At 36.6% G+C, this 144,179-nt stretch overlaps 5 protein-coding genes and 1 non-coding gene across 8 annotated transcripts in view; 3 read left to right on the top strand and 3 right to left on the bottom strand.

Moving 5' to 3' along the window:
- LOC140144841 (ATP-citrate synthase-like) overlaps positions 1-50,694 on the bottom strand; it is a 58,001-nt gene extending 7,307 nt beyond the window's left edge. Inside the window, exons 1-22 of the mRNA XM_072166643.1 lie at positions 50,675-50,694; positions 46,567-46,797; positions 33,132-33,254; positions 30,100-30,261; positions 25,679-25,770; positions 24,169-24,248; positions 23,028-23,155; positions 18,989-19,107; positions 18,059-18,257; positions 17,299-17,416; positions 15,319-15,464; positions 9,926-10,072; positions 9,672-9,778; positions 7,714-7,882; positions 6,688-6,792; positions 5,435-5,631; positions 4,430-4,511; positions 3,388-3,626; positions 2,804-2,897; positions 1,638-1,792; positions 864-1,014; positions 252-395 (exon numbers count right to left, since the gene is read on the bottom strand). Coding sequence (XP_072022744.1) covers positions 252-395; positions 864-1,014; positions 1,638-1,792; positions 2,804-2,897; positions 3,388-3,626; positions 4,430-4,511; positions 5,435-5,631; positions 6,688-6,792; positions 7,714-7,882; positions 9,672-9,778; positions 9,926-10,072; positions 15,319-15,464; positions 17,299-17,416; positions 18,059-18,257; positions 18,989-19,107; positions 23,028-23,155; positions 24,169-24,248; positions 25,679-25,770; positions 30,100-30,261; positions 33,132-33,254; positions 46,567-46,719 — 2,910 coding nt within the window. The 5' untranslated portion in view covers positions 46,720-46,797; positions 50,675-50,694. The remainder of the gene's footprint in view (positions 1-251; positions 396-863; positions 1,015-1,637; positions 1,793-2,803; positions 2,898-3,387; positions 3,627-4,429; positions 4,512-5,434; positions 5,632-6,687; positions 6,793-7,713; positions 7,883-9,671; positions 9,779-9,925; positions 10,073-15,318; positions 15,465-17,298; positions 17,417-18,058; positions 18,258-18,988; positions 19,108-23,027; positions 23,156-24,168; positions 24,249-25,678; positions 25,771-30,099; positions 30,262-33,131; positions 33,255-46,566; positions 46,798-50,674) is intronic.
- A 7,306-nt stretch (positions 50,695-58,000) lies between these two features.
- Positions 58,001-69,639, top strand: LOC140144848 (small ubiquitin-related modifier 1-like). Of its 2 annotated transcripts, none has more exons than XM_072166653.1 (5): positions 58,001-58,131; positions 58,344-58,439; positions 61,316-61,393; positions 64,202-64,273; positions 64,894-69,639. In XM_072166653.1, the coding sequence occupies exons 1-5, from the start codon at positions 58,120-58,122 to the stop codon at positions 64,957-64,959; spliced, it is 324 nt and encodes a 107-aa protein (XP_072022754.1). In that variant the 5' UTR covers positions 58,001-58,119; the 3' UTR covers positions 64,960-69,639. The 2 variants fall into 2 exon arrangements, with proteins under 2 accessions (XP_072022754.1, XP_072022753.1); XM_072166652.1 differs by lacking the exon at positions 61,316-61,393 and adding an exon at positions 61,157-61,234.
- A 5,230-nt stretch (positions 69,640-74,869) lies between these two features.
- On the bottom strand, positions 74,870-88,955 carry LOC140144843 (male-specific lethal 1 homolog). 2 transcript variants are annotated; one of them, XM_072166646.1, is made up of 7 exons: positions 88,408-88,955; positions 82,518-82,636; positions 81,202-81,602; positions 78,921-78,973; positions 77,716-77,908; positions 76,569-76,641; positions 74,870-75,696 (listed from the first exon to the last, which is right to left on the bottom strand). In XM_072166646.1, the coding sequence occupies exons 1-7, from the start codon at positions 88,837-88,839 to the stop codon at positions 75,609-75,611; spliced, it is 1,359 nt and encodes a 452-aa protein (XP_072022747.1). In that variant the 5' UTR covers positions 88,840-88,955; the 3' UTR covers positions 74,870-75,608. The 2 variants fall into 2 exon arrangements, with proteins under 2 accessions (XP_072022747.1, XP_072022748.1); XM_072166647.1 differs by having other exon boundaries at positions 81,214-81,602.
- Positions 88,956-89,460: 505 nt separating this feature from the next.
- On the top strand, positions 89,461-89,534 carry Trnan-guu (transfer RNA asparagine (anticodon GUU)). The gene has a single exon. It is a non-coding gene; the product is annotated as a tRNA-Asn (tRNA).
- Positions 89,535-93,102: 3,568 nt separating this feature from the next.
- Positions 93,103-115,610, top strand: LOC140144846 (BTB/POZ domain-containing protein 2-like). Its single transcript, XM_072166650.1, has 5 exons — positions 93,103-93,243; positions 100,071-101,226; positions 101,943-102,030; positions 102,592-102,738; positions 109,597-115,610. The coding sequence occupies exons 2-5, from the start codon at positions 100,172-100,174 to the stop codon at positions 109,753-109,755; spliced, it is 1,449 nt and encodes a 482-aa protein (XP_072022751.1). The 5' UTR covers positions 93,103-93,243; positions 100,071-100,171; the 3' UTR covers positions 109,756-115,610.
- A 14,107-nt stretch (positions 115,611-129,717) lies between these two features.
- LOC140144847 (uncharacterized) lies at positions 129,718-143,625 on the bottom strand. Its single transcript, XM_072166651.1, has 6 exons — positions 143,621-143,625; positions 141,929-141,999; positions 133,473-133,579; positions 132,752-132,816; positions 131,559-131,650; positions 129,718-130,379 (listed from the first exon to the last, which is right to left on the bottom strand). Exons 2-6 carry the CDS (start codon positions 141,951-141,953, stop codon positions 130,216-130,218), a joined length of 453 nt encoding a protein of 150 aa, XP_072022752.1. The 5' UTR covers positions 141,954-141,999; positions 143,621-143,625; the 3' UTR covers positions 129,718-130,215.
- Positions 143,626-144,179: the final 554 nt, after the last annotated feature.

The raw sequence follows: 144,179 nt of genomic DNA, 5'->3' as shown, positions 1-144,179 counted from the left end.
AATTCCCACTCCCTGTGTGGAAGATTAAGGTCATGTCTTTTATAGGGGGTGTGTGGATTTCGATTGGAATAGCCTAATAAAGGGATAGGCAAATGAAGGGCAGACAGGTGGCTACCTAAGACACTGCCATGTGCCAACTGCCTCGATCTTCAAAAACAATATTAGCGGGGAAAAAAGTTACAAATAAGTTAGAGTCGTCCAATATTCTTCCGTCAGAATCAAACTTTCAAATAATTTCTTGGTGTACTTACCGATTTGACCCTATGTCCAATGCCCATGATGAGTCTGTGTTCCGCCCTCATCTTGTTAACAAAGTCCATAGGAATAAGATTGGTGTCATAGGCTTCACTGAACTGCTTAGCTGCTGCATCAAGAGCGCCACCAAATCGGTCACCCTGGAAACCAAAGGTACATTGTATCTTAAGATAATGGTTGCCTTGAGGAAAAAATTCTCTTTGATTAATAATATAGAATTTGAAATCCCCAGGGTGTGTGGAAGACAACAAAACAATCCAGTTCCAACTGTATGATCGATGAAGGAAAATCATGTTTTTTAATAATGTTACTTGTAATTCTTAGTTATTATTTAATTGAAATAAGAATCACAAAATGTTCTGGTATGTATGAACAGGGTTCATTCATATATTTTCATGACTAAACAGTTGTTTATATTCTTGCCTCGGGCATAAACAACCATTTAGTTATGAAAATATATGAATGAACCCCTAATTCATACATACTCGATATGTTACAGTGTGTGTGATTGGTCGAGAGATGATAAAAAACTACAATGATGATCTGACAGTTCTTAATAATATCGTAAGTTTGATAACAATAACATTATTTGTTGCGTGAAAACTTACAATGGTGAGCAACCCAGAGCAGAGTGATGAAATCAAGTCTTTACCAGCCCTAGCAGTTACTATGGTGTTATGTGCTCCAGATACAGCAGGGCCATGATCAGCTGTCACCATCAGACACATCTCGATAAACTTGCTTGCATAATTGGGTAACCTGGTCAACAATAGATAAGAAATTCAATCAATTTTAGGAAAATTCTTGAGAAAAATTCACATTTTTCATTTGTGAATTTGATTAATTCATGTTCTGTGAAATTGATTAACATATTTTAAGACATACAAAATAAAATTGGTGAGACAAATTACCAAAGTCTGAGAGAAAATGACCAGTAGGTAAAATAGACATTTAGATGTTAAAGACAGAGGTTGAGACAGGAAAAGTGATAATGCCCAAGGATCAAACCCAGGACCTTGGGATTTCAAGACAAATTCTTTACCCACTTAGCAACAAGAGCTTTTTGCTTGGGTACACTATACATTCAACAGGTCTCGAAAACCGAAGTTTTTGGACTTGATTCCCAGGTGGAAAAATGTTATTCCTTAAAACAAAAAAATGTATAAACCTTCTCAACAAGATTTGCTGCACCTACCTCCTTTGGAACCAGAGTAAAGCCAGTGCACCACCAATGCCTATTGGACGCAGCTTTTTACTGTTACACTATAGATTCAACAGGTCTCGAAAACAGAAGTTTTTGGACTTGATTCCCAGGTGGAAAAATGTTATTCCTTAAAACAAAAAAATGTATAAACCTTGTGAACAAGATTTGCTGCACCTACCTCCTTTGGAACCAGAGTAATGCCAGTACACCACCAATGCCTATTTCTTCTTTGAAGATCTCTGTGATTGGCATCCCAGCATATATCAATTCTTGACCTCTCTCATCACAGATACTGGTCATGAAAGATGCTGGCTTCCTGATTAGACCCAACTCCTGCAAATACAATGCACAAATAAAAATAAATCCACCTTTCTTCATTCAGATCAAATTATTTCCAATTGCTTGGCTGTGTATTAAATAGATTAGTGGTTGTCAATCCAACCTGATGGGCTATTCCAATTGAAATCCATACACCCCCTATGGAAGACATGACCTTAATCTCCCACACAGGGAATGTAGATTTCAAATGAAGTCCCCATTCAGGTAACCCCTTCTGAAATCTACACTCCCTGTATGGAAGATTAAGGTAATGTCTTCCATATAGGGGGTGTAAGGATTTCAACTGAAATAGCCCAACGTTTTTCTCAACATAAATCTCTTAATCCTCTCCCTAATCCTAACCTTATAACCAAACCCTAATCTCACTGGGTCACACTAGTTATTCTTAAGTCTAAAACATTTTTTGCAGGAAAAAAAAGAAGGTAAAACAGCAACTGACACCTGCTACTGGATTACAGAAATGTGTGAACAGTTGGCAAGAAAAGCATAGCTCATGTAGGCCTGGGCGAACACAAATGTGCAGAGTAGAATGTCCCAAAATGAGGCACATGGTTGAACAACTCTAATGCAAGCACTTAAAAGTTGTGTACTTGATACTAAATAAAGTAATTTCTGAACTAAGTGGATGCTTGTGTCCAAGGTCAGACTTAAGTATCCAGTATCGCACTTAATTGCATTGCAGTTGTTCAAATCCTGTCCCTCATTTGGGGATATTCTACTCATTGCTTGCATTGGCTCAGGCCCATATGTTTTTTTACAGTGGACTGATGTTTACTATTTATTTAATTTCACTGCAAATTTGTCTATTTTTCTGCATGTCACATGAATCCCACTCCATGGATGTTGTTTTCTGCGCCAAAACATTTCATCGATTGGCATTATTTGACATAAAAGTAAATATTCCACCTCTTGCCATTGATCAGTTCAGTTCATTGAGACAGTGGGTCATATATGCCTTTACTTCACTGCATTTGCAACTTTAGGTAAAAGGCTTTTCTTACTTACCCGTGCCCAGTTATAATCCATTGGTACGGTGGGTGGTGGGACCTCTGGTTTGATCTCTATGACGCCTTGTTCTACTAGCTGCTCATATACTTCACTGCAAAAACAACAAAGAAAATTGGGTTAAACTGGCAACTTGTGGGGGGAGGAATACTATGAAAACAATTTAAATTAAGGTTAGGGGTGGTAAAAAAGCAGTATATTATTAGTCTTGAATAAATTTTACCCGAGGGTCAAAATTAGGAGAGGTAAACATTTTCTGGTAAAGAAGTTACAACACATTACATAACATAACTGATCACATAGTGCACAAGCACTGAATACATTTGGGCAGTCACCGGCACCTCTGGTGGCAGCCTGCATGAGTATAAAAGAAGTCCCAAAATATCACATTTGCGAGCGTAGGGAGCCAAAAAAATCAGGTTTTTTACACTTTTTGGTCAAAAAAAGGTCCAAATTTTGGGAAGAAAGTCCACTTTTCATAAAATTGCCCCCCTTGGAAAAAAGGTCCACTTTTTCAAAATCAGCGCCCCTCCAAAAAAAATCCTGCATACGGGCCTGGATTTCAGAGTTCTATTATCACTTACTTAATCTTCTCTCCTAAGTCATCAAAGCTATTGGGTACATAAGCACCAGCTACTTTCAATGCTTGGTTCTTGGCTCTAGATGTCTCCCTCTCAGCGTTCGCACATGACCCGGCATGACCAAACTGCACTTCTGTAGCAAACATAGAAGCACATGTGCCAATACACCAGGCTACGACAGGCTTGGTTAGACGACCACTCTCGATTGCTGACGCTACTTGGTATTCTTCTGCACCACCAACCTGTTGGTGATATAATTGTTGGAAATTGTTAGCTGATCAAGATTATTTGGGTTACAAAAATGTATGTAACTTGTATCAAGAGAATAAAAGATTGGAAGTTTTGTTTTTAGTAACTACTATAGTGTCATAGAGGATAGCAGACTTGAAACAAGTCATGACTCGAGACTCAAATTTTTCAAAAATGAAATGTCTTGACTCAGATTTCAAATTTTCCCCATAGAGATAGTCATTTGACTTGACTCAACTCGACATATTGTTAGAAATGACAACTTGACCATGAAATGATTCAACTCGTTTACAACTATGGAGGATAAGCAGGTCTAATATTTTGAATATTGTTCATATGCGACACGATCTGGTCCACGGGGGCCAAAGGAGGCATTTTTGAAAATTGAATTACTGTAATTGTTACATTATACATACAATAGGCTATCATTTACTGAAAACACCAAAGGTCTAGCATACTTAGTTCTAAAGTTATGAAGTTTGATGTCTATTTTCATATATATTTTATTGTTTTTACTCCATATTTTTACCTTTATCAGTTTCAAATTTGCCGCCTTTGGCCCCAATGGACCAGATCGTGTCACATATTATCTTAATCTCTTTTGCTATAAAAAAATAAAGTAATAAAAAGGGGTCTATGCCAGAATCGTAAAATGGAATTCATTTTGAAACATGTTTATTTGCTAATTCCACTGGTTGATTACAATTTCTTGGAATAACTTCCAATTGTGGATTCAACTAATAGCTGTAACATTGGTGAAATGGTATAAGACAATGGTTTGACAACATATACCTACCTCTCCAAGCATGACCAGCATTTTGACCTCAGGGTCATCATGGTAACGTTCTATATGGTCCATAAAAGATGTACCAGGATACCTGAAAGTGAAATTGTTAAAAAATAGTGTATAACATGTTGAAAGGTGGCAAATCAAAGCACACACTGTGATGATGGATTTAATGGGCTATTCCATCTAAATTCCATACACCCCCTATGGAAGACATGACCTTAATCTTTTAATAATTTATAATATTGGTAATCATAGCAGATAATCATACTGTCCATTCATACCTTGTTTTAGTGTCTTGATAACCAGCTCATATTACACACATTATTTTAAAAACTATATTCTGCCTCGTCTCAGGTTGAAAATAATACCATGTTGGATTTCGCAATGGCAGGTTTGAATCGTGCACTAACCCTAATCCCAAGCGGGCATATACACAGGAGTAGAAGGGTGATCTGTCCATGCGCTGGTGACAAAACCACATAAACACAATGATTCGAATCTCCCACACCAAAATCCAACATGGCATTATTCTCAACTTGAGACGAGATACACTATAGACAAGTGTGTTGACTGAGGTTTGCGACAGCAGCTGCAATATGCATATGTGACATAATCAATTTGAATGAGTCGCATGTCTGCAATTTTCAATAAGATGTTTTTTATATCATTTTCTGGCAGTTTAGGAATGCTACATTTTGATGCACACCCAATCAAAATCGAACATCTCGTTACCGAATTATGAGCAATTTATCAATGGCTCAAAACAATATAAAACAAAATAAAAAGAATTTGAACACTGTTTTACCAATATCTCCAAAACGATATTAGTGACGGCTGACTAATTCCCCTTGATCATGGCACATATTGACTTTATTGATGTCCAATGTACAATAACCATCCCACTTAGCAAAGTAAAGCAAGGTTCCAAGTGTGATTTAGTGCAATTTCATAAATGCATCATGAGAAGACATGATTATCCGTTGTTACTGCCTAATTGATAGCAATGCCTACCTATCACCACCTATTGCAACACCCTCAAACACACCATCAGCATTCCTAGAGATGATATTATTGAGTTCATTGGACATGCCACCAGATCTAGATACATATGCCACAGATCCTGGACGGTAGAGTTTAGAGGAGAGGATATTATCCAGCATGCCACCTGTATTGCCAATCTTGAAGCAACCTGGTTTGATGCCACCAACCTATGGAAAGAAATTATGAAGGACATCAAAACAATGTTTGATTGAAGTTTAAACTAGATTCTTTGTTCTTTCCTATCTTCTTTGGCCATCTGTGACATGCATTATAGTATAAATCTTTGGTGTATGACTGCTCACAGGTCTCAGAAAAAATGTGACCTGCTCCAACAAAATGAGCATTACATCACAAATTGGTAGTTTCGAGACCTCCTGCCTGCTGAGTTGATGTTCTTTGTACAAGCCATTAGTATGTCCTTTGTGAATGTCCTACTGTGCATGTTGACATACTACTGGCATACAGAATGCTCCTTTCACGAAGACACTTCTGGCATGTACAGGTGCGCATCAAACAACAAACACCAATTCGGCAGCCAGGGATATTGCAACTACCACCGTGACTACTGCACCGTCCCATTTCGTGGGAGCAGGTCAAAAATACATCAAAATTAGCAAAATGTTTCACAATTTCTAATGTATATATATTTTTTTCATTCCAATATCAATGTTTTTCAGGAAAGAGCTTCCTGGATTCCCCCCTTTCTCTACTTTGTTTGGCTTATAATTGGCGTAGAATTCACAGGTTAACAACCTACTCTTTTTAAAACTGACTGTCAGGCACATCCGTTTAAAGTCCCCTCTGAACAGGAATAAGCACATGTTGCATTTACGAAATTAAGAATGTACTATTGGGAGAGTGAAAATCTAAATTGGGAAGGAGTTGGATCTACTGATGTTACTAATTAAATTCAGACTCTTTTTTTTTTTTGTTGTGGATGTTTTTTTGTGATGTAGTAGAATCCTGAAATTTGTACTGAGAGAAATCAATGAAAATACTACTTCCAATTTGAACTGTGCTATTCCAATTGAAATCCATATACCCTCTATGAAAGACATGTACCTTAATCTTTCCACACAGGGAGTGTGAATTTCAAATGGGGTTACCCGAATGGGTGACTCTTATTTGAAAATCTACACCCCCCTGTGTGGGAGACTAAGGTCTTGTCTTCCAGAGGGTGTATGGATTTCAAATGGAATTGCCCATTGAATCACTATACTTACTGTTGCTGGGCCTATGATTGTTACTCCTTTCTCTTTAGCTGCTTTGATGAGAACACGAGTCTTGTTTTCTGGAATACCTTCTGCTATGATTGCGATGGTGCGGATCTGTAGCAAACAAAATCAGTATGTTGCAGAGATGGATCATTTTTTATGAACACCAGAGTACAAAGGTTGATAACTGCATGTATGGGCAAGAATATTGAACTCACGAGGTGAAGCTTATTGACCCACTGCACAGTATTTGAATTCCTCCGAATAATCTGGACTTAACTTTAAAATAAACTACTAATTTTAACACATAATTACATTAGTGTACAGCACGAATGTATGCATGGCTCGATAAAAGAGTGCAAAGTTGGAAGCTTAGTATTTGTGCATATAACTAAACGCATGTAGCTGCTACAAAGGCACTTCTCTTAAATTTTCGCTCAAGACTTTCCTGGTTCACTGAGTATTATACATGTGAAATCTGATCCACATCTGCCTGCATTGTGTGGACTAGCACAATACTGGTAATAAGGTTGCACGACTGAGTTGACGATACTCGTTTATGACTTGGTGATAGTTGACAACTAAATGTCTACTCAAAAAGCATATTAGGGGATATAAAATGCAGCAAAATTTACACTACCAGATGTTTTACATCTATGCAAATGTTGCTTACATTGGTCTACTTCAAGTCAAAAGATTTATTTGTGGTCTTATACAGATTTTTCACTCAACCACCCAGTACTTAGTCCCATCACATTGGAAAACAGAGGTTTGGACTGTAAATTATTTTGCATACCATAAAAACTCAATAGTTAGCATATGTGCTTACTGTCGAGCACTTTTGAAAACATGAAATTGTACCAAAGTATGAAGCTTTACCAACTGAGCTAATGGGGCTGAGACACAAATTTGCAAGTTAAAAAACTCCTTTATACTTTTGTGGATGGGGCACTTCATGTTTGCATGTTTTAAAAGCGCTTGATAGTAAGCACATATGCTAACGATCAAGTTTTTACGGTATGTTGATTTCTTTACCTGTTTGTATTCTAATATTTCCATACTGCTATCGTAAGCCGACCTCAACGAAGCGAAATTAATAACTACATCGGTATCCGGGTGGGTCTTCATTGCTTTCTCCATACTCTTGTATACAGGAATCAATATCTCTTTGTGGCCCCAGTAAAACTTCTGCTTGTGATCACCACTAGAAGTAGATAAACAGAAGGCACAACATTATTTCAATGTCGTTTATGTAAATGTGCTTAGGGAACAAACCAACAGAATGGCAAAGTCCTATGAACTGAACTAGCTTCATTAGGGAGGTAGGAGATTAAAATGTCATTTACATTTTTTTCATATGTAGTTAAAAAACATCAATTATATTTTTACTCACTTCCTGTTCTGTTACATTTATAAGACTTTTGATCAGCCCTCGAATTAACCCACGGCACCGACGGCATATTGCCGTGGGTGCCCACCCCCATTGCCGCAATGCCCTCAAAGTATGTCCTTTACCGACAGCAGTCACTTGCCGTGCCCCTAAATGAAGTTGCCGTGGTGCCCTAGCCGGCCAGCTCTGCCCCTTCATTATAAAATCATTAACAAGTACTGGCTAAATCCCAGCAAAATTGTGGAAAATTAAATCGAAAATCTTGAACACGATCGCTATTTTGAGCATCGTAACCCAACTATCAATCACAGTATACACAATAGTTTGTTGTGAATTAATATTCATTACCCCTACGTAAGCTTACATATTCAGCCAATCACATCGGCTTATACATTATCTGGTTACTAGAAATCTGACTTCATTTTCTCGATTGGTCAGAGAAATACCTTCAACGTACTATCGACCAATCAGAAATGCTGTTAGTAACTATAGCTTCCTCGACCTCGTGTCGATGTCATGAACAAAATCTGAGCGCTGGGCAAATCAATTGTTCTCTCGATTATCAAACATTGACTTCCCGATGGCGATACCCTTCCGGTATCGTCTTATCTTGTACATGTGAGCCCATCTCTAGATATGTTTTGCACAAAATAGTTTTTATCCCGGCGAATTTGATCAATATTATTACCAAAGTTACAGCTGTTTCATCGCTACATTTCGAGTCAGTTTTGCAGCTCAGAACTAGGGATCGCAAAATTTAAGTAAATTAAACTGTATTATAAAGCAGGTTTTTTAAGCAATCAGGGTTTTTTTTTGGTGTCGAATTCAGTGACGGTAATTTGCATCTATTCACTTTTGAAAAATTGCCTTGGTGCCCTTCTCAAATTTTCAACAGTTGCCTTGATGCCCTTTTGAAATATTACAAATTGCCGTGCTGCCTTGCCTTTTCAGTGAAAATCCACGGCAATTATCAACTTGCCCTAAAGAAGTTGCCGTGCCCCTTCAGATCCTTAATTCGAGGGCTGCTTTTGATTTTCCCTTAAACCCAGATTGGAGCATATACTCCAGCTTTGCATTGGATAGTAAGCCTAGGCCATATAAATGTTATAATTATTTATTTGGAGGCAAGTTTGATAACTGATTAATAGCAGCAAAACAAAATTGGCAAAGAACAACAGATCCTGAACAAACAACAGCCAGGAGCAAGAAGAGAATTGCATTTGTATATTCAAAAATGTCCATTCTAATATCATGATATGATGCTGAAATGGAAACAGTAATAGCAGAAACATTGCTGACAGCTCAATAAATTTTTATAAACACAAAAATTATAGTTTTACTCCCATTTCTGTTCGAAAAGGAACCAAAGCAATGGACACGATTGAGAAATCCCATCATAGAAAAATATGGACAAGAGGAAGTTGAAGGATTAGTGCAAAAAGTCTCCATCTGAAATAGCTGCCAGGTTTCATATTTTGCACATATGTACAATATAGCATGCAGAAACTGTCAAATGTCTATAGGGCAGCTATTGCAGATAGGGCCTTCTGGCACTAAACCCCTCACTGGGAAAATGGAAGAGGAAAGAATCGCTAACACTTACGTGAATGGATAAATCATGCCAACGACTGAGGGCTCCTCTCTGCTGCATGAGTGGTCAAAATCTAACATGCCCTGGACAGCCCTCGGCTGCATACCATATAAGAAAGACTGCAAAAAGGAAGAGAAAGAGTATATCAAAATCCAACATTTCAAAATTTCAAATTGGATCATAAATTTTACAAACTCAACTTTCAATAATATTGATCGCATCACATATTCGTCCCTCTCTTGTACAAATTCCGATCATTTTCTCACCTTTGTTTTGTTGGTGAAGAGTCGTTTTTCAACATGGCCACCTGCTGCTCCACCAGCTGCAACACTTGCTGTAGCACCTGGCTTGGCCCCTCCTGCTGTTGCTGTTGATGTTGATGGTGTACGATTTTTGTGAGCAGCTGCAGGTTCCTGAGATAGATGCAAACAAGATTATCAACTGATTTGACCAAAACTGATGTCATTGAGAATGGTGAACTGTTATTTAATTTTAAGAGACAATAAAAACACTAAAATGTAATAAAATTCAAATTTGGAAATTTTTGGAACATGTGTAAATGTTCTAATAAACTATGTAAGGCCTAAAAAAATTGTTTGATTAGCGTAACCCGACCGACTCTAAAAGTAGGCCCGACCTGACTTTTTTATGTAACACAATTTGCAGCTTTGAAAGTAAGAAAAAATCCCTATCTACCTACCCTAATTTTTTTTATGTTACGCCAATCAAATAATTTGTTTAGGCCTAAGTGGGAAACGTAAAAGAAATCTAATAAAGACAAAATTAATATGAGGATAGGATACAAGTATGTATATACTTTTATTCTTGCCCAATGGAGGCAGTCAAATTCTAAAATCTTGGTTAACATACAAACATGATAGCAAGTAACACTTACAGACCAACTATTTACAAGTACTTTTGAAAATGTGACCTATTTCTCTAGGGAAAGATTAAATCTTACTCATGTTTACCAATCTAGAGTACCTAGTAATTTCAAATTGTGACCAATTGGGCTATTTCATTTAAAATCCACACCACCCCTGTGGAAGATTTTGGAAATATCTGTCACAGGGGGAGTATGAATTTCAAATGGAATGAGCACATTAGGCAGCTCCATTTGAATTCCACACACCCTCTCAGAAAGATTCAACCTGAATCTTCCCCTGAGGGAGAGTGAGTTTCATATGGAGCTGCTAAAGTGTTAATTCCATTTGAATTTCATACTCCCTCTGTGCAAGATGTTTCCAAAATCTTCCACAGGGGGAGTGTGTATTTTTAATGGAATAGCACATTTCTGCCTTTTGATAATTTGGTGGGGAAGTTTTTACAGAAATTTTCTGATTGCCCATTTAATTCAGATTCAGATATTTCTTCAATTTCATCTCACAACCTAAATATATATTAGGCTATTCCTTTTTAAATCCACACACCCCTTGTACAGCTTTCAGTGTCATCTCAATTCCAGTTGCACCTGGCTGTCAATCCAGCTGGAAATGTTTGCTAGTTTTGTGTGAAATTACAGCTGAAAATTGTTGAAATTTATGAAATCGAGTTGAATTTCATCTGGAAAGCAGAAATCTTCCACACCTTTTCCACTTTTTATGGATGAAAATGGTTGGATCTGGAGTAATAAACTATTGAATTTGCTTGGATTTCCAAAATATTCCACAAATGGGTGTGGTTTTCAAATGGAACAGCCCATTATAACAAATGAAATTCAGAATATAAAATGTGTACATAAGGAATATGTAAATGCTGAAAACATTAAGTGTGTGGCAAACAGCACCCCTTACTGATTGCCCTGCATTTTTGCCATTTATTTGTTCTACTGTGCAACAATGGATGCATGTGAAATGATGAGATTATCATAATTAGAAACATATTTCATATACAAAACAGCAATCTGCATAGACAAAGACTAAAGAGAGAAAGAGAGAGAAAGAGAGTGATTATAATTACATGTTTGTATTTTGCGGCAGTTACTTGGAACATGGAAAATAAATATATCGCAAAAATGTCCGCTTTCATAGCAACTGATTTTGCATGATCACATGATAATCAGGACACACTATGTAATAGTACTTCATATTCCACAAGATAATAAGTTATTGTACAAAATGAAAGTTAAGTATGGAAGCGCTCAAAATACAAAGAATATGCAATGCATAAACACACTGGCAAACTTGGACAGCGATACACCATTAACCATTTAGAACTTAACTGTCCAATTGCAGAGACACATGTTTGAGGTTTATTCACCTTCCAAAGGACTCTTCATCTTTTCATTATCCAAGTGTGGACAGACCCCGTTTTGATCTAGTAGCGCAGGATCTGCAGTTCTTGTGCTTCGTCTACTACATACAGATATCTAATGTTTGTGCCCTAGTTTGCCAATGCTTTCAAATACCCACACAAACACACACACACATACATCATATGCGACCAGAATTAGATTTTACTAACATGTACACGAAGACCACATCAACTCAACTTGTTAAGCAACCCATACACGTTCAATCTTATTGGGCAATATCAAAGACCCTATACAAAATCTACCATTGTGCACAAGCCGCTTAAGGGCAGGGTTGCCAAAAAATTTCAGCCCGAATCGCGGATCAAATAATTGAAAAGTCGCCCAATTTTTTCTCTTTACCATTGGTTTCTATGGGGCAGGAAACTATCGAAAGTCGCGGGCAGCCAATGTTGAAAAGTCGCCTAAATCTTTTCTTAACCATTGGTTTCTATGGGACAGGAAATTGTCAAAAGTCGCTGGAAAAATCTTCAAAAGTCGCCCAATTGGGCTACCAAATCGCGGGTTTGGCAACCCTGCTTAAGGGACTGATCAATATTTATGTCAGGTGGAGCAGGAAAATTTAGGGTGGACATAATTCCCCAGGAATAAATGCAGAACTCCCAATTTTTTAGGTAAAAAAAAAGGAACACAATGAGCCCACATGAGAGGGGGGGAGGCATGAAAGTTTTTATCCAAAAAATCTTAATTCCCCCTTCTCCATCATAAATATTGATGTGTAACTATGGGCTATTACATTTAAAATCTACACTACCCCTGTGGAAGATTCAGCTGCAGTCTTTCACAGAGGGAGTATGAGTTTTGAAAACAATAGACAATAACTTCCATTTGAAATATGCACTCCAGTTGTGGAAGATTTTGGGAAATATATAATACCGGGAAGGGGGGTATGGGTTTCAAAATGAATAACCCTGACCAATAACATTTGAAAAACACATTCCTTCTGTTTAAGATATTTCCAAAATCTTCCCCAGGGGTAGTGTGGATTTCAACTGGAATAGCACAATGGAATACAGTGAACAAGTTTACATCTACACTGAAGGGTTCATGCAAGAAGGCCTATCAGCAATAGCTGCCAGGTGTCTTATCTTTATATGTGTACAATATAGAATGCAGAAATTGTCTATAGGGCAGCTATTGCAGATAGGAACTGCTTGTTCTAACCCCTTGATATATGTGACCATCCAGCACAACTGAGCCTGAAGTCGCCAATCATCATTTTTGAGATATTCAACCAAAATATTCTGCTTGAAATTAGCTTTAAAATGATGTATATCATGTCTATTATAGTACTTGACATTTAAGTAGTGAAAAATCAATAAAACAGTCAATAAATCATTTGTTTCCTATTGTTTATTGTTAAGTTCAATGGAGCATATCTCAATAGTGGCACTGGCGACATGCGGGCTCAGTTGTGCTGGATGGTCACATATGGAAAGACAATATCCTCTAAAACAGGTTAGTACAGAAAATGGTGACATAAGTGACCCATGTTATTATGATCTCATGTATTAATCACTGCAATATACAATGAGAAAAGCAGCCATCTTTTTAGTGGATATAGAAAGTAATGTCAGCCCCATAACCAATCTGTTTAAGGATATTGCTGACATGACAAATAAGAGTCAAACCGCACTAAGATTACCATGGTTACTTACTTTGGCATGACTAACTTTAGGGACTGCATGTGCAAAAAACAATGTGCAAAAAAGCAAAAAAATATAAGCAAAAAATGATACAAGCATGTTATTAAATGGTTAGGTAGCATTGTGAATGGGTGGGTATGTAATAGTAATACATGGTTATATTCTTGGGTTTTGTGATCACTATTTGTATACACAGAGAATAACATATGTCAGTACAGATTAGGCCTGTAGCCAGGATTTATTTTTGGGGAATGCAGAACTTCCAAAAGGTGTGGCCTTTTCATGGGTTTCATTCAGAATGGAGAGGAGAACTTTAACACCTCGAAAGTGGACCTTTTTGGTCTATTTTGAACATTTTCACTTTCAAAATTTGAACATTTTGGGGGCCTAATGAAGAACATTTATATCTCTGGCTGCTGGTCTAGTTTAGGTACATGAAACAAGGGGTCATTGAAGTAAACACAGGTGGGTTTGGGGATATTTTAGCATATTTATACCCCTGGCTGCTGGCCTAGTATAGGTACATGTAACAAGGGGTCATTTAAGTACACACATGTAGGTTTGGGATATTTTAGCATTATACCCTTGGCTGTTGGCCTAGTATAGGTATGTGTAACAAGGGGTCATTTAAGTACACACATGTAGGTTTGGGGATATTTTAGCATATTTATACCCTTGGCTGCTGGCCTAGTATAGGTACATGTAACAAGGGGTCATTTAAGTACACACATGTAGGTTTGGGGATATTTTAGCATATTTATACCCTTGGCTGCTGGCCTAGTATAGGTACATGTAACAAGGGGTCATTTAAGTACACACATGTAGGTTTGGGGATATTTTAGCATATTTATACCCATGACTGCTGGCTTAGTACAGTTACATGATAGAACAAGGGGTCATTAAACTAAACACAGGTGGATTAAAGAGTCAACAAAGCTGCTGGACACCATACTACATAAACATACAAGGTACACATTAAATAAATAATAATACTAGATAACGAGTTATGCATGGACTATATCCACACAAAATAATATTAGTTACTATTTTAGCAACATTCTTCTATAACTTAGTTAGTGCTAACTTGCAATTTGAAACTTTTCAATTTATAGATCAGTGTTATTAATAACACATATTAATTAAATGAAAACATAAATTGTGCATTACACTATTGAGCCAAATTAATGAAATTTTAGCACATATGTTCATATTTCCTGATTTCTGACTGTTTGGTTTTCTCTATAATTTTCAGCTAAAAGTATTGAACAAACAAATGCTACAAAGTAACCATGTTTACGATGGCTCAGACTCAGGGATTACAAGTTATCTGACTTGGTTTGAACCTGGGACCACTGGTTAACTAGCCATTTATAAAATATTTCTCCTGCTTAATGCTTGTAAGGGATGAAATCAAAACTCACCTGGTGGTCGACCGCTGGTTCAGGGCGGTCCTGTCCAGTTGGAGCTGGACTCTATTGTTCTAAACAATGGAATGCGGTTCCACCACCAGTAACCTCCAGTCAACTGGCGGTCGAGTTTTGATTTCATCATGAACTACTAAATAGACAAGCATGCTATGGAATCCTGGGCCTATAGTATAGTACAATACTTTAATTCCAATAGCTTCTAGGATAGCTCAGTTAAGAGCATTGGTTAAATTCCAAGAGGTCCCAAGTTCAAACCCTGGTCTTACTTTACTTACAGCACTGCCAGCAAGCAAGAAGCTAGCGGTAGTTTGATCGGTAGGAGTCTTGGCTGGAATGGGACGTTTTCCTAGCGCCATACCACAGATGGCGGTCATGTGGGTTTCTGTTCCAAATACATACATAGCTACACCTAAACTACTTCCTGTAAACAGAAAATGCATGATATATATGGAACTTTACAACTATGTTATGCAGATTTGCTTTTACAAATTAAGCGCACTGCTAACCACCCAGTGCGTATTACTTTGCACAAGGTCCTATACACTCGCTTGACGTTGTGTGCATATATATGCAAGGGTTAACGCTTAAAAAGGACCTTGGAAAAGATTATATAAGCTTTTTAACCCCATGAGAACTACCTGCCGATTGCCCAAAAAGAAGTTTTCATTTTCAATTGGACCAATCAGCAACGTTGTTAGAATAATTTCACCACACAAAAAAATTGGGGTGATTTATTTGCAAAGCTCTATTCTGATTGGTGATTAAAGTAAAGATATCATGTAATTGACCAATCAGAGGCAATGTTAGATCGGCAGGTAGTGCTCAGGGGGTTAAAATCTAGTGGTAAACTAACATTTTCATGGCCAGACAAATGTACCATATTGTATTGCATGTCAAACACCTGCCCACTATGCCAATTGAATCAAGTTAATTTACGATCTAAAGATTATGACTGCCAAGTTGCTTTGGGGTTAAGGTTCGAGTTGGGGCTTGTGCTTAATACACAAATATGTTAAACTTAATTGCAACCAAACTTCTTCATGTGTTAAACCGGCCTTCTCTATAAATGTAAGCTTATCAATTTTGCCCTACTACCAGCAGTTCTAGTTTATAATAAACTTCAACCCAAGAGTTAATGTGTGTTTACCAGCCTGTTCTGGATCTGGATTATATACTGCCCAACGCCCCTAAAGAGGGGTTACGCGAGCAGGGTGTTTTGAACACGCATATTATAAGCACCATTTACTTTTCCTCAGTTGTGAACAGATGATACCTACTTGCTGAAGAAGCAAAATCTTGACATATGTAACAGTCCTTCTTTCATTTGTAATCCCAGAGCTACAATTTCATCACATAATGCGAGAATCAATTCTTGATTCTTATCACATAATGCGAGAATCGATCTTGATTCATATCACACAATGGGAGAATCAATCTTGATTCTTATCACATAATGCAAGAGTCAATCTTGATTCATATCACACAATGGGAGAATCGATCTTGATTCCTATCACACAATGCGAAAAACAATCTTGATTCATATCACACAATGGGAGAATCAATCTTGATTCTTATCACACAATGCGAAAATCAATCTTGATTCTTATCATACAATGCGAGAATCAATCTTGATTCTTATCACACAGTGCGAGAATCAATCTTGATTCTTATCATACAGTGCGAGAATCAATCTTGATTCTTATCATACAATGCGAGAATCAATCTTGATTCTTATCACACAGTGCGAGAATCAATCTTTATTCTTATCACATAATGCGAGGATCAATCTTGATTCTTATCACACGATGCAAAAATTAATCTTGATTCTTATCACATAATGCAAAACTTAATCTTGATTCTTATCACATAATGCAAGGATCAATCTTGATTCATATCACACAATGTGAAAATCAATCTTGATTCTTATCACACAATGCAAGAATCAATCTTGAATCTTATTACACAAAGCGAGAATCAATCTCAATTCTTGTATAGGAATCATTTAATTTACAAGAATCAATTTTTCGTTTTACAAGAATTTTGTCTGAGAATTGATTTGTGGATTCTTCCCAAAATTATATCCCCGGATTCCAAACCAATTACATTTACCACCTTAGACATGTCAAAGGCCTTTGACACAATAGATAACAGTATTTTATTAGATAAATTTGAACTTCTTAAAATGGTTTTAATGGTATACCGCAGGTGCAAAAACACGTCTACACATTACAGAATCTGTGTCTAGAATGGCTCACCTAATTCTCTCATGACTCTGAGTCCTTCCTGGTAGTTTGGTCCTCCTCTTCTAACATATATAGAGACTCCATACTGGATCAACTTGGTCTGAAATTGTTTCAGTGCTCTAACAATGCCCTAAAAGAAAATTGATGTATTTTATAAAATTGTCAAGATTCAAAGTGATAAAACTGGTCAAGTTTAATCTAATTAGTGATGATATAATATTTACATTTACCTTTTTGGTTTTTTAATAACTTCTCAAGCTTTTTAGAAGATTGAAATTGACAGTGTTTGCAAAGATTATATTATCACACTATTCATAGTTCAGAACTAAGCTTTAAGCTTACAGAAAGTTTGGAAGCATGTAACTATTCCATAAACTGTCTCGGATTGAGTGTGACATATTGAAAACATTCCTAAAAGGGAAAAACACCAATAAACTAATGTGCAAATATACAGTCTCACTGCATTTTCCTCCTGCTGCCCTGGTAGCTATGTATATATATGCTTAAAATTTTGTGCAAAGGGGGACAAACGTTTGATTGTCGGACCGATACAATGACAGTTGGTTATTTGCTATTAGTATTACAATAGGCTATCCTAGTTGAAATCCATATACACATAGAAGACATGACCTTAATCTCCTACACGGGGTGTAGATTTCAAATGGAGTCACCCATTCAGGTAACACATTTGAAATTCACACTCCCTGTGTGGAAGATTAAAGGTCATGTCTTCCACAGGGGTATATGGACTTCAACTGAAATAGCCCAATACCTTGAAAGTTGCAGCTACATTGGTAAAGTTTGCAATGCCTCCTCCAATAATCAACACTTTTCCATCAGAGTGTTTCTCCCTTGTCATGAGTCCTAGAATTGTTTTGGCATATTCGAATGTCTGGCCCTCACTGGGGGCGCCAGAATATTCACCATAGTTAGCAAGCTCTGAAGCACCGCCCAGATCACATATGGTGTCACTGAAAGGAAATTATAGTAAGTACGTAACATTATATAGTTTCTATTCATTTTGTTGTTATATATGGGGTCAGATCCAGGGGAGTGCAAAGGGGATGCTATACTGTTGAGAGTAACGCAATGTTGGATTTTGTAGTGGCAGATTCAAATTGCGAGCGCTAACCTGGGTGTATACACATGTAGAAGGGCGATTTGCCCATACGCTGGCAATGCATTGATTCGAGTCTGCCACTACAAAATCCAACATGACGTTACTCTCAACTTGACACGAGACACAGAATAGCCCCCTTCAGTATCAATTTTTTGTATCTTTGTGGCAAGATTTTTTTTAAATTTTATAAAATGGCATGCCCACAGTTGGGAGCAGCACCTATGCTATATAGACCTTGAGTCACTGGCACTAGATTTTGAAGTTCAGCGTGTGCTGTGTTGACTGTGGTTTTTTGTGTGTACATAGGCGGCATGTTGATCGCGCAAGTAAAAGTATGTACATGCCGAACACGCTGAAGATCAAAGCTAGTACCGGTGACTTGAGATAGATAGACTATAAGTGTGCTTTGTGCATTGCATAACTGCTATGTGCTTATGCAAATTTATGCGAGCGCAAGTTGCGACTTTATTGATGTATACAGTAACAAAAAAACAACCCAAATTTTGCCATTTATAGGTTGAATAAAGTATAGCAGGAAAATCAAATCTACCAGCTCAAAATCTACCAATAGAATGCACTTACCTGTAGATAACAGAAGCGCCACCTCCAGCAACCATGGTCCATATGCGTCCTTTGGGGTTGAGGATTGTCAGTTTGAGAGATGCACCACTTTTGGCATCTAAATCTGCTATGTAGGCTTCCTGTAGTCAGTATACAAGAGATGATTTCAATCAGTTATGAACACTGCAATATATTTTTTTGCACTTTCTTACATGTAGATTAATGCTAGTAACTCAAGAACACATCTTTTGGCCCACTTCAGTTCAAATTCATACATCCCTGTGGAAGACATGACCTTAATCTCCCATAAAAGGAGTGTATGGATTGACCCACTCAGGTAACGCCATTTGAAATTCTCACTCCCTGTATGGAAGATTAAGGTTGTGTCTTCCATAGGGGTGTATGGATTTTAACTGGAATAGCCCTTAGCATCCTGTGTTTTACAGTTGTTGTCTCATAACAGGCACGAGAATGAGCATCAATGAAAAACCAGAAAGTGTTTGGAAAAAAAATTGAAAAGTGTATGACATTGGGCTAAAAATGCCAAAAGCAGGCCGACATTAAAAGAAAGTTTGGACATTTGGACCTCCACCCGAATTCAGATTAAAACCTAATATTTCTAATGTATGTGTTAGTTTCAAATGGAAATTGCATACGGTTTTGATTAGAATTACGCAGACAGGTTTCTGTAAGGTTATACACATTTGCAAATGGCATTATGAAGATATTCAAAATAGTAAAATTTTAAACAATAAATGTAATTGCTAGCCTTCTACAAAATCCGGTGCCAATAGCCTTTTTTCCATTCTTTGGTCCACAAAAACTTTGTTGAGCATTTAGGGCATCAAATATGTTGTTTTTCTGGTAGAACTCAACGAGATCTACACGGACATATATAGTTTTCCATACTTTAAATGCTTTCTTCACCCTGATTAATCGTTAAAAATGCGTTTCCACTGCTCAAGTGTCACATCTAACCCTGAATATTTTCTTTGAATAATTTGCGATTTCTTTACATATTTGTTGTTTTTTAATTAGATAACGCACCATCATATTGTTTATCAACATTATTTTTTAGTGATTAAAACGTCTTTGTGTAATTCTAAAATAAATTGCACTTTTCACCAAAACGCTGTGAGCTACGTTACCCCTTTTTAACACACGTTATTGGAAAGAAGTAAAACAGAGGTATCAATGTAATTTAAAAGGAAACACTCATATGTTTTTAAAAATCACAGTAAAAATCGTGATGCTGTAGCATTTTTGGCATAGAAATGTTGTAAACATTGAAATTTCGACCGACCACGTTAAGATTGGTGAGCTACGTTACCAGGATTCTATAGTATGCACTTGTATTACATGTACTTCCTAATAATATGTGAAAGCTACCAGTGGTCGAACCCCATTTATATTAGAATTAACCGACATAACGTTCTAACGTTCGCAAATCACATTAAAAACATTAAAAACCAGTGAACTACGTTACTGTGAGCTACGTTACACACTCATTTACGCATCTTCAAAACTTCTATGAAATGATGAAATCTGTTTTACATTTCACTCAAGTGATCTTTAGTTTGCTTTTTATGACCTTGGATTGAGTAAAACCAGCCCATTTTGTAGTCGGTAACATAGCTCACATTACATTGAGTTTTAGTGTTAAAAAAAAACATCATGACCTCCTGAAAGAAAAATATGCAAGTGGTGTTGGCAATTTTTTACATCTGAAAGTAGTGATACATTTACTCTTAAAAAACACAAAAAGCAGGTCTTTTTGAACAACTTTTATTTTTTCAATTTTTATAGTGGATTGGCACCGGATTTTGTAGAATGAGCGATAAAAGTATTTCCTTCTCCATAAGCACAGTGCATAAAAGCAAAAAACAGGCATTGCATATTAGCATTTCTTAATAAACAAGTTTGATTGTTTTAGTTCAGAAAAACTCACAGGAAACCATAGGGCATGGCATTCAATTAGTTGCTATTTTCCTGCTAGACCACAATTCACATATTAGGTTTCATTTCTTAACCAAATACTATTACAAACAGAGTGTAATTTCATATTACTGTGAGCAACTAGAGTTAACTGTAACGCATGAAATGTTCATGTGCATTTTACAAATTAAATGAGTGACATGGATTTGTGACACAATTTTCATTCTTGCAAACATTTCTTTTACCCAATACCATTTTAAGAAAATTGATAAATTTTGAAAAATTACATGTTGCAAAAATAAGTTCTTTTCAAATCACAAATATTATATGCTGTCAAAATATTAAGCTTTACAGCACATTGAAGAAAACAAGCCTATCTCAATGTTAATAAAAATATTTTCCTTTAATCGATTTGATTCTGTGATACGATTTCAAGCATATAAGTTGATCGACTGGATATGAATTTGTGTAAGTCAAAAATGAAATCCATGCTAAATTTCAGCCCAAAACCATGATGGGAAATTATGAGAAAAGGCATTTTTTCATATCAGATTAAATTGATTCAACCAAAAATATTGAAGATGCCTGGTGCAGATTTCAACATAATTATCATCATAATTTTGTTCAGGAAAACTGCCTGCAAGAGTAGAAAATGTTTGACATACAGGGGTGACTATTATGCAGAATCACTAAAGAACATTAAATGGGCTATTCCAGTTGAAATCCATTCACCCCTATGGTAGACATGACCTTAATCTGACACACAGGGGGTGTGTATTACAAATGGGGTTACCTGAATGGGTGGTTCCATTTGAAATCTACATGCCCTGTATGAGAGATTACGATTATGTCTTCCATAGGGGATGTATGGATTTCAACAGGAATAGCCCAATACCTCACACATGCATTTCATATCCCATATCTATATTGCAATGATAAAAAGCTTTTAACCATGACAAGAATGTCAGTTATCTTATGCAAATATTACAGCATTTTTGTTACAAAAATGATTATATATTCTATCTTTATTCTGATAAAAATCAATTAATCATATCTGGAAAGTGCTTCTATACATGCAGCTTTATACTTAAGTATTTTCAAAAAAATCTTGCTCTTGCTGGTTTACAAGATATTATTAATATACTTTTTTTAAAGTTCAATATATTTTTTAAACACACTAAATCAGTATTTCGCCTATTGAATGACCTTTTCTTAGCTACTTTGATAAATATTGACTTAGATTGGACTGATATGGTGCACTGTAAAAGTAATGTTCGTGTGTGTAATTTTTCTTGCTTTGCCAAATTTGAACTACATTGCTTGTTTTTAATTCTGTGATTTTGAGTTTTCTTACAAAGACATATTCACATGTTTTTATTTTCACGGTAGCCATGTTGCACCCAAAATTTAATGTACCGCAAAAATTTCCACTTTTACAGTGTTACAAAAATTGCATAAAATGATCACAATTTGCAGACAGATGTTATCTGTAGCTGATGTAAATGTTTAAATGTCAAAATCTTTTTTTACTTTCTTCAATTCAACCCACTCAGGACAGATGTTTTCACAAAAGCAGAGAGCAGGCAACAAAATGAGTACATACATAATGAATGTGTTGAACAGATGAGATTCTGCATCGTTACTGGGAAAGCTTAGTTTCTAATGCAATATACAGCAACTTGCTCAGGAAGCTTAGTACATGTCAAAATGCTCTGGCTTCAAACAGAGACGTACATGTACATGGGTATACTACGTCTTGTCTCAGGTTGAGAGTGCTGTTAGTGTGTTAAGGGTGGCAGAAGCTTTTGGACCTCATAACTGCTAAATTATTGGTCTAAAGTATATAGAAGTATACATATTTGATGAATTCATCTGTGAGGTCAAATTTGGGCCAAAATGCTAATTTTTTGAAGGAAAAACCTCAAAACGCTTTTTTTGGCCCAAATTTTTTCGGACCACGTAACAAAAAAATTCTTGAGTCAAAAATTTTTTCAACCTCAAGTTGCAGGGTATGAGTTTTTGTCCCTAACACATAGGTCATTCTATTGAATGTGTACACAATATTGGGGTTTAAAGAACTGTGTAGTAACAGGTGAGCATGTCCAAGAGCCTAGTATCTTCTTACCTCAGCAAAGGCTTCTCTTCCAAATGGTGGCGGGAAATCAATGTCTCCCCATTCCTTCTTGCATATGAACTCAGCAGTAGCGTCAATCTTTGCAGCAAGATCTAAGATGTACACTTTGTCTGTAACAACTGCAATGGGAAGAAGAGTCAATAAGTTATGTTTTGTTGACTTACTATACTCTCTGTAAATGAAATGAAATACTGTACCACTCAACAGACCAAATAGAAATCTACTCATACGAAGTGTAGATGTACAGACCACTTGACATGTCATGTCATTGCCCGGCAGTATGCACACGAATTATGGCAATTTCTATTGTTCTTTGCCCTGCAGTGTACATACGCATCATAGTTTGCTCAGGGCACATGCATTTTAAATCGCCCACCACATTTCATATAGTACAAGAAAGCCATTGAACAGTGCCGCGGATGGTTCAAGCATATCGATAGACCAGGCCCCTGCCTTTTTTGATAAACAATGATGTCAAGTGGTCTATACACTTTGAGGTACATCATTTAAGCTTCTTTGAGAATTGCCCCTTTTCTCTCATTTTGATTATCCTGAGATGACAAACAAAGACATGACAGACATACATGATCAACTTTTTACTTTCTAGGCATGAAAGTTTAAATTTCTTCAGCTGAATGTGCAATCTTATCAACCCTGTTAATTCTCGGCATAATTTCATTTAATATACTTTTGTTTCTACATATCTTGTATTCAATATCATTTTTAAAAATTTAATTTTGATGTTTTAGAAAAAGTGTTTGTAACAAATATTGTTCATCAATTCAAGGCCAACTGAAGTCAAAACTGATCCTCAGGGCAAATGAGTTACGCACTCCTACTCAAGAAAATGTTAATGCTTTCTAACATCTTTATCCATACATCTATTACATGTACAATATACTTATTTTTAACTATAGTCTAATCAGTATAAGATGAAACATGCCCCATCCATTAACCTCTGTTATCTCGTACACTCTCCAAAACCCATGTTCCTTCTATCTCTAATAACTAAAGTATGTTCTGCCATAAGTTGGCAACATGACCTTTGCCCCATTTGCATAAGATCCATATATTTTGGTTTAGGTCATGTTCCACCTTATACTGGACAGACTTTAGTGCATGCAAACCTTACCGAGTGGATTGATTTCCAAGTAGGTAAAGTAGAGATCCTTGAATTGCTTGTACAATGCCTCTACAAAGCCTGCTATTAAACTGTAAAGAGAAAACACAAAATATACAAAAATTGCTTTCAATGTTACACCTAGAATTATGTATTGGGGTGGGGGTATATTGACAAAAAATGTCTACTGCAGTGCATACACCTTCCAAAATGCCTCTACAAAACCTGCAATTTAACTGTAAAGTGAGAACAAAACATACAAAATATTTGCTTCCAAATTACACATGCAGAAGTATCCCTATAAAGTCCATTTTGACAAGAACATTTATACGGTGGGCAAACCTTCCTACTGCCTCGATAAAACCTTCAATTACACTGTGGAAAAACAATACATTTGTAGCATGTGTTTACATGTTGCTATTGATTATAGTCTACTCTTTGATACAACTCTTTTCTTTCGCAAGTAAATCACAGCATTAGCTTTGTTAACTACTCACAGATACTTCCTTTTACTTTGGTAATGCTATGCTGTTTAACTCTATCCATGTGGGTGTCGAATGCAGACAACAAGTTTCAATTTTTTTCAATTAAAAAAAAATGTCAGAATTGTAAATTGTCATGACCATATTTTGGAATCAGCATAAAAAATGCATTACAATGAGTACAAACGAGCATTGGTTTGGTGGTTCTTGAGATAGCTCTTGATATTTTGACAAATATCTCAAAACATGGACTTGAAGTCTTTGGCTAGCTTGCAGAGCATATGGTGGCATCTGTTTAAGATCGGTAATCTATTCACAGATCACTTTTTTTTTTAACTGGGAGGGCAATACCAACTAACAGTAAAATAAGACTGGATATTTCAGACAAATATTGAAATTAACTATACACTTCTTATGCAGAGGTTGACAGATCTATGATCCACATGGTGGAGGCCTTGGTCTTAGCTAGGATTTGACAAGTCATTTCACTAAAATTCCTGTCCAAAATGTGACCCTGAAAACAAAAACCAGACCTCTGCGCCTTCTAAGGGTTCAGTCGGTTCTATAGCCTTGATTTATGAGTCTGGTCTTGTTTTGAGTTCACAGAACTTATTCAAGCATTATTTTTAGAATTTAGCATCTACCAGTCGCATTAATCTTGTCTGTCCCGGATGCAAACTGCCTGTCCAAAATGAAGGGTGGACAGGTGGCTGGCATAACAAACAAACGCTTATTGTGGGAAGGAATTTCGGCACAAATTTACTTCCGGTAGAGAAACCCTAAATCCGCGTATTAAAGAGTTACTTAACATGGAACCAGAAATAATACAAAAAAGCTTCATATTAGAGAGCTACTGAGAAAATGCTCGACAGATGGGCAATAGAATCTAATATTATCATATATTCTTCGGTGCACTTACGATCCAATTTGGCTAAATTAATATCAAGTCTAGCTCGAATCCAATCAACTTATCTTGACATGGCCGGTCAGAAATAATACTCCTAATCATAAAAAAACTACCCAGACTATGTGGTACTTACTCTTGTTTTGCTGCTGGTGCTTTGGCTAGTAGTTTTGATTTGATTGTCTGAGCTGTGGGGTATTCTGTCAGGCTTACTTCATACTTTACAGCCTGGTAAATAGAATGGTGTGATTTGTTATTGAACATCAAGGAAATTCAGGAAAATGTCAAGATACATACATAACTTATTAGCATTATTTATACTGAATTATATTATAATAAAACTATTAAGGTGCTGCGCAATAATTATTTGTACAGGGAGGGGGTGAATTCTTGAAATCTGCTGCTAAAATGTGCTTGTCCTTCCTTTTGATGTGCAAAAAATCTTTGCCTCCCGTTGTACCCTGCCATACATTTTGCGGTTTTGCCCCACCCCTTTAACACATATGCCATATTTTGGGGGACCCAAATTTAGAACCTTAAATTTTCTTATCATGTGATGCAAGCATAGCGAGCAGGGGTCACATTTGAGGCGGCTGCGCGTTGGACTCCTTAAATCACAAGTTGAAAGTGACCAAAGGGTCCTATAAGAACTGTATGGACTCCTTAATTTTATGATGCACGGAGGCGTAAATCAGTATAAGAATAGAATTTCGGAGATGGACTCCGTAAATTCTCATTGGACCCCTTAAATGTTGGTTTTGCAGGTACCAAAGGGTGCAGAAAAATTTAATTGGGCCCTTGATTTTTTGTGCTTGTGCTACCCCTGATAGCGAGTAGGAAATTTTGTATATTTGCATATTTTCCTACTGTGTTATATGCCTTTTTAGGGCATGATATCAAAAAGATGCCAAAAGATCTGTGCCAAAAATGGCTTGCTCCCCCGTTGGCCTGCCACAAATGCTTTCCCCCTATAATCCCCATATTAATACTAATTACTGCACTACTAAGGTAATTAGGTGAGTTATGAAATATTTTGTAAGCATGATTGAGCTCAAACATTCTTTCTACATCACATTGTTATTAATATGGTCTACACATTTTTAGGAGTCTGCTTGTTTTATGTAATTAGAAATGAGCAGTCTATTGTGTTATCTCACATTCTAGCTGGCATTTGTAAAAAGACAACTAATGTTGGTAAATGTCAATTACTGGTATTCTATTTAGTCACTTCCAAAGTTTCTATATATAATTATATAATGTGGTGTGATCAAGCAAAATCAGTCTGAAGTCGGACGTATTCAATTTTCAGTTTCTTATAGGATTATAAACAGAATTTGCCAAGCTACATTTTGCAGAAAACCTCATTGAATTTGGACAACAAGTTTAATAGATGTGAGCAATTAAAGAGTTCCAAAACAATGAGAAACAAAAGGAACTAGACATTGTGCTCACAGAGCACGGCCCTTAGCCAGTGAAGTTGAAATCTTGAAATCAACCTAGAGTTGTTCATGTGACATTTGTACCACCAGCCTATGGTTCATGGTGATGAAACACAACATTGTACTATGTAATTTGTGGGAGCAGCATTTTGAAGGTATTTGATTACATACCAGAAATGCCCCCAAAATGACCTTTTGACACCATAGACCAGTGTCTGCATATGGTCTGTGATTACACAGACTATATATTTTTTATTTTTTTTGGTGTTGCAGTATTAAATAACAATTTGCACTGTTATGTTTCATGATAAGCTGGTCACACACTTATGCCTGTTAAATATCAAATTTATTTTATATTGGAGAGGATCATATTTTAAAACATAGCCTATTGACCTATATTTGAAGTAAGGTAGAAAGTGTAAACATGGTTATGATGGCTCATTATAATTATGATTGATAGAAGAAAGAAATAAGAAGAATATGACAGAAAGAAGCCCTTAGCCAAATGCTATTTGGCCAAGATAAATACACAAATTTGTCCTTGTGAAGAATGCTTACCTAATCTTACTACAAATAAGTATTTATGCACAGCTCATTGAGCCACAATGGGCCTAGAATAGATAGTAGTTTATTTTGGTAGATTTAGCATATAAAAATCCCTATTATTTAAATGAGGTTAGTACAGAGAGTAGACATCCTTGAGAGGGAACTCTATTCATGTGGTTTCTTTTATTAAACCTAATTTAAATACTCCTATGACTTCTATATGACATAAAACCTTTTTGTTTTGCATCAGTGATTTGCTCATTGGGATGATTGCAAAAATCATCACATAGGTATTTTAGTACCTTTGTCATTAGCTCGAGATACTCTAGCTAAAATACAGGTTTACATTTACTATCTTACATTATCTTGCTGTATTTCAGCTAGAGCTCCAAACGACAAGCTTCCGGTTTTTTGGAGAACAATACTGTTACGTAAGATGAAGAAGAAACCGCCTCGAGTCCGCCCTACTCATTATTTCATTGTACTTATTGCAATTTGCCTCCACACATTACGTAATCAACACAAAGCTTTTGTGAGGATTAGTGAGTGGATAAGAAATTGATAGTGGAGGATACGAAGGACACGCCGATTGTTAGTTGTCAATCATGAATTGCCATAGCGTATTAATATTTTACTGCATGGCATTCCATAAACACCAAGACAAATTATGCCGTATTTTTCCAAAGATCATCTCATATGAAGTAAGCTGAATGCGATCTGTACTTTTGTAACATTCCGATCGCTTTTGATCACCTATTATCGGTAATTTGCTTGAAAACACGTGAGTTCATGTTGTGTAAACATAATTAGCATAGACACAAATGAAATTACGATGCAATACAATGCAATTTGAATGCGCAGCAGATCTATAGAAATAACTTTGCCCGGTTTTATGCAGAATTAGACCCTGTCTGTTTGTCATAGTCATAGATGTGTAACATATAGCATGTTAGTGGTTCAGCCAAAAGCTGTGTATTTTAAGATAAAATAAAGCATTTACATGAATCTGTAAAGTAAATTAGCTACATGTATTTGGGGCTTCAACTCCGACAATACTGCTGTTTTCTTCGTTTTTTGCTTTTTTTATTTCAAATATACCAAATGACAATTTAATGACTAATCCTTCACTTTTAAGCAATTTCTAAACAAATTGTAAATTTTTACACTTGCTTTGGGATCACTGAATGGGACTTTAAGTGTGCATAATTTCCTAATGCTTCATGTGAAATGTGTGGCATCACCCAATGGTCATAGTGACCAACTGTGGTCAACATGGCTGAAAGCATGGTATTGGTAGTCAGTTTTGGTAAAAATTACATTGATCATTTCATAGCGAGCATGTATAAGAATTCAAATATCACAGATATAATTTTGAAAATAAAATGCTGAAAGCATGGTATTGGTAGTCCGTTTTGGTAAAAATTACATTGATCATTTCATAGCGAGCATGTATAAGTAACCAAATTTGGTCAAAATTGACAAAGGCATATGGCTACGATGGCCGATTTATGGTATTTGGTTACATACCGCAAATAACCCCTAAATGACCTTTGACCCCAATTCTGTGTACAACTTTTAGACACTGGCTGTAGGCGATGCATGTGTGCAAGTGACGTCACGCTGCTATTTAATATGAGGAAGGGGAAGTATTTTTAGTGAAAAACACGTTTGTGGCCATAATGACCTTGACATTACCTTTGCGCCAGCCATTTTCACGTGACATTTGTGGCACATCCCACCAGTCCTAGTAACCAAATTTGGTCAAAAGTGACAAAGGCATATGGCTACGATGGCCGATTTAAGGTATTTGGTTACATACCGCAAATAACCCCTAAATGACCTTTGACCCCAATTCTGTGTACAACTTTTAGACACTGGCTATAGATGATGCATGTGTGCAAGTGACGACACGCTTTTATGTAATATGGGGAAGGAGTAGCATTTTAAGTGGAAAACATGTTTTTGGCCATAATGACCTTGACATGACATTTGCGCCAGACATTTTCACGTGACATTTGTGGCACCCCCCAATAGTCCTAATAACCAAATTTCGTCAAAATTGACAAACGCATATGGCTATTGAAATGCCATTTGGCTAAGGTCATACTTCCTTTGTTTAGCTATATCTCAAAATCAATATTTCCGACTGAATTTACTAATGATCACATCATGTATAATGTGTGTGTGTGTGGGGGGGGTGGGGGTGTATCTGTATCTAGGGTGCGTGTGTTGCCATGTATACATGTTTAGATAATCACTCTCAAACATATTGCATTCAAACATGTAAGCAAGCTTAACACATTTTTAAGCATGGATGTTTACATTTTCTTAATATGCGCAATGGACTAGAATCATTCTAAATTTAATATTTAACGTCTCACACTGACTGATGTGAGACATTAAATTTTAAATTCTAATTCATTTTTGCAAACAAGTATACACCAACAAATAGTGGAAATGTCCTCGGTATGGTATTAAGAACTAAATAGACAAATTTAGAATTTGAATAGTACTGACTATAAGTCCCCCAATGACTGTTATTACATGTAGGGGTGTGCGTTCATAGACTTACCTTTGCATCAACATCACCAACGTCCACACCTCCTTCATGATAGAATAGAATGACATCATTGTCTCTCTCGCAATAAATACACACATAGACCTCCTCTTCTTGTTTATGGGCTACAAATGGCTCGATGAGGAAATGCTTCAGTTTGCCTTTGGCTGAACCAACCTGTCAAACAATCAATCAATCAATCAATCTGTCAATCAATCATGCAAACAATCATCAAATATTATTCGTTTTAAAAATAAAATGTGTATCAACTGATTTATTTGTATCAAGATTGATTACTCTCTCACTGACTCAATCAATCGCTAATCAATCACCCTCATACTAAATAATTCCCTCACTCACCTATCCACCCAGCCACCCACCCATCCTTTTACTCACTCATAAATGCACATATGTGACTCCTCGCCACAACTGAGCCGGATGTCGCCAATCATCATTTTTGAGATATTCAACCAAAATATTCTGCTTGAAATTAGCTTTAAAATGATGTATATCATGTCTATAGTACTTGACATTTAAGTAGTGAAAAATCAATAAAGCGGTCAATAAATCCTTTCTTTCCTATTGTTTATTGTTAAGTTCGATGGAGCATATCTCAATAGTGGCACTGGCGACATCCGGGCTCAGTTGTGGCGAGGAGTCACATATATCCATTATCCACTTTGTTTGATTTGTTCGGGTTTTGACAACCCTGGATAACCCAAGAAAGCCTCTATTGAAGCTTATTTCCATTGGGGTCCATTTGAACACCGGGACAGGTTGGGAACAGTCAGGGGTTAACACCCTACTCTTTTCGAAACTGGCTGCGAGATACATGTACAGGTATGGCTCTCTGTACACGGGACCGACGGCTTAACGTCCCCTCCGAAGGACGGAGTACTTTCATGATTCATTTACCCAATTCTAAATGAACCATGGGGAGAGCGGAAGTCTGAATTTAATCTACAGAAGTTGCCAATTAATTTCATACTTTTTTTCCAAGTCAATATCCCAGCAAATCGCCACCGCTGAATCGAACCGGGACCTCATGCACTAAAGGCAAGTACCTAACCATTGCGCCACGCTCTCCCCACTCGCTCAAACTCTCACTTTCTCACTCACTCATTCAAATCAGGAGCAAAATGTTCACACATTTCTTTCAAGTCCATGATTAAGTTTTTACAGAAAAAATTATCAGGTTTAAAAGCAACCATCTGTTAACCACCACAGACTTTAAAGGAAGTGATTCTGGCTTACTACACAAACACAACTAGTACATGCTTAAATAAAAGTATTGAATCAGTAGTTGCAACTCCCATGCACATGTGGGTCTTCACTAGTTTTATGATACAAGTTCATCTCTGATCACCGATATCTTGTTTAACACGGGGTTTAACAAAGGACTCCATTTTACCTCAAATTAAAATTTACTTATTTTTTATTTCAGTTTTACATCACTCTTTGTCTGACATCATTGTAATAAACATCTACATTGGTTGCAATTAACATATTTGCATTAATTAGCATATTATATTAGCATATTCCATTGTGCATCATATCATGTACATACCTGACTGATTATCCTTTATAAAGCCAATGCATTCAAGCACACATTCATTGATTTACCACAACAAGTAGGCTGTAATTACTAATTAGATTGACTCTGTATAGATAATTACCGATCCTCGTTAAGGAGCTTTATTGATATTTACTTCATAGTTCATTCCCTGTCAAGTTTATTTACAGTACATGTACAGACCAGTTTTTAAGTGATATGCAGTAATTTTGATTTGCCCTGTCTGGTGTTGTATGATTGGCAGCGGGGGTGTGGGGTGATGATATTTACACAAAAACAAGCCTGTTAGTATTTGTGTTTTGGCCAAACCTGTCATATTGAATATTCAGTGTAATACTTATTCATACAAATTTGATATGGCACATTACCAAATTAGGTCTTTTATAAAGCAAAGGAACCTTAATCAAAATTCAAATTATCATAGATTTGCATCACACTTTTGATTCAAGATTCAATGTTTTTCAGAAGTCTGTCAAACTCATAACAATATTAATGTACATGTACACCCTTTCTGGTACTACTAATTGAATACCTGAGTGGGCCCAACTTCATTTTTTTACAAAAACGAGTTAGACTTAGACCCAGCATTTTATTGCCAGCAGGCTGTTCTTCCTTGTGTGTGAAAGATGAGCCAAAATCCACTCTCTAAATAGTCTTCCACATACACTTAATCATGGTTTTCATGGAGTTGGGCCCTTCTTCCACAAATATTGGGTTAAGGAGGAATTTTGTTCATCCATGAAATCTGCTTTTTACTACAATAAACTTTCTTGCTAACATACTACATGCTTCTACTTGTGCAATTACCGTACTGACGCGAGTATAGCCCCACCCCGTTTTTGGGTGAACATTTTTCAAAATTGGGGGGTGGGCCTATACTCGAATTTCAAAACAAAAAAAAATGCTAGGATCATTCATGGTTGACCTAAAAAAAAAATTGAATTGAATTTGAATGCATTTTGAAATCATTAATAGAGTATGACATGAATACAAATTATCAATTTTCATATTAAAAATACAAAACATCTTGAAAATGTTTTTTTTTTTTAATTTTTTTTAGGTCAACCATAAATGATCCTAGCATTTAGTTCTAGGTCCTGGGACACTCCAAAGCCGAAAAAATAAATAACTTTTTCTTAATATCTCAAAAACAGTTTTGATGGAGTTGGGCCCTTCTTCCACTCAGGTATTCAATTATTCCACATAACAGCTTGAAGAGGACATGCTTATTTTGCATATTTAAGTGTTTCCTTTTTAGAGCGTTTTATTTAAAAGGTGCCCCATGAATGTGTGCCAAAAAATCGCTTGCCCCCCCCGTCTCGGCTGGACAAAAAATGATTGCCCCCTTTTCCGCCGCCAAAAATTTCTTGCCCCCCCCTCAATTTTACTCTCCCTCAGGGCTCATAATTATTGCACAGCCCTTAGAGGCTGATAATTCAGCTGATAGTGCCCCATGGGGTTAACGGTTACCTACCTCAATATCTTGCCCAAGTTTAGTAGTAAGCCATTCCTTGACACCATTTAAATCCACATTCACCTTGATTAAACCCAATTTGCCTCTTCGTTTGATCAGTTGATCTGGCTTCACTACCAAGCGCTGTTACAATGGAAAAGAAACATAAAATAATATTAAACATGGCTGATGAAAACAAAAACATTAAATTTAAATAAAACACTAGGCCATTCTTGCACTTATTAATGTCAAATCCTATTAACTTTTGTCTAAAGTTAAACTGTGGAAATTGTCTCAAAATTGATTTGTTCAGATGATATGTTTCAATTATTTTTGAGGGGTGGGAATAGCCTCCTTTCCTCTAGTATCCCTCGTTTTGCATAAGTCCAATCCTATCAGGACCCAAGTGTGTTTCCACACAGAACTGCATGTAGTAAACAGACAAGGTCCCTGGAAATCAAACATGCAGTCTGGTGAATGTCATCAAGCCACAATAAACAGGGACTCTTCCTACATTTCTCTGTTGGTTTACTGTTACAGGAATAACAAGTGAAGAGAGCCAGTAAATAATAATGACACGATGTGATCGAATGAGACCAAAGTCGGCAATATGAAATTGCAAAAAAGTCCAAAATAAGGAGAAAAAATGCAGTAAAAACATACAAAAATGAGCATATAAAAAGTTCATAACATTTCAAATAGTATGCTATGAGTGTGGGGAATTTAATACAGGTAGAGTGTAGGTACTGAGCATGTTAGAAATAGTAATTTAACTCAATTTTCAAATGTATGACTATGGTCTGAATAGATCAGATCATGTCACATACACATAGCGCTAAGCTACAATTTGAGTGTGTACAGAGAAAATGATCACTGTCTGCATAATATTGTAAATCTCAACAAATCCCATTTAGATTGGTTTTTGTCTGTGGTGCAGGGTATATCTTAAAACTTGTGTGTTACAAGTAGATATCGCATAATATTTACGAAGGAAAGAAGAAAACAAATTTGATATCCATCTTCAGATAGAGATGTAATAAAATCGCACCCAATTTAAATCCTGGTCATATTATAATGTGGGATTACTAGTATACCAAGCCCGGGGCAGTATGGTCAATTCAGTTTTTACCAAATATAGTTTGTTCGGCTTATAATTGGCAAAGACTCGTACCATCGTGTATTGAAAGATCATTGTAATGACATGCGTGCAGACGGGCACAGCACCTACACTAGTTATGCTTTGCTAATCGAGTAACTGGTGCGCTCATATGAATTTATGCGAGGGTAAAATTTTTGCCAATGACAAAGCTGAACAAAGTAATACTAGTATTAGAAATCAATGTAATACTTTCAAAACATTGATCAATACATTGTACACTATATAATTATCACATTCATTGAAATTGAGATAATTTGGTTCATAATGAATTGTACATCCATCCATACATGTACAAGAAGGTGTAGTACCTATTGATGCTTACACTATCATGACTGCTGAGTTGGCCGGCACAGCTGTCATGTATTGATTATATGTATCAATTAGATTTAACATCCACATTATTGGCAAATGGCAATACAAAAACAAAGCAAAATTTGACAAAAAATAAATAAACCCAAAGATTCATAACAAAATACAAGTCCACTGAAAAATGCAGAGAGGATGAAAATTTCTGGGAGATTGTCTTCAATGTCTCCACATAAAGACATTTGAATCAATTAAAATTCATTTTCAAAACATACACATTCATATTATATTGGCATCAATATTGGCATCATTCAATTTCCAATAACAGTTTACAGGCTAGCTCAGCCTTAACATATAAGAATACATTGAACATGAAAGGGGTCTTTAGGTGAGAGCCCATGTACATTTGTTGTAAGATTGGCCAATGAACAAGATAGAAGGGTCTTTGTGCAAAATATAAAATAATAGGGACTTGACCACCTTACACGTACATGTACATCAAAAAATAGGGGAGTGCTGGACACTCAGTTTCCAATAGGGGTGCCATTTTCTTTGGAAGGGGGAGGTAATGAATATGTCAGTGAGCAGAGATCCTGTATCTTGGGTTGAAAATTTGTAAGACCCCACTCCGCAAACACAGACTTAAGCAAATTATGTGTGGAAATGTGTAAAATTTGTTCCCCTTTTGAATGCATATGTGTAGTACAGGAAAATGTTATTGTAACTGCTATTTTGGTCAATATTTTAAATGACATAATAGTTACAAGCCTTTGATAATATTATGACCCCCCTATTTTAGCTGAAAAAATTATGACCCCCCTATTTTTGTTTAAAAAACTATGACCCCCCGTATATTCATAGACTGCCTTCCAAAGAAAATGACAGCCCCCTTTCATGAACACAAACTTTGCATTCGAGAGATAAAACTACAGTCTTGATAACTCAAAACATGGCTGCTAATGATCCAAATCTCTGGCACTTCCAAAATTTATTTGGTCTTATTTTGTTTTAAAACCTTAACACGCCCGAGTACTACAAAATACTACTTGATATATGCGCTGTTCGCGCGTGCATCCCACGTGGTGTGATGACGCAATCGCCCTAAGTGATAGGCACGGTTTCACTGGCCAGCGAAGCCCAAGACCTGTGGCAAAGTGTTGCCGAGCCCGTGGTTGGCATGCGAGGGGTCTCGGGTTTGAATCTCACCCGGAGCAAACAACTTCTTTCTTTGTTTTCTCTTTTTATTCCTTCCTTCTTTCCCTTCCCGTCACCAAAAAGCCCCTGGCGGGTTAGGATTAGATGACTGTTTGATGGATTATCAAAGTACATGAAATAAAAAATTATATTGAACGACAATTTATATCGGTATTCGGTACACATCAGAATATTATTTAGTAATCCCTCAACATCACTCTATAAAATAAAACTATTCATAAAGTCAAAATATTTTCAGCAAATGGGGCAGGTGCAATAATTTCTGTTGATTGATCGCAACCTGTTTTCTAAATGATTGCATCAGAAGGGACAAACCTCTCGCCTTGCTGTCGTACAACTTTGATAATCAAATACACATATCCTGTGTGCTCTTCTCTTCCTAAATTTCCTCCCTATGGGGATGTTTGGTAATATTTGTCTGTGCGTGCTTGTGTGTTTGAGTGCTTTTATTACTTGCTTGCTTTTCTTGTAACTGATTTTCATATTGTGTTTGCAATTTGGAATTGGAAAACCCTTCGCAAGAAGAGGTAGTGGCAAAAATTGTGCTGTGATTTATCGCTAGTACTATCTCTGCAGAGTTCTCTTACTTAATAACCGATGACAGGCAATATTTTTCAAACAGGCACATGTTTTGGATATAATATTCATACTGATTACATTGTAATTCACTGCATGTATACCCTTTATATAAAGGTAAAAGGTATTAGGAATAAGGGATCGTTCACAAACACTTGTTAGGAGGACCTGATGCAAAAAGGGGGGCCCTGAAATTTTTTGACCCTCCTCTAAGGGGGGCCCTGAAAAAAATGACCACAAATTTTCCTGGGAAAATTAAGTTTATATGTTTTTCTGTGGGGTTGACCCATAATTTTCATGTCAAAATGGGAGGCCCTGAAATTTTTGAGATCTGTAAAGGGGGGCCCCGAAAAATTTTCGCGATGAAAATTTGTTTGCATCAGGCCCCCCAACAAGTGTTTGAACGGTCCCTAACTACTTTGCGGTGTTCTAAAGTAATTTAAAACCATTGCAATTATAGAGCAGACAAAAAAGATGAATATTATAATTAATGGAATTAATTTTGTGGGTTCAAATCACTTTGAAATGAAATTGATTTGATTTAGTTTAAAACATATTTTGCCTCAAAATCCATTCTAAAAATGATTATATACAAATGACAGGGGAACTCTTTTTGGCTACAGATCAGACTTTCCATCTAGTCAACCTTCAAAAGAAATCATCACAATTTTAAAATAGGTACAGATGAAGTTGGAACGGATTTACATGAAATATATTTCTCCCTCGTTCAGGATTTGCAGGGTATTGCTCATATTAAATTTAATTTATGATCAATTTTACTGTCCTGTAAATTTGTCACTTATCTATTCATATAAATCACCCAGTTTTACATGTATGTACCGTATTCATTCTAATAACTTAAGCGCCCAGGGCACTTAACAAAGTCATTTTGGGTGGGCGCTTATTTTTTACCTGGTTTACCTAATTTTTTGTTAGGGGCGTTTATTAGAGACAAATTTATGTATGTCATAAATGGGTCCTGAGACGTTCTAGTTCTGATGTAGAAAATGTATTGGAAGTTTACACTGGACTTCTAGTCCTCCAGCTATTTCACTGTATCAACGTCTATCCATCACTTCAACATTGATGGTACCCTTTAGCAAATTGAAAATACCCTGGGTGGGCACTTATTGGGGGGTGGGCGCTTATTGGGGCATGGGCGCTTATTGGAATGAATACGGTATATCATTATTCCGTATTTGAAATTATGCTGAGATTAGATGGAATATATACAAGATCTGATCATAATTCATTTTACAGTAAATTTTATGGCCCCATAAATATAACACTTAAAATCTGTTCTACCTGCATGTGTCGTTCCTATACATGTATGATATATCAGAATCACTAAATAAACACCTGGCATGCACAGCTACGTACATAACCAAGCTCCCCTCATAGCCTGTCATGCAAAATTGCAAATGGCACTTTACACTCTTACAGGTCGTGAGGCGGATCAATTTTATCGCTGAGTACCCTTGGTAAAGACAATCACACGGACTGAGCAACGTAACTGAACCACCTTAGAAAATCAATCCTAATTGGTAACTCTGGCTTGCTAGCATCCATAATATGACTGAGTAGGTTACAGACAGCTGTATTAATGGGCTATTCCAGTTGAAAACCATACACCCTCTGTGGAAGACATAACCTAAATCTCCCATGCACAGGGATTGTGAATTTCAAATGGGACTACCTGAATCAGGGGTATAGCAGCTTTTTCGGTCAGGGTGGAAAAAATAAGCAATAAACAAAAAAATTCCTTTTGACCCGGTATTACTGGTGGGTTATATACCAGGGTTTTCATTTTTTGTCAGGGGCACTCTGTCCCCTGTTGGTTACACTGACCTGAATAGAAGATTCCATTTACAATCTACACCCCTTGTATGGGAGATTACGGTTATGTCTTCCAGAGGGGGTGTAGGGCTTTCAACTGTAACAGCTCGATGGATGCTCTGCTTAATTTGGTAATTGGTATTCACTTAGGAATGCGAGCACAAAAACAAAAAAAATGGGAGGCAAATTTATCACCTTTAGTAAAACATTCATACTCAAGAAGATTAAATACAAAGTTCCAAAAATTATACCTCTTTCCACAATTTTTTGTATCTTTCCATGGGGGGCCGGCCAAGATTGACTGAATTTTGACGTCGTCTTTGGTTTTACACGTAAACACAAAAATGTCTCAAATAATTCCAAAAGTGTATGCATGTTATCAAGCACTATTTTATCAGTCTAAATCCGTTGAGGTTCGACAATGAACCTCATTGTAAGTACTGTTTTTTTAAATTTTTTGTATGAATAACGCACAATATGTTACGATATATACTGAAAATTCCCCCACGCATACCAATGCGACTAGGTGGTGTAATGGTTAAGAGTCTCGCCTCCCACGCAGAGGGTCCCGAGATCGATTCCCATCCCGGCAATGATTTAAAAATTTCTTCTTCTTTTTTTCTTTGAATCTAAAATTATTTATTTTCATGTGAAAATGTATACATTGCACTGGGAAATATATTTTGTGCATTTTTTTTTTTTTTTGTAATGGGGCCAATAGAGCTAAAAACGCATCTTGGCTCGGGAAAAAATAATTGCGTCCAACGTGCAGGCAGTGTTGCCGTCATATTGTCTGTTTTGTTTACGCTTTTGGCTGTTGCCACAATGAATAATATCGTCCACCGTCGTCTGTATCTTTCCTTATTTGGGAAAGTAACATTTCCTAGGAGATGCCAACATGTCCAGACTTTTATAGATTTCTCTGCTTAAGTCTAGTTTTATCTAGCTCCCTGTCTTACACAGACAATGTAGTATTTTCTTAATATTCATGCAAGTTCTCGCTAAAGATTGCAAATGCTAAAGACCAAATAAAAAGTGTCCTCAAAGTCTAACTCAAGCATGTGGTATAACTGTGTAAAAACTAACATTTGCGAAAATAAAAAAGATAATCTTTTGCGAACATGCCTGAAAGATCTGAGAGCTAGTTTCTGGACTATCAGTATATATGTGGCAATGTGTAGGCCTATGTATCTGCTTATCAATAATGTGATGCAAATAGTACTTCAATTTGATAGGAAAAACTGAACCAAAATAATTGGAAACATTTATTTGTATGCATGCCTTATTTGTATACATATGTATGCCTTATCTAATCTTCTGTACAAATTATTTTTGCCAGACCTTTCTAATTAAAACTTTATTTCTATTTTTCACAAGGGCATATATATATATAAATTTCTATTTTGGATACAATCTTGCTATATTTATAGTCTAATGCTTACTCCACATGGCCTGACCACATGGTCAGACATATCATATCTCGTCACACTACACAATTCAGTCTTTGAGTAAATAAACCAGATAACCAAACACCAGATTTAAACTCTTTTGTTCTATTTAGGTAAAGCAAATGTTACTATCAAACTAGGCACAAACTAGAATTATTACAAATAGTCACTGATCATATTGTGCAATTCTGGTATACTTGACCCGACAGCAACTATTGGGTCTTCAATTAAACCAATGACATTAATAGATTTGCGAAAATATGACACCATGCATCTCCCTCATGATCAGATATAAATGATGAGCTGAGGATGATTCTGATGCATGTCCTGTCCTGCTTAATTGTTCAAGTAAATAATTTATATCAATAAGCTACATGAAAAACATTGTAACAAATGGGTTATTCAAGTTTGAAACTATATCTCCAACATTGGGGTGTAGATTTTAAATGGAGTCACCCATTCAGGTAGATTATTCAAATCTTCCATATTATGTTAATTTGAACTAAAATAACCCAATAGCGAACAAACAAACAAACAAGTAAATAAACAATCAACAAACAAAAATGGAGACAAAACAGCATTTCCTTTAACCAATCAGGACCAAGCTTATCTCCTCAGATCAACTGTTTATAAACAAACAAACAAACCACAAACCACAATAGAATATATCTTTCAATTAGACATCATCTAGTGTTTTATTTCAAATGACCTGCAAAAGAATTCGAAGATTTATGGCTTGCGCACCATCAGAAAAAATAATTTTAGGTATACCTTGCCATCGCCAGCCCATTATACTTGTTATAAAATAGTATTTAAATTTTGATTTTTAAAACATACCAGATTAATCCAAGATTATTATTTTTTCTTCGGATTACACATACATGAAAATGTTGAATGAAGTAAAATTAGTAAATCATAATAATTCTAGATGATAATTATGAAGTGACGTTATCAAGCATTCCCTTCAAATTACTAATTTCACACTCTATGAATTATGCTTAATCAGGTTGAGAAAAAGTAATTCAAAGATACGTCACGTTTCTAGAACCGTAAGTCTAATTATGAAGGGTTTTCAGCAAAACAAAGCTCTGCAAATGGCTTATCATCTACATGTAACTGTATTTTGATTTTGATTGACATCAGACAAATTTAGCTTGATCACATTCTAAGATAATTATAATCATTAATACCGGCATAGGTCCTATTTCTCAGTTCTCACCTATACACACACTTAATTTCATCATAGTACTTCAACAATATTCAATTTCTTCTGATGCAAACAACTTGCTTTCCAAAATCCCGTTGCAAACCCCACGGTACAAAAGAAATGTCAGTGTTAACCTTTCAACTACCTATGTATTTCACACTAACACTATGGACCACAATGGCCTCATCCCAATGCCATAGTTCAATAACCTCAATTAAACAATCATAGAGCAAAATTTGACCTAAAGTTGCGGAGTATGAGTTTGTGTACCCAAATTTCCAAAGGTCATTCAATGAATGTGCAACTATATTGGGGTTAAAGAAATGTGCCCTGATAGATGAGCATGTTGTGGATCCTAGTGTAAATTATTCTTTTGATATTGATTTCATTGTGTTGTTTATGGAGGTTAGTCAAATTTGTTTAACACAAGTTTGATACTGTTTGTAAAAACAGTGTGGCAATTCTTGAATAAGTTTACACCCCAGCTTCAAACCTTTCCGTGCAAAATTTCACACTGCAAAATGTTTTCAATTAACAAAAGTAATTCCAAATTTATACAAGTAGGCGAAACACACGAAACTGCATCTCGTCAACTGCTTGAATGATGTATTTAAATGTCATATCAGTGGCTTGTATTAGCTTGGAACATATCCTGATAGGGAGAGAGAGTCAGCGAGAGAAAAAGGGAGAGCGAGAGAGAGAGACGTTGACAGCAGTGAAATACAGGACAGAAAGCGCTCCTAGCTAACAGGGAAACATAATATGATAATTTCACTTCTGTTTGGCTTTTTTCCGTGCTGTCAAGAGGAACGTGTATACATGCATGTAGACAGGAGTCTTGAAAGCACACCGATGCAATGGTGGATGTTTTGTTTTACAAATTTTGGAAAACAAGATGGAAGTGATGTTAATTTAGTATTATTCAACAGCGGCAAAGTGCAGTTTGTGGAAGTTAACCTTTTGTGTACTGCATAATAGTTGTCTCATAAGGTTATTAAGGTGGTACTACACCCCTTGATAAATTTGTAACTATTTTTGCATTTTTCTCAAAAAATAATAACACACTGGTAACAAAAGTTATGTATATTTGGGCAAGGAATCCAGTTACAACACTGGAATTTCAGTGACTCTAGACTAGCGGTATGTTATTTACGATAAGAAAAGAGGTACCGCTAGAATATACCTCATTTCTTAACATATATAATAATGAACCACTTGTCTTGAATAATTGGATTCCTTGCCTCTATAATATACGTACATGTAACTTTGTTACAGTGTGATTTTTTGTGAAAAATGCAAAATTAGTCAGAAAATTTATCAGGGGTGTAGTAACACCTTAAAAAAGAGAGATTGAATCTGTTTGCTGATGATTTGTGTGTCTATTACATGCAGCAGCTCTCGTCGCAATACCTGCGACACATTCTTTGTAATTGAGTTCTCACTTAGCCAAATGGAGTAGTTGCGATCAATTTCTCCGTTACCATGTGCATGCACCCAGGTCATCATTTAAAACCACTCATGTTTCATAAGCAGTGCCATGATAAATGATACCCAAGAATTGTTCAAAAATGTGTGACCTCATTCCTGCATAATGTGGAACATAGTTTAAAATCCTTTTTAAGATACCTACATGTACCATGTACCATATATTCCATAAAATCTGTCAAATTTCTAAATTTAAGATTTGTATTTTTTTTTGGTGAAATATATCAAAGCACAAGAAGCGGTAAATTTGCCGGGGGGGGGGGGCACTCAACATAAATTTTGGTAGGGGTGTGCAGCAAGATGCGAGGAACTAAGATGTGATTTTCGGGCAAAATAGAGGCTTAATGAACCGAAATTAGGGCCAAATTATAAGTTGTGGAACTAAAAAATTCCAAATTTGTTTTCAAATTTGATAAAGAGCTACAATTGTCAGAGTTTGAGGATCAAAGAACTGGAGCAGATCCAAATATGGGGCTTATGTTTTCAGTTAGAACTACATCAATTGTATGGTTTAAAAATTTAAACAGAAAAAGAATAATTATACAATTTAACCACCTTCTAAAATTTAAACCCCACAAGGCCAACACAATTACGTATAATTCCTTCCGACACGACCAAGTCACCTAAGCGGAGCAAGAAGTCTAATTTTGTTACGATAATTTTCCTGGCTGGTAAATCCCGTCGTGACTGTAGCACACATTGCCACAGGGTCCTGTGTGCGCATATCATCTGTAATACAGGAAAGCCTATAACAAGATTGGAGTGTCAGCGCTTGACTCTCGCAGCAGTTCAATTTTATTTAATCACATAGCACCCACGATGTACAGATATGAATTTTCGATTCAGTATCATTTCTTCCATTTTCCTTTTACAAAATGAATTTTGTTATTGTCTTGTTTAAAGTTTTATAAAGAATTTGACATGTTTTCTACTTGCTGTGATTCAATCCTCATGTTTATGTTGATATCTGATTATTGTGTTTATTGGTTTGGTGTGTGCATCAATATCTCTTATATTTCAGCAAGTAAGAGGTTAAATGTTGCATCGGAAAAGGTTATTTTGCAAGGTGGCAAATATTTAGAGGGCAAAATATTGTCTACGATACAGATCTTCTTTATAACATTGGATATATATATTGTATTTGTTGCAATACATCACTTACTATAATATAAAATATATTTTGTAAAATCATAGTTTATTTAATATCCAACTCATATTGAGTGTACCTGTTTAAAATACAATCTTACAAAGTTTATTGTGTTTACATATTATATACTGTCTTATTTATTATTCATTTACTATCATATTGTTAGTATGTGCCTTGTTACTGTGATCATGATGTAAGATGGAAAAGCATATAAACTACTTTGAATTGAATTGAATATCATTTCAAACAATCATTTGCAATTGTAAAACAAATGTACAACTAGCCCTGTTCATAAATCGCAACGTCCCTCAAATAATGTGAGCAGGACTGCCGAGAGCCAGTACGGCCCAGCAGTATAATGAACCCACGGACAGGCCCCTTTGATCAGCAATATGATGTGCAGGACTCACATAAGTGGAGCAAAAGTTCCAATTTGAGCACACATTAAAAATCTCATTATTCATTTATTCATAAAATAGAGAAACCTTTAACATCACTTACATTTTGATATTGTATGGGTAGATTTTTGCTCAAGAAAATATGTTGTTTTTTCATATGTATTGCTAGCCAGCTATTCTGGAATTGCAAAACTTATGCAATTGTACATGTTTTTAGAACATTGAGTATGACCCTTTCACTGTAGCCTGCAACAACAAAAATTCAGCTCATTTGGAAGTTGTGACTTAATTTGGAAGTTGGTTTATAGTGACTGAAATTGTGTGCAGATATTTTCTAAAGTCTGGCAGTTTTTGAAAGCATGTAATTAATTCATTTTTGACAAAGGATTCAGCAGGCCTTTATTGCGATCGCGCAAGTGCTCCTACCGCGCACCTCACAGCGCTCCTTATTCATGTTATTATTTGGAATTTGTTTGAAGAGATTTTACTGACGCTCATTTCAGACGAAATGTCAAAAATAAATACTCCAAGAACTGTATCACATCAGTCACTCTGAATACCGATCTGTTGAAACAGCGTGCTATTAAAGGCTCTGCGGACGAAATAGCACGACAATCGACTTGAGACCTACACTAACAAATCATATCGGGTCATCTCATTATCGTTCCGAAAATTTTCTTTTCAATTTGCGTGCATGTTTTCAATATCGGTCAATGTAATAATGGCTGGGCACAGATATTGCCGTGGAAATTCTGAATTGCACAGTAAACATTGTTAAAACAAGTGAGATTTAAACTTAAAAAGGACTGATTGTTGGTGATCTTAAAAACCACCGGTATGTAACATTATCGCCTGTTGGATTCCATTGATAGCCACTGAGTTTCACTCCGCAAACCAAACATCTTAGCACTTTCAAATTGAGCTCCTCAAAAATCGCAAGAGACTGATTTTGAGGAGCTCGATCGAGCTCCTCAACAAAATTGGAGTGTGATTGATGGAGCTCCACCAAATTCTAAACGTGAAGGCCTGATTCAGTCAATTCTGCCATAGGCCAACACACAGGCCAACAAGCCATAGTGCAGTGTCTTAGGGATCATTATGAAAGAGACTTCTATCTTGAGTTGAGTTGTAACAAATGTGAATTACAACCTACAGGGAATATTAACAAAAGGGCTTTTGAAAAGGAATCTGCAGGAATTGATTCAGTGAATTTCAGAAACCTTGGAGTATAGGAATCTGCCAACTGATGAGTTGAATAATTCAACTTTTAAAACAAAAGTGTTGCTTCAATGGAGTAAAAATAATATTTCAGATTTTTTTACCAAATTTTATCATTTTGTGGAAAAGGGTTGCAAACTGATTTCATTTCATTTCCCATGCATGCATAAAAACATCAATATCATATTTAAATATTTAAAGCACATAAAAATATGTTAGTTTACTGAAGTTCATTATAATCGGGCAAAAATCCCTGAATTTTGACAAATATTGGGGGCGTCCTCCTCAGCAAATATTACAATATGGTTTACGATTATAGTACATCATACGGTTTCATATGTCATTTTGCTTACCCTACTATAGGGCCTTTTGAATTGGCAATCCCTACTCCCCATTCCAGAAAAATACAGAACTAATTTTTTTGAATAAAAAATATTATCCTGTTTTGCCAAATGAAACATAGCTGAATCCTAATCCTTTAGTTAGTCCTAACTAGCAATAAAAGTCAAATTTTAATATTTAGTCAATTTTTGAAAATAAGGGCCCAAAACGTGCGTTTTTAGGGGTGTTTTTCGTATGCTGTGACAATCAAGCCCAAAGACTTGTTCTAAGACTACTTTCAGTTTATGCATTCTAATTTTTGGAAAAGACACGTTTTATTCTTATAACCAACCATTTATTAAAGTACGGTAACACAAAAAAGTGAAAATTAAAGCAAAATTTTGGCATATAATCAAGATTTTGAATGCTTAGACTTGTTCCAAGTCTGTGATTTTTGTAACTCCATTGTCAGAAAACATGCCAAAAATGCATGTTTTTGGCTCTTTTTTCAAGAAATTAGTTAAATAGTGATCTTTTTCTTTTATCTCCAGTTAGGACTAAATGAATGATTAGGATTGAGCTATGTTTAATTTGGCTGAACTTGATAATAATTTTTTAATCCCAAAAAATTAGTTCTGTATTTTTCTGAAATGGGAGTAAAATTATTTTAACAATTACCTATTTTAACTTGTAATAATAATTAGGGTACCAACCGGTAAAAAATATAACCACAAAAAGAAAAAAAAACCATACAATAAGTGACACTCCCTGATTAATCTACTCAGACCAAAGTCAGAAATTTTGAAAATTAAATTATTACCATTTATAAATTGTTCAGTATCTAAACTTAAGTGTGCAATAATTATGGTGGGAGGGCAAAATTGAGGGGGGTAAGAAATTTGTAGCGAGCCGAAAGGGGGGGGGGGGGGGCAAGCAATTTTGGCAAACCGATAGGGGGCAAGCAATTTTTGGCACACATTCATGGGGCGCCTTTTAAATAAAAACGCTCTAAAAAGGCTTAGGAAAACAGTACGGAAACACTTTTATGCAAATTTTTTTATTATTGCCTATCTCTATTATGTCACTATTGCCGACTTCGGTCTGATTGGATCAGATTGTATCATAGTGCAATGACCTTACCTCAGTAAGTAACCATGGGTTCTGTGCTGTTAACTCATCCCAGTTGACGCCCTCAGTGACCACAGCGACACGATTCTCAGCTGTACCGCCATATTTCAGATGTTTCTGTAGCAAGTTCTTGCCTGTCACCTCATTGATAGCTTTGGCAGACATCTTGATGGTTTGGTCTGTCTAAGAGTCTAGCTAGGTTTAGCACTGGATGGATGCCAAATGCTACCAATACTGCAAAAGCTAAAATAGGTACAGAAAAGTACAAAATTCATCATTCTTGCAGAGCATAAATTTGTACACATCAATCAAAGAATTGCGGCCAAAGTTAGCCGATTTTTAGCCAAACTTACCCGTTTATGACCAGTACGCATGTGTATAAACAAGCTGTGTCACGCAGCGTTGGAACCCAATTTAACACGATCCACGATTTGCTAGTGTTGCGTACACGCGCATGTCACTGCGTCCATCTCACGCGGGCACAAAAGATAACGCGTATCACGCGTTGACTCCCGGCCGTTGACCTCATGAGCCGAGCTGCTTCCTGCAAGTAGGCCTACTCATTTTCTTCCAATTTATGAAGGAAAACGGTATGGAAATGTTATTTAAACTTGTAAACCCTTATTATTTTCATCTGTATTGAATTGCTAAGAATGTTGGGTATGTATGAACGGGGTTCATTCATAGGATTTTGGGCATGATCGCTGCTCACGCCTCGGGCATAAACAGCGATCATGCCCTCAATCTTATGAATGAACCCCTAATTAATAAATTTGAGCCAAAATTTTCTGAGCCTTGGGTATAGAATATCAAATGGGTCCCATATTTGGCACAAAGTATGGATCCCACTTCCTGACTCTTGGAGGCATATCTATAATAAATTACTGAGTTTGGCGACTTGGTAAGGCTAAAAACTTCTACGTTTTACATTATTTCGGAAAACGGATTTTTGCGTTGCGTAGAGTAAAGTTGTCCGCACCCCAATAAAACGTCCAATTTTGTTTTTGTTTACGTTAAGGGTGTCAAATTATGTTAATTAGTTTCAAAGGCACTAGCAGAGTACCTCCATGCTAAAACTTTTCATGCCAACACAATATACTAATGTTGACATAGCCTGAATTAGGCCTTCTATCCTGTCAATTTCGGTGAGAGGATTATGCCTGTAGTCTCAACTATTACATGACACAGTAGAAACTCAATTAACATCTATTGTTTATTCAACTAATTTATCAACATTAGCATGTATTCTGTGTTTTTATCATGGAAGAAAGAGATATCTCTTTCTTCCATGGTTTTTATGGAGAACCTATAGTCAACAGTAGAGTGTTTGTTTATTGAATTAGTTTGTAAGTGAAACTTTTGAAGGACAAATTAATCAGGGTTGCCAAAAAAAATCATAACTTTATATGAAATAGAGTGTAAGGAAGTGTGAATAAAATTGTTTCAGCTGCACAGTGGTGTAGCCAGGACTTTTTCAGAGAGAGGGAGAGAGAGAGGGGGGTGGGGGCAAGGCAAATTTCATAAAAAGTACAACAAATGCATAGAAATCTTAAATATCAGATCAGCCAGCAGGCCACAGGGGCCAAGAGGGATGTGAATAAAATTGTGTTCATCTGCTCAGTGATGTAGCCAGGACTTTTGCAGGAGGCGGGGGCAGCAAGATACATTTCAAGGTGGGGGACAAACTTGGATGAAAATGATAAAAAATGAGCTAAAAGGTACAACAAATTTGGCCAAAATGGGCTAAAAAGTACTGTAGAAACAAATGCATAAAAATCTTAAATAGCAGAGCGGCCAGCATCCCACAGGGGCAAGACTTCTCACGGTGGATATGATATGGTGGCAAGAAGACTTGCTTCGATCATGATCTAATTGCAATTTCAAGCCATTGATTTATATGGAAAAGATACTAAATATTATACTTCTAAGTTCTAAATGATAATCTCCTCTCATACCATTAATCACATTAAATAAAACATTTACATGTACACAAAATATAACAAAATTTACCAACGGCGAAAGACCCTGATCGCGAAAGACGGGTAACCGCTAGTATATCAAGATACCCAGTGGGTAGAGGTGGGGATTTCCAGGGTCAGAATTTCGGCGAGAATCCGAGAATCAATTCTCGCAAAGTTTCTCGTAAGCAGATTTGTGTGAATCAAAGTTGATTCTCGCAAACGTGTGTAGTTTACACAAAAGTTGATTTGCAAGAATCAAATGATTCCTGCAAATTTATTCTGTCAAATGAAACTCTGACCCTGATTTCAATGTTGAATCAACATTGTTTCAAAGATGAAATTTTGTCATGCATTTCCAAGAGTATTTTCAGGGGTAGAAATAAGGGACCATTTCCTGATAGCCATCCGGGCTATCCAGCCATTTTTTCTGATAGCCCTGAAGGAAATTCAATAGCCCTGAAAAAAGACATTGTTTTTGCACAATTCAAACCAACCGTTTGTTCAAATATTCAGTTATTAGTGAGTAACCCTTACCCCCCATAATCAGGGGTAGCACAGTAAAGGTTTTAAAACCAGTGGTTCTCAGAACCCCTGAACCCCCAGAAAGTGTTAAAAATATGCGCTCAAATCCTAAAATGAAGGGTTCTTAATCTCGAATCTGTCAAGTATTGAATGTACCGTTTTAATTAATTGGTATCAGATTTTGTGATTTTGGTTACAATGATGTGTTACCGGTATAGATTCATGGTATAAATAGTTAAAGCCCGGCAAAAATGTGATCTCGCTTTTCACGCCCACGATTCTCGCCTGTAACCAACTATCTCGATTTTTAAGAAAGTTTCCAAGAAGTGCTAAAACTATAAAAATGTTGCTTTATGCCATAAAAGTTAGCGAATTCCACAAAATGCAGTAAACTTGACAAAGTGCAGAATTCAACACCATTGGCACCACATGGAACCCATGCATTTCTCAATAAAAAATGACATTTCATTGCAAATGAGTTCAAGTTTAGGCCAAATATTATGATATTTATTGAATTACTGGAGTATGATGACTATAAAACATAATTCAAGGGCAATTTTTGTCATTTTTTTTCTTCTCTGACGGCCGATCATTGTGTCGTATTTCACCGATGGCATATCTCTACACACCACCCACAAAGCATTTCTTTCCGATCCTAGAATTAGAAAATTTTCCAACTCATGTACATGTACGTGTCATCATTCAGCACTGCAATAACTTAGCAGCAGTGGTTCTAGACAATATCGCAATCTGTGTAATTATGCCGGTGGAGTGTATTTTATTTCTATTTTTAAATTATGTTACAATGCTACGGTGACTTCACTTCAACAAATGTCGTTACATTGCATTTTATGTTACATAATTTCTGGACAGGCCGTAAATATTGGAGATCGAAGCTTTTATTTTTCTTTCACATGTTTTCATTTTTCTGCGCGCATGAAAACCCCTGTAGCCCGACGGGCTACATGGAGATAAAACCCAATAGCCCGACAGAAAACCTAATAGCCATGGCTATCGGGCTATCGCTTATTTCGACCCCTGTATTTTAGGCCATTTCACAACTCCATTTTGTTCATTTTAAAACTGATCAATATTTACATAAAATATCAGTTAGGCAACAAAAAAACACCCTGTTTTACAGGCAGATCGATTTTTAAAGTAGGGTCGGTGGAGGCTAAAATGACCCCTAAATATCATGAAAAATTAGTAAAAATTTGGTAATTTTGAAAATGTTCCGATTTTTTTTTTCAAAACATTTCAGTCAAAATCAATAATGGCTGATTTTACATGATTTAAGACAAAAGTAAAAAAAAAATGACAAAAATCAGTGAATTCTAGCCGGCCCTGCCCCCCCCCCTCTTTTTTTGACAGATTTTCTGGATCCGCCCCCAGTTTTTGTACCACCGACCGTCCTTGGGGAACTCGAGGATTGACATAAAATTGCAGCATGCAGCATGCCACAAAAACGGAACTATTATAAAGGAATCCCGGATATGAACACGCTTTTCTATGAATAAGACCTACAAGTAGTAGTACAATATTAGCTCTGACATAATGCATCTACATATTAAATAATATAAGCTTATATCGTACGATATCACGATCCACACACATGCACACAAACACGTCTTACTCACCTGCCAGTCAGCCGATGAATGAACGAAAAAAATTGTTTACAATGTGTTTCTAGTATGTGCTTATCATAAAAATTACCCAAAGCTTATTTTTTAAAGGAAAAAGATACTATTTTTCAAATATTTATAGGTTTCATATTGGAATTTCTTTCAGATTTTGTATATAAATTGCATGAAAAGTTTATACGAATCGATAATTTACTAAGAATACCTGAACATTCGATGTTTTATTATTTCAATTATAAAAACGCTTAATTGATTGGATGTTCCCAGATGTTCCAGTGGCAGGGCTCGACATCAGACAGGTCATAGTCCTTGATAATAGGAAATCAGGATTTTGAAAATTGAGTATAAACTTCAATGAAATTAGTACTTGCTCAAGTTACGTAAACTTGATGTTAGAGACCCATTCAGTGATCCCAGCGCAAATGTAAAAAAAATTGAATTGTTTATAAATTGCTTAAAAGTGAAGAATAGGTCATCAGCAGTATTGACGAAGTTGAAGCCCCATTCAAATACATGCAGCTAATTTATACATGTATATAAATTACAGATTCATGTAAAATGTCATATTTTGTCTTACCTACATGGCTTTCGACTGAACCACTAGCAGGCTATGTTTAAGGGAACAATCCAAAAGTTCGATGAAGCCCTATAAACGAAAGTCCTTTCGTTAGAAGGCTAACCCCTCCCCCCTCCCTTCTAACGTAAGTTTTCAAATATCGAAAATTCCAACCCGGATTCATAGGATACAAGACCATCGCTATGGTGGATGGGGAAGTGGAGGAGTGCAACAATGCAATGATATTGATCACGTTTATGGAAGAAACCAATATTCTATTTTATTTTTAAATATTTTTCTTCATACCTCTCTGGGCACGAAAAAAATTATGACTTGCTGGATTTTCAAATAAAAAAGAATCAAGGTGCGGTACAGCTGATTAAAAATGAACTTACAAAATACAAATTGCAGGTTGCGAGTACTGCACTCTAGTATATTGATTTGAAATTATTTCGAAGCAACCACTGTAAAATGTCAATATCGTACTTCAGAAAATACTAAAATTTATATATTTAATCCTTAAAAAAGATCAACTTTGACCGATGTTATAGGCCTATAACTACTTTTTTACAAACGTAATCGAACTTTTTGACCCCTTCCCTCCTATGCCTCCCTATAACGAAAGGACTTTCGTTTATTATAGGGATTCGTCGAACTTTTGGGTTGTTCCCTTAAGGATGAAACTTTTCAGCCATGAAGGTTTATGTTTCCCGGTAATGTTTACTTCAAATGCTGACGTGGGAGTCAATAATTGGGATAATCAGCTTAATCTATAGGCCTAAATCTCCTCTCTTTTCATCTTCTCTGATTGAATGTAGGAATTGCTTGAATCTGTGGGATTATCTCACTTAACAATGACAGATATAAAATCATCAACCTGGTCGCTTTCTTAATTATGTTAAACGTCGTCTTTCATGTAGCATTCTGACACAGATTTAGCATTATTATTCACTATTTATATATTGCAATTGTCATTATAATTTTGTTATCGCTGAGCCGACATTTAATGCCGCATAATAATAGAAGTTGGTAATAAAGAATATCTGATGGACTCACTCAAAACGCTACTGACCTGCAGCTGCACTTTTTTATTGTTATGCATAGTCGTGGTGGAAGCAGTCGTTCGATACTCCATTTTTCAGTAATGTCAGATAAAACCACATCTTTTAAACATAATTCTGGTGTTAAAATTAGAATTGTGTCTATTACGTATAGTATTAGTGAAATATTTTCGCTTTCAAACTAATATAATTTCGCCGATTATTTATTAAGGCACATCGTACCATGGAAATAACAGATAGTATACTGTATTTCCATGATCGTACACAGGGGTCGCGCATCCAGGCCCTCCATTCAACAACAAAACAATCCACTTTGCGCGTGTTACGGGTAAAAAACACAGGTTTTTATGCTTTTTTGATCAAATTTTCACTAGTGGCAAATGGTGGTCATAGACCACAAATCTAGCTGGGGCATGTTGGTGTTTTGGAGGTATCTGACCCCTGCAAAATGTTCCAAAAATGTTCCCCTGGTCATGAAGTTTGTTGTCACCACACCGAGTTTGAGTACCATACTCCTTATAGATGCCCAGAAAATTAAATTATATGATTTGACCCAGATAACCTTTGACCTGACCCCTGAATAAAGCGTTCCAAAATGTTCCCCTGGTCAGTAAGTTTATTGTCACAGAGTTTGAGCCCTGTAGGCCTACCCCTTCAGATGTTCAGAAAATGCATTTCTAAAATTTGACCTCTGCATGACCTTTGACCTGACCCCTGTAAAATGTTCCCCTGGCCATGAGATATGTTGTCACTGAGTTTGAGCCCACACCCCTTACGTATATCGAGATAAGGCAATTGTAAGATTTTACCCCCCTTAATGACCTTTGACCCTAAGTAGGTTAGTTTGAAACAGTCATGGTTGCACATGCAGGTAGGCCTACTTCTTTTGAAAGTCCTAAACAAGGTATAGCAGTCGTTGATAGGATATGCAGCTTATAGAACACGGATACCTCATGTGGTATACCACTGTTACCCGGGGGTCACACCTTCTTGGCATTTCGAGATAGAGACCCAAAATAGGAATATTTACCAGAGTCTTATGAGGAGTAGCACCCCCGGTGGGGAAATTATTTTTTATTATATTCTGTACTTTTTATCTTTTTCATTTGACCCCACTGGGGGTCATATCTTCTTGGAATTTCAAGATATGAAAAGGACCCACAATATGAATATTGACCCAGGTCTAACGAAGAGTGTCACCCCCGGTAGGAAAATTACTAATCGGGGTGTCATAGCGTCTTGGATATTAATCACGTTTAAGAAACAATAATTCTATTTTATTTACAGCAACCACTGTAAAATGTCAATATCGTACTTCAGAAAATACTAAAATTGTACAATTATATATTTTAATATACATTATAATTGTAAAATTTTAAAAATCCTTAAAAAAATATCAACTTTGACTGGTTTTAACTACTTTTTTACAAACGTAATCGGACTTTTTGACCCCCTGGCCCCCTCCCTCCCTAACGAAAGGACTTTCATTTATAGGGCTTCATCGAACTTTTGGGTTGTCCCATAGCACATCTATAACAATGACAAAGGTGCCAAAATCTGAATTTTGATGAATTTTACGATCGTCCGGAAATCACTGAATGGGCCTTTAATGATTCCCTGCTTTGGTGCAAATTTGCCATTAACATGTTAACTCTGAAAAAATGCACATTCGGTTGCTGTTTTTAAATAACACATGAAAAAAACATCATTGGAAAATATCTGCCAAGTGATTCTAATTTCCATCGTGTTTCATTTGAACTATAATAGCCTCTATCGTATTTTGCTCTCATGTAGCTTATTTTGTGGCACTCTTTAGAAAAAAAGGTGCAACTTAGAACTTTTTTGTCCCGTTATATACAGCACCCTAAGGCTAAGCAATGAAAAGGTATCTAAAGAACCATAGAAAAGTTCTACTAAGGCCAAGGGACTAATTCAGGGGCTCATCATGCAAAGTTAAGAAAAGTATTTTAGTGTTAACCCTTACGGTAGGCCTTCTAAAATCATTTTCTTGGCTAAAGAACCTCATTTCTGTTCTACTTAGGACCCCTTTGAGAGTTCTTTCTGTAAAAAAAAAAACCTTTTTTTTTTTTGTTCTACAAAGAACCCATGGAAAACCAATATTTTTTCCATGATATAAGTAACGTATAGGCCTATGAAGAAATTAAAGGCATGCATGGGTTTTCATGCACTATACATTTGCCAAGACTATAGAATTATAATTTTTTTAAATTTGAGTTCTGTCAGATATGTCCTCTTTTAATTTTGGTCCAAACCGATGAAGTAAGACAAAGAAAATCGCTAGTTAAAGGAGTATTTCGTGATCCTAGCATTCTCTTTTTATGACATTTTTCAGTAGATATCCACGAAAAAACTTATTCCCAAAATTTCAGTTGATTCCGATTTTGCGTTTGCGAGTTATGCATGATTATGTGGATTACGCTGCTCCATAGACAATGTGTTGTAATTAAAATTTGACGATATCTTTGCTAAACTATGAATCTGCAAGAAATATTTTGTACATAAACATTATGTAGCCAGAGGGTTCCAGTGATGTAAAAATCTCAACTTTATTTGAGAAAAGTAGGGGGGGGGGATGATGCTGTGGATCACGAAATGCCCTTTTAATACGTGGAGGCGGAAGCATTAAAATTTAAATTAATTTTTTTTGGGGGTGGGGTGGGGGCGAGCGAACATAATATTTTGTTCTGGGGTTACTGGAAATTTTTCAATTTCAGATTGAGAAAATTTCAATTTCAAACTATCAAGTTAACCCCAAATAAATGTGTGTTTTGCTTTGTGATGGGCTATTAGTGCACGCGGAGCGCGCAAAAAAATGTGGGCCAAAAAACATTGTTTTTTGTGCTAAATGTACAAGGCAATCATAATTGCTTTATTTTTTCTTGATTTTTTTGGGAGTGTCCCTTTACAAAAATTTAGGGGAGGGGGCATGACACCCACCTTCCCCCCATTTCGGCCGGCTATGTTTAATAGTACCAACAAAGAAAAATATTGCCCAGAGCCTATTTATGCCCAAAATTGTACTGGTATATTTTTCACTTTCAAGTTTCATTCGCTTTTTGAATGAAGTGAAAGTTGATGCACATGAGTTCATTTCGCGCGAAGCAATTTAATACGTTTTCGGGTTCAATTTCGGGTTATAAGTGTATATAAAACGTTTTGCATGTTGCCGCAAAAAAGTTGCTGCAAAACATTCTTCTGAACAAGCTCGTTGTCATGTCAGGATTTATTTGAGGGTTCAAAATATGTGGACTCATTATACAAACTAATTTGGTCCTTGTTGCATTCCCGTTTACATTCTATCCTTCTCCCTTTTTTTTTTTCAATTCAATTCAAGATAATTTATTTCACAACTTCAATAATACATGAGATATATAGATATTTTATAATAATAATTATTTGGAAATGTTGTTGTTGTTTTCATAATAAACGTTTTCATTACCTGGCATTAATATTTTAAACTAAAAATTTTGACTAAAATCAGAATTTGTTTTGTATTTTCTTTGGCTGCATTTTGTTGTCGAGGGCAGGGCCGTTCCGACCATTAGGCCAGGTAAGGCGGTCGCCTAGAGCGGCAAACGTAGAAGGGCGCAAAAAGAAAAAAACGGGAATGGAGAAAGAAATGGAAGAAAAATGACAGCGCCTCCCTTAGGGGGCGCCGAATTGACCAATTCAGGGTCGATTCTGCGCCCATCCAAGTGATAAATTCCACAATTTTCGCGCGCATTTCCACAAAATCATTTCCGATATCAATTTAAGACCGATATTCAATATCATTATAACCAAAATTTATTAGTGGTACGCCCTATTTGTGCACATTTTTGCTCGCTCCGCGCGCAATTGTTTCAAGAATTGGAGGGGTGTCAATATGTATCCTTAGCCCAGGGCGCCACAAACCCTAGGTCCGCCACTGGAAAAAAACTGACGGGGAGGGGGGGGGTACCCACTCCCCCCTTAACACTTTTTGGTATTCTCTGGTGGGGCGGCAGGGAGAGGCTTTGCCTAGGGCGGCAAAATCCCTAGGAACGGCCCTGGTCGAGGGGAGGGGGCACTTTGTGTCCCACCTTCCCCCTACTGGCTATACGCTATTGACTTTACTTTAGTGACCTCTGACAGTGGCGTACCGTGGCCGCTCCTGCGCCGGGGGGCCGCTCCTTCCTCAACAACTGAAGGTTGACCCAATTTTTTTTCCGGTCCTTTGAAAAGTGAAAAGCAACAAAAAAAAAAAAAAAAAAAAAAGGATTATAAGCGCTAGCGCCCTAAAAGCAAAAATCAACATTTTTTCCGCCCTTTTTTCTTTACTAATTCTTTTTGCCGCCCTTCTTCTGCCGCCGCACCTTCGCTTTTGCCGCCCCCTGCTTTTACCCCGGGGGCTGGCGCCTCCAAAGCCCCCCCCCCAAATACGCGCATGCCTGAAGAAAAGGACTTTATTATACCTATATAGGCCTACTATAAACGCTTCTTGAGTGCACTTCACTCTAATTTCACACTATTCATTTTTCTGAATAGAATTCTTACTCATTTATTTTTGATCCCGAAGATATATTAATGCTTATTTTGAACCGACAATCTTATCAAAATGAATAGTTTCCTTTCATTTTAACAAGTAACTATAAATTGAAAAGATCTCCAACTCATTTATATTTGACAAGATTACCCATTTCAATTTTTTTTTTAAAGGGTGCTGTTATATCCCCTGCTCGGAGAAGACAAACTATTCAAATTTCATCTTTTGGTCATTTTTGATAAGAAACCTATTCAGTTTTGACAAGATCATTTTTTTTAAATGACATGCGATATGATTCGACAAGGCAATCTTATTAAATTTTACGAGTTTCTTGTCATTTTGATAAAATTTTACCCCCCCCCCCCCATCTGGGCCTGCTAAAAATTGCTTACAGCCCGTTGGCCTGCCCAAAAATCTTTGACCCCTTTGCACATCTTTTTGGTTCCCAAGTTACAAACGTATAGATATGCGAGCGTAGCAGGAAGAAATTTTGCATATGAACGTTTCTGTAGTGTTTTCCTGTAAAGCATTTAATAGTGTTATAAAAGGTGCCCAGTAAATGTGTGCCAAAAATTACTTGCCCACCCTGGCCTGCCCAAAATTGCTTCCCCTAATCCCCTTCATCTTCAAGTGCCCCGATGATTTTGAGAGAAAGCGAGGAGTCATCGGAGCCCAGCAAGCTCAACTCATTAAACAACCCAAAAAACTGGCAGCTAGCTTATAAATAATTTATGTACTATAGACCGGGACTATAGACCTATTACGTCTATGATGCTTTAAACATGTTTAGGTTCAGAGCAGTTCTTCTGGGATGGGGTGAACCAAACTTGCCTGGTTATCAAATTAATCAGTCAGACAAGGTTATCTCTGAATTTGACAGGTGATAATTGATGCAATCACATTAAAACATCAATTAGGCCTAGCACCTGCTTCTCTGCTTGACCAGTGTCCACCGTTCAATTATAACGGTGACTAGACTGTACTGCTATTTATTACCGTATTTGGTAGACAGACCTTAGGCCCTATACATAATCTGCCTCATATAAAACTCACAATGTTGTACAATATAAATTATAAATTTTCTCATTGTCAAGTTTAAAAGTTCAACCCTTTTTTTTGGCTGTTTTGCATTTTGGTTAGGGCGCCCTCTGTTACGTACCGTTTAAAAAAATGATAAACGCCCTCTGTTGACGAAAAAATATATCGACCCGGAAGTAAAAAACGAAAATACCCGGATGTTATCCAGCGTGCGTATTTTTTCATTAGCGCATTTGCACAGCTCAGAAAATCTGCGTCAATCATGTCAGAACAGGTAAGAAAATTAAAGAAAAAAACCCGTTATTCCGTTCTTGATTGTGAATAAATTACATATTACAATGCTGTGACTTTTCCTCCATTTAATTATGACTGTATTGTACTCATCAATAACCGTAATGACATAAATAAAGGAAGGATACGATAGTCGCGGGAACAAAACTTTGAATAAATTTCATAATTGCTTTGTGTCTGTGGCTTCCTTCACAGGCTTCAAATTCCGACTCAAAGGCCGACAGCAATGCTGCTGAAAACCAGGGAGGAGGACAAGGGAGTGAATATATTAAATTGAAAGTTAAAGATCAGGTAAGTTACATTTCTCTGAGAATTTGCTGTATGATCATTGTTGTGATTTAAAGAAGGGGAGTGAAAACTGAGTTTTGATTGGATGTCAATCAGAAGGTCATACGAATTCCGGTCAGACACTTGCCATGCATGCATGCTTGCCCTCATGATCACACAGGTTTATAATCAATTAAGCTGTACATAATTCCACTGATCTTATTCTTTTTGTGTATTTTTGATCATGTTGATTATTAATAGTTAAAAAGTCAAAGATAAAAATATTGTTTTAAAATTAAAATGAATTGAAGCATCCATAATCATAATTGTTTTGTTGGGCTATAAAAAAAATCAATCATCATGATTTATTTCATTTGGTTGAAGTTTGACTGCTTACTGTTTGACTGCAAGAACATCATGATAAAGTTACATTTTGGCAGACATTGACATTCATCATTCATGATTAAGTTATTGATGAGTATTTAAAAGATAATTTACAATACAAGTTATTGATTATAATAATGAAATAATTAAAAAGTTAAAAAACAATAAGTACCGTGGCGTAATTAAAACAATTGAAATATAAATATGAACTGTATCATAGTGTATGACAAAATACTGTATTTTCTGTCAGGGCGTGCAATTTTTTGAAAGCGAGCATAAATTTATTAAAGCAAATTTTCAGTGAAAAAAGCTTAAAAATCAGTGCAAAAATGGCTTTAGAACTTGAATGAATATGTCTCGCTTTCTATTGTCCGGGGGATGATTTGTGCATTTCAAGCAAGGTGTGATTTACTGAAGTTAAAAAGGCCTATATTTGACCAAGTTTCCAATTCTATAAGAGGGCACATCCCCCCTCAGACACCCCCTGTGTCACGCCATGCGATGAAGCTTTGCAGCCATCCAAAATGGTGGACTTGGTGGTGGCAAAAAGTGTGCCCTCCGTTTCCCAAATCCTTGATCATCTGCCACTGTTCCATCACTTCCATGCAATTTAGATTGTGATGGCCAGCACCCAGCAATGATGCAATCATGCAAATTTACTCGCGCGATATGGCATGGAAAAATTGCACTTGGTCACTTGTTCATTGAAAAAAAATAATAAGGGGGGTCTTTTTTTTTTATTAAAGGGGACCATCTGTTACACTACACTAATGGTATAATGATGTTCATGAACTAACATAAAAATGCAACATATACTATCGATACATTTACAATTCATCAATCGGATTCGGAGTAAGATTATTGTTATTATAAAAAAAAATTGAAAACAAGGGTGAAAATAGGTGGGAGATGGGAGTCATTTGGGCCCAGAAACTCTGAAATGGCCCCTGGTTCCATCTCAATTTAAGTTGTCCAGAGGACATTTAATCACAAAACCAGCCCCCTGGATATTGAACCAAAAATATCAAATTCAAAGCAAATAGCGAGTTACTTACAGGGTTCCCACGTTCCTTGAAAGTCCTTGAGGGTCCTTGAATTTGAAAACACCTTTTCAAGGCCCTGTAAGTCTTGGAAATTTGCACAAGATCCTTGAAAGTCCTTGAAAATTGGAATTTTACCTAAAGTATAATTTTGACCAGATTTGGGGAGTGGAGAGGAGTTGTCACTTTCGTTAATATGTGACTTACAATTTTCAGCCAGTTAACACCAACCAAAAATACTGTACCGGTACCATAAATGAATTCCCACAACAGCAGCTTTCCATGTGTATGCAGGCATAGACAAAGGAACAACGATTCAAAGCAAGAAATGTCATAACATCATGGTCGATCGAAACGTCAACTTAAATGTTGATGGAAAGATTAGCTGAGAAGTTACCCCACATCCATGCTGGGACTAGTGGCAGCACCACAGTGGGAATGTAGAAAATTTCCCCACTCAGAAGAACTCTTTTCCCCAGTTTCCCCCAGTTTACCACAAAATTATGAAAATTTTCACCTTTTGCAACAATTTTGCGTAACATTTATTGATTTCTCCCCTAAAATCAGGCATGAGAATTATCAGTTTTAAAACTTAATCAGTTTAAGTCACAAATTTATTTACAGGGTTCACACGGCCCTTGAAAGTCCTTGAATTTGAAAACACCTTTTCAAGGCCTTGAAAGTCCTTGAAATTTGCACAAGGTCCTTCAAAGTCCTTGAAAATTGGAATTTTATCTTTAACTTAAGTATAATTTTGACCAAATCTGGAGAGTGGAGAGGAGCTGTCACTTCCGTTAATAATAATATGTGCCGCATGGAGAGCCGCATCATGATTTTTGTGTTGTGGTAAGTCCTTGAAAACCATGCTTTTGGTCCTTGAAAAGACCTTGAATTTTAAAAGGCTTCAAGGTGTGGGAACCCTTTAATTTGAGCCTGTTTTTTGGTACCGGGTACTTTTTGCCCAATTTCACACACACTTTCAGTTTTATTTAGGAAAAGTTAAGTCTTGTGCCTGTAAAATTTGCTTCCCCCTCCAATGCCCCCTAAAAATAATTCCTGGTGCTGTCACTGTCAGGGACGAATGTTTGTAGCACAGGTGATGAGCCGTTTGATAACCAAGGCTACTTACTGATGGATCAGAATTAAGCCTTACACACAATGTTTGAAACATTTGCAGTGTTATTTCAGGTGAACATAGAATGTACCAGATGAGCTGATTGGTTGATGACCAGGGAGTGATTGACCTTTGACCTCCCAATCAATGTTCCGAAGTTATAATGTGAATTGACAGTTGATTCTTGTATCTTAAAAACACAGGATAACAGTGAAGTGCATTTCAGAGTGAAGATGACCACACAAATGAAGAAACTGAAGGAATCGTATTGTAATAAATTGGTAAGACGAACAGCAATTTCTGACCCACTTTCTCAGGTTTAACCAACGCCTTTCTTGGTGTGTTTTTCTTTTCATTGGCAGGAGGGGAGCGAAGTGCACTTCCGAGTGAAGATGACCACCCAAATGAAGAAACTTAAGGAATCATATTGTAATAAATTGGTATGGCTCCAATTATTGTGCCGTGTGCACTACTAACTCATCCATTACTCATCAACTCAACGTCCATCGTAAAGACCAAAGTTTAAAATTTAAGCCTAGATCTTTTCACCCCTTGGGTTCCATTATCTGTCCGTTGGTATTGTTAGGTCTTACTTATCCACTTTTCAAATAAAATAAAATCGCTAATATCTGCTACACCGAAGAAGAGTAGATTGACGCCTTTGATGAGGTAGGTATTCATGACAATTTCCATTATTGGATCATCGCCATACATCTAAATCGGAGGTAAGTGTTATGGTGGTGGCTTTAAACAGGTAAGTTTTTGGCACAATATTCTTCTATAAAGTGGATGGTAAGTTGTAACCTTTTACATATTTTACAAGCACCAATACTGCCGTTTATTTTTGCAGACTTGAGAGTCAAAATATTTCCCTCCCAAATCTGTTAACTCTTATGCTTAATGCTATACTGCATTTTACTTCAGGCAGACTCGAATGAGAATATTTCCCACCCAAGTGAAATCAGTGTGGAGTCCAGGGTGTGAGAGTTCCTCTTTTCAGCTGATTTCCTTTTTTTTGGTCAAAATTTACACATATTCTTCTATTTTTAGCCCATATTTTCCCTTCCACCCAGGCAGAGTTGATTATTTTGTTGGCTGCTTCCTAACCGGATTTTATGCTATCCACACGCTTTGTTGTTTTCCAGTTTCTGCAGACAGTAAATTGAACCAGTGAAACAGTCAATTTCAGTCTGTATTGTTGACTTGCTGTTTTACTATTTTGTAGCTAGATAAAATATTCAACAGCAGGGTCAGAATTCAGCGAGTCACAAAATTCCTGTAAACAAATTTACATGAATCAAAGTTGATTCTCGCAAACTTTTGTCGTGTACACAGAAGTTGATTTGCAAGAATTTATTTTGCAAGAATCAAGATTGATTCTCGCACTGTAAAACAAAATTCTGACCCTGAAACAGTAATTACAGGTGAGTTCCAAAGCCTTGGCTAAGCGTGCATATAAGAATGGTTCTAATCTGTTCTTGATTTGCCCTTGTCACAGACTCACAGTGACATTTTATTCGTACATTTGTTGGTTTTGTTTTGATTTGACTTGCTGAAAAGATACTTGAGTCCATCTGTGAGCATAATCACAGACAGACTGGAAATGGGGTGCAAGGGTATGTTATCGATGTGGATTTCTGGCCCTTGGACTGCATGGTATCACTCAGATATCTCTCGCACATCTTTAAATTATTATGTTAACATGATATGCATAGGCTGGTAATCTTGGAGAAAAATTCGGGACACACTTGGCCTGTGCAATAGGTTGAAAGTTAGACCCTTGGAAGACATGTCCAGTGCTCTCCCAGCTGAACTACCCGGGCTGTCCTTGTACAAGTCTGAAGTCTGGTACTTATGTGGTGGGGGTAAAACTAAACAACACACACATACAATGTACATGTACACCCCCACACAATGTCAAGTACAATGATGCTTGACCATTAGCCTAGGACATATCAAAAAAGGTAGGTAAGGGGCTTCAGCATCTTACACTTGGAACATTCATACATTAATTCTTAACATCAAAATATACAAGGGAAGAAAGATCCATGCATTGCTCACCAGACCAGAATATTTTTAACTTCATTAAATTACCATGCATAGGGCATATCAGACTAGCAGTCACAGCGTGCACTAGTAATCAAACGATAGTAGTATTTTTGCAATCGCTACTAGTGTTCAGTCGTGACTAGTAGTGGCTAGCGACATAGTTGCCTTTAAGACAACTAGTTGCGATTTCACTCCAGGGCAAGCTGGTGAGCAATCGCTTGTACGATAAGCTGCAGAAGTTGCGTCACAAAAACCGCTATGCTCATTGTGATTGCCTAGTATGATATGGGCATCATCTTGATGAGAAATGTGTAGTGCCACATCAATAGGGTGAACTTGGTACTGTAACATGAGCATACTTCCTGTATAGTCGGTCACAAAGGATGCAGTCACAATGAAGCGTTCTTTTTTTTTTTGGAGGGACAACAAATTATGTTAAGCAGGAGGCGGCTTATGTTAACTAACAGCTACACTATGATATGGTGCTACACAAAATGTATGCCAATTTTCACAATCATGTTCATTGTTCATTCATAAGAAAATATATTGTACATACATTGCGATTCTACCAGAATAACAGTCATGAACCCTTGTTTAAAATATTTGAGAAGTCTCTTGGCTTTAACACTTGGATGTCCATACGGTATTCCTAGGTATCCGGTTACAATGTTTTACTAACACTGTTACTATTATCATTAAAATCTTGTTCAGTAAATAAGTTTACTTTGAGTGCAATATATCATAGAGCTATAAATTGAAAGTGAAATATTGTTCATTAGGCATCTTGCTATCAACAGAAAATAAATATCATACTCCACATAGTTTGAATATATAAATGTTTATATGCTTATAATTGGTTTTTTGATCAACATAAAAAGTACGGTAATTAAGATACAGTTATACTTACTAAAGTTGTGTTAGATGCGGTCTTGATCTTTGGTAATGGATGGGGTGGATGTTAAAAAGATTAAATTCAGTCTCAAATTTCTTGTTGCTGAAGCACTGTACAATAAAATTGGATCCGACCAATTTTCTTATCAGTCAATTATCGTTTCATAAATGCAAATTTTCTGATTATCAGGAATTTCTTGTAAAATAGGCCCATGTCCACAATAGATTCTGTTTGTAAGTTAAACATTGCATTGAAAAATGTCACTGTTCTAGCATTGTCTAATACTTTGTCTCGTTTGACTTAATAGGGTGTGCCAACAACTTCACGGAGGTTTCTCTTCGATGGTGAAAGGATAAGGGACGATCAAACACCGAAACAGGTGAGTTCATTCAACTATTCTCACATTTCTAGTCACATGAAACAAACTAGATACTAGAAATTTAAATTGAATGAACATGACTGTCAGCAGTGTGGTGATCTCCGCGTTCAATCCGTATATTACACGACGAATGCCCGCGTGTGCATTATGACGGAAGTCAATCCAACTATGCCAACTCATTGTATCCATGGTCGTGCGTTTGTGCTGTACATTGAAATATGAGATGTACGATGTATGTTGGAAGCTGTGTTCATTCAATTGAAATCCCCAAGACTCCGACACCGGACGATCTTCCCTTTCCGATTTAGATTAAGATACTTCTTGCATCACAGGATCGATGCAAGAAGTATCTTAATCAACATTAGGAGTCTACAAAACATTTCTGTTTTGGACATCGATCCTGAGATGCGGAAATGCAAGAAGGATCTTAATCAACATCGGAAAGGTAAGATCGCTCCGGTTAAGAGTCTACAAAACATTTCTGTTTTGGAGCACAGTAAAGGATCTCGACCTTCATATTTGATCAAAAGTTTTGAACTTCAGTCATAAATTTTACCAACACGGATGAACTTTCATAAGCTTGTAATTAATATTGCTACATTTGTTTTTTTGTCCTTCAGCTTGACATGGAAGATAACGACACAATTGAAGTATACCAAGAACAGACAGGAGGTCTCTGCTATTGACATTTGACCTCTTACCCCAGTTTAAACCTCTCATCTTTAAAAACACACCTAGTCCTATCACCATGGCCAACATTTTAGCAAAGAAGCTCAGACTTTTGATACTGTTAGCAGGTACCGTATAGTTTAAAGAAACGCCAACTGGAATGCCTCTCCATCGTGGTCGGTGTTTTTGCAAATCTCGTCGGTGGTACTCTGGACTGATTGACATTTAGAACATACGTGTACGCACACCTCGATCAACATATATCTGCTCTTGTGGATACGATAGTGTACATAATGTTATGAAAAGAGAGGCGTGAATAGAAAACAAGAATATGTTAAAGCAATGAGCGAAATTTCGTACTAAACGCTAGCTTTACGTATAATAACAGCAATAAGAGATCGGCCTGTGGTGGGTTTCATCATGGGAATTTGCTGTACAGAAATCGCCTATTGCTTTGAAATGTTTTCGTTGAGTGTTAAATATTTGGTGCATTGCTAGGGTGCGTACATTGTGAGACTACTCGTTGGGACAAACTCTATTATATATATAAGATCTGGGCCAGCAGCCCACCAAGTGTTACGTGTTACACCTTAATTCATATTTATAATGTGATTATAAACTGTCTGCAGCTTTGATGTATAATTAAACCCTCCAAAGAAAAAGAAACATATTTTTTTCATCCATTCCAAAGTTTGATGATGATGTTCTTTTTAAGGAAATCCTACCATTAATCTCGTTATCACATTGATATCAATTCATGGCGAATAAGTGACATTTGTTTGGATGAAAAACTGGTATCATTGTTATAATGGGTGCGTCATCATCATCAACAATTGTCGCAATCTCTACATCAAGGTCATAGCTCGTTAACCCCATTTAATTGTTGTGGATGTGGGTAAGCAAGAAATGCCGATGAGTGGATATTGAGACAAATATTGCGTAAACTGCTGATTCTGAAATTGTAGATGGTGTTAACTTTGTAACATGGGAAAACCCCTTCCGCAACATTTTATCCTAAGATTTTTTGTACAGAACCATCCCTATTGTAAAATTGTATCTATTTAATCCAACAGTATCATGTGGGTTTACTGGATCAGTAGCTCCTGTTTATAGCTCTTTTAACATATCCCAACAACAGTTAGGAGTAGTAACCGACCAGTAACCAGGCTTTTAGTCGCTCAGATATTTTGATGGCGTTTTTGGCATCATTTGATCTGTGTGTAATTCCCTGTGACTGGTATGTCGGCGTCTGACAGTTGAACTCAACTTGGTTGCCATTGCTTGTCTGATCCAGCACACAGTTGTTGAACAATGATTTTTAAAATCACTACCAGCAACTGACCACCTGGCAAGTTGTCTTTCAATCGCTACAACTCGTAGTACAGTACAACCTTCAGACGTGCTTTCCAGATACGGAAGTAGAGTCTATATATCTACCTCGAGTCACCGGTATTAACTTTGAAGTTCAGCGTGTTCTGCGTTAGCTCAGCGTTATTTGGTGCATATACATACTTTTACGCGAGCGATCAATATGCCGCATATGTACACGCAAAAAACCACACTAAGCCAACGCAGCACATGCTGAACTTCAAAGCGAGTGCTGGTGACTCGAGGTAGATATACAGACTTTAATTAGTTTAAAGCAACCACTTCATATAGATTGAATCATAGACAAATTAGAGTGTAGAAGAGCAGGGGCTAACGATCCAGTCATTTAGGTTAACGATGATCAGTGAAAATGGGGATATTTGTGGGTTTTTGTATTTGCATTTCTGTTCCATTTAACTGAGTGTCTGTTTAGTGTGATGGATGTTATCTGTAGCATAAGAAGTTTGTAGAAAAAAAAGAAGTAAGAAAAAATTCATGTTGTAAATATTGCCATTGTAATGTCCATTCTCGTAGAGTTTACTATCTTTTTGATTTCTTCTGTCCTGACCGGTTTCATATATTTTTTTGTTGCTAATCTCTAGCGTGTCAAAGGTCACCACATGTGTCAAAGGTCACCAAGTGTGTCGGTGAAGGTTAAAACCTCAAGAAACTCTTCACTCGTGCCCCAGCTCTGGTCAGAAACATCCTAAGATTTCTTATGCAAACGCTAACTTTTACTCTACACATTTAGCCTGTTTAAATCAATTAAAAAACACTCTATTGTGTTTGGTTTTCAGTTATTTTATCTAACATACACTTCCAGTTTTCTAATGCAGCTGCCTGCACAGGTACTCTGCTGCCAAGATACTTTGCTGACACTACTGTTTACAGTACCAAGGAGCACCAGTACAGTACCACTGCTTGTAGGTCCTGTGCTGTAGCTGTATTGGTACTGTATAGGTACTTTTTGTGTACCAGTCTGGTAACATACCTTGGCGATGGCGTACCTGTGCAGGCAGCCGCAATAGGAATTTTGTAGTATATGTTCAGAAGTATTGGCGTAAGAAATTGCAACCTCTCATGCCAAAGGAAGAATGTTTTCTGTACCAACTGTGAAGTACAGAATTGGGTGTGGCCTTGACACAAATCAAAAGCCCCATTCAATGATAAGCAGTGTCAAAATCGCTTTCACTTGATTTTTTTTGGTTGACAAAGCAGCCTACAGAAGTGTGTGTGTGTGTACGTTCTGGTTTGATATGAAGAATACGATTAGATTAGCGAACCAGATCCTGCCAAGTGTGTTAAACAGGTGAAAATTGGAGCAAACCAGTTTTGTTTTATGGATGCAAAGATTAATCTCTGCTACAGGTGCTTACTTGCTTTGACAATTCAATAAAACTAAATCTTGTGAATGTGTAAGAGACCAATAATTACATGCATGTACTTGTGCAGTTGTAATAAACTTATCATTGCCGTAGGTGTGTATGTATACAAGTAAGTTTGATATTTTGCCATGACTGCCCAAATTACTCCCATTTTGTGTAAGTTCCGGAGAACATCTCGAAGCACCCAGTTTTAAACATGTAGATTGTAGAATCGGAATTCATAGCAACCTCCGCTTGTAAATTCTAGTGTCATTGTACAGCATTTTTGTAATGAATTTTTTGAAAAAATTAACTTAAATTTTAAATTGTTCTTGTTACAATGGACAGAAGTTGCATTAGATGGAGTGGTCTATTCACTCCATGTTTTGTAACTTTCAAGTGTTCATAGTTTTGATTGAATGATGTTAGAGTTATGTACATCAATAACTGCACTATGTGATAGCCAATTTGGGTGTGATGATGTTGGGGGAAACGTGATGATGTCGGGGGGAATGCATGAACGTCATATAAAGTGGCAATGAAATTGACTTCACTTGCATTTTCCCAACAATGTGAAATTTAAGCTAGACTATAAAAAATGCAAACTTGTTTGCGTCATTGTCTTTATAATAAACCCCATGATCCACAAATTGCGCCAACATGTGCTAGATATTTTTTTGGCAGAATGTTGATGCACATGTAGTATGAAAAACTATAACATTGATAAATCCAATATATCGACTTTGGGTTTTGAGTTAAGTTTTTTTATATTTATCAGGGGCCATGCATCGTGAAATTGGGAAAATCATGAACAAATTTGTCAATTTATTTGTTACAGGCAATTTATCATTTTAGGGATAGCTTCAAATCCAGTTGCTACCACCGTCAGCACCCTGAAAGAACTGACAATTGGGCCTGGTTTGTGTTGTTTAGAACAAAAGATCAGTGTTTGTTTAACCGTCGGTTTTGCTAGGGTGCTGCCGGTCAACCAGTAGTTGGGATTTGACGTTATCTCTTACTGTACATACCTTAATTCAAGACGCATTTGTGGATTTAGTCCGTTGCTAATTTGTTTAAAGTTTTATCGTAAAATAATACTTGCTGATGGAATCGATTGAAGTTCATTTAACAAGTCAATTTAAAGATTTTCTCCTCAGTTCTTGTTGTAAAGTCATTGTACGGGAGCCGGGAGTGATGTTATCAAATGAGCAAATCAGTCTTGTATTCTGTATCTCACTCCTATGTAGAATTGGATTTTGTATACTGAAAGTGGGCCACATTTTTGAAAGCAAGGATTTTGGATTGATGGATATGCCCTATTTGACTGCTTGGTGCACAGAAAGGTTTGTTGCCAAGGTTAAACAAAGGTAGTGAACCTATCTGTGCTCCCAGCAGCCTTAGCAGTTGAGTTTTTGTGCTATAAGCAGTAAGTTATATTCTTCATCCAACCTGTTATCAAAGCTTGTTATGAAATAACAGCTATCATTTGAAATTGAGTGGTTATGTTTTTGTAGTCTGCATTCCATCTATTTCAAAAATCTTGATTCATTTCCACGTGATGTGTGGTCCCACTTAGCACCAGACACTTTTTATCCTAGGGTACTAAATGTTACATTATCAATCAAGTGATTTTTGAACAGGACATGTTTTGAATGTAATGTAAAAGTGATTTTTTTTGGTTTTGTTTTATTTTTAAAAAGCAAGATCATGTTGCAGATGGAACTGAGTGTTAAGATACTAAGTAGACTCTTCAAAAGAATATTTTCTCTATTTTCTTCCATCTGCCTATTATAGTGGGACCAGTGTTTAAAGATGTCAAGAGTTTGTGAGAGACTAGATGTGGATTGTAAAATGGCATTGGAAGTATCCATCCACATCAAATTTTTTTTATTCGGGAGGTCAGGTTGAGTCGTACATGTATGGTTTCATTTTTTTCTTGTGAAATATATGTTTGAGAATCAAAAATTTGTGTTGAGTGCTTTATTTTAGTTGTGGCTTTTTTCCCAGGGGCTTTGGTAATTGGTATTCTGCTAAAAAAGTTTATTTCAGTTGGTCCGGACATTGAATTGGTGTGTTTTACATAATTACATTACATCGCATATCATTTCAATGTCCAATTTTGTCAAGTTATGAGGTTACTTTCACACTTGCCATTTGTCCGCTTCAATGGCACATTTATATTTGTTCCAAAAAAGCACAAATCTGAATTTTACAGTGTTCTGGTTCATCAAGTTGCTGGAGAAAACAAAGGTGTGCAGCAACCCACCCCCAAAAGATAATAAATCATAATAAAAAGGACCAAAAATGACACAGGTCCACTTTTTTGGTTCACAAAGTCCAAGAAAGGGCAATTTTTAGTGAGTTTTGGTCCACTTTTTTCAAAAAATCTGAGCAAGTGCACTTTTCATTGAAAAAGATCCACTTTCTGGAAGTCCCACATCACCCAAAATATATCCTGTGTATGACCCCCTCCAAGTGCATGACATGAAATCAGGCTAAAGTTCTGACATTGTTTTTGCAACAGTCTTCCCTAGTATCCTCAATTCTGTCGTCATGCCACAAGTCTCAGTGGACTTGGGGGGGGGGTGCAATAATTTTGGTGGGTATGGAAAAGTACCATTACGCCCACCAAATATTAAAAATCTTCCCGAGCCTCAATGCCCTGCCAACACCGGTGTCCATCGATGTTGATGAAGAGGATATCTGAATTTTTGGGGCATAGATGAATCAGAAGCCCAGTTATCTTTCAGAGTCTGATAGAGGTTGTAAGCAGAGGTTTGGCACTTTTCCAGGTGTATAGTAGTCCAAGAATCCTAAAATGTCACTCTTCTGATTACAGCAGAATTTATTTCATCTGTGTATGAGGCTCCAAAAACACCACACACAAATTCCCATAGGGAAAGAGACATAATTTGCATGAAACCAAAATTCCTAAAAACAAAACTTGTCAAAAACATTTCAAAAACAGAATAGTTTGCAATACCATATTTCAGGTGTTTTGTTATCTAGTTTCTGGTATAGGTTACAGGACAGCAAAGGTCAATGCACTTTGACCTATTTTGCACATGTGATCTTTAACACCAAAGATATGACAAACTGAGAATTTTCAAATCTAAATTTGATAGCTAACAATAACCAATTCCAAAGTTCATAGAAGTGTAAAACTGGCAAAAACATCAGGAATAGGCCCACTTCACAATGCAAAAGTAGTCCGACGAGTAGGACCTGTTTTTAGTTACCAACTATACTCTAACTCTGATCGCTCAAGAAAGATTAACCACAAAAAACCACTAACCGCTCCACTCGAAAAGAGTTGTTTTTAGGAGGCACGGTCACTGGACTTTTGCGATTCGTCTTTCTTGCGCCATGTGAGATAGTGATCATAGTGTGAAATGTGTAGTCTGGCAACTTAGAAAAAAAAGGTCCTACTCGTCGGACTATGCAAAAGGTACACTGGAAATAATGAAAATCGGGCACAGAAGTATGTAAGGTTGGATGGCTCAAAAACCTACAAAAACTGCCCCATGAAATAGCAAAATTCACCTTTTTGGGGGGTTAAAAAGTCTGAAATTGAAACATTTTTTCATTTTCCATGCTCCGTAAAAAGGAACCAAATAAAATACTAGTGCAACTTTTTAATTTGCATCTTCCTTGGGTTTTTGAATCGTATCTATTTCTTGAATGATTTCAATGAATGGGGTCTAAAATTTGAGCCAAATATGCAGCTCTTGATTCCAATTATGACATATGATATCTGACTTTGTTTATGATATACGGGGAGAACATAACTGGCACCTTACTTCTTTTGCGCACTGTTTATTTGTTCCTTCAATTTTTGAAGGAAACATCTGTCTTAAAATAAAAATAAGCGAATTTTCATTCAATAAAGAGACAAGGTCACACTTTTCTTACTGTTTTTCATTCAAAATGTTTTATTCTACCATGTAATACAACTGGCTACAAGTAAGCCAAACACAGATAACAACATTGTCATGATTGAATACTTTAGTCATTGTATGTGGCACATAATAATCATTTACCTGATTAAGGATCTGTTCAAATCATTTACCTGATTAAGGGACTGTTCACAAACACTTGTTGGGGGGGGGCCTGATGCAAAAACATTTCAGGCCCCCTCCTATACTGATATCAAAAATTTCAGGGGCCCCCCTTTTTGACATGAAAATTATGGGTCAAAAGCATATAAACTCAATTTTCCCAGGAAAATTTGTGGTAATTTTTTTCAGGGCCCCACTTTGGAGGGTCAAAATTTTTCAGGGCCCTTTTTCCACCAGGACCCCCCTAACAAGTGTTTGTGAACAGTCCCTAACATGATGGCCCTCACAACATGGTAGTACCCACCTACTGAACGCGAGGTGAAATAGGTAAAGCATTGGGCTATTTTAGTTAGAATCCATACACCCCCTATTGAATACATGACCCCTATCTCCCACAGAGGGGGTGTAGATTTCAAATGAAGTTGCCCAATCAGGTAACCCCATTTGAAAATTCACACCCCGTGTGGAAGATTAAGGTCATGTCTTCCTTAGGGTATGGATTTCAACTGGAATGGCCCATTCTAGTAAGCATGGTAAGTGTCTATGCTCGCTGCTCAGAAACCGTATCTGGCAACTTTTTAGAGCCTTTTTTGAAATATGGCGGGCAAAAGGAGAGGCGTGCTTTGAGCGAGTAATCTTTGTATCCTTCTCAGCTGACAAAAGATTACTCACTTCATTCAAAGTACACCCTCTCCTTTTGTGCCCGCCATATTTCAAAAAGGCTTATTGGCATCATTTCTTAACCTCTTAGATGTTGTCCCATTGTCTCAGCTGTCTATGACCCAATATCCATCCCACGATGCACTGGTTCTGGAGATTACTTGCTCAGAGATGAGAGAACACAAAATTCTTGCCCTTAATTGGCTTTTGTGTTCTTTCTGTGAATACCCTTAAAAATGTGAAATACCCTTAATAGTGCATGATGGGTATTACCATCAGTCTACATATGACTTGAATTAAACTTGAAGCTGCTAAACTGAACTGATACTGAAAGTACTGTACTGATTATACATCGATATAACAAAACATTAGTGCAATAACGCCCTACCTGCAATAGCTGCCCTATGGACACCTTTCAATGTCCGTGTATTCTCTATTGTACGCATTTCAAATAATGACACCTGGCAGCTATTGCAGATAGGGCTTCTTTACACTAACCCGTCGATAAGCAACTGCAGTCTCACATTTGGCATGATTTCCATCTACAAACAGACATGTATCTTCCTCTGTTAATTTGTCCATAAATTATGTAAATGAAGTACAAAAGAGCGGCAGCACTAGCTCCGTTTTGCGGTCGAAGCGCAGACGCATTACGATCAGTGGCAACTGAGCCAGTTCTACAAGAGCGGTCAATAAAAAAATATCAACTGCTTATTAAAATTCTCAGTAAAGGCCAGGCTATATTGACTGCTCGGAGCCAGAAGAGGGAAGTGCAATAGCTGCTATGTGTAGATGAATACAATACACTGTGTGTAATTTGTCAAATGTTCACAGGTAATAGCTGCCCTGTAATAATTACACTTCCCCACTTCTGGCACTGAGCAGTTGATATTCCGACATTAAATGATTACTAGTAGCTATGTTCAGGGCTTTTTTTTCTTCTCCTCAACATTTTGTTTTCTGCGGAAAATGTCAATGGAAAATTAGCAGCTGCATCTGTTTTAATGTTATAGACCGCCCTTTAGAGATGGTATTTTTTACCATCACAAAAAATAAGCTAGCATTTGGTTTTGTACAACTTATGAATGAAATTCTTACCCTGCAAAGTGTGGAATAAACTATGGGCACTATTTCCTTTCTTAGAGCACCCTTGATTGGTTGATACATCATATAATCATCTGAATAACCAATCAAAATATAGCTTTTAGATCCCTTAGAAATGTTAAGCTAATCCCATTATGCCCTACCGACAATCCTTACCACATCTCTGATTGGCTCAATACATGTTATTGCACTCTGTGTAACCAATCAAGATAGGTCTTAGAGGTCAAGTCTGGTAGTGCCCATGGCTTATAACACAGTAACATAATACTCATTCTACTACTGGAAAGTTTGGTCACAACTGAAACATTTTTTAAAACTTGATTATACATTTTTGGATATCATCGCCATTTTCACCCTATTTCTTTCCTTGTAATTCAGTTATTCACTTGTAAATCAGTCACATTATTTGGTCTTTTAGCTAATTTTGTTTCATAATCATGAAATGTCCCTACCACACATGTATGGCAAAGGTAGAAAATAACAAATTACAAATAGGCATCTACAGCCAGAAATTCAATTGCATGAACAAAATATGACAGGTATGCTATTCTAGTGGAGGCGGAAGCATTAAAATTGTGTGTGAAAAAAAATCAATTTCAGACCATCTTTGCCCCAAATAAAATGTGTTTTGTTATTTTGTGGGCCTGTATGTGTGAAGTGCACACAATTTTGCCCTATTTGGGCCCCAAAACATATTTGTATTAAGTAGGCAAATGTAAAGGGCAATTATTGCTTTATTTTTTCTTATGTTATGATTTTTAGGGGGATGTCCATTTAGGGGATGTGTCCTCCTTGCTTCCGCCGCCTATGAATTCTATGCATCCTCTCTGTCCCGTAAACTTGCTGTGGGCGTGTTGTCATGGTTAAGTGGTGAGAGCGCAACCGTTCTACACGCCTGTCACTATGGACCACAATGGCCTCAATCCAATGGCATAGTCCAATAACCTCAATTAAACAATCATAATGCAAAATTTGACCTCAAGTTGCAGAGTATGAGTTTTTGTACCCAAATTTTCAGAGGTCATTCAATTCATGTGCAAATGTATTGGGGTTAAAGAACTGTGCACTAATAGATGAGAATGTTGTGGATCCTAGTGTGTGTTCATTCAATTGCCTTCCTGAGTATAATTAAGGGAATTAGAGCCACATAAAACAAAATTGCATATCTACATCTAGCCTGCAGAATTTGAATTACCTTGTACACAATTTTGCCACAAATTTTGCTTTTTTTAATAATTTTTTCATAATAATTTTTTATAAAACTTTATTTACAAGAATACTGTACATAACATAATATGGACACCTTTTCCATGGAAGATTAGGACAACTTTTTTTTTCATGGTGATTAAATTCTCAAATAGCCGTTTCTCTCATTTTCAACAGTCATAATTACACAATGTAAGAAAAACAACAACAGATATTAACATGATTAATATTCAAGTGCAAAGATTACAAAATATTTGTGATGATAAACATAACAAGGTGCTTACAAAAACAACAATAATGAGAGATTATCAAATTAAGTTGCCATCGTATTAGAAAGCACGCTGCGATTTTAAAATCCTGCACACTTTAACAAAGGTGGACCAATGATGCGAACCTTGAGGCACACCATCAAACTCTACCACATGATTTCAATACAAAGATATATGCCCAACCAGCAGGCACAGGTTGGATTTTAGTTTTATCATACTTACATTTTTGTAACGGATAAATTTTCGTTTAATTGACTGGATAAAAGCATACTGTTAAAAGTGGAAATATTCGCTTGTATAAATTTTCACGCTTCACAGATTCGAAACTACTTTGCTTGTTTTACATTCACGATTCATGCATTTTTATTTTCGCGACAGCTGTTCTGAGCGCGAAAATTAATTCTCAGCGAAAATTTCCACTTTTAAAAACACTGCTCTCAAGGTTGACAATAAATTTGAAAAAAAAACCCTGTTACAATTTTGATTGTATAAAATTTTAATGCCCATGTGGCTTATGTAACTCTACACGTTCATTTTGCCACTAGCAAAAGCTTTTGGTAAAACACTGAAAATTGAAAACACTATAACAAACTACAACTATAAATCTAGGTGGAATGTGGGTTTCGGGTAGTTGGTACTACTTTTTACAAGCTCGACTCCTCGTCTTCCTCATCGTGTCTGCCGTCTCTCTGTTCTTAGCGTCGAACCAAGGAACATCAAAAACCCTGCAGATCATGTGAACAAAAAGTATGTCAGATGAAAATCATTAGAACTTTGTAATGACAAAATCAAACTAAGAACTCATTCAACTGGAAATTAAGACACTAGCCCATTGCAAATACCTGTAGGACAAGGTGTAACCACAGCAGCTAAAGGGAGTATCCCATCATGCATTGCAGTCTTTCTGCTTGCTCCATAGGAAATGAATACAAAATATAAACAAGAGCCGCTTAGATGGATAGTTTCACAATACTTTAGAGATCATATTTTTTCAAACAAAAGTCTATAAGCGAGTAATTGAAAGTTGAAGTGAGGGATTTTGTGTACACTTTCTATGGCACAAACGGTTTTATTATGGTACTGCAGAGCATGATGGGATACACCTATCAGCTGCTGTGAGGTGTAACATGGCTACTACTTGCCAAGAGTATAGATATAATTTGTTTCCCCTCAAGATTAGGAGTGAAGTAGCTGCGAATCTCCGTGGTCACAGCCTCAAATGAAATGATGTGAGCTAACCTTATCCCGTAGAGCGTATGCATACATACATCAGGGTGGCTTGCTTGCGGCATAAATGCATAAAAGCACCGACAATCCCAACGAAATTCGAGAGCTTTGGCAAAATTGCATACACAAATGCAACATAGCATGCAATACCCTTTAGCAGATTCAACCCATCGTGGGACGTTTTTCAAACAAATTCAGGGTACCAGGCGATCGATCATGCATATCACGCTTTGCATGACTGGCAGATGATTGACCGGCAGCCTGGATTTGTTTGAAAACGATCCACAATGGGTTGAATCTGCTATAGATCAACTGTAATTTTTGTATGAATGTTGGGATCAAAATTTACATAATTTAGTACTGTACTTACTCTGTCTCACTGACAGGAACATGGGCACCAAATGCTACTAATGGTATCGTCTCCTCTACTTGGATTTTACGAGCTGTAATATGAAATATACGTTACAAGAAATTAGTATCATGTTCTCTATTACTTGCCTTGTATCAAAGCCAATATTTATATATCCAGAGCCATACTGAGCTAAATTTACACTTGAGTTGAAAGCTGAACATTTTTATGGCAATTTACAGAATTAAGTTTGATTTGGTGTAAACTAGTCTAAGACAATAAAGTCCACTTTTTGATAAATGCAATTTAGGCCGTGTTTTCAACAGCGAGACATCTGTGGTAAGAATGGAATGAAATGGTAATTAGTTTGAGTCACATATATGAAACAGCAAATGAACCTGTTCCCTGTGCACTTAATTAAGGTCCTAAGATTGATTCATGGATAATTAACAACCAGGTTGATAAAAGCAGACGAGTACATCCCTGGCAAAAATTTCAGTGAAAATCCCGGAATCAATTCTCGTAAACAATTCTTGGAATCAAACTTGATTCTTGTAAACCTCTTATACAGCCCTCGAATTAACCCACAGCACCCATGGCATTTTGCCGTGGGTGCCCACCCCACTGCCGTAATGCCCTCAAAATATGTCCTTTACCCAAGGCAGTCACTTGCCGTGCCCTCTAATGAAGTTGCCGTCGGTGCCCCAGCCCTGCCCCTTCATTATAAAATCATCTATCTATGTTTGTGTGGGGTTTCTTCACTTTTGAGAAATTGCCTTGGTGCCCTTCTCAAATTTTCAACAGTTGCCATAATGCCCTCTTGAAATATTACAAACTACTGTGCTGCCTTGCCTTTTCAGTGAAAATCCAAGGCAATTAACAACTTGCCCTAGAAAAGTTGCCGTGCCCCTTCAGATCCTTAATGAGGGCTGCTCTTATATTCACACATAAAAGATTGGATGAGAATCAAATGATTCTCCAAAACTTTTACAAGAATCAAGTTTGATTCTGATTCTACAAGAATCAAACTACTGTGCAACAAAATTCCCATTAAGTAGTCAGACTGCACAGGTGCATTGTTGTTGTCGTTTTTGCAAGGGGGTCTTGTTTCTTTTGCATGATGTCAGTCTGACCAAGGGAATTCACAATGCACAAAAACCAAACGTACCTTCTGTTGAATCTGGACAGAATGTCATTAATGTGTTTTCCCATGCTCCCAACTCTTTCCGCCTGACATTGCGTTCTAGCCTCTCATGCTCGCGTAATTCTCGTATTCTTTGGAAGTCCCATCTCTTTCGTTTTCTTTCGTCTACCTCTAGCTTGCTGTGCCTCTTATCGAACGCTTCGTCTGTCATCTCCTCCTGTTGTCAATTGATTGGAAATAATATGCAAGTTAAAAGCCATTTAATGTATGATGTGCATCAAATTTTAATGTTGTTATTCTTTAACCAAAATGCTGAAATAATAATTACTAGTGTCAGGAAGGGTTTCTGTCCATTTCAAGCTGAAATAAACAAGGTAAAATGAAAGAAACCCCACTATACTGTGTCTTGTCTCAAGTTGAGAGTAACACGGTGTTGGATTTTGTAGTGACAGACTCGAATCAGTGCGTTTACGCGGTTGCATGGCAGCATACAGACAAATCGCCCTTCTACGCATGTGTATAGACCACTTGACATCAATGTTTATCAACAAAGTCGAGGGATTGGTCTTTCGATATGCTCGAACGAACCACTTCACTGTTCAATGGCTTTCTTGTACTATACAGGCATGAGACTGCACTTTCCTAAAAAAAACTGAAAATGCGCGTGAAATTGGGCAAAAAGTACCAAAAACAGGCTGAAATTAAATAAAGTTGCGGAAATTTTGACTATAAAAAAAACTGAATTCAGTTTTTAAACTGAAAATTCTCATGCCTGACTATATGAAATTTGGTGGGAGATTTAAAATACACATGCCCTGAGCAAACTACGATGCGCACGCACACTGCAGGGCAAAGAACAATGGAAAGTGTCATAATGCGTGCGCATACTGCCGGGCAATGACGTCACATGTCAAGTGATCTATACACCCGAGGGTTAGCGCACACGATTTGAAACTGCCACTACAAATGCAACAAATTTGAACATAAAATTTGTCATAAACTGTCAAGTCTGAATTGTGTAGAAATGTTGGTGTTCTGCTTTAGCTAGTCACAGATTGTCAACAAATATTTTTTTTGTAAAGATAACAATCAGCACAAAAATAAAATGATCCAACATATTAGATTTTTTTCTTGGGAGTGAAAAATTTGAAAACCCTGAAAAGAGCGAAATAACATATTATTTGTAAAATATTTATTTTTAACGCTATTGAGTGCATGTATTGGCTTACCCCTGTATTATCAGCAGAGCTTGCACTCATCGATCGCTGCCTCCATGAGGGAACTATAGATTGAATAAAAACGTTTAAACTTAAACAAACAAGCATAGGCAATTATAGTACCATAATATACATCCACATGTTATATGGTTGTATAATATACAGCTGATTTCAGCAGAAGAGAATAAGCAGAATTTACATTTGAGTATTACATGCAAGCAATGAAGAAGCAGGGTCAGAATTTCGACGTGAATCAGAGAATCGATTCTCGTCAACAGATTTGCGTGAATCAAAGTTGATTCCCGCAAACGTTTGTAGTTTACACAGAAGTTGATTTGCGATTCCCGCTGATTTATTCTGCAAGAATCAAGATTGATTCTCGCACTGTGAAACGAAATTCTGACCCTGAAGAAGCACTTGTAGTTACCCATTTGAACAACTTTTGAATACCTCTGCATCCTAATTTATTTTTGTATTTGTGAGGTCATACATTGTAGCTGGAATGAAGGGTATATTTATGCTAGACTGGCAAGTTTTCCATTTTCTAAAATTGCAAAGTCAAACTGTTTTCTAAAAATCCCTAAATGAGTAAAATTGACCAATTCCAGGAAATTTTGTCAATTTTCTAGAAATGTTCCACCAAGATGTAAACATACAAAACAGTACCTCGGAAGATGTTTCTGCAGATCTGAGAGCTAATAAAGAGTTAATTTCATTGGATTTTAAGAGTATTATGGGCCTAAAAGCAAGTAAATAACGGAAATAATTAGTCAAAGATGGGGTTTGTGTGAGCCTTTTGCTGAAAGTACATTCACAATAGCCAATATTTTAACTGTAATAAGCTTAATTGGGTAAAAATTGGATTTTTCCCAGTTTCCGTAAAACTGGCACTACAGGTTTATGCTATTAAAGGATAAGGGGGTTGGGACTTCTCCCTCCCGATTCCAATAAAATACAGCACTAATTTTTCTATTCAAAAATAGTATGCTTTGCCAAATGAAACATAACCCAATCCTAATTGGTTAGTTGGAACTAACAGGCAATAATTTCAAAAGTTAAGTTTTAATATTTGGCCAATTATTGGAAATAAGGGCCCAAACATGCAATTTTCCAGATTTTTTTACAATTGCAGTCAACAAAATCAAAGACTTGACACAAGTCTAAGCATTCAAAATTTTCACCTACAATGCATGTTTTTGGCCCTATTGCAAATAATTGTCCCAATATTTGACATTTATTGCCAGTTAGGAACACATTTTTTTAATCGCAAACAATATTAGCACTGTATTTTTCTGGTCTCAGGATTCAGGAGTAGGGTTAGTGATAAATTGTTAAGGGTGCAAAAGGTACATTCAAAAATTGTTCCCATACAAGCAATAACTGGAAAAACAGTAGTTTACAAATATGAAGAAATTTTTTTAAATAAATCATAAATTATAACTATAAGGTAAAGGTAAATGCAAGAAAAGTGCAACCAAAATAGCTGTCTCTGACGAAGGCCATCTCTTTGGCCATGCCATGCACGGGCATGCATTATAATTTTTTTAAAGATAACCATAACCCAAGCAAAGCTTTGTACAGAAAGTCAAATGCATCAAGAAAAAAGCTGCACGTGATACATTTGGTTAAGAAGTTTGAGAAAAATAAAAATTAGAATTGAACTTTTTAGACATGCAGCAAGTGGATTTTCAGCATTAATCAATTTAACAGGTACATACATACGCATCGATTGGGGAAAAGGAAAGGCATTCTCTCATTCTTTCCTGACTACATGTATTGTGACTTGTTTCTTAGTTTATTCATTATCACTAAAAAATAGTAGCATGTGGCAGACTTACTCAGCCCATACACAATCAAAATATTGATCAATATTGGAGACCCTAGATGCAGGAGTGGATACAAAATCCAACATTGTGGGTAGATTTTGTATACCCTCTTGTATCTAGAGTCTTTGATATTGATCAATAAGATTGAACGTGTATGGGCTGCATTAGTGTGGCGATCAATTTGATTGTGGTTCAAGACTCAAAATGTGATCCATTGGACAGTGATAAATAATCCGATTACACGCAATCCCACTTCCATGGCAAAGTTCTATTTCTGACCAGGTATTTCCAAAACTTCCACAACTAAATTACCCAGAAATGTTGTGTATGCGTGAGTAAAAAGGAGGGCGGGGTACACAAGCTTTCTATGAATACTGGTGCATTGGAGCTGGGAGGCCTAGTAGTCATACTAGTCCTAAATTATGTACAAAGCAGCCATAGTTTGGTTACATCCTCCTTGTAATCACCTGTTAGTATACCTAGTACTGGTGAATTGCTGCCACCTGGCAAATCAAGTTCATTAATATCCACTCTCAAATCACTGAGACATGGATATAACACGGGTGTCCATTCATAACTCTCCTCGTCCATCGACTCCTCCACGGAATCCTCCTGTGCCTCCACCACCTCATCTTCCGCGTCAGTATCTTTGGTCTCTCTGGTATTTTTAGCGCCTCGTTGCGAGAATCTCAGTGGATTTTCCCGTTTGACCCATCTGTTTTGCTGTATTCTTTTGGCCTTGGCTGTACTGCTGGCTTTGGAGAGTGTAGCTGGTAACGACTGGTTCAAGTCGTGCTGCTCATGGTTGTTAGCTGCTGCCAGTTGCTTTCGAGTCGTGTGAGGAAGGTCAAAAACGGTGGGTCGCTTCCTGTAATTTGTTTATTTCAACAAAATTCATTGAACGCATTTAGTAACTATATATTTCTTTGAACATTCTCATCTATTCCAGAATTATTCAACACTACATAGTTACATACAATGTAGTACATGTACATACAAAAGACTCAGTTATTCCATTAAGTTCAGTTGTTATGTAATGCATACTTTTCATATTTTTCTTTTCAATAACACCATCAAATTCTTGACTTGGCTCTGCTAAAAAGGTATTTTCTAACTAGTATATTACACACAAATTGTGGCCCTACTGTATTTTAAGCCAAATCACAGGTGGCTTACAAAGTTAATATTTATACAATGATATTAAGCAAAATAAGTTCAAATTTACTGAATATTTACTGAATATTTACGAAAATATACCGTATACTAAAGCATGAATTCTGCTTGTCCTCAAAACATTTTGGTTATCCCCAAAATATATATGTCATGTTTTTGAGTGCAAAGAATCCAAATAGTGGTTGTCCAGGGGACCGATAAGTATATCTAGCTCAATATGGTTGTCCCCAGTGATTTTTGGACAAGAGGCCAAGAGGATAAGTGCTTATTTCGAACTGACCATGGTAAAATGCATTATAAACAGTGTTCGAAATAAGCACTTATCCTCTTGTCCAAAAATCACTGGGGACAACCATATTGAGCTATGTACTTATCCCCTGGACAACCACTATATTTTACCTCCAAAAGTATGACACATTTGAGGGACAACCAAAATGTATTGAGGACAAGCAGAATTCATGCTTTAGTTATCCTCGGGATAACCTCCATATTTTCCTTATTTCGGACACTGATTATAAATAATATAAATGTGAATGTCTACATAAAACACCTGCAACCCCCCCCAGAAAAAAAAAATCCAGCAACTTCAAACCCATCATCATCTTCTTACCTTTTGTAGAAGGAGTCTTTTCTTTGGCCTGGTACAATATGATTGGTTGGTGTGTTAGGTGCATCTCCTTTTCCTGCAAGCACTGTGCGTCTCTTCATGCGCTCCAGACGACATTTTAACTGCAGAAACAAAAATAGTTTTAAAAAAAAGTTTATAGCCTATAACTTGTGTATAAAATAATTATTGAATTTAAAGGAGTATTTTGTGATCCTAGCATCCTCTATTTATGTCATTTTTCATTAGATATCCACGAAAAAACCTATTCCCAAAATTTCAGTTGATTCCGATTTTGCGTCATGAGTTATGCATGATATGTGTGTATTACACTGCTCCATAGACAATGCGTTGTAATTTCACGATATCTTTGCTAAACGAATTAATCTGCAAGACATATTTTGTACATAAACACTATGTAGCCAGAGGTTTCCAGTGATATAAAAATCTCAACTTTTTTTGAGAAAAGTGGGGGGATGAGGCTGTGGATCATGAAATGCCCTTTTAATTAATACTAGATTGGATAACAATTCACAAAATTAATTTTAAAAGATTGTATGGCTTAAAATTACTGTACCCGTACAATAATACATTATGAAGAAATAAGACGTAAAATTGCTCCAAAAAGATGTGAAATCTATGCGCCCATGGACTTGGTCGAAGTTGGTCCACCCTAGCCTTTCAACAAGGCTCTGCCTGGACCACCATAGTGGGAGCGCCACCTATAATATCGCTCGCTGAAAGCCGCGCCTTCGGCGCTCAGCGGCGAGGCCGCTCGCCCCCCCCTAGGATCGCGAGGTCTTTGACAAAGACTAGGTCCACCCTACAATCATAATATAGACTTGTTTCAAGTCCTTTGGCGTCCATAATTAGTGAATGTAAAATTCATGGAAGCTTTGCCACATCTTCCAAAAATTTATATTTCTTTCCAAAGTTTTGAAGTTACCTATTCTTTCAAAATAATTATTTACCATCATGATCATAACATTGTGAAAATCAATTTGACATTTGAATTGCTAGATCTTTTCTTATCCTTCTTAACCCCAGGCATACTGTGCACTGCAGGGGTCGTGTTTGAGCAAAATGCACACCATGCCCACAAGGTATACTTCCTCCCTAGCTCATGTTGCCAGCGCCACAAAAATTCTGACCGGACTAAAAATATGAGGGAGTCCAGTATATGATACTTCGACCATGCATATAGAATAGCATGAATAGAGAAAAAGTAAAGGAGGAAGACTTGATCAAGGCTATCATAATATGGTATAATATTAGCATGTTTGTTTGTCTAGGGCTAAACACAACTTAATATTGCTATTTTTTGACCAACCATTTACCAAAAAATCTGAAAAAAATAATGTTTTTTTTAACATTTGAATTTTCATATATCTCTCGCCTCGGTCCGGGTTGTTCCATCCAATGCACATTTCTCATACCTGTCAAAGGGGATAAACGGCCCTTGCGAAATCCTTATTGCTTTAGCTTTGTAGGGTCTTTCAGTTCCAGTTAATTTTCAGTGCACAGAAAACACCAAAATATTTAAATATATACAGAAAAAAGCAATACAAACTTCTTCAAAGTCCTGGGATGACAAAACGCCCAGTTGTGCAGACCTGTACATTATTTTGTTTGTATTGAGACTTTGATCAGTCTAAGCTAAAACGCGTCAGGGAAATGCCCTTGAACCCTCACTCGGCTTGAACTAACCAACCGTTACACGATTTTTGATTTTTAAAAAGCTAGACCAAAAAACCGCTCACACGATATCTGATTAAATTCATAGGAAACAAATTGAGCTGATTTGTAAAGCCCGTCCATGTTGTGCAGAAAAACAAAGGGCACACCGGACGTTGGCCTAATTAAAAACAAAGAGCCGCGATTGTACCCGGGCCGGGGATTGTACACACAATGACATGCACTCCTCAATCACGTCAGGCAATGCAGTCGCGGCAGCCATAAACTACGTCTACGAAATACAATTCCTACCTCGCTCTGCTTACTTTCCTTTTCATTTAGAAAAGTCAAAATTAATGTGGATAAATGTTCATCTAATGTTTTTTCCATTCCTTCTGTCTTTTTTCTTCGGTAATTATTTTCCTTCGCACTTCGACTTCTTTTTGATGGTCTTGGCATAGCGAATGTGATCGCGATAGACAGACGCACACAATAACACGTGTAGTTAAAAAGTCAGTACAGCAAAGAGGAGATGTTTGTGGCGTTAAATCGCCTAAATCACTGGTTCCTCTTGTCTAAAATGGTGTTAACTAAACGCCTGGTATCACCAAATTCTATACAATATTTCTAAATAATTCCTTGCGTGGCGACGACCTCCCAAAAATCAAAACAAACGTCAGAATTGCAGTACTGCTGGTTCCCACGTACAACATCAATAGCGGGATTTTGATGAACTGTGTGTGCCTGTACTGTACTGTACACGTCCCATTCAGAGACACATAGCCATACCGTACATGTAGTTAGCCTTTCGACCTTGAAGCTAAATTTATACTCCATCGCTGAGCCACGAGCGATTGGTTTCTAGCCAATGAGGTCCCCAACGCAACATAAAGCTAAACTACATCATTGGTCAAATACTAATCGCTCAGCGGTTTTAGTATAACCTTAGCTTGAAAGTTAAAAGGCCTTTGTCAAAATTCTCGAACAACAACACTCAGGGTTATATGCATATTTAAATACAAGACAGCAAATCGAAAGAGGTCTGAGCGGTGGGTAGCATAGAACAAATAAAACCAATTTTTATAATATAAATATAAATTAATGATCAAATGTGTATACTTCAATCAATATCGTCTGGACAATAAAATCTGTACAACAACGTGCCACTTTGCATGGACCCGGGGCAGGGCATGGAGTATTTCTATATAAATTGTAGGCCTAAATAAATAATATAATTTTTATAAGCATATTTTTTTAAATTATTATAAAATTATCAAACTAAAAAAAAAAACCAAAACAGGCTGTATAAAATTTCCACTTGCATGGGCCCTTCCTCTCATTTTAAGAATAAAAGCACATTTTTTCTTCTATGTTTCCTTTCATTTGTTTCTTCCTTTCCTTCCATTATTTTGACCAAAGGGAAATTAACAATGCAATCACTAATCACTTTTACAAGTTGATATTATGGATTTGCATAATTACCCAGGTACCTACCCCCAATCTTTCTTTTTTAAATCCATATTTCAGCGTACATAAGTTAGGCCTACTTTCATGATGAACTAATTTAGGGCTTAAAGCCCTCGGGAGGGCAAAATTTGCATCTGACACACGAAAAATTGCTTGTCTTCACCCACCCCCCCTCCCGCATGCGAAAAATTGCTTCCCCCGGCTCATAATTATTGCACAGCCCAAAAAATCTTAAATAAATCTTATTTAGCATGTTTAGTAGTATGTCCAATTTGATACATAAATTACCTCAAATTATGTTCATCAACTCGCTTTCACTCTTTTCACTGCCAAATATTGCTCGCCCTCTCCCCATTCCTCTCCAGCCACCCTGGGGTGGGGGGTGCTAACTTGATACTGCATTTCATTCAACCTCCCCTAGATTTCGATTTTCCCTTTTATTTTCAACTAAAAACAAACAATTATATTTTTGATTCTGTTTGTTTATTTGGGGTTTTTCACTTTCTATAAGATTGGTGACGATATTTGCAGTGTCCAGAGTGGAGCAAGCGGCATTGAAAATTACATCATTCATTATGCATGATCACGAGACTTGGACAAATCTAAACATGCTAAATGGACATGAATAGACCGCACACCGCCACGCGCCACTGCCTGAATTTCATGTTTCTAGACAATCTACGGCAAACTACCAGAAAACTCGAGACTATCGTAACTCGGGGTCAACAAAGAATAATGAACTTAAAACACTAAAATACTACATTTATTGCAAATATTTAGAACTTGATCAAATCCAAAATCGGTGCATATAGAAAGACCCATTTGATTTGTGAACGCGAGTTGCCAAACTCATAGTGGTGTGATGTTGGTATGAGTTGGTGGTGTGTATTTTAATCTTCACGTCCACCCAGACTAAAGAGGGCGCTATTACTCCTTGCCAAGCAGTGCAGGTCATACAATTTGAATTATGCGTTCTTAATTGATTGATTAAATCACTGCCACCTACATGTAGAAGCTACTATCAACTCCAGTTCCGAAAGGCACTGTAAGTAGCTGAGACAGAACTCAAAAGATCCCAAATAAACACTTTTGAAGGACACTAAAATAGGATTCATATCTGTTTATATTTCAAGATCAATAAAAAGTATGGTACCGGGGTAGTCCTTTTATGAATAATACTGCTTCCCTAATTCATATAGGGGACCCGCTTATAAATTTTTAATATTTGACAAAGTATACACAGCAAAATTCCTTTGCAAGAATCAAGATTGATTCTCGAAACTGATGAGTGAGAAAATTCTAACCCTGCGCAATAACAATTTCTTGGGCTGAAAAAATATATATCCCAAATCTCAACCTGGTGTTGCATGTTGGTTGTTGGGTCACTACATCCCTTGATCACAATAGTTGTCAAGTTAATCAAAATCATGAATATTTACAGGGCCTAAAAATGACCCTTTTCACAATTTTTATAACCCCCTTTTTAAAACAAATCTAGAAGTATATTATTGCCATTGCTTTAATATTCTTTTTACTGTACTCAAATTCAAAACCATGAACAAAAATTCTAGATGCTAAAAACTGCAGTCAGCAATGTCAATTTTACGTGAAACTGTTGTATTTTGTCAATTTAGCGACAACAACAACAAAAATTCATCGCTGATCTACCGAAAAAAGAATGGTTTTAGTGTTTCGGACTCCAGTCTAGGCATCGAATGTGTATTACTACTGTATGCAAATTTGAAGGCACAAGCCACAATCATGGGAAAAAAATGTGTTGGGACACATGGTCAATTTTATTCCTTGTTTCTATCCCCAGTCATATGTAGCTTCAACCCTCCTGTAGATTTTAAAGCTACACCCATTGAATGTGTGTCATATCGGCTCGGTCATCGGCCCTCAGACTGTAGGAACCTATGGATTCGATCCATATAGAATAATAGATTAAGCTATTATCCCTATCCCTCCCCTTCCCCCATCAATCAATGTTGCAGAGTCCAACACAGAGCCTGATGATTAAGATGCCAATCAACATTGTGAAGGGGGATCGATGTCAGTGTGTGGTCCTAAAGTGTCCCAAGATTTAGGGATTGATCGTTTACGGCAGGGGGAGGGAATGGGCGTTTTGGAAAAAATATCAACAAAAAAATGTGCGTTCCTCCCATCGCATCCGCTCAAAATTGTCGGATTCCCCCTTGTTTTTCCCCAATTTCTCCATTTAAAACTTAAAACAATCCCCCCTCCTGGTTCAACGAAAAAATTCATGTTCCCCCTTCAAAATGCCCATTCCCTAACCCCCTTATCGTAAATAACGATCGCTCATGTATTTCCATGATTGTACTTTGTAACTTGAGTTCTCGATCAAGTGAGTGTAGAGTAGAAGGATACTGGAGTGGAGTGGAGACTAGTAGAGAGTGACTGACTGTAACAGTTTTATGCACAAGTTTATTTTAAATATATAATATAGAGGGTACATCAGTACCGGTATGTATTTATCACTATGACACCTGTACTTGATTCCACACTGCACTTGACTTTTCTCTGTATTGTCTGCCAAGGCCATCACCTGCTGTGTTGAACTGTCAAATTCACAATGAATGACACATTCAGTTCACAATGTCATTGACAGCTGGTCATTTGCAATTAATAAATTATTGCGATTTAAATTTGACCTATTCATCTATTTCTACAGAAATTGTACACACCCACTTCAAATCTTAACCAAAACAAACAACAATAATTTATACAAACATACCGTGTCATTTTCACTTCGCAACTTTTGTATCTCCTTTTCTTGCGTTTGAAGTTGTTTTTGCTGTTGCTCAATGAAATCCAAATGAAGCATCGAAAGTGACTTCAAATGCGGGATCTGATGATCCGATTTCACCTTTAAATTGTCAGGTAAACCAACATGATCACCTGATGCTAATAAATCCTTCCTAGATAGATCACCTTGACGAGAGAGTTTTTGTACAGGACTAGTCGGACTTGTAGTTGTAGTACACACACCGTTGTGTGTACTACTGTCACCACCACCAGACATGTTGAATTTCGTGTTGATGTCGTGGAACTCCCCTCCAAAGTTAACCCCGTTCTTGGATAAACCTTTACGGTTCAAAGAAGTTTTTCTCTCGATCTTGATTCGTTGAAGTCCGATGAATTCAGATTTCATGTTTCCCGGCGCCATCGGGTTGAGAAAGGCCTGAAACGACGCCAAAATGAAGGGTTCTTTCCGTGCAGATTACGTTTCTGTTATACAGGAACCGTCCATTGTTTGGGCTTTGCAGCGTACATGTGATGTAGTATAGGAACCTCATTCCAGGGGCGATGTCCAAATTAATTGGATATCCAATTCACAATTCATGCAGCGGCGTAATAGATCGAGGTTAATTTAAATGACCTTTCCTGTCCTTGCTCACAATAATTTGTTTTAACGTTGTTTTTTACTCAATTAAATATATTATTTATTCATGTAAGAAAACATGTAGTAATATTTACTCTGTATGATATTTTATTTCTATACTATAAACGTAACGAAAATAAAAAAGAGCAAAAAAACAAAACTAAACCAAATAAATATGTTGATACATTTAAGCAGGTACATTTTTCAGGTGAATGGAAATGAAGACCGAAGAAGCGAAGTTATTTTGAATCTAATAATACGGTCTTATAAACTGTCATTGAAAAGAAATGCATTTCTTTATATTTTAGAAGTAATTTATATGAATTGAGGCGTATAATGGCGTTATGAAAATGCAGGTTCTAGGACAATTGTATAAATTAATTATTTTTCCACATCACACCATCCGCCTCTGTGGCGCAATTGGTTAGCGCGTTCGGCTGTTAACCGAAAGGTTGGTGGTTCGAGCCCACCCAGGGGCGCGTTTATTTTTATTTTTTTTACTTTCACAATTATGACGTTTCTCTCACTTAGTTTCATTAGATATCACATGCAATAAATATTAAATTTCATTGGCAATATTGTGTTTTTCACAAAATTAATTAAAAAAATAATTTTAAAAAAAATCCGATAAAAACATTATTTTCTAAAATAGGCCTATTGTTCATCCAAAATTTTGGGCAAAAAATGGATGATTTTTACATGATTTTAGCAAACTTAAAAAAAATCTCCAAAATGCAAATTCTGGGTCGGGTTTTTTCGTCGGCCTAAAAGTTGAAAAACGACAGACTTTTATTATTCATTGTAGGGCCTACTTTTCTACAACGGACATTTCTCCGTATTCCAAGTTGAAGTGACCGAAGTTTTCAATCACCAAAATAGGGGAAAAACAAACAATTATGTAAAACATAAATAATTTAAAGCATAGTGGTTTCAATCCTGATCTAAGGCCTTAAAAATTGTTTGATTGGCGTAACATGAAAAAAAAATAGGGTCTATATACAGGTAAGGGATTCAATTTTTTTTTTACTTTTAGCTATAAATTGCGTTTGATAAAGGCCTTGGAACTTTTTTCTTCTTTTTTTTTAAATTAAATTATTTAATTCTTCATTTTTTATCTTTTATTTAAAAAAACAAAAAACAAACAAACAAAACAAAACAATAAAACAAAACAAAAAGTCACGGTCGAGGTCGGGCCTACTATTAGGGTCGGTCGGGTTACGCCAAATAAACACTTTTTTAGGCCTAACTTGACATGTCATAGGCATTTCCAAGCACCGAAACAGGGATGACCCAAATCATAAATAGGCCTAATGCATGGATCAAAATGAAAGATGTTAACATGCTCTTTAAATTAGAAACCTGTTTTGCCAAATTATAAGATTTTATTTCATGCTTTTTGTTTTAAATTACTCAACGAATATTGAAATTTACATATTCTACGATAATGTTTTCCTTGTTTTTGTATTTTTCTTACCGGTACGGTAGGCCTATATACTACTTAATTCGTTTCCATCTTTTTGGGCGGACAAATTGTAGCATGAGTTACCGTTTGGGCGGACAAACCATGTTTTTGCAACTTGTAACACTTTTTTGTGTGGAAAGATCATAGAAACTCTTTTAAATGATTCATTGTAACAGGTATATAATTAAATGTAGAAAAACAGATTCAATTCAAATTTTATGCATATTAATTAGCTAATTTGCATATTTAATTAGCGAATATTAGCCGTTTAAACAAAATGTAGCTCATATTATACAATGTCCTATTGAGACACTTGAGGTGTTAAAATAAAGCTCTTGCAAAGATCTAGTGCATGATGAGCCTAAGTTCCAGTAACATCAAAGGGGGTAGGAGGTGCAGTATAGCACCTATGATTTTGGGATAAAATGACATCTTGTTTGTACCAATATTGGCATATTTGGTCATCAGTCATCTGATTTTATCAATATCCAAGAAACATTTCAAATTAGGTTCTTGCACTAGATAATGGTCTAAAGAATATAAATGCCAACTTTCAGGTCTATAGGGGGTATTACTTTAGGAGCTGCGTTGACTTTTTAGTGAAAAAATGAAATGCGTGAAAACGTCATGGCAACTGGTTCCTAAAATAATAAGATTCTTGTTGTAATTAGCACGCTTTTTTATACAATTTGCATAATTTTTCCGGATTTTTTTTAATGTTATGAAAACTACATACATTAATGTGTCTAAAATGACAAAAACTAATTTTATTGCACCTGTCCCATATGCAAAAGGATGTCGAAAGTGTAGCACGAGTTACAATGGAATTGGCCATAAAGATAGCACAAAATATTTGCCAGATTTAAATAGGCCTAGATTAAAAAGTAGGAGAAAAATTAACGAAATGAAATGCCGTCCACGTGATAAAGCGTTCACAAAATCCAAAAGGAAAGTTTAATTTTAACTCTCTCCACGCGGGTGTCGACTGCAGACGACAAGTTTAAAAAAAAATCCAAAATTCAAAAATTTCGGAATTGTACATTTTCATGACCATAATTGGAATCAACATGAAAAATGCATTAAAATGAGTACAATAACTGTACAAACAAGACTAGTATTGGTTCAGTGGTTCTTAAGATAGCTCTTGAAATTTTGAGGAAATGTCGCAAAACTTGGACTTTTTATGTTGAAGCCTATGGCAAGCACGCAGAGCATTAAGAGATTTAGGTCCACTTTTACAAAACAAAACAAAAACACAAAAAAAGTGAGATTATTCGTGTATAAAAAAATTGATTCTGTGTGACTGCTGACTTTTGATTTATAAGGGGCATTTCGAGCCTCATCCCCTCAATTTTCTCAAAAAGAAGTTCAGATTTTTATACCACCGCACCTTTCTTGCAGATTTCTTCGTTTAGCAAAAATTACAGTCAAATTTGCATTTACGTTCTGGTTAAGGGGGTACTACACCCCTCAATAAATTTGTGTCTATTTTTGCATTTTTCTCAAAAACTAATAACACAGTGGTAACAAAAGTTATGTATATTATAGGGGCAAGGAATCCAGTTACTACACTGGAATTTCAGTGAACCAAGACAAGCGGTTTGTTATTTATGATAAGAAATAAGGTACCGCTAGGATGTACCTCGTTTCCTATCATATTTAACCGGAACGTATTTAGAGGTATATGATTTTATAGTCCATATTAAAGAGAAATGTTTAGAGCATAAATTTTTGAGTTCTGTAAAGCCAAGGGGGGGGGGGCCGAAAATTTGTTGCGATGATTTTTTGCATCAGCCCCCCCCCCACAAGTGTTTGTGAACTAGGGGTGTTTCGGTGGAGATCTTCAGTGACTGGTCAAAAGTGTGTGGGGGGGGGGGGGTAACGGGACGGGTCATCTTGGGTGAGAATACATTTCAGTAAAAATAGGGTCACTCATCAGTGAGACCTCAAAAAGTTGGGCGAAGCAGAAATGAATCTAGCCATAATAATGAGTACCGTAGTCTTAGAAAAGAAACCTTTTTTATACATGTACAGCACCTACGTGAGCTATAGGCCTACGTCCGTCCCTAAGCAATGTTAAAGTTCTAAAAGGTTCTGAAGATTTAAATACGGGCCTAGGAACTAATTCAGGGACTAAACAAAGAAAAGGGCCGAGTGCAGGCCCGTACGCAGGATTTCATTTGGGGGTGCTGATAATCCTTGGTGTCACTGCCATCATGATATGATTTTCCAAAATTTCGTCAAAAAATTTTCGGCCCCCCCCTTGGCTTTACAGACCTCAAACATTTCAGGCCCCCCCCCCTTGACATGAAAATTATGGGTCAACCCCATAGAAAAGCATATAGGCCTAAAACTCAATTTTTCCAGGAAAATGTGTGATCATTTTTTCAGGCCCCCGCCTTAGAAGGGTCAAAAATATTCAGGGCCCCTTTTTTGCATCAGGCCCCCCCCCACTAACAAGTGTTTGTGAATGGTCCCTTATCACTTTTATAGTTTTGATATTTTCTGGTATTCATGGTATTTTAGGGAATCATCTTGCTAAAACTTCACTGGTGGTGTGCAACGAGGAAGTAAATGTCACCGGACATGCGCACTGGTGTGATGAAGTCGTGAAAAACATTTTCTGGGTTGCCGATATCACAGAAATGAGCCGTGGTGTAAGCTTATCTATTGTGATTTGGAATTCCTGACATTAGTCTTGCTATTTAACCGGAACGTATTTAGAGGTATGATTTTATAGTCCATATTAAAGAGAAATGTTTAGAGCATAAATTTTAACAAATCTGAATGGATTTGTTCCAGATCTAAAATCAAATTGCGCTTGCACTGCACACTTTTTTTTAATGCAATATTAAATGCAGTAATATTCTGTTTAATATTCAGATTTCCTTTTACAAATTAAGCATCCTGCTAGCCGTCCAGCGCGTACGCTTGACGTCGTGCACATATACGCGATGTTTAACGCTGCAGCTGCACAGTGTCATCGCCCTGATATCTTCATGGCAGAAATCGCCATGGTTGTTGAATCCACATTCAACAACTCTTCCTCAGTTAACACATTTGTTAGTCAGTCAAAATGGCCTAAACCAGCAATACAAATTTACATTGAAATTAAAAAGAAGCTTTTTAAGAAGGAAACCTTCATAAATATGTTGTCTATACTTCACTTGACCCAAATATATGATTTTTTTTGGTGATGAGAGACTCGCACATGGAATTTCAGAGAGATTTTGATAGCAGTTCCATCGTCATGAGATCGTCATGAGACTAAGATCTAGAAACACCCCCGTAATGCTGTTTTGGGGAATTTTGCTAGCAGAATCTTTTTGATAAAAGTCAATCTTTGACAAGATGTAACTTTGCTACGGAAAGTGCTATGACAAAAGGTTTTCAGTGTTGGCTTTCTTTACTCAAGGGCTTTAATTTGATATATAAAATGATGCAGTTTGATGGCAAATTTGAATTCACCTGGGATACCTACTATACCTTTGTACATGAGCCAACCGTTGTTAAACCGTGATGAACCCACACTTTTACTGTAAGCGTATACTGCGAACGCTGAGCGAGACTCATGACGGTCGGGCGTCTGTGTGGTTTTACCGCTCGGGCAGCTAAAGCTGCCCTCGCGAAGTAAACCACGCAGACGACGCGGCCGCATTGTTGTTAAACGGTGATGAACAACGGTGAAACATGATTGAATCCCTATAAAGTCACAGGCACAGCAACGCATGGCCATTTTGTTCCAGCCTGTTTAATACTATAGAAAAATTATCAAATTTGTGTACATCGTGGAACATACTCTTTGCGTGGCTGTGCATACCGTAGTAAGCAGTTGTACGCAGATAGCCTCGCCAGGGTTCCCGTTAAGGTTTTAAAAATGTGCGTCCGTAATGACGCAAGTTTGCTGACGAGGTTGCAAAAACTTGCGTCCAGACAGATTTTTGTGCGTCCATCTGAAATTCTCAATTATGACGATACACACGTACCCCGGGTCTACACCTCATCAAATGTTGATTGTTAAAAATAAATAAAAGTGCATTTTCGCCGTGATATTCCATCTCCATTCGCTATGATAATTTTTCTCCTTTCTGTGTCAGTTTTGGTCCAAACGTGGTCAAAACAGGTGCAAAAATATGAGCCAAGTCTGTCAATCTTGAGCAATTTTCGTTCAGTACTTTCACTTCGCGTTTCTATTTTTAAATTAACGTGCTGTTGATGCTACAAAAACTAAAACACGCGCTGCCACAAATAATACTGAAAAAGGGTTATCATTTGGATTTTGTCTTTAAAATTGCTTTTATTCATCGTAATAATAATACTAATAAAGGAAACCTAGATTATTTATGAGAAAATAAACTTAAAATATTAAAAATTGAATATTGTCAGGTTGTGATAAATAATTTTAAAAATAAACACCGCACGTTAGCTGCTTGTAAACAAATCAATCGGGACTTCCCCAGGCCATGTGATCAAACAGCTGTACAGCGATCGCTCGAAAGCATGCAAAAAGTGCACGATTTCCTGACGTTGCATTTACAAATATTGCAGAATTTACTTCAATTCTCAGCAGGTGGGTCAAAATTTTGGGGCTTTTATTATCTTAAAAATATAAAAGAATAAAAATTTCTTATTTTTATCATCAATTAATGATAAAATTTCGAGGTTTTGTCTGCGTCCAAATGCATGTGACATGGACGTACACTACTTGATTAGCCATGTGAATTTGCGTCCAAATTTGTAAAATATGCGTCTGGACGCAATGACGCACACTAACGGGAAGCGCTATACAATGTAGTTCGGCACATAAAATCAGAATATTTGACAGTTTTTGAGCTCAATACGCACGGTTCTTTCTCAATACGCAACAAGCTTATCATATCCTTTCAACACATATATTTGAGTGTAACTGTGTAAGCATAAAAATATGTCTTCTTTAGAATAAAATTCACAATAAAGCCACTTTTATTTCGATCATGCCCGATGGGCAAAAATAGTGTCAAATTCAAAAGTTTTGCGCGCTATGCGCACACATCGTCCCAATAAAGCCTTTTTTTTATGTAAATGCAAAGCAGAGCTCCCAAGGTTAATCTTTGTGTGCATTATTACCCAAGTATGGCCACTAGTCACTATTGCCCAGGCAGGGAAGAATTACCATGATTACTGACCCAACTTTTCCCTGTTTATTCTAAAGTGCATTATTTTCCTCAAAATAATTATTTTTGGGATGGAAATGGGTAAAAGCCAAGGGACCACTACATGTATGCTAATTCTACATGTATGTACCCATTATAATTCTTCCCTAAATGACATTTCATCTATTTCATTCCAAAAATGTTCCAATACACTTTTCCCCCAAATAAGCTAAGGTGTCATAAAAGTGTAACACACAATTATTTTTCCAGCTCTTTTCTTTTGGTCTTCAACCAGGTTTAAATTATAGTATGCACATATATCGTTCATAATACACTAAAAGAAAGATAAGTTATAGACCATTTACTTCACAAATTTAATTTTCTAGCCCTTGCGTGACGTTATATTTGACAGACACAATTTTGATGATTTTCTGCAATCAAATAAAATTTATAAAGTATTACATAAGGTATTTTGTGGTTATTTAGGTGTAGGACCTACAGCAACTGATTGTGGAAAAAATGTGTCCAAATATTACAATAAGGAGGATAAATTGTTATAAATAAAATATGTGTGTCTGTCAAGCCATAACATACGCAAGATGTCTGTCAAATGTAACATACAGAATAATAATTTGGCAAAAACAGTAGTTCAAGATGGGAAATTGAATAAAGATCACATGCAGTTTATAAATCACATGTTTTAAAACACTTTTATAAACTCTAAACTATCATCATAATGTGAACATCAAGTGATTTTTAATTTTTTTTTCAGATTATTATGTATGTTACTTTTGACAGACACATACAAATCTAGCGTATGTTACTTATGCATACAAATGTTTGACAGACAACACTTAACAATGGATTGTGTCATCAAAAAGCTTCTCCTCACAAAGTGATAGTGCCACAAAGCTAGGTGGAGCTAAATGCTATGTCATGTAGCATAATTAGCTGTATCACCCTAGTTTAGCAGGAATTACAGCACCGTCTTGCGTGATGTTACTATTTGACAGACATTTCAAGAAAAATTTTAAAATTGTTGTGTGTTAAAAAAAGATGGCAGCCACTTACAAATTGATTATAATATGGAGAAATGAAGTTATTTACAATAGATTTACCCTTTAGTTTATGCTTCAAGTCTTTGTTTATAAAAAACTGAGGGACTTCAAAATCAATCAAAAGTTTGACAGACAATAGTAACATACGCAAGGCAAACTTTTAAATCCTTTTTTTGATCTGTTAACCAAGAATTCATAATTCCTCTTTCTGTTTTTTTGATTGGTTTACTGCACCATTTTGGGAAACAGGTCACATGAATTTCTATAAGGATCCATAAAAAAAAAAAAAGCTGTTGAAAAAAGGCGTCTCTTGGCATGTTACAAATAAAAGTGTAAAAATAGGCATTTTTACAGCTATTTTTTATTTTTTTTATTATTTAGAGTGAAAGGATTTTACTTAAATTGTGTATGCTATGTCTTTACTACCTAAACTTGCCACTAAACTAGCAAATATTCCATTTCTATAATTATTATTTAAAAAAAGATGTCAAAATATATGGCTATAATATGACACCTTAGCATATTTTGAGCCATATAGTTAATTTTATTTTTAATCTTCCTCGAATTATGTTGACATTCTTCTGTTTTCCCCTCTTTTTTTTCTTTTTCAAAATACAAAATTCTTCCCCAAAGGGGTAAAATTATTCCCTCCCCGTTGGGGGCGATTAACGGAAGAATAGACACCCCTCACTCACCAGAAATTATAACGCCAGGTTGATGAATTCTTAGAAAATGCGAGTTCCAATTATTGGAACTGGACAACTGGTGCCAGCCCAGTTCCTATTTAATTGAAACTCACTGCTCCTTCCGGGGTAATGCCCCCCCACCTTTCGGCAAAATGGCCCATGTATCTAATTGGTTATACAGGCCCATTTATTGTTCTTTTCAGCCACTTTTGCCCCCTCCCCCATTTCAAGCCGTATTGGCGTTAATGATGTGTCGCGGCAGTTTAGTGTGCACTGTGCAATGGGCATTCTCCATATTCACATGCATTTTCCCAAGTTACAAATTTTGTCAACAGTACCTGTGACTTCCCAAACAGTCATTACTCAGTTTAAAAACATGTCAGGATGTAAATGATGCACGCTAACGAGAAGCATGACCTACGATATTTGTTCTGGTGATGGTATAGAACTCCACATGCTTTGAATGATGAGAACAAACACACTCAACAAGTTCTTGTGATTTGTGAATAAAAAACTATTAAATGCAATAAGGCCAAGTAAAATAAATAACATGTATATCATCCCCGCCCTCACCGATTTTTGGAGATTTTCAAATAGTTTTGTTATTTTTCTTATTTGCTCCCTTACTTTGTTTCTAAAATTGTTGTAATGAAAAGACATAAGTTCTTGGTTTAATATAATAAACACATTGCAAACACACTCTTTAAGCTAGAGGTAGGGCTTTGGGGAAATAACAAAAAATTTTAAGGGCCTGGCCTCCCCGTTTTTATGTGTTGACAAACACTTTGCAATTGCAATTTTACACAGTAATGAATAGTAAAAAAATAACATAATAAGGGCCTCCCTCATCGATTTTTGAGAATGTTCGGACGATATACATGTTATTTTTTATGTGGCCTAATATACCCAATGTTACAAATGTATGTATTCTGCTGTCTGTATCATTGATATTGTGTACAATACTGTACTGTCTGTACATACTTCCTTCAGCTACATGTACCATAATAAAACATGTATAAAGATGCAATTTGGACACTTTGTTTTCTACAGATGCAATACTGAATAATTTTTTACAGTCATGCTCTTTAGTCAAGGTTGGCGATGTTGCCTCTACAAGAGGAGATTCTGCTGACGACGACAGATACAGATACAGTACAGAATTTACAGATACAGAATTTGTAATAAATCTAGAGTCCGAAGTTTACCGTTTTCTAAAATCCATTTTACGTGTTGTAATCCGTGTTGTCAAATTTGTAAATCCATGTTTTATGAATAAAGCTGAAAATGTATAAACATTAAACAATGATTATGAATGATATTAATGTCACAATAAAGTGTTCAATATTGCGATCAAAATGCTCTGATTGGATTGGAAGATTCTCACAAGAATAGGACGACTGTTACGATGTTGGGATGGATATGGGTTCGTGCATTTGTAATATACCTTTATTTTGGTATTATTAAACAGTATTTTTATCATAAATATTGACACACACAACTCAAGATTGTTTTTAACATTTCATATCTTTTAACAATTTTTGTCACGTCATACAAAAATGTCATTTTCTGTGTTGTACCATTACGTGATTTTCTTCCGTTTTCCGTAAAACAGAAAACTTCAGACTCTAAATAAATCTCTTCAGGATTTGACTGACTCATCATGCATTCCCCATGGTGGTTATCTTGGATTTTTACATTGTGTTTTCATGCTATGAATAAAACTACTGTTGCCCATCAGCGGCGGCAGAACAATTTTGAAAGTTTGGGGGCAGTGGTGGATGTACATTGTAGAAAACATAAATAATGGCTGTAAAATCATGTTGCACTTGCACGACATAGGGGGTGTCTGAGGCCCTGAGGGGGATGTGCCCCCACTGAGAAGTGAGAAACCTTTGCAAAATGAAGGCCCAATTGAAGCCATTTGGTGGACCATTGTGGTACTATATTATTGTGTACAATTTTAAAAAAAAAAAAAAATGAAAATTGATGAAATGAAGGCCAAATTTAAGTCATTCATGGACATGTTTTCACTTATTGTGAAAAACAGAGGAGGCTTGTGGTTTGAAAAGGGTCTTGTTGACATTGAACCTTCCTTTATGTCTAATTCAAATGATTTCAAGCTTAAACATGAATATACTGGACACAGTACTCAATCATTAGACGGAACTGAAACTGAAACTTGTACAAATTGAAAGTTGATGCTTGGCCATACAACTATTCATATGGTATTTTTGCATCATTTAAGTTGGACAAGATTAAATATTGTGCATGTACTAAACTCATAATTATAGCTTGATCAACAAGGAAATTGAAGGCTTGGAGCAATGCTGACTCATCTCAATTTTTTGTGAACATTTCTATTTTTTGTTGTTGTTGTATAAAACGTACTTAAATTTGTAAAGGAATTCTTTTCCATATTTTCCTCCAATGGGTAGGGTCGGTTATCAGATTGTTTTTGTTTTTGTCTTGCCTGATAAGGCAGGAAACTATGTAATCACTTTTCTGTATAATGTATGTGTGGCTGTATGTGACAATTTTTTATTTTGGTGTAAGTTTTGATTAAATGCTCTCAGGTGAGCAGTTCAAATGCTAATTACAGCCAAACTTGGGTCATAGCTGCACTTACATTACTACTTACATAGTACCGTACTTATCACTACATGTTTTTGTTTTCCAGATTTGTACCAAATCTGCGAGTCCATGCTGTTCTAATGTACAGGTGACACAAGACTTTTTCCTCCTGGTGGTTGAACACCAAAGGGTCATCAGTCTCTTGTCATGGCTGGAGCTGGGGCCCATCGGAATCCCCAGCAGCAGCAGCAGCTACCGCCGCCACCACCGCCACCAGCAGTAGGTATTAATAACGAAGGGGAACTCCTGTGGCAGGCAGCTGGGCCTCTAATCTCCAGACCAAGAGGAGAGATTGTCCCCTACAACTGGCAATCAACCAAAACCTCTGTCAAGGAACGCTTTGCTTTCATGTTCAATAACGAGATCCTGAGCGATGTCCACTTTCTCGTAGGCAAGGGTATGAACACACAGCGTATCCCAGCCCACAAATTTGTGCTGAGCGTAGGGAGCGCCGTCTTCGATGCTATGTTCAATGGTGGTATGGCCACAACCTCAAATGAAGTGGAACTACCTGATGTTGAACCTACAGCATTTCTTGCCCTGCTGAGATTTTTGTACTCTGACGAAGTCCAAATCGGTCCTGATATAGTCATGACAACATTGTACACCGCAAAGAAGTATGCAGTTCCTGCTTTGGAGTCTGCCTGTGTGGAGTTCTTGAAGAAGAACTTATGTGCTGACAATGCGTTTATGCTCCTTACTCAAGCACGACTATTTGATGAGCCACAACTGGCTAATCTCTGCCTTGAAACAATAGATAAAAATACCACAGAAGCTTTACAGGCAGAAGGCTTCACAGATATAGATTTGGAAACACTAATAGTTGTTCTGGAACGAGACACACTAGGAATTCGTGAAAGCAAGCTTTTCAATGCTGTGACCAGATGGGCAGAGCAGGAAGCACGACGTCAGCAGCTTCCACCGACATCGGAAAACAAGCGCAAAGCACTAGGTCGCTCGCTCAAACTGATCAGGTTTCCGCTGATGACTGTGGAAGAGTTTGCCAGCGGTGCCGCGCAATCGGGTATTTTGACCGACAGAGAAGTTGTGAGTTTGTTTTTGCATTTTACGGTTAATCCTAAGCCATCTACAGAGTTTCCGTCTAATCCAAGGTGTTGTTTAACAGGGAAAGAGCAGACCGTCAATAGATTTTTGCAGGCGGAGAGCAGATGGGGTTACAGTGGAACTAGCGATAGAATAAGGTAAGATGCACACAAATACTGGATAAGTGGTAATTTTTGCAAGGGTTTTATTTTCACGGATTTCGCGATTGGAGTACCATCCGCGAAATTAATACCTGACCTTGCGAATATATGTATAATGTATTGCAAGTATAGGGCAAGACTAGGCAATCGCGAAAATAACAATCGCAAAAATGTCTCTCTGACTCAAATTCGTGAAAATAACTTAGTGTACGCGAAAATTATCATTTACACAGATCAAAAAGAACCCTGTATAATGATGCTGTTACTGTCAGCCTTGGTTGAAAATGTGGGGGTATTGGGTCCTTGTGACAGACATAGAGGGTAATTCGGAACTCTTGTACCGCCCTATTAATTAGTGCTATCAGCTATGGGTGAAATTTGACTGTATTTGGGTCCTTGCCACAGAGTTATAGAGAAGGAGAATCCCTGTAGACCATTCCTATAATTGGCACTTTCCTGCCTTTGATGGGGTGAACAATATAAAATAACAGAAGCAAGAACAAGAAAGGTATCGCTTGATTATAAAATAATAAAATAACAGAAGCGACAGAAAAATTTGACAAATTTTGTGTGTACTATGTAATGTACATTTTTGTGCAATGTCATATTGAACATTGTACATGGGACTGGTGTTTTTTGCTGCTGTGACTGACAATATAAATATATGTACATGTATGTATTATAATGTGTTCATAAACTTCATTTGTCACCAGATTCCTTGTGAACAGAAGAATCTTTGTAGTAGGATTTGGTTTATATGGGTCTATACATGGACCTGCAGATTATGCCGTCAATATACAGGTTAGTCACTCATTATACTACCGTTTACTACGGGAAGTAGTCCATACAACATGCCAGAGCTCTATTGAGCTGGATTCCTGAACAGTATTTCAGGAGCTCAATTTATTGAGCTCCTCACTTTTTGAAAATCCTATGGTTTAATATTGATATTATATAATTGAGCTCCTTGTCAAGCTCCTCAGTACACATAGGGGAGTGACTAACTGAGCTCCTGCTATTTTCAGAAATGAAGGCCTGACATGCGTATGGTGCTAGAATTAAATAGCAATTTTCTTTCTTTTATTTCATTTCTTAAAGGGGACCTATTTGATGGTGAAAAATAACATTTTGTGGAAAAAAATTACAAGTCTATTATGGAAATGTTACAATGCCGCTTTATCTTTCCCAAAAACTTTGATTGAAAAATATAGTGGGAGATGGAGTGCAGAATGGGATTATGCTATGGTTTGCTCGAATTGAATTTGATTGTCATTTAAACTGTTACATACATAATGTAAGAATTGTATTTAAATACTAATATACGGAGTCTGATATGGGATATGATGTATTTGGTTCTTGCAGATAATTCATGCTGATTCAGAAGTAGTGATGGGTCAAAATGATACTGGATTCAGCTGTGATGGATCAGATTCAACATGGAGAGTTATGTTTAAAGAACCTGTAGAAATACAACCTAATGTCAACTATGTGGCAAGTGCTACACTCAAGGCAAGTTATCTTTGTGAGGGGGTGGGTGTGTGTGTGTGTGGGGGTGTTGGGCTGTGTGGTGTTCAGCTGCGATGGATCAGATTCAATGTGGAGAGTTATGTTCAAAGAATACAACCTAATGTCAACTATGTGGCAAGTGCTACACTCAAGGCAAGTTATCTTTTGTGTGTGTGTGGGGGGGTTTGAGTGGAGTAGGGGTATGATGGAATCAGATGCAATAAATAGATTTAACATGGAGAGTCATGTTCAAAGAGTGTGGAAATAAATCCTAATATCAACTGCATGTATGTGGTAAGTACTACACTTAAGACAAGTTATCTTTGTGTGTTTGTGTGGGGGTGTCGGGGGGTGTTCAGCTGCGATGGATCAGAGTCAACATGGAGATACAATGTATGTTCAAAGAACATGTTCAAATACAGCCTAATGTCAACTATGTGACAAGAAGTGCTACATGTACACTCAAGACAAGTCATACAGTAGCCTATGTATGTGTGGGGTGGGTTGTGGTGTGTTTCATGATTCTAGGTTCAACAAGGAGATATGTTCAAAGAACCTGTGAAAAAGCAATTTAATGTCAGCTCATGTATGTGGCAAGTGCCACACTTTTAGCAAGTCATCTGCATGTGTGTGTGCAGTTGGGGGATGTGTGTGTAGGGGGTACAGATAGGGGTGGGGTGGGGTAGTGGGTCAGGACAAAGTGTGCTTTTGTAGTTGCGAATCATGATTTTAAGATATCTACATCTTATTATGTCCATTTCTCCTGCTGCATAAAAATTTCTCTGACATCAAAAATAAATCTAAAATTATATTACATTTGTAGCTCTGTGTTGTGTCTTTTAAGGGGTACTACACCTGGCCAATTTGTGCCTATTTTTTGCATTTTCTCAAAATGATAGTGCATTGGTGACAAGTAAGATATGTATATTATAGGGGCAGGGACTACAACTACTGCACTGAAAATTCAGCAACTCAAGGCAAGTAGTTATTGATTTATTGATCAAATATTGGTTTTCCCTCATTTTTGACTGTAACTCCACAACTATTGTCTGTGCTGATATAAAATTCCAGTGCAGTAGTTGTAGTCCTTGCCCCGAAAATATACATATATCACTTGTCACCAATGCGCTATAATTTTTGAGAAAAATGCAAAAATAGGCACAAAATTGGTCAGGGGTGTAGTACCCCCTTAAGGGTGCAACATACATACTATAACATGCATTCTGTACATGTATGAACACACCCCAAGCACATATGACTGAAGAGTATCATCAGTCTTTAAAAGCATGCTGTCATCCTTTATTGAAAGAAGATAATATAACTAAAAACATATCAATTGCGCTATCCAATCCTAACTGTGTGAAACAATAACATAATGATACGATAATAGTGTTTAGGACAAAAAAAAAAAAGTTGTTTGTTTGTCAAATTATTTTTTTTTTTATAAAAATAAGTAAAATTCAATTTTTTTTTTTTTCAGACAGATTTGAAGTATTTCTGGACCTAGCTAGAGCTAAATACTAAGATCTTTCATGGTTGAAAATTAAAAAATCCCCCCAAAAACATTTTGTGTCTTCAATATATGCAAAGTTATAACTTGTGTTCATGTCATAGTCTATTATTTTTAGTGACTTCAAAATACATTGGATTTGAAATCATTAAAAGACTATGACATGAACACAAATTATAACTTTAACTGCATATTAATGAAACAAAATGTTGGTTTTTTAAGTCACAATGAATGATTGTAGCATTTAGCTCTAGCTAGGTCCAGGAATGCGTTAAATCCGAAGAAAAAAAAATTAAAAAAAAAAAAAAAAATCTGCCCGCCATGACGTCCTCTTTCAAAGCTGTGGAGGACAAACAAACAATTATTTTTTTTGGCCTTATGTAGGCACCTGCCAAGCAAATTTAACTACTCAAATTTCAACATCAACATAATCTACAACTTCAATCTATGGAACAACATCTTTATAAGACTACATATTGTAATGAAAGAACAAACAAACAAATAAACAAAACACTTGTGATCTTATCATATTGCCGTGGGTCTAGACTATGAAATGTAGATCTGTGTACCATCTGATTGGTATTCAATATTATGACAGTACTCAGCAAATTACCAGCTGTGCCTGAGACTATTATCAACACCATCTGAGCTGTATATATAATCAAGATCTGTTATTCAGTTGATTTTCATGGCTATATGACGTCAAGAAAATTAAATGTGTGTATATAGCAGGACTCACTGTTTTATTTTAAGAAAAAATGCAGAAGAAACAGGAGCATAGCCAAATACTGTTATTAGACCTAATTAGTATCCACAGTCCCAGGGTGAAGGGCACCTATTGAAAATGCGATGAGACTTTTTTTGGTCGTTCAATTTTTTTTCTCAATAGAATTGCGTAACACAAGATAATTAGTACATGTAGAGCAAATTAGTGTGAAATTCATGTCAAAGTCATTTCAACATCCAAGACTGCAAAATTCAATGTTACAAGCCCGGGTTACAAGTGAACAGAGAAGATTAGGATGATAATTTGGTTGACTACTGTACATAAATAAATAAATAACATGTGATCAAAGGTGAAGATGAATAATTTTTTCACACATATTAATATATTCCCATAAATAGCAAATGTTATCATATTCATCAGACAGACAGATTATGAATACATGTATTTACTTCACATGCTTGATATCTCTTTCAGACCTCAAAATACTTTTATTTGAATTTTGGGGGCTACTTGAGAAGAAGAACAATTTCCCCCGTAATTGGGGAGGGGGCTACTTATCGGAATGTAGGGGGCTAAATACTTATTTTCCCTATTTATTTTGAGCCACAAGCCTCAAAATAGTTTGTCCTTTCAGTGATTCCTTTTTATTAAAAATTGCCCAGTCTATTTTGAGCCCTGGCCTGGTTTGTATATTAATTTTTAAAAAGGTATACATTTTGTAGCTGTGTACATTATGTAGCTTATTTGAATTATTCTCGAACCATATGTACATGTATTATACATGTGTAGACAAATTAACATTTCAAATCAATTCCACTAAATATTTTTTAAGATAATAAATTGAATTTTGATTGTCCAATTAAAGGTTATATAATCTACACATTTACATTTGACATTGTCAATTTGTAGATTGTTCATGCACACATAAATATTGGTGAAACAAGTATGTTGATCAAACAAATTTGTTTTAAAATGTGAAATCTTCAGAATTAATATTTTATTACAAATATGTCATTTTTCAATTTTGATCAAATATCTGTACTTAAAAATTCGAAGTACAAGAATATATTGTAAAACCACTATAATTTCGCTAGGGATTTCATTGTAATGCTAATTTCGCCAGAAGCCTTAATTTGCTAAATTAAAATAATTGAATTGTAAACATGAACTGCTGGATTAGCGAAATTAAATACCCACAAAAATGGTGGTCATTGGCAATTAGCAAAATTAAGTACTTATTATACAGTAATACCCAAAGACCATTCAAACTTTATGTGTGTACATGATTTTTCTATTTTCTGACTCACAGCATATCATATTTACACATAATATATTGGATTTCATAGCCGTGCACTGATTTACTGGAACACACAGTAACTGGAATGTAGAATTATGTGCATGCTTAATGTGATGGTCCCAAGTGGCATGTGTGATGTCACAGGGTTGTCATGGCAACCTATATATATAAAACCAAGCAGACAATGAGGTGTTTGATTTCATACCTCCAGATTCACATTAATCTTTGATTGGTCTAGATAAAATAAATTTACATTGTGTTTGCAAATTTACGGTCAATATAATCGTTCGACATGTGAGAGGTCAAAACAATTATTTTCTAAAACATTTGTATTTTCCTTTACTTTTTGGTAGGGTGATAAGAGTATGGTGACCTCATGCACTGTATAGTTTTGTGTTGTGTTATTTGAATATTTAGCTCATTTGCATATTTTACCAGAAATTCCATAATTTAATCCATTCTGCAGCCTACATGATAAAACTTCTAACTTGGTGTGCTACATTTGTTTCCTGTTATTTGTGCATTTATGAATATTAATGACTTCATTTGCATATTCTTTGAATTTTCAAACCTTTGTTATTGCAAACTTTTGGTGTGGGGCCTCTTCAGTACGGATGCCCTCATATATGGTTGAACTCTGATTTTCACGCAATTGTAATCTTTCGCAAGCTGTACTAATTTGTGACAAAATCAGAGATACAATTTTGTGATCCCACAATTTTTAATTCAACTAATCAGATCATAGGCACCAGAATGAAATAATGATTTTCTTTCATTTTATCTCATTTGTCCGGCTCAAAATTCAAGGGCACATATCTGATAGTGAAAACTAATATAATAAAATGACTAAGAAATTATACAATATTGCTTTTTATGATACAGAAAGGATTGTGTTTGTCAGGTTTTGTTTTCTTTATTTTTACCACATCACAAGAGAAAGGGAGTAAGAGAGATGGGGGAGGGAGCGAGAGAAAATGTGAAGTCGGAATGCAGGAGCAAGCTATAATTAACCAGTTAATCCATTTACATCTAGGATGAGTAAAAATGTATACTTGCTAGTTCAGCTTGTCCTTATTTCTGTTAATCTAATTAAATTGTCCTCTGACTCTTAATTCATCATCGTAATTCAATGGGGATCTCCAAAGCAATGATAAATATCTAATTGAGTAGGTTATTATGTACATTTGAAATCCACACACCCCCTATGGAAGACTTGAGCTTAATATTTCACACTATGTATTTCAAATTGGGTTACCTAAATGGTTGGCTTTATTTGAAGTCTGCACCCCTTTGTGAAAAATTTAAGTTGTGTCTTTTATAAGGGGTGTGTGTATGTCAACTGGAAGAGCCCAATACAGTTGCATGTCAACATGAAATACAAACCAGCAGCTGTTATTTAGTCTGGGAAGATGTACTACTCTAATCATGCATACATTTATTGAACAAATAGGATGATTTTTGCTTGACATTTTTTAGATTTATTAGCCTAACATTTGGGGGCTGGCATTTTCTTTGGAAGGTGGTGGGTGGGTCCCAAATATACTGGGGGGTCATAAATTTTTGAAAAGAAAAATGGGGGGAAGGGTCATAAAATTGTTGATGACCAAAATGTAGGGAGTCACAAGATGACCACAGATAGTGTGATTATTTTATTCAAAAAGACTGATTTCAATACAATTTTAGCCTGTTGAAATTTTTGTTGCCAAAATAGGGGGGGGGTCGCAATTTTATTGATGCTGACTTTTTGTAAATTTGGGACCCCCTTCCGAAGAAAATGCCAGCCCCCTTAGGCCCAAAAAAAGTGTTTGTTTGCCCATAAGAGACAAAATTGGAGGGTGGTACATGTAGGTCGATCCCTTTTTCCCCCCTTGGGCACTTCCACCAGTTTTCACATAGAGAAAGTGAAACCACATCTTACAGCATAACTAAAGCTATTGAGTACCTGTTGTGGTGTTTTGACTGTATTTTAGCACATAATTGTGTTCCAATATCTGTGATTTTTGTTAATTGTACACTCAAAATATTTCTTAGAAATTATTATTGAGACAACATGCTAAAATTATGAACTTTTATGAGTTTCATAAAAAGAAATAATAATAATAATTTGATTTTTTTGGATTGTATTGCCATTAAATGATATGCAACATGTGATATTAATTTGCTCCTAATGATTAATGATTAACCTTAAAACCTCATTTTGACAATTAATTAATCTCATTTTAAATGCTAATGCACATTTTGCAATATTTTTGTTGCAATTGTAGGTGTTTTTTCCCAATGAACATGAAGCAATTGCAATACAAAATTATTTATTGTTGAGTCTTGTTTCATATTTTTGATAAAAATGTTAATAATAGGAACATACATTTGTGGTGGTTTAATTTTGCATAGCACAAAATATACTTATTTTACAGGTAAAACTTCCATTTAATGCAAAATTAATATGCAAATTTTCATTCATTTTGATTGCTTTTCATGTATTTTATAAATAAATAGTGTTCTACTTCTAATAAATATATATGGACAATAATGAAATTTTAAATGCCATATGTAATCACACAGTAGGGTTCAGCTATATGTGTTACATGCATGTATGAAATTTATCGTTGGTAGCCTATTATACATGTATACATACAGGCGGGTCAAGGTGAGCATGACCTAATAATATTAACAAATATTGAGACAAATTAAGCTGACACACAAGAGCAATGGCATGGGTTGTGCAAAGGAGATCTCAAGGCTTGATATCAGGGGATGTCTTTTCTGCCCCATGTGCATGATTTTTCCTTGGGACCAGTGGCGGCGCCACGGGGGGGGCATGGGGGAAAATGCCCCCAGTCAGAACTCTTGCCCCTCCCTGTTGCCCCCCAGAAAAAACCCAAAATTACGAAAATTTCCACTTTTTACGGTAATTTTGCGCAAACTTTGTTGATTTTGCCCCCCCTGAAATTCACTTTTCCCCTCGAAAAAAATTCCTGGCGCCGCCACTGCTTGGGACGGGGAAAGTGACCAATACTGTGTCTTCCTTGACTCATTTCCTATATCAGATCAGTGTAAGAAGGATGTCATTGCAGTTTTTTAGTTAAACATACTGAGGTCAATTTGGTTGAAACGAAAAAAAAGTTTTTCAAAAAAATGAAAAGAAAAATGTTTTACGTGAATATTTACTATGCATGCTTTTCACTACTCATATCTTCGGACGACCTATTTGGAACCAGCTATTTTTAGTTAAATGGCTAAAACTGGAAAAATATGGCCCTTCCACCTCACTCACCTTTCAAAAAACATTAAGTCTTAAATTTTTCATCATTTTCTTCCCACATACAGGGTCCTGACTCGCATTATGGCACAAGAGGTATCAGGAAAGTGGTCCACGAGTCGGCATCCAGCGGAAAAGTCGTGTTTCAGTTTACGTACGCCTCCGGTAACAACAATGGCACCTCAGTAGAAGATGGGCAAATCCCAGAGGTTATATTCTACACGTAAAACATGTTATGTTAATTCTTGATATTTAACGGGGTCGTGCAGAGGTTTGGTCACCACAAACATGAGTTTTGTTGATATTTGCCTGGATTTTAAAAATATATTCACAAGCATGAAGCATCTAGGAATAGACCAGTGGCGATACGAGAGGATGGGAAGGGGCAGCCCAGTGTGCTCAAGATTCTAAAAAAATGGGGATGGGGGTGGGCAGAGCAAAATTGTCACCTTTATATGCTCTTAACTTATGTGGCAACGTCAACAGGCAGATTGGGGCAACATGTACTTTGTTTCTTCACCATGCACAAGCAGTGCACACAAAATTGTCTATTGTTGACCCCAATTTTTTTTTCGCCAAGGCCCGTTGTGTACCGATGACCTAAGATGTTCCGACTGTCCATGATGAGCGGGGGGGGCACCAGCTCCCCACTGGCTACGCTGCTGGACAGTATGACAAACGCCAGTGTTTCTTGCACTCAACCATAACAACAGGCCTACAGGTAGGTTATGGGATGCAGCAGAAGCATGATATTACTCATGCATCTAAAATGGCTCATTGTGTGCATTCACTTGAATTTCTGACCGTATTAACGCCACTGGTCTTCGGATAAATAGTTTTAGTAGGCAAATCGAAAACCATGTTTGCGTGTAAAGGTTTTTTCCTCAAAATGTTGAGACCAGTGGGATTAAGAGATGGAGATACTTCAAAGCTGTCTTGTGATTAAGGTATGAATATTGACAGTCAACCTGGCATACTCATACTCGCTGATCATTTTGTGGAACAGTGAGACAGAATCGATTGCCGAAAACCTCTGCAAGTCCCATCCACAAATTTAAAGGTTATACAGTGGAAACTTGTATTTAATACAAGCTCTGTTAAGTGTTAATACAAAAAACCTGATAAGACAAGCTTGATTTTCAGGTCCCTGGCACTGAATGCCTATGTAATATGTGATGGATAAAACAAAATCCTGATAAGACAAACTAAATTTTGTGGCCCCACAAATTTTGTATTAAAGAGTTTCCACTGTACATGTGCAACACATAGATTGTGCATAGAGTTATACTCACAATGAGGTCAAAGTACCACCTATTATGTATTAAATGTGTACATGTACACTATCCAGTGGATATAATCCAATGTGAATAATATCATTATTATATTATTTTGTTTTTTTGAGTGATCTAGCATTATAATTTGTGATGTGGATTCAGTTTTGTGCCATAAGTATGTATTACAAACATTTAGTAGACCAACACATATGTACGTCACAAAGGTATAATGATATTTTACAACTATTACATGGTTAGAGAGGAAATAGGGCAAACTATTTTTCCAGAGGAACTGGCCATCGGTCTATCACCCCGAACCCACAGGATGAGGGGTGATCATAGGCTTGTAGTGATTACAGAGGAAAATAGTTGCCCTACCCGATATAAACCATGTTTTATTACACTGAACTTTGGCTATGGAGATGAAGATGTAGACTGTAGTAAAATAGAGAAAACTATCACACAGAAAAATAGGCGATAGACCAATGAGGTTGCATGATTTGCTCATGAATATTTACGAGGTGTAATAAAGGGCAATACATCATTTTTGTTCATTTTTCACAAAGGCCACTCAGATTTGTTGGCAAGGCTACTTGCCAGCCTTGTTACTGTGTTAATTGAGCTGTTCTAGTTGGAATTCATGCATCCCCTTATGGAAGACATGACCTTAATCTCCCACACAGGGAGTGTGAATTTCATTTGGGGTTTCTTTAATGAGTGAATTAAAACCCTTTGGGTGGTAGATTAAGGTTATGTCTTCCAAAGGGGGTGTATGGATTTCAACTGGAATAGCCCATTGATAGCGCAAGTATGCAAGAATCATTTTATACCAAATCTGTACTTTTTTCTCATCTGCAGCTGAGAGTGCTGTATTGTTAATGTATGTGCAGGCTGACTACAAAACTGATCAAAGCATATGTTGCTGGTCACAGTATTGATCAGAGCATATACATACACATACAAGGGCAATTTATTGACATGCGTGCTGCGCAACCATGTAAAGCACCAAACAGCATTCTTAACTCCTGATGAGACAAAGTATAGGCGTCAAACTATTAAGAGCGCCAGATATTAACTTTTTGACAATGATTGATTTGCCTTTTAAGTCCCATGTTAATTTCCCTCCAAAGTATTAAAAGTCCTTGACCCGATTGACAGCTGCATCCCCCATTTTTCTTCATCAAAACTGAGATTTACTGTGATACTTTTCGTTTAGATGGTGTGAATAAAAACATAGTGATTTGTGGTAACCACACCAGTGATTTGTGGTAACCACACCAGAAGTGTATTATGTATTTATATCCTATGGGACATTGTTATACACATTTTTGCTTCTCATATCAAAACTGGTGGAGCGATACAACTCAAAATTTGGAAACAAATTGTTTTAATGGTAAAACAGAACATGAACAATCGGACCACGCCTCAAAGTAAATGGTTGATATGCCGCGATCCTTTAATTAAAACCTGTTTGTTGAAGAAGCAAGTGTTATTGTGACTGGAACAAGTATGATAATAATTTTTCATAATTTGTATCATGAATAAATGGAATATTAAGAAGTACCAAAAGACTAGTAAAAACTGCTAGGAAAGTAAGTGATGGTGTTAAATGATTATTATAATTAATGATTTTTATATGACAACATAATGGCTAACAACTAAGCATGTTAAGATCAAAATACTTCCTATACTTAAGTTTCACCACAGATTTGGTAGTGGCATACATGTAGATGTGTCATTCACTGGTTGCAGTCATCATCATCATCGTCCTTCAGCTGCAGAGCAGCCGACCACAAGATTTCTCCATGCACAGCGATCTTGATTTGTTCGGGTTTTGACAACCCTGGATAACCCCAGAAAGCCTATATTGAAGCTTATTTCCATTAGGGTCCATTTGACAGGTTGGGAACAGTCAGGGTTAACACCCTACTCTTTTTTCGAAACTGGCTGTGAGACACATGTCCATTAGGGTCCATTTGACAGGTTGGGAACAGTCAGGGTTAACACCCTACTCTTTTTTCGAAACTGGCTGTGAGAAACATGTCCATTAGGGTCCATTTGACAGGTTGGGAACAGTCAGGGTTAACACCCTACTCTTTTTTCGAAACTGGCTGTGAGAAACATGTCCATTAGGGTCCATTTGACAGGTTGGGAACAGTCAGGGTTAACACCCTACTCTTTTAGAAACTAGCTGTGAGATACATGTACAGGTATTGCTCTCTCTACATAGGAACGGTGGCTTAACATCCCCTCCGAAGGATGGAGTAGTTTCATGATTCATTTACCCAATTCTTAATGAACCATGGGGAGAGTGGAAATCTGAATTTAATCTACAGAGGTTGCCAATTAATTTCAGACATTTTTTTTTGACACACCTTGGGCAAGTGCAGCTATCTGTTCTGCTAGAATGCCTTTATCATACCCTTGCACACATTTACCGGTAATATAAGTTACATAGTAGGTGTGTGGATGTCTTGGTCATCTTTTGTCACGAGGTGGTATATAGAGAGCATTATATCTTCTATCAGGTTCCTGCGGGAGATAAAGGATGTGCCCTAGGAATTTCAGAGCATGATGTCGCTACCAAACTCTAGATGAATCAAAGTATAGTTACTATATGATGTATAATATAGTCATGCCTTGTGTATACTGTGTTGTAATTGTAAATGAATTATTATACATGTATGCAATACGGATATAATTTATCTCAATAGTAATTACTACACAGGGAACAAATCTTGTTCAAAGTTGTGTAATTTTTTTTAATATGGCAGCCTCTTCCCATTCTGTTATGTACATACTAACATGGCAGAATTTGTCTTCTTTCCAAATTGATCAACTTTCAAGATATCAAAAATGTTTGCCAACAAATATGCAAGAAGTGCTAAAAATATTTATAAATTGAGACATTTATAAATTGAGACAAAGTTATCAGAAATATTAGCAGCAAATTTACAGAGTTGTAAATTCAGGGTTGGAATAATCAACACACCCCAGATGACAATAAACCACAGCAGCTGAAGGGTGTATCCCATAATGCTTTGCGGTACCATATCCCAATGTATTGGGCTATTCCAGTTGAAATACACACCACCTATGGAAGGCATGACATCAATCTCCCACACAGGGAGTGTGAATTTCAAATGGAGTCACCCATTTAAGTAATCTGAAATTGATACTTTTGTGGAATAGTAAGATCATGTTTTCCATAGGTGTATGGATTTTAACTGGAATAGCTTATAATACCTGTAGATTGTTGTAGCGTTGCCTTTTCACCACCTTCGATCAGTGAAATGAAGTAGGCACTTTTAACAGGCTACATACATGTAAGGAACAGTTTATAGTATGGTAATGTGGTATTCTTCAGAATGTGAAAATGATAGCGATACTATATAAATAGTTTGACATAGGTTCTGTGTGCATTCAATTCCAAATTCTAAGAATAATGGTACATATTTCAGCATATTTACTCAGTGAAAATCTTTGATGCATGTGCCCACTGGTATGTTGCTTCCAATTCCCAGATTCATAACAAAAGGATCAGAAGCTGACATTCTTGGTTTGCATTCTCTATCTTTTGTTCACATGTTGCTCGCCAAATTGTTATGATTGTTATTGGACTTTCGGACTTTAGTACTGATTAAAATGACACTCATCTGAATTTGCTTTTTGAAAAAATGCTAATAAACAAGTCTGATCCTTCATTGTTCAATTTATTTTTAGCAGTGTGCATGCACAGGATTCTTTTCCTTCTTTGCAGATACCATTATACAGGGTGTCCCTGAACGTATTGTATCGTCAGAAACTGAATTGTTTGGGTATGTTGGCGCATAAACCAAACATAACTAAATAACCAAAGTGGTTAAGGCATATATCAGATGTCACATACTTTTGAATTTTGACAATTGACCGCTCTGTTTTTGAAATAAAAGAATTTTACGAAACTACCTCATTTTCACCCCGTTCCAAGCAGTCGAACATCTATCAAGGACAACAGATGCCTTATGTGCTGATCTATCAAGGACAACAGATGCCTTATGTGCTGATGATGCGTAGTGATTTGCACTCCGAATACAGATCATCGATTTATATTTGAATCCATGGAAAGGTGAGGGAGTTTCATGAACGATGTGGTCAATTGTCAAAATTCAAAAAGTATGTGACAGATGATTTATTGCTCAACCACATCGGTTATTTAGTTATGTTTAGTTATGGCGTTAAAATACCCAAACAATGACGATACAGTTCTTTCAGGGACACCCTGTATTTGTACCAAAACATTTGCATATATTATTCACATAATGGACAGTTTTGTAAGAGTTAACTCTACTTGCTGCTGACTGGACTATATTCTGTATAAATCGCTCCCTTCCTAAAATACCATAACTGACTTAATGCAAATGTATTGAAACATTTGTTATGTAAATTGTGTATGAATATTGAAAACAAAAATGTGGTGGATATATTGTATATTTATCTAAATAAATAAATAATAGTAATATAATAGGTAATTATGTTTAAGCACACAGGGGACAATTTACCAGTGTTGCTAATTTACATACATTTATGTAGCTACAGTATGTATTTAATAATTTTATGTTTGTTTGATGATATGGATTGAGATTTGTAGTAAATTTAAGGGGGTACTACACCCCCTGCCCAAATTTGTGCCTATTTTTGCATTTTTCTCAAAAATTATATCACATTGGTGACACGTAAGGTATATATATTATAGGGGCAATGACTACAACTACTGTACTGGAAATTTTATTTCAGCACAGACAACAGTTGTGGAGTTACAGTCAAAAATGAGGAAAACCAATATTTGATCAATAAATCAATAACTACTTGCCTTGAGTTGCTGAATTTTCAGTGCAGTAGTTGTAGTCCTTGCCCTATAATATACATATCTTACTTGTCACCAATGCGCTATAATTTTGAGAAAAATGCAAAAATAGGCAATAAAATTGGCCAGGGGTGTAGTACCCCTTAACAGTTTGATAAATGTGATCTGCTATCAAAAACAAAAATTAGCAGTAAGCCAGAAAGTGTAACTTTGTGAGATATTGCTTAGGGATGAAATCAAAACTCAACCGGCAGTTGACTGCCTGATTCCGAACAACAGAAACCAGACAGAACCGGCGGTCAATCGCCATAGTTGGCAGTAGTGATACAAACCCACCCTTTTTATTTCAAACCCACCCTTTTAATTTTATACCCTTTATACCAAAACTCTGAAACCCACCCTTTCTAAGCGTGGTGTGGTTATAGTGGTCCAGGAGATGCAGATTTGCATCCAAAGAGAATTACATGTTGAAGTTTTAGATGACCAAACACTACAGAATGGGATTTCAATGCTTTTTGTGTTTCATTTAGTGTCATTCAATTGGAAATTACAGTAAGCTTTGAGATTGCAATTGTTGACTTCTAAACCCACCCTTTTTATCATTGACCACCCTTTATATTTGGACACGCATTTTAACCAGAAATTTTTCAAACCCACCCTTTCTAAAGCGTGGGTTACCAACAGTGATCGCCGGTTGAGTTTTGAGTTTGAACATCTTCAAACTGTTAGCTTATGAGATGAGTTACATGAAATTGCTTGTTTTGGTCATTTTTAATGAAATTAATGCCAAAATTGTTTTCTTGGCATATAGGCTATATGTATTTATTTTTGTCTAATCTTTTGAGAAAACATTATAAGTGTTCAGAACTTTGCAAAAATTGTGATCCATGTGTTGTTTGTTACTATTATTGAGCATGAAGACTTTTGATTAGGCTAACCATGACTTGGTGAAACTTGACACACTGTCTTCTCTATAATTATGTGTGCGTGTGAGGTCAGTAATGTGGCTATTCCAGTTGAAATCCATTCACCCTTGTGGAAAACATGACCTTACATCTCCCACACAGGGGGTGTAGATTTCAAATGGAGTCATCCATTCAGGCAACCCCATTTGAAATTTGCACTCCCTGTGTGGAAGATTAAGGTCATGTCTAACATTGGGGGCGTATGGATTTCAACTGGAATTGCCTATTGGATGAGGAAAATGGAAACAAATTTGGTGGCATAGTGCATGTTAGAATATGACTGTTGCTAGGTCATCTGACACTCGCTTTCTTTGTTACGAACCACTGATCGAAATGATCATAACACGAAGCCTATGGCATATCATAATTAGGAACAGGTGTATGAACCCAGGCTTGAACCAGTAACTAATGGTTACTAACATGAACTGTGGCAGCAAATAGACATTGGCATTTTGATCATGTTGCCAATACACAATCAAAAAGGTATCAACCAGTGTACCTTTCTAATTAAGATACACATTTTGTGGAACTGTGTCAAAAAAACCAACATGTTTTTCCCCAAAACCAGATTTGATTTGCTTGGTCAAACAATGACAGTTTTTGTGGACTTTATTTTTACTGTTTTTTTACTTACACTGGTGAACACAGTATACAGCAAGCAAGTTCTTGAGATGCGCCTAGTGTGTTATTTCTCTAGGCCGTCTTACAAATGACAGTGTAACAATAATATATTTGAAACTAGCAGGATATTGTATGTAATTTGACACAAGTCGTACATAGATGGAATTGAATGTATTTGAACTTGCAGAAATTTATTATTTTACTATTGTAGCAATCAATGTAATTGAACTTGTGAAACAAACTATTATGTAATTGCTGTGAATAAAATACCATGGTAATGGATAAAAGAATTTTGGAAGATTTCTGCGTGTTTAAAGGTCCGTAACCCGATCGACAGCATCATCCCCCCGATTTTTTTCATTGTTGATGAGGTTTTGGTATCACATGATAGATACTATTTTTCTCATTACTATCCTGAAATTTGACGCTCCAAGTCGATGTATTTCGGAAAAATCATGAAACACAGCGGCTTTTACAGGTTACCACTTTGTAAATACTAAAACTTACTTCCGATTCCTGGGTAGGGAATGAATTGCGAATCATGAGTCTCCTCAACAGCTACTTTGGTTTCGCGTCATACACATTCTGTGAAAAAAGCGAACCACACTAACTGCTGAGGAGACGGTGCGCCGTATATATTTATAAATCTTCCACGTCAGACGTAGAGGGCCGAATAGCTCAATCAGTTAGCGCATCATGCTTCACCCGTGAGGTACCGGTTCAAAATCCGTATCGGAAGATTTTTTTCCTCTCCATTTTTAACCCAAACCTTTTATATTCATTTGAAATGTACATATTGCAAGGGGAAATATATTTTGTTTCCTTTTTTCTGAAACGGCACGTAAAAAAAAACAACAAATATTTTCCGTTCAATGCGGGCCGGGCATTGTACAGCATGTCAGCATTCGTCATACGAACGGGAATTGTTTTTGTTGCTTGCCTGCCCAGAATGCAATGCACGTATACCAAGGTATTGGATTGCAAATTTGTCTATTTATTCACATTTACGCTGCAAATGCTCTCGTTTTTCACAAAGCAGCATAAAGGGGGCGATATTTGATATTATTATGTAATTTTAAAGACAATCCATATCCAAAACCAATAGGGTTACCCCCCTTTAAGTTATAGTGATGTTAATGCATGCTCTGATGGTACACCTATCCAGACTTGCCGACCATCACGATTTTGGCGGAACAGTTTCAATTTTGGATAATAAAACTCTCTAAGAAGCAGGATTCTTAAAACCTAGGAGCATGAATGGGGGAGGCTCTTGTGAACTTCCACTGGGGTGTGTTGCCTAAGGCGGGCCCTTGTACCCATTCGTTAACATGCACATGTACTCCCAACATTGAGTATCCCATTTGCAGAGAATTAAAGGTTGGCAGGTCTGCACCCATCAAATGTGGGATCATACTGCTATCTACTGTAGATGGCATAGCAATACCTCCGATCAAACTGCTATCTACTGTAGATAGCATTGCAATACTTCTGATCAAACTGCTATCTACTGTAGATAGCACTGCAATACTTCTGACCACACCACTACCTACTGTAGATAGCATTGTAATACTTCTGACCACACCACTACCTACTGTAGATAGTATTGTAATACTTTTGATCAAACTGCTATCTACTGTAGATAGCATTGCAATACTTCTGATCAAACTGCTATCTACTGTAGATAGCATTGTAATACTTCTGATCAAACTGCTATCTACTGTAGATAGCATTGTAATTGCTATCTACTGTAGATACATTGCAATACTTCGGATCAAACTGCTATCTACTGTAGATAGCATTGCAATACTTCTGATCACACTACTATCTACTGTAGATAGCATTGTAATACTTCTGATCAAACTGCTATCTATTGTAGATAGCATTGCAATACTTCTGATCAAACTGCTATCTACTGTAGATAGCATTGCAATACTTCTGATCAAACTGCTATCTACTCTAGATAGCACTGTAATACTTCTGATCAAACTGCTACCTACTGTAGATAGCAGTTTGATCAGAAGTATTACTATGCTATCTACTGTAGATAGCATTGTAATACTTCCAATCATACTACTATCTACTGTAGATAGCATTGCAATAATTCTGATCACACTACTATCTACTGTAGATAGCATTGCAATACTTCTGATCACACTATCTACTGCAGATAGCATTTGATCTACAGTAGATAGCATTGCAATACTTCGGATCAAACTGCTATATACTGTAGATAGCATTGTAATACTTCTGATCAAACTGCTATCTACTGTAGATAGCATTGCAATACTTCTGATCATACTACTATCTACTGTGGATAGCATTGCAATAATTCTGATCACACTACTATCTACTGTAGATAGCATTGCAATACTTCTGATCATACTACTATCTACTGTAAATTGTGTTGCAATACTTCAACTACCTACTGTAGATAGCAGTTTGATCAGAAGTATTACTATGCTATCTACTGTAGATAGCATTGTAATACTTCCAATCATACTACTATCTACTGTAGATAGCATTGCAATAATTCTGATCACACTACTATCTACTGTAGATAGCATTGCAATACTTCTGATCACACTATCTACTGCAGATAGCATTTGATCTACAGTAGATAGCATTGCAATACTTCTGATCAAACTGCTATCTACTGTAGATAGCATTGTAATACTTCTGATCAAACTGCTATCTACTGTAGATAGCATTGTAATACTTCTGATCAAACTGCTATCTACTGTAGATAGCATTGCAATACTTCTGATCATACTACTTTCTACTGTAGATAGCATTGCAATAATTCTGATCACACTACTATCTACTGTAGATAGCATTGCAATACTTCTGATCATACTACTATCTACTGTAAATTGTGTTGCAATACTTCAGATCAAACTGCTATCTACTGTAGATAGCATTGTAATACTTCAGATCAAACTGCTATCTACTGTAGATAGCATTGCAATACTTCGGATCAAACTGCTGTCTACTGTAGATAGCATTGCAATAATTCTGATCACACTGCTATCTACTGTAGATAGCACTGTAATACTTCTGATCAAACTGCTACCTACAGTAGATAGCATTGCAATACTTCAGATCAAACTGCTGTCTACTGTAGATAGCATTGCAATAATTTTGATCAAACTGCTATCTACTGTAGATAGTACTGTAATACTTCTGATCAAACTGCTATCTACTGTAGATAGTACTGTAATACTTCTGATCATACTGCTGTCTACTGCAGATAGCATTGCAATAATTTTGATCACACTACTATCTACTGTAGATAACACTGTAATACTTCTGATCATACTGCTATCTACTGTAGATAGCACTGTAATACTTCTGATCAAACTGCTATCTACTGTAGATAGTATAACCGGGCTAAAATGAGGTGTGTTGATGATGGTCTGGGGAATTAACTCAGGTAGAGACTTGATGAATTACGATGAAAATACAAAGTTGATGTTCCTTTTGCTTGATTGTGATATTTATTTAGTAATCCTTCTTCAACTTCCAAAACTGAAGTGACTCTCAAAACACATTTCTTAACCCACATCACTTACATCCAACTTAACCATCCAATCATCATGTAGGTAACCATAACTCATCTCTATTGTTTAACCATGATACATTAACCTTGCTTGTACTATTAATCTTAAGATGATGGGCGGTAGCTTCCTTTATGAAATCATGCAAAACCACCTTATGAATGATATACAATTTTGTACTCGGAAAAGGATGAAAGTAACATTTGTTCCCTGGACGTCATCAGGGAGATGGCCTAGATTGTGTTTGTTCATAATCACTTAAAGAATTCCCAATTACTAAAAGAATGTCATAATTATGTCAGGTAAGTCATGAGAACCAAAGTTGACTGACTATCGTGATTATTACTCATCAATCATCAACGGTGCACAAATAGGAAAGCATACACATTTCTAAAACATGTTAATTAACTATACAAAATAATTAGTAGTCATTATCATAACCAATATATAAACAAAACAAAAGTAATAACCAACAGTTTCTTTGGCCTATGATATATGCCTCCGCTCCGGAAAAGAATGTCCACATTCTTTAGGATATTCATATGTTCAAGTTCGCTATAAAATAATGTCCATTGGTGTTGCCAAACTCTGAAGCACTGGTATCAGGAAGTATAGTATAACTTCTATTGTAAATGAAGAAAACACAATGTAATACAGAGAATATTGATGACATAGATTGGAGAAAGTTTTGATCTGATCATACCCTAGCAAGGTCAAACAACAGTTGACTTTGTTTGACCCTACTAATAAAGTGCTTTGCTGTACTTTTAAGACATTATAGTTGAGTTAACTACTTATAAAAACTTGTTTTGGTTAGTAACTTTGTTAATGGGTGAAGTCATCCTTTGACGTCACAAAAAGAATTACAATACTATACCACCTCATACAAATGTAATATGCCCAATTGAGCAGGACAGACTCAGGCCGTTGTGACCGATAATACAAATTTGCTTGTCTTGCTCGACAAACTCTGATTAAATCTCCCTGCTTCCCACAATAATGACAAGTAACCCTATTAGCAAAGCACTCATTTGGTAAATGATCAGACCTACCGCACTTGTTGCATGACTGCTGTTGCTGCTGCTGTCACCGAGGTTGCTGCAATGACTGTTGTTGGTATTGCTAACGAGACTGGCGCTGTTGGTGATAGTACTGCTGACGTGACTGACGTTGATATTGCTGCATCCGATGCTGATATTGCTGTTGCTGATAATGCTGAGGCTGACACGGCCGAGGCTGATATTGTTGAGGCTGATATTGCTGAGGCTGCTGACGCTGGTATGAGCGCTGTTGTGTCCGTAGCAGGCGATGTCACATTTATAGTTAATGCCGGCAATTCTTCTTTCACTATACTTAGTTCTTCGGCAATTGCTGCCTTGACAGTGTTAGCAATGTCTTGTGGATCTGGTTGCGCTAATGATTGGGCAATCCTTGACGCATTTATTGCATCTATTAAGCCTGCCGGTTGGTCCTTGATAACACTTGCCCTAATCTTGGGCCGGAGTCCCTGAATAAAACTTTCCAACATTTGTTAGCCTTCAATGTCAAGCTCTCCACAACGCTTTTCTATGTCCTCGACGTATTGCTTAACTGACTCCTTTGGCCCGTGCCGCCGCTCCGCCAGTTGAGCTCGTAGTGCCCATGCCAGCCCATCATGCTGCATATATATGTTGTTAAACGCAGCTTGTAAAAGCTGCAAATTGTTTCTTGTCCCATTTGGCAATTGCCTATACCAAGTATAGGGTGCATCACCTAAGTACAACCCAACATTTGTCAGAGTTTGTTGCGGGTTCCAACCCTTGCTATTTGCGAAAATAGCATTCTTCTCCAACCACACTGCTGGCGCCACATCGTTATACCCTGTAAACTTGCGGAGGGGTATATACCTATGCTCATCCGCTGCTGCCATTGCTCTTGTTTGAGAACGCATTAACATATATTTAAGTAAGAACGCCGGATTCTCCACTAAATATAACCGGGCTAAAATGAGGTGTGTTGATGATGGTCTGGGGAATTAACTCAGGTAGAGACTTGATGAATTTACAATGAAAATACAAAGTTGATGTTCCTTTTGCTTGATTGTGATATTTATTTAGTGATCCTTCTTCTTCAACTTCCAAAACTGAACTGACTCTCAAAACACATTTCTTAACCCACATCACTAATACATCCAACTTAAACATCCAATCATCATGTAGGAAACCATCACTTTCCTAGAACTCATCTCTATTGTTTTACCATGATACATTAACCCTGCTTGTACTATTAATCTTAAGAAACTGATGGGCGGTAGCTTCTTTTAAGAAATCATGCAAAACCACCTTATGAATGATATACAATTTTGTACTCGGAAAAGGATGAAAGTAACATTTGTTCCCTGGACGTCATCAGGGCGATGGCCTAGATTGTGTTTGTTCATAATCACTTAAGGGGGTACCACACCCCTGGCCAATTTTGTGCCTATTTTTGCATTTTTCTCAAAAATTATCGCACAATGTGACAATGGTGACAAGTAAGATATGTATATTATAGGGGCAAGGACTACAACTACTGCACTGAAAATTCAGCAACTCAAGGCAAGTAGTTATTGATTTATTGATCAAATATTGGTTTTCCTCATTTTTGACTGTAACTCCACAACTGTTGTCAGTGTTGAAATAAAATTTCCAGTGCAGTAGTTGTAGTCCTTGCCCCTATAATATACATATCTTACTTGTCACCAATGCGCTATAATTTTTGAGAAAAATGCGAAAATAGGCACAAATTTGGGCAGGGGTGTAGTACCCCCTTAAAGAATTCCCAATTACTAAAAGAATGTCATAATTATGTCAGGTAAGTCATGAGAACCAAAGTTGACTGACCATCGTGATTATTACTCATCAATCATCAAGGTTGCAAACATAGGAAAACATATACATTTCTAAAACATGTTAATTAACTATACAAAATAATTAGTAGTCATAATCATAACCAATATATAAACAAAACAAAAGTAATAACCAACAGTTTCTTTGGCCTATGATATATGCCTCCGCTCCGGAAAAGAATATCCACATTCTTTAGGATATTCATATATTCAAGTTCGCTATAAAATAATGTCCATTGGTGTTGCCAAACTCTGAAGCACTGGTATCAGGAAGTATAGTATAACTTCTATTGTGAATGAAGAAAACACAATTTAATACAGAGAATATTGATGACATAGATTGGAGAAAGTTTTGATCTGATCATACCCTAGCAAGGCCAAACAACAGTTGACTTTGTTTGACCCTACTAATAAAGTGCTTTGCTGTACTTTTAAGACATTATAGTTGAGTTAACTACTTATAAAAACTTGTTTTGGTTAGTAACTTTGTTAATGGGTGAAGTCATCCTTTGACGTCACAAAAAGAATTACAATACTATACCACCTTATACAAATGTAATATGCCCAATTGAGCAGGACAGACTCAGGCCGTTGTGACCGATAATACAAATTTGCTTGTCTTGCTCGACAAACTCTGATTAAATGTCCCTGCTTCCCACAATAATGACAAGTAACCCTATTAGCAAAGCACTCATTTGGTAAATGATCAGACCTACCGCACTTGTTGCATGACTGCTGTTGCTGCTGCTGTCGCCGAGGTTGCTGCAATGACTGTTGTTGGTATTGGTAACAAGACTGGCGCTGTTGGTGATAGTACTGCTGACGTGACTGACGTTGATATTGCTGCATCCGATGCTGATATTGCTGTTGCTGATAATGCTGAGGCTGACACGGCTGAGGCTGATATTGTTGAGGCTGATATTGCTGAGGCTGGTATGAGCGCTGTTGTGTCCGTAGCAGGTGATGTCACATTTATAGTTAATGCCGGCAATTCTTCTTTCACTATACTTAGTTCTTCCGCAATTGCTGCCTTGACAGTGTTAGCAATGTCTTGTGGATCTGGTTGCGCTAATGATTGGGCAATCCTTGACGCATTTATTGCATCTATTAAGCCTGCCGGTTGGTCCTTGATAACACTTGCCCTAATCTTGGGCCGGAGTCCCTGTATAAAACTTTCCAACATTTGTTGGCCTTCAATGTCAAGCTCTCCACAACGCTTATCTATGTCCTCGGCGTATTGCTCAACTGACTCCTTTGGCCAGTTGAGCTCGTAGCGCCCATGCCAGCCCATCATGTTGCATATATTTGTTGTTAAACGCAGCTTGTAAAAGCTGCAAATTGTTTCTTGTCCCATTTGGCAATTGCCTATACCAAGTATAGGGTGCATCACCTCAGTACAGCCCGACATTTGTCAGAGTTTGTTGCGGGTTCCAACCCTTGCTATTTGCGAAAATAGCATTCTTCTCCAACCACACTGCTGGCGCCACATCGTTATACCCTGTAAACTTGCTGAGGGGTATATATCCGCTGCTGCCATTGCTTTTGTATGAGAATGCGTTAACATATAATAAAGTAAGAACGCCCGATTCTCCACCAAATATAACCGGGCTAAAATGAGGTGTGTTGATGATGGTTGATGATATAAGCATTGTAATACTTCAAACTGCTACCTACTGTAGATAGCATTGCAATACTTCGGATCAAACTGCTGTCTACTGGAGATAGCATTGCAATACTTCGGATCAAACTGCTGTCTACTGTAGATAGCATTGCAATACTTCTGATCACACTACTATCTACTGTAGATAGCATTGCAATACTTCTGATCAGATTGCTATCTACTGTAGATAGCAGTTTGATCCGAAATATTGCAATGCTATCTACTGTAGATAGCATTGCAATAATTCTGATCACACTACTATCTACTGTAGACAGCATTGCAATACCTCTGATCAGATTGCTATCTACTGTAGATAGCATTGCAATACTTCGGATCAAATTGCTACCTACTGTAGATAGCATTGCAATACGTCCGATCAAATTGCTATATACTGTAGATACTATAGCATTGCAATACTTGGGATCAAATTGCTACCTACTGTAGATAGCATTGCAATACTTCGGATCAAATTGCTACCTACTGTAGATAGCATTGCAATACTTCAGATCAAACTGCTATCTACTGTAGATAGCATTGCAATACTTTTTGATATGGAGTAAATAGCTTGTTTTCTTGACAATGCTATCTATTGTAGAAAAGAAATGCTTATGATCAGGGACAAGTGATTTGCGCGGATAAATATAGCCAATTGCGCGGAACTTTTTTTCACTAAATTTCAGTGCAAATCATGTATCCCTGCCCATAGGAAAAAAATAGCCAATTGTGTGGAAAAAAAGTTCCGCGCAAATCACTTGTCCCTGCTTATGATCACACAGCTACCTACTGCAGATAGCATCAGTTTTAATAAAACTGCTATATTGACAATAAAAATTATAAATATTTTGTACTCAGAGGTTAAAATACAGTGCTTTGTGCCTAAAATAGAAATAAAGCAATTCACACAAGCTTATTGTGTAGGTTGTGAAAATATTTCATTTAATATATTATTGAAACATATACAAGTCCACCACCTACAAGAAATAGTGGCTGATAAAACTGTTGCTTTATGCAAAAGTCAATTTGAAACTTGATCTACCCACTTCAAGCCTCAACATATTATCGATGTTGATTTGATGCCGATGATTGAGGTCATACTTTTGTTAACCTCAATCATCGGCATCAAATCGACGTTGATAATATGCCGAGGCTCAAAGGTGGGTAGGTTCAAGTTTCAAATTGACACTTGCATTATATTAGGTTTAGATCATTGTGATCATGGCATATTGCCCAAAAGAAACCTTTCACTGCTAACAATCAGTACTGTTGCCCTCTGTTGACTGAATAAAACAATACAAATGCTTCATTTGATGTGCCTCACATATTGGATAGGAATAGCTTTTACCATTTTTCACCCTGATGTGGCAATTACGTCTGCACATTTCATTAGGCACAGCCTAAAATGGCTAGCATTCGCTCAAAGCGCTGGTGTGCACACACATGCGCATAAAGACGCTGCATAGATGCGCAAGCGAAAACAGCTGTTTCAATGCGAAGACGTCACTGGCACATCAGGGTGAAAAATGGTCTAGTGAACTTATTTGGCATTCTGTCATGTTCATAACAATATGAATCATTCCCTCAATAAAAAAAAATGAACATGACGATTTAAGGTTTATACTCACTTATATAAGCATTTTAAATAATTCTTGGCCATGGTGGAATACTTGCACACATGCAGCTCTGTGATAAACACTGAGGTCCAGAAGATTGCATGCAACGTGCCTTACACCACATACACGCTAAGTATGCTATATGTACGCAACAGGTATGTTCCACCTTGACCAAGAATTATTAAAAATACATATTAGTGTGGATTTTTTTCACAGATGTCATAGACAATAAAACATAATTCAAAGGTTTAGTAACCAATTTAAAAATCCATTTTAAGATGAAGCCCTGCTTTTGGTCTAAGTTCCTTAGGTAATTAGTCAAGGTTAAAATGTATCCATTCTGTTCTGTCTATCATCAAAGTAACAGGTGTAAGTCAGTGCGTCTTTGGAGAACTGGCCAGCCGGGGCTTTTTGTTTAACAATACTTTGGTCCAATAATGTATTAACATTATAATAAGATCTATGTAAGTTTAGAAAAAATATACTCTTTTATATTTGATTTTATTGCTTACTTTCTTTTTATACATACTAGCGGGTACCCGCGCTTCGCGCGGGCCCCCGCTAGATGAGTAAACGGGAGCGGTTAGTAACGGGAGCGGTTAGCATAAACGATGGAAAATGGTAATTATGACAATTGGTATCGATTTAACAGCTCAATTATTAGGGCCTACTCGGTCAGTGATGTGGTACCATTTGTTGCTTCCATTTTGCAAACGATTTCCTTTAGCATAATCTTTTGCGTAATTTTTGTACTAAACACCCTTTTGACTTATTTTTTCTTTGTCTTTCCTTTTAAAGCTCAGTTTCTCTCTCTATCTCTTTCCATTTCTTGCTTCCCGCAGTGGCGTGCGCAGCACATTGAAAGGGGGGAGGTTGTTCAGTTCCCCCGCATGGAGTCTGATTAGGAGTGTGAAGGGCATTTTTTTCCCAAAAGTGGGGGAATTGCCCGCCTGCCCCCCCCTTTGCGCACACCACTGTTTTCCCGTTATTTCGTTCCATTTCTCTCCTTTTTATTTTCTTGCTTGTTCCCTTTCTTTCTTTCTCTCTGTCTGTCTGTCTCTCTCTCTCTAGCTCTTTCTTTCTTTCTGTCTGTCTGTCTCTCTTTTTTTGTCTTTCACATTCTTTCTGTTCGTTTCTCTCACCCTTTCTCTTTCTTGCTTTCTTTCTTGCTTTCTTTCATTCTTTCTTTCATTCTTTCTTTTTCTTTCTTTCTTTCTTTCTGTCTGTCTGTCTTTCTTTCTTTGTCTTTCTTTCTTTCTGTCTTTCTTTCTGTCTTCTTTCTGTCGTTGTCTTTCTTTCTATCTGTCTTTCTTTGTCTTTCTTTCTTTCTTTCTGTCTGTCTTTCTTTCTTTGTCTTTCTTTCTTTCTTTCTGTCTGTCTGTCTTTCTTTCTTTCTTTGTCTTTCTTTCTTTCTTTCTTTCTTTCTTTCTTTCTTTCCTGTATACATATGTACATGTGGCTTTCTGATTAACCTCATATTTGGCCATACTAAAAAGTGCCCATTTTTGCGGTCTTCGTGCGAATTTGTTCCACTTTTGCACGCATGTATGTGGCCGTTTCTTTCTTTCTTTCGTTCTTTCTTTTAAATTTGTTTCTGTTTCATCAAGTAGGCCTATACTACTATAGCAACATTGGGTTTCAAGAAGGTTGAGTTACATATGAGGCGTAACTTCAGGTGGTGGGGTGGGGAAATGGTAATTATGGCAATTGGTATCGCTCTTACCAGCCCAATAACGCGTGTTTGCATATTAGAATTTGACCAAAACACAAATCCATTTTGCGTATTTTTGGTAGGCCATACTTTTTAACTTCTTTCTTTCCATTTGTCACTTCCCCTTCCTTTCTTTTTTTTGTTTTTTTTTTTTTCTTTCTTTCGTTCGTTTTTTGTTTTCTTTGATCTCTTTTCGACACATCCTTCCGTCCTCACTTTCTTTCATTCCTACCCTTTCCCACCATTTATTTATTTATTTCTCGCCAGGGCTCCTTGTCATTAAACCTTTCTTTCCTTTCATTTCTTTCTTTCTTATTTTCCTTCGTTCTCAGTCCGTCTATCTCTCTTTACTTTTGCTCACATCATTTCTTTACTTCTTTCTCATTTTCCCTCTCTGTGTCTTTTTTTTTTCTATCTATATCTCTTACGTTAGGTTTTTCTTTCCCTTTCTCCTACTCTGTCTTTCTTCCTCTCTAGGCCTACTCGAGTTATAGTCAAACGCATCAAAACTCAAAATTAATTTTCAAATTACAAATTTACATACCTTTAAATCAGTTGCGTGTAGCGTGATATGGACAGGCATGTGCCTCCGACAGATCTGAAAATTTAGAAAATTCCACAGGAAAATTGCATAAATTCGACGAAGACCGCAAAACTGCGCCATCAACCCCCCCTCATGGTCGGTGACCCTCCTCAATATGATAACTACTTAAAATCTTCTAACGGTAATAGCATTTACTGTCGCAATTTTCGTACCGTCTCTGCCATTTTTGGGTCTTGAGGTTGACGCGTCCTCGCTCGCTGGGTTGTTATGCGTGTGTGCGTATTAATGTGCGAGGCCTATAGCATGGCAACGAAATGACGGGCCACCATTGGTTGATCCACCAAATAAATCCAAATAATTATTTGTATTTATTAATTTATCTATCTATCTATGCAATTACCATGCATCTGGAAATGCTAGAACTTATTTATTTATCTATTTATTAATTTATTTGTCATCTATAATCTCTGACATGATACCGATGAATCGATCAGTTCCTCTTCAAAGTATCGATTATCGGCAAGTTCCTCTTTAATAGTATAGATAATACCACTACACTGTCAATTGATTAACAAGAATTGTACTTGTAATTGTACTAGTACTGTTTTCCTACAAATCAAGAACTCAGTGTAAAACACTGCCTAAACGCCATTACATTTAGAGAATTCTGCACTACCAGGCCTTTGTACATAAAAAGTCTATGATTCACTGGTCTGTGGTGTGGCTTTAGTTGGGTTGGAAATTAATAAACGCTTTGTTGTCACTACAAAGCTCATTATTTTCTGAAAATTTTGGTACCAAAATCTCATTTTCACCAAAAATGCAGATGAGGCATTGTTGCACTGAGCCCTAGAAATTTCACTCCCAAAAAGAAAAGCAGTTGAGTTGTGTGTTTGAGATTTGATAAGAAAGAACTTTCCCACAAATTTGAAGAACAAATTCCAGGTGAACATTATGTAAGACCAATAAAGCTGCCTGCCCTGTACCACCATATTTACAGCCTACATGTACTTGGTGCCACCGTGTCTTCCTTCAGTCATTGCACTATGTTTAATACTTGGTTGCCATGGAACGTGTCACCAGGGGTCAAGGTCACTGCAGACGACACATGACCTGCCTCTACACAGATCATATTAGGATATTCATCATCACCAAAATCAGACATTCCCTTGGCTTTGTCTGCCCATGGATTCCAAACAACTGTAAAAGCAAATAAAAATCAAATAAAAATCAAAAAATCCAAATTGTAAGCATGGCAATATTGTTGAGGGTTATAGTGCAAGGCTAAACCATCTGCGATAGCTGCCAATAGTCATATTTTTAGATGTATAGAAATATAGCAGAAATTGTCAAATGTCTACAGGGCAGCTATTGCAGATAGGCCTTCTTGCATGCACACCCTAGATATGTTGAGCCAACAAGCTTTTGTTTTTTTACCCTCTCTCTCAACCAAATCCTTGCACAAATATTACCAGAAAGTCACTTCCTTGTTGAAAATTTCAAGATTTTCTTCATAAGCAAATAAGCACATAACTGCCATGACTTTTTGTTTCTCTTAGTAATTAATTCAATTTAAAACAATGAGATTGGACCCAAAGATTAGAATGGACTCTGCCATGTTTGTGTGTCACGCATAGAGTGCAAAATAGTGTACCTCAAGATTATTTCACACACACACCCCTTAATCTGAATATTAAAAAAAATGATTTAACTATACCCCAAATCATGCAACTTTCTGTAGAAGGGATAATTTGTTTAAAAAAATAGGATCCAAATATCAATTGCAGAAGGGATAAAGGTCTACTGTTGGTCATAATGAAGATTTCTCCTGAAAAGGTCTGCATTGGGAAAATCCGTACCCCACAAAAAATTGTGGCTATGGGCCTGGTGCCCAGTAATCTTCGATTCAAAGTGCATGCTTGTTTGCATTGTGCATCTTATGTATTTTGCCAGTAATGTATGCTCAGTGCAATGCGCACAAAGCTTTGTAGCGCTAAAATTTGGATGCAAATTATTGATAAATGCTAGAGGTACATTATTTCAGTCTCCAGGCATGACAAACCAAAATGGCAGATTTACCATATTGTCTCATCTCTTCTTTCACAAATCCAATTCCAAATTTTGAACCTGTAAACCACCATTTTATACCAATTGACCTTTTTAGTAAATCCCATGAGCCTTTGCAGGTAGACCTGTGATGCCCGGGCTGTGATGTCGTCATGACAATGTGCACATAGTTTCTGTGCACACATCACACAGCTTTCAAATGTGCAGTAACAATCTTCGCTAAATGATGTGCATCTCAGGTCTACCCATAGAAAGGCTAATGGGATTTTACCGAAAAAGGTCAATTGTGTCTAGATGTAAATAATGGTTTACCTGTATCAGGAAAATTAGTCTTCTTCACAATCACAGTTCTACCAGATTCTCCATCCATGACCACATGTTCATCAGGAGTATTCTGGTACACCCTGAAAATGATTTTATAAAAAAGTATACAATGAGTTCTCTCATTTTCAGTCCTTCAGAATGAAATTAAGGTTTGTCAATGTAAGACTATTGTCATTTTCAACTGAATTATAATTGCGTTATAATAAAAAATTAATCTATTAAATTTTGTTATCACATACACCCTGTGCAAATCATGTTCTGTCATTCTCTAAATGATCACTAACTAAAGTTAAAGTATGATGTAAATAAGTTTAGGTAATGACCATCACCCTGTATACATGTGCAAGATCTGTGCATTTCTGTGTAAGTCATGTTCCTCCTTGTATTGGGCAGCTTGATATGTTCTGAAGATTTAAGGGCTGGGGTATGAGCGTTTGGACAGTATTTATTTTGGGACATTAGAGCACATCAGACATATCAAATTGCATTCTGAATCTGAAGAATGTCATTCTGATATCAAATAATTTTAATTTTTGAAATTCGCAATTTAATACACATTTTATGGCAAATCATTAAAATTGATATTTTTGATATTTAACAGTACTTGAAGTAAACTTTATAAATCTGATTATTTATACTTGAAGTGTATGTAGGTGGGATGAAAAGTCGATGATCAATTGAAATTTTGACCTTTCAGTATTGAAGATATGGATTTTTTTTCCCAAAACACCAAAAAAATTAGGTCTTTTGGGAAAAAAATCCATATCTTCAATATGAAAGGCCAAAATTTTCAATTGACCGTCGGCTTTTCCTCCCTGCTACATACACTTAAAGAATATATCATTAGATTTATATAATTTACTTCGAGGACTGTTATATATCAAAATTTGAAAAATATCAAATTTTTATAATTTGTCATAAAATTTGTATTATATTGTGATTTTCAAAAAATGAAAATTATTTGATATCAGAAAGACATGCTTCAGTATTCAGAATGCAATTCGATAGGTCTGAGGTGCTCTCATGTCCCACAAAAAATACTGTCTAAACGCATAATAAACGCTCATTTTAGATCCCTTAAATATGTAATACAATAATTTTGCATCCATCTTGTTTTGTAACATGTGTACTTTTGAAAAAAAAAATAAAAAAAAAAATAAATAAATAAAACAGCTGATTACCTATCATAGTTTTCAGCTAAAGACACCAACTCCCTGTCTTCTGTAAACATGTCACCAGCTTTCACCTAGAGCAAAAAGAATGCAAATGGATATTAATTGGATTGGGCTAGTCCAATTGAAATCTTCCATACAGGGAGTGTGTATTTCAAATGGGGTTACCTGAATGGGCGACTCCATTTGAAATCTACACCCCTGTGTGGGAGATTTCAAGGTTATGTTACAGGGGTGTAGATTTCAACTGGGCTTGCCCATGCCTTGTATTGTCTTGGTTGAGTTGGCAGGTTAAGTGTACTTTTGTCAACAGTGAGTGCTCATGCTGATGACATACCCCCATTTAATTTTAATTTCTAATTCTGCCCTTGATAGAGTCCAAAATGGTGATGTCCCCATGTAATTTATTCCAGTCTGTTGCTGTATGTCCAGTGGCATAGCCAGGGTGCAGCTACCCCCCCCTGTGAAAAGTTTTTCCCCCCGCTTGCCCCCCCCCCCCCCCCGTGGGATGGTGACCGCCCTGATATTTAAGATTTTTAGGCCTTTTCTTGTACTTTTTGCCCCCCCCCTTAACATTTGTCTTGCCCCCCCATTTGCCCACCCTCTGAAAAAGAGCTGGCTACGCCACTGAGCATCTTGTCTTACATAAAACAGGAATCCATGAAGCTAAATACTACTTGGTTTGTTTGTTTATTTGTTCAATCCAGTCAGTTTGATTTCTTCATCTCACCTTATCCACATACTTGAGTCCTTTCAGATTTGATACAGTTGTCTTGGTAACATCTTCTACTCTTAGATAGGTATGTAGTAGAGCGGTGAAACTAAATGCTTGGTCACCTAAAAATCAACAAAACCAAGACAACATATTACTACTGATAGCAAGCACATCATTTACATACCTGGAAACAAATGAAACAAAAGATGGGCGACTCCATTTGAAATACACACCCCTGTGTGGAAGTTTAAGGTAATGTCTTCCACAGGGGTGTATGGATTTCAACTAGAATAGCACAATGTGTCATATGTTCCACTTTGCGATCCCACATATTGCCAACCCCATTTGTTAGGAATACTAGCAGAGGTGATACAGGGTACCACCCCCCTAAAATCTACCAAATTAACAGTCAATTTTAACCTCTCCCCAACCAACTCTAAATCTGTTCAGTGGATCGTCCACTGATTAGGGTTAAGATTAAGAAAAAAACCTTTGTGTCTCCACTACACTTTCCCCCACACCAAGGTATCCCCTTGATCAATTTTCGAAGTGATTAGATATTTGACAATCTGTAGCTCATCGAGCATGAAGGAATAATGAATGAAAATTGAAATTAAAAAATTTAGAACTTTGTGGTTCTCTGGTTGCATGGATCTTGGTGGTTGCTATTATTAAGTCACAGAATATTGGTGAGCCACATTTATTTTATGATGTTCCCATTCTCATCAGGTTCATGTCCACCAACTTTGAACCCAATCTGGGCTATTTTCAAATTTGACCCCTGCAGGACCTTTGACCTCAAATGACCTCCCCTTGATTTTAACATGTCCTCCGGTTTATGTCAACTTTTGGACCCAATCGGAGCAATTTTAAAATTTGACCCATTGTGGCCCCATTTGACCCCTAGATGACCTTAGACATCAGATATCTCTCCACCCACCTGATGTCCCCTGACCCAAAGATTATTATCATCAGGTTTGGTTGGCATAAGTACATGTATGTTAGAAGTGGAGATATGACCATTAACATTTTTGACATCCCCCCACACACACCGCTTTGCAAACTGGACCTTCCAGCTGAGGCTGGCAATCCACAATTTTGATTACGTTATATCAAGTGTGTACTGATTGAGGTGACACAAAAAATATTGTGATCCATAAACAACAAATAATTCATGTGATACTTTCTGACAAATAATTCAAAATGCCTTGTTATTATTTTCAATTTCTTATTTCAGTCAAAAATAAGTTTATTGTAAAATTCAATCATCATGTTTTCAAAAACATGCATGCAGGGTCTTAGCTAGCCACCCGTCCAGTTTGCTCCTGGGACAGGCAAAATTAATGCCTTTGACAGATGCTAGGGGCCTATATTATAAATTGTATGTTTTGATAAGCTATAGTAGACCCAATTTGTAGAACAAGGCCATATCAGCACATATTTGAACTCTTTGAACCCCCAATGGGCTATAGATGTCTGTTAAATGTTTTAAAGGTCAAATTAGGACAGGCACTTTTATTCAAATGATGGGCAACCCTCAATTTCTAGCTAAGACCCTGCATGCATAGCAGCACACAACATTTTAATAGTTTTAGAAATGAACATATTTCTTTTATACCACTATGCTCAGATAACAGATTAACTCTTTGTGATCAGGAAGTCCAAAGTTGCATTTTCACACATATTAGAGAGATTGCGAAATTGACGTGAAACGTGACACAGGAACGCGAACGGCAAGCTACATTAGTCGAAAATCGGTTATTATGCCCTCTAGACGGTGAAATCTATTGTGAATTGGTCAATCGTGGAATTACCGTAAGGCGATTACGTTGCGGTTGGTAGCAAAAATGACGCTCCAAAATGACAAAAAACGCATTATAAAATGCAGAAAAATGTTATGTTTATCATGTTATGAAACGAATCAAAGTATCCTTATAGAACAAGTAGAGTCCGACATGTAATAAAATCCATTTTGGGGTTAAAATTTGATCGCGATAGACAAGAAGAAGTGAACAAATTTCGATTTTTTTTCGACGCTGAATTGAACGGGCAGATTGCCTATTCATTTGTGTGTGGAAAATGCCGTCAAAAATCAGCTTATAAGAGGTTTTTAGGCAAGATTGTGTCGTGGTACGGCATAAATGCGTATAATTGTCTGTTTGGGACGGGGAACAGAAGTTTGTGCAACGCTATTTTTCGCCTTGCTTTTTCGTTGTGCATTAAACAGCTGTCAAAGTGTTTTGCTTATGGATTACTATTCAGCAAACTCCAAAATGTTTTTAAAACATGATAATGCATGTGTTTTTGGTTTTAGTTAAAACGCTTTTGATAACATATCAATGTATGTTTATATAAAAATCATGAAAACTCGTGTTATACTGAAAAAATAATACAACAACAGTTTAAGCCAAAGTTCGAAATGCTATAGTAAAATATCATTTGGCAAACATATTTAAGTGTCTATTGTGTTAGAACGTTTATCAGCAAGTTTAGAACAAAGGGTTTTTTGAATGTTATAAAACTTTTAATGCCCTTGACCCTCACATAACCTTTAACCCGACATTTAACGTTTTCTGTAATATATTTGTGTTTGCTGGGTAGTAATCGAACTAGGCATATTAGATTATCTATTTTCATTTTGCTTTAGAAAGTAAACAGGGTATTATTTATATGATAATGGAGTTTGTTTCTTGTTATTGAATAATATACACCAAGACTTCCTAGGCATCCAACACCAAACTCTGTTTAGATTATTTAGACAAATAGCATACACGTGTGAACATAGGCTTAGAGCATTATAGATACAGCCAGCGATGAAAGAAGATAATCTTCTCTGGTTCGATGCACCCAAGGTGAATCAATGGGTGCTTCCTATTACCTTTAGATTATTTGTCTCAGTATAGCGCCATCATGATTGCAATTGCGTTTACACGTAGGCTTGGTTCAGACTCTATGTGGCTATCACGAACTTACTAGGAACGACGAGCGTTAGGACCGACACAAACTGGCTGTGTAGGAGGCTAGTTTGGATGTGAACGGGACTATGACGTTCTGCCGCAAAATGCAGAAATCCGTAACCCGTATGGCGTTTGCAGTGAACGCCTCTCCGCAATCTCTCTACTGAACCGACAATGCTTACTCTCGATTCCAGAAAAATACACAATTAATTTTTTTGGGGGACTAAAAATATTATCCTGTTTTGTCAAATGAAACATATATATAGCTAAACCCTAATCCTTTAGTTAGTTCTAACAGGCAATGCAGGTCAAATTTTTATATTCGGTCAATATATGGAAATATTAAAAAAGGGCCAAAACATGAATTTTAGGGTATTTTTTGTATTCTGTGACAATCAGGCCCAAACACTTGTACAAAGACTATTTCAGTTCAGGTTATGCATTCCAATTTTAGGAAAACACATTTTCTAATAATGATCTTCTACAACCAGTTATCAAAATTAACATAAAATATTAAATTTACGAGCAAACTCATAGCCGATACTCAAACTTTTGAATGCTTAGACTTGTGCCAAGTCTTTGAATTTTGTGACTACAATTGTAAGAAAACATGCAAAATTGTATGTTTTTGGACCATGTTCCGTCACATTGCAAAAATATGAAAATTTGACTTTTATTGCCAGTTAACACTAACTAAAGGATTAGGATTTAGCTATGTTTCATTTAGCAAAACAAGACATGTTTTTTTTAATTCATAAAAATTAGTGCTGTATTTTTCTGGAATCGGGAGTATATACCCCATTTCAACTGTAAACATGAAATGTTCATGCATATGAAAATTTCGGGAATTTAGCCAGTGCAGTCGATATTTGCAAAATTTTCATGCACATGATTGTTTTTTCTTCCTATAGTCTACATTTAGGGAATATACAAATCTGCGAAAAAATCATGTTGCAGAAATATGGGTTCTCTCCAAAATGCGAAATTTTAATGCCACGAAAAAATCATGCTTTACAGTGTAACTGGAAATACCCGTTCTGTAGAGGACCTATATGTTTCTATTTATTGCAAATGTTCAATAGTCTATATAGGTGAATTCACTTCCTGGTGGCTGACCTTCAACTTGCACAGAAGTTATTTTCATTACTTTCCAGTACAGTGAACAAAGGTGTGATAGTTCACAATCACATGACTGCAGATCATTTTTATACAAAATCAACTTTCTCTGTAGCATTTTGCTTTAATACCCTAGCCATACAAGTTCAGAATGGCTCAGAAATCATTTGTGTGGAAGTTTGTCTGCTTATTCCTGCTGTATGCACTGAATTCATCAGGTACTGTAACAAAGCCAATGTTTTGTGCTAACCCAGCTGGAAATCTTGTGTGTAAAGCATGGAACTACACCAATCTGGATTGTGCTCACAGGAAGCTAGTTTCTATGCCGCCATTATCTCATGTCAACGCTACGAGCATGGAGTTCCTCGACCTATCTCATAATCAGTTGCTTGCTGTCCCCGATTTTGTCCAGTTCAGGAGCCTAATTCGATTAGACATGTCCTCAAATAATATAACTGTTGTGAATCATACGGCTTTCAATGGACTTAGCGACCTGCTACATCTGGATTTATCTTCGAATGATATATACCGAATAGAAGATGAGGCTTTTAAGGGATTAAGTAATCTACAAACGCTCAAGCTTATTGGCAATACCATAAACACTATGAGTGCTGCAGGATTTGACAGACTCAATGGCCTACTGGATCTCACTATTAGCTTTGACCAAGACTTATTAACAGACACTGCAGCCCCATTTACTCATCTCACTTCTTTGCTTAACCTAGTAGTCAACTTAACTGGGTTCTATGACTGTGAAAAGATGACAAGTTTATTTACTGATCTGAGTGAGCTACAACACTTAAAAGTGTGGAATGAACGCCATCTAGTAGAATCAGAATGTCCAAGTTATGACTTGCATGACTTCTGTTCGCTAAAAGCGCTGAAAACTTTAGAACTATATGGTAGCAGCACCGATATCAACAATGAATGCATCTTGAACATTCCTCTGCAAACGCTTCGCTATTCTCATCCATTCACATCCGACCAAAACCATCACATACCAGATATTTCATATGCACTACTTGGAAATCTCACCAGTCTGCGTGTAGATATTTATCCAGATATAGATACGGCTATGCAAGCTTTAAACTTTTCAAACTCGTCACTTCAGAATTTGCAACTGACTTTCTATGCCGTTGATATGCATTACCTTGAAGTAATAAATTCAACTACGTTTGAACTGTTAGCCAACCAAAATATATCACTGCATGCATTTGAACTTGAATATATTGTTACGTACCCCGCATATTACTATGAAATTTCCTTTCGTGGTGCACCATTTCAATGGTTTCCGACACTTCAGGTATTACGTCTACGTGGGAACACATATTATAGACTAAACACTACCACAGAAACTTTCAGAGGTCTGTACAATTTGCAAGAGTTGCATATAACATCTTTTGGTGATATGGTAGGAAACTTGAGTTTATCAGCCCAAAATTCATTGCACCTGCTGAATGTTTCTTATGATTTTCAAAGTTCGTATCAATTTGAAAGTGACCTGTGTCCAATGTACTCTCTTCAAACCTTAGATGTAACATATTATAGCATTTCTATACCAGATACGTGTTTGCTACCACGTTTGAAACAGTTACACATGAGGGAGTCTAAATATCTCTTCAGTTGGCATAATATCACAACATTATGTCAGAGGTTCCCTAATCTTACAATGTTGGATGCTAGTAAGATAGCAAATGATTATGACCTTGAAATTGCTATGGTAACCGCTGAGACTGTTGAATGTCATCATCTTGTGACACTGAATCTCTCATACTGTCACACCGATTTTCAAACAGGATTTCAACAATTCAATGCACCTTCTTTGGAACATTTGTATCTGAAAGACATATATTATGATTTTGAAAGAACGCTGACTAGTTTCAACATACCCCAGCTGAAGGTTCTGGATATCAGTAACAATAACATTTTCAATTTTAATGACAACCTGATCAAATTCATGAATAGCTTGCCTTTTCTATCATATCTGGATGCTAGTAACAATCAATTTTCATATCCAATGTTGTTCAACGGCACAGTTTTCAGAAATCTGATATTTCTTAATTACAGTTACATGAACATATACGAACAATTCAATGAAGAAATCACCAATTTGGACAATTTACCTAGCTTAGAGATTTTAAGTTTGAGTCATGATAGTTTTTCAGTAATCTCAGAAGCATTACTGCAGCATCCAACCTTACTTAAACTAGATTTAACATACAATGAATTATCTTGTAGTTGTGATAACGAAGTATTGATCAAGTGGATTCATGAAGACCAAATCGTATATCTTCAGAATTATGATGAAAGTTACCTTTGTGACTGGCCATATGGGTTATGCATTACTGATGTACATTTGGATTGTAATCCTGATCAGCAGAATTGGATTAAAATCACTGTAGCTGCTTCTTGCAGCTTACTTTTCATCATATGTGTAGTTATGATAATTTATCATCAATGTAAGCAGGAAAAGAGGCAAGATGAGAACCGTCTCATCAACGACGCTGATACCAATGACCACAATGAGGAGGTTCTTCCCCCATCGGTGCCCCAATATGATGCATATGTAAGCTACCATAGAGTAGACCAAGACTGGATAGATGGCGAACTTGTACCCAATATTTCAGAGCATTTTAAGCTTTCACTCCGAGTCGGAGATGCACTCGACGGAATTAGCAGCGAGTTTTTCAAATCATTCAAAACAGCCGTAAAATACTTGTGATACTCTCGCTTCAATTTGCCGAGGATAGAGGGTGCTATACGGAACTGAGTGACATAGCGCAATGGCAAAGTACCAGAGATGATAACAGCACCCTGATCTTTGTATTTCTGGAGCACATCCCATATGATAGGCGGTCTCCTCTGATACAACAACTGATCAACAATGGACAGTGTTTAATGTGGAGTGCTGATGCACATGGACAATACTTATTTTGGCAAAATCTTAGAAGGGAACTTCAAGAACCAATGTAGCTAGTACATACTATTCATATATAATGAAATGAATGTGGTGCATTTAAAAGTACCAAATTTTTCAATGGTGTACAAATATTGAATATTGAATATTTGTGATTATAATGGTAAGAATATTTTCATGAGGTGAAATATAGACTGTTCCATTCAACAAGGCTTTGCCGAATTGAATGGAAGTTGTAAGAGTTCATATTTCACCTCATGAAAATATTCTTGTAGAAATTGAGGGGGGCTTTTCTGTCTGTGCATAATTTCTATATCATGTCAAGGGAGCCTATGTGCACTGCTGGGCTTTTAATTTTGACCAAAAATTGTCAAAAAATGCTCAATTAAAAAAAAATAATAATAAAAAAAACCAGATTTTCACCTAAATTTCAAATACTTTTGGTGAAGTTGGTCAAAAGTCAAAAAAATAAAAACAAAGTTCCTAGATATTTTTACCTAGTTTTTAAAAATCAATAATAACAAATTTTGGCCCAATTAATTTTTTTTTTTTTGCATTGAACGAAAAAGAAGTGGGCCAAAAAAACAGTTTTTTTAAGATTTTGGACCAAAATGAGCATTTTGGCCCAATTTTAACCTCACAGATGAATTTATCAAGTCTTTGCCATCCTAAATATGTATATTTTTATATACTTTAGACCAACAATTTAGCAGTTATGAGGCCCGAAAGTTTCCATAATTCCAGGGTTAAGACCAACCTTAAACTTCCATGAATTTCAAATGGTGACTCAATTTGAAATATACACCCCCTGTGTGGGTGATTAAAGGCATGTCTTCCATAGTGGGTGTATGTATTTCAATTGAAAAAGTGCATTAGCATTAAAATTTTCAAAGTCATGCAAAATCAGCCTAATCCAGCCAATTTAAACCTCCCCAACTTCAGTTTAGATTTGGGGTGCAAATTTCAGGAGAAGATATGCTTTTTCAAAATGTTCTCAAAAATCTACGAAAGTGCGTATTGTTTTATTTAGCAAATTTTGAGAAAACTGTCCAGAATTTGTCAAATTTACCTTCATTTTGAACAGAAATAATTTAAAATTCCGGACAAATAGTATGATTTTTGATCTTTTTTGTCAAATTTGAACAAATCAAATAAGTACAAAATAAATTAATTTTGGGAGTAAACCCTACAGCCTTCCCCAAAGCCACTACCTGGGCATGCACCTACACTTGTGCTTTCATGACTTGTTTATATCTGTTTCTGTACGGACAAAATGTTTGTTTTGATGATAAATATTTCTGTTAAATTTAAATAGCTTAATAATTACAAAATAAGTTGATTTTTCATGTTTTTGGAGTAAACCCTTCACCTTCAGCCTTCCCAAAAGACACCACCTGGGCACCCACCTACACTTGCACTTTCATGACTTGTTTACATCTGTTTCTGTAAGGACAACATGTTTGTTTTGATGATAATCTCACCTTTGTTTTCAACTGCAAAATCCATCACAAATTCTGTGTCTTTCAGTGTTAATGTATATGTGACTTTAAACCTGTAAATATAAGAGGAACAAAAAGAATAATTTGTTTACTGTGGTGTCATTTATTTAAGATAATAACTTATTGACAGCCATTAATTGAAGACATCCCAAATGATATGTCCAATAGACTTTCTTGATAAGTGCTTATCAATTATTTGTACTGTATGTGTTTGTTTAATCAGATATGCAGAGATATTATGTAAAAATATTTTACCAGATGCATTTTGTTTTTGGAGCAAATGTAACACAATTGTTTTTTTGTTTGTTTTTTATTTGAAAAAAAAATCATTGTATTTCTTAGCTTTAAAGGTCCTTGACCCATTGGACAGCCTCACCCCACCCTTCAATATCCCAGTTAAATTAATGCCTGGGTGATGCTTTGTTTAGATGGTGTGACTGTCAACAAAAACATAGTGAACTGTGGTTACCACTCCAGAAGTGCATGTCAAAATCGCTGGAGCAATACAACTCAAAATTTTTAAACATATTGTTTTAATGATAGGCCTCAATGTAAAATAGAAAACACAACATGAAAATATTGGACCACGCCCCTTTAAGTGTCACCTAAAAGTAACTCAATTTGCCACAGGCGGACACTGCCAATTTGAAAAGGCATATAGCTTTCATCAAGCCAACAAGGATCAAGTTGATTATTACCACCACCAAACCGATAGAAATAAGGATTGTAGTTTGGGTTTAGTGTTACAATTAGGATTAGGGTTAAGGTTTAGGGTAAGGACAAGGGTTATGCTGGTTTCATACTTTCCTGCTGCTTGCTGCATTGCTTCACTGCGCAGTCGCACCAGAAATGCTAGTGGTGACCAGATATATTGATCACTCAACCGCTTTGCCCAAATGGTAGTTAAATTCAAGTCAAGGGTGCATGCCACTAAATCCGCGTGTGAAGCGGTTTCCGGTAAAAGTTTATCACGACTATAGTCCCAACTTTGCATAAAAAAATGTGCAAAATCGGTACAATATTAACAATTTTAGTGTTGCAAATCGTGTTTTGCTAGAACTTGTGAATGTGATCTCTACTAATTTGAACAGAAAACGCGAAAATTTGAGTGATATTTACGATGATGAGCGCATGAACACACGAGGTCAAAACGCGGTTAGCAGTCGGACGTAAACACGGGAAAATCGGGTCTTTTATATAGCGCTATTTTTCTCAAAAAGTAGACCTAAAATATGGTGTCATTTTCAGATATGTTATGCAGAATTTTGTTCTGATTAAGATGATATCAAATATATATTTCAAAGTAAGACGTAACTCGACTTATAGCCTAAAACGTGACCCCTTTTTTGCACGTAAAGTCTATGGAAAGCTATTTTGTGGCATGTACCCTCAACTCGGGAGCAGCACTGCTCTGATGTACGAGAACAGGAAACGATTTTGGCGGTGCTGAGCGGCAAAGTTGGCTTTCATAGTCATGCCTCTACCACTCAGTGGAATGCCTCTTTGTTACAGAAAAGTTCAAGCGGCATGATGTCAAAGCATAACGCGGCAAGTGGCAGAAAGTATGAAACCGTGCAGCATTAGTGTTAGGATTAAAAGATTAGGGTTGGTATTATGGTTAAGTTGGGGTCAGTGGCAGTGATAACAAAGTTGCTCCTCAATTAGTAACTTGTGTTGTGATTCCAGGGTTAGGATAAGGGTCAGGGTTACTCCCTATTATAGAAATAAAGCACTGAAGTATTTTGGATTAAAAAATCCTGTTTTTCTAAATGAATGATAAATAAATCCCAATCATTTAGTTAGTTCTAAGCGCAATGAAAGTCAAATTTTAATATTTGGTCAATTTTTAGAAATATGGGCCCAAAACATGCATTTTAAGGCATAAGGTATGCTGTGACAATCAAGCCCAACGACTTGTACAAAATCTAATTTCAAGTTTATGCATTCTAATTTTTGGTAAAAAACATTTTCTATACTTTTTCATAACCAATGAAATCAAAAATAACATGAAATGTTAAAATTATGGGCTAACTTAATCAACATTTTGAATGCTTTATAGACTTGTACCAAGTCTTAAAATTTTGTGACTACAATTGTAGTTTTTGGTCCATTTTCTCTCAAATTGCAAAAATATTAAAATTTGACTGTTATTGTCAGTTAAAACTAACTAAAGGATTTGGATTTAGCTATGTTTCACTTGTCAAAACTTGATCATATTTATTTCATTCTAAAA

The sequence above is a fragment of the Amphiura filiformis genome, unplaced genomic scaffold, assembly GCF_039555335.1.
Source record: "Amphiura filiformis unplaced genomic scaffold, Afil_fr2py scaffold_87, whole genome shotgun sequence".
In the NCBI taxonomy this organism is placed as follows: Eukaryota; Metazoa; Echinodermata; class Ophiuroidea; order Amphilepidida; family Amphiuridae; genus Amphiura; species Amphiura filiformis.
This window is presented reverse-complemented; position numbering and strand designations above follow the sequence as displayed.

What these genes read in the sequence shown, in the direction of transcription:
- LOC140144848 (XM_072166653.1), top strand. An exon ending in AATTGAAAGTTAAAGATCAG is followed by an intron (nt 58,440 to 61,315) that starts GTAAGTTACATT and finishes TTTCATTGGCAG; the next exon opens with GAGGGGAGCGAAGTGCACTT. An exon ending in ACGATCAAACACCGAAACAG is followed by an intron (nt 64,274 to 64,893) that starts GTGAGTTCATTC and finishes TTTGTCCTTCAG; the next exon opens with CTTGACATGGAAGATAACGA.
- LOC140144843 (XM_072166646.1), bottom strand. Translation starts at nt 88,839, where the DNA reads ATGGCGCCGGGAAACATGAAATCTGAATTCATCGGACTTCAACGAATC. An exon ending in AAAGACTCCTTCTACAAAAG is followed by an intron (nt 81,603 to 82,517) that starts GTAAGAAGATGA and finishes AACAAATTACAG; the next exon opens with GAAGCGACCCACCGTTTTTG. An exon ending in GTTCCTGTCAGTGAGACAGA is followed by an intron (nt 75,697 to 76,568) that starts GTAAGTACAGTA and finishes CATGATCTGCAG; the next exon opens with GGTTTTTGATGTTCCTTGGT.
- LOC140144846 (XM_072166650.1), top strand. Translation starts at nt 100,172, where the DNA reads ATGGCTGGAGCTGGGGCCCATCGGAATCCCCAGCAGCAGCAGCAGCTA. An exon ending in GGAACTAGCGATAGAATAAG is followed by an intron (nt 101,227 to 101,942) that starts GTAAGATGCACA and finishes ATTTGTCACCAG; the next exon opens with ATTCCTTGTGAACAGAAGAA. An exon ending in ATTATGCCGTCAATATACAG is followed by an intron (nt 102,031 to 102,591) that starts GTTAGTCACTCA and finishes TGGTTCTTGCAG; the next exon opens with ATAATTCATGCTGATTCAGA.
- LOC140144847 (XM_072166651.1), bottom strand. Translation starts at nt 141,953, where the DNA reads ATGGATTTTGCAGTTGAAAACAAAG. An exon ending in TTTTGCAGTTGAAAACAAAG is followed by an intron (nt 133,580 to 141,928) that starts GTGAGATTATCA and finishes GTTGATTTTTAG; the next exon opens with GTGACCAAGCATTTAGTTTC. An exon ending in GACTAATTTTCCTGATACAG is followed by an intron (nt 130,380 to 131,558) that starts GTAAACCATTAT and finishes TTGCTTTTACAG; the next exon opens with TTGTTTGGAATCCATGGGCA.